The 144,179-nt window shown below is 46.6% G+C and overlaps 1 protein-coding gene across 1 annotated transcript; it reads left to right on the forward strand.

Annotated features, from left to right (window-relative positions):
• The first annotated feature begins 28,716 nt into the window (after positions 1-28,716).
• LOC309536688 (vomeronasal type-2 receptor 26-like) lies at positions 28,717-88,978 on the forward strand. The gene is made up of 6 exons (XM_082230856.1): positions 28,717-28,731; positions 47,826-47,889; positions 81,205-81,378; positions 84,888-84,981; positions 85,390-85,516; positions 87,972-88,978. Exons 5-6 carry the CDS (start codon positions 85,498-85,500, stop codon positions 88,871-88,873), a joined length of 921 nt encoding a protein of 306 aa, XP_082086982.1. The 5' UTR covers positions 28,717-28,731; positions 47,826-47,889; positions 81,205-81,378; positions 84,888-84,981; positions 85,390-85,497; the 3' UTR covers positions 88,874-88,978.
• Positions 88,979-144,179: the final 55,201 nt, after the last annotated feature.

Below are 144,179 nucleotides of genomic sequence, written 5' to 3' on the forward strand. Positions count from 1 at the left end.
TATTGTTTAAATGGTGCAGCTGGAAATATAATCCAGAATCTATTATATTCCTGACTTACAGCATCTGTGACTGTCAAAAGAAATGGTGGTTATTGTGAATGTGGGGATCAAGTTTGCTGCAAAGTTCAACCATCCCTGCATGGTGTGGAAGGATAGACAGAGGGAGGATGAGGATAAAGCATGAGATCAGGTGAGAAACAAGAGATCAGGTGAGGAGAAAGCAGAAGAGGCAGAAGACAGAAACCTCCAGATGAGGAATAAAGCAACACAGAAGAAGATGACATGATCACAATATAAAGAGAAAAAAAATGTATTTTTAACCTTCATACATGGAAAAAAAGTCAATAAGTCAAATGTTTTCTGAGCATGCCGTGGTTTGTGTGGTGTGAAAAAAAGGTAAATTGTGTAGTTGTAGCCTATAGCAGCATATAGAAGTGTACACTATGGAGAGAGTGATTTCCTTACAAAAGTTCATCTGTAAACCTCATATTTGGATGGTCCTGGAAATCTATTTCTTCAGATAAATAGCCATAATTATTAACAATTCCTCCAATGGTTAGGTCTCCTCTCTGATAATACTGGTATGGAAACTGGAAAGGATCTGTTATGGTGCATCTTCCAGAGTCTTCCTTGCACTCAGTTGGAGGCATCTGGAGACACAGGAAGAGAAGGAGCAGCAGCAGAAATGTTCCTGCCATCTTGACCAACACTTATTGCAGAACGGCAGATTTCTCTCTCATCCACCATGAATTGCATTAGGTTTAATGGCTCTGGAATAATTTGATAAAGTGGATGTGCCAATCATTTGACCCATGAGATCCTGTGTGTTCAGAATTTCTCATTGGAGCTCTGAATGACACAAGGTTTATTTTACCTATGCTTTTACACTCTGATACTGACTGTGTTCATGATCTGACATGGGATTTGGCAAGATGGATGATGAAACTCAGCAGTTTGACATAATTACTGGTTCCACACTTATCTCTGTGCTCCGTGAGACAAAAAAACAACAGCAAAATAATCATACATATTTATTGTTCAGCTGTGCACTGGGAATGGCGAGTCACAGGAAAGCAAGCAGCCCACCTGCAAACCAGTAATCTGAAGGGAACTCCCTAGTTTTCCCAAATCTCTTCCTCAATCCCACATGCCCCATTTTCCTCAAGTGTACGTGTGTCACCAATGGAGACATGATTTTTAGGATGTTGGACCTCCAGGGTGTAACAATAAGAGCAGCAGCAACAACAACAACTGGTGTATTCTTGTATACTAGTTAAGGGGGGGAGGAAACAGTTGAAATAATGCAGACTTCAGTTGCAGGTGCAATGCAGGATGTTACATTTCCTTACAAAATAGAGAAATGATTAATATCTGCACACAAAAGCTTATACCCAGAACAAACTTAATTGGTCTCTAAGGTGCCAGTGGACAATTTTTCAATATTTTGCTGTATTTCCTTTTCATCTTTCTCTGTCATATTTTTATTATCAGTTTATTTTTATTTTTATTCAGCTTGAACCCTGCCACCTGTCTAAATTCTTGTATCTTTTCTAAGACTTTGGGAAGGGAGTTTTTTGGATCTTCTATTGTAATTACCAGATCATCTGCATAGGCCTTTAATTGATATGCTTTATTTCCTACCATTATTCCTCTAATGGTTTCATCCGCCCTTATATTGTTTGCCAGGACCTCCAGGACCAAAATAAATAATAGTGGAGACAGTGGACAACCTTGCCTTGTCCCTTTTAGTATTTTACAAATCTCTGTTATGACATTGTTTACAATTAATCTTGCTTTTTGTTCTGAATAAATTGTTTCTATACCTTTCCTATTTTTCTCTCCAAAATTCATCACTTCCAGGACCTTTTCATAAATTCCCATGAAATATTATCAAACGGCATCATTCAACATCAACGCCGCTTGCTTTTCATTTCTGATTTCCAGGTATTCTATCACCCTTATGACATTTCTGATATTTATAAAAAAATAAAAATAAATATTCAGTAGCACCTTAAAGGTAAAGGGACCCCTGACCATTAGGTCCAGTCGTGGCTGACTCTGGGGTTGCGGCACTCATCTCGCTTTATTGGCCGAGGGAACCAGCATACAGCTTCCGGGTCATGTGGCCAGCAGGACTAAGCTACTTCTGGCGAACCAGAGCAGCACACGGCAATGCTGTTTACCTTCCTGCAGGAGCGGTACCTATTTATCTGCTTGCACTTTGACATGCTATCGAACTGCTAGGTTGGCAGGAGCAGGGACCGAGCAATGGGAGCTCACCCCATTGTGGGGATTCGAACTGCCAACCTTCTGATTGGCAAGTCCTAGGCTCTGTAAATATTTTCCACATAGCCAGTTTGTAAGTGTTCTCCTGCGTACCACTGGGTTTTAAAGTTCCAAAGTGAATCATGAGCTCACCCCATCATGGGGATTCAAACCACTGACTGTCTGATCAGCAAGCTCATGAAGCTCAGTGGTTTAGACCACAGAGCCACCCACTCGCAAAAGTCTGGGTTTAGACCCAGTTTAGGCATGGAAACTGCTCTTGTGGTCTTCCATGATAACTACGTTGGGAGAGAGATGGGGTGAATGTGTCCCAGTTAATTCTCCTTGATCTTTTCAATACTATCAACTATGGGGTCCTTGTTCAGCAGACTCAGTTCAGGGTGAGCAGCATTGCTTCCTAGTAGTTCCAAGTCCTCCTTGGATGGTCTTTATCAGAGGGTGATGCTTGGGGAATGTCACTTGGCCCAGGGAGCCTTCCATGTGGGGCTCTGCAGGGTTCAATTTTATCCCTAATTTTGTTTAACATCTACATGCGACTGTTGAGGAGGGTTATCTAGAGTTTTGGAGAATGTTGTCAGTAATATGCTGACCACACACAGCTGTACTTCTCCTTTTCACCTGCATGAGTGGCAGTTTATGTGCTGGATTGTTGCCTTGGTAATGGACAGGATGAGAGTCAATAAATCTAAGTGAGGCATAGTTTGTGGGTGGTTCCTTAGACCTGATGGATGGGAGATTGTCTGCTCTTGATGGGGCTGAACCCCCTCTGAAGGAGCAGGTTCACAGCTTTGGGGTACTTCTGCTTGAAGCTCAGTTGGCCTCCTTGGTGCAGAGAGTCTTCCATGAGCTTCAGCTGCTGGCCAAGTAAAGCCTAACGAATGTTGCCTTTGCTCTGGTAACCTCTAGGTTAGACCAGAAGGCAAAAACCTTCCTCTTCAACCAGGCCTTTTGCTGGTTGACCTCCAGCACCCTTTTAAATGTGTTGTGGATTACTGGTTTGTTGTTGTTCTTAATTTTATTATGTAGGTTGTGGTTTTAACATTGCAAGTGAAGAACCCTGAGATCTATGGGTATATACCTGAAGGAGCCCCCATCGTTCAGCCTGAACACTGAGGTCTAGCTCTGAGAGCCTTCTGGTGGTTCCCTCATTGCATGTCAGGCAGCTCTCGGCAACTCTGGGCTGGTTGCCCAAGAAATGTACAAAGACAAAGGAATGTTTCTTACAGTCCTCTTTGTACCGTCCTCTGAGGCCTCCCTCAAACCCCTGTTGTAACTCTAAACTCTCTTCCTCTTCCTTCTCCCTGGAAGGACCAGATCCTGATGCTACGAGAAGTGAGGTTAAAGGGAAGCAGGCAGAGGGCCTTCTCAGTAGTGGCACCTTCCCTGGGGAAGGCCATTCTGTGAGATGTCAAGGAGATGAATAACAATATAACCTTTAGAAGACATCTGAAGGCAGCTCAGTATTGGGAAGCCTTCTAGTATGCAATGCTTTATTATGTTTTTAAAAATGCTGCCACCAAGAGTGGCCGGGGCAACCCAATCAAATGGATGGGTAAGTAAGTAAGTAATAAATAAATAAATAGTGGTATACAAATTGAATAAATAATGATATTAAAGCTAATCTGGTTGGCCCCTGTGAGAACAGGATGTTGGACGAAATGCGCCATGGGCCGGATTCAGCAACTTCCCCCAATGTTCCTATGCATTGCTGTGTTTAAATTTAGATTTTTGTGTGAACCACTTTGAGCACAGATTTTATAAAATGCTGTAAATAAATAGACAATGAAAAGAGAGGGGTGAAAACACTGAGTATGAAAAAGATAAGAATTGGGACACACAAGGAATTTCCTTGGCCAGTTTTTCCCCCAACAAATGTCTGCATTTTGTAATGATGCAACAATTAAAGGCATCAATGCAAGTTGACTCTTATTTGCTCCTCAGAATCAAGTGGTCTTTGCTGTTCAAGTTGGGCCTCAGAATGATTACGTATAATTTGGGGAAGAAGATGCAAGCGAGCAAGGCTGCACTGGAGGCCAAGATGCAGAAGATCTCCACAGCCACCATCTGCTTTCCTTTGGTGCTCAGATAAGAGGGAACAAAGGACAGCCAAACGCTGCAGAACACCAACATGCTGAAAGTGATGAACTTGGCTTCATTGAAACTGTCTGGCAACTTCCTGGCCAGGAAAGCCATGGTGAAGCTGACAAGGGCCAGGAATCCCAGGTACCCCAAGACACAATAAAACATGGGAGCAGAGCCTTCGTTGCATTCCAGGATGATTTCCTCCGCCAGAGAGTTCATGTCCACATCTGGGAAGGGAGGAGCCGTACAGAGCCAAAGAGCACAAATACTGGCTTGAAGTGAGCAGCAACCCAGAAGAACAGAGTTGGCCAGCGATTTCCCCACCCATTTCCTCACCCTGGATCCTGGTTTGGTGGCCATGAAGGCCAGAACCACCGTGAAGGTTTTGGCCAAGACACAAGACACCGCAATGGAGAAGATGATGCCAAAGGCCGTTTGTCGTAAAGAGCAGCTGACTGGGTGAGGCTGGCCAATGAAGAGCAAGGAGCAGAGGAAGCAGAGCAAGAGGGCAAGGAGCAGAGTGTAGGTGAGGTCCCGGTTGTTGGCTTTGACAATGGGAGTGTCCCCGTTCTTAGAGAAGACGCCAAGGACCAAGGCTGTGACCAGAGCGAAGAGCAGAGCTAAGACAGCTAATGCGAATCCCAAAGGCTCTGCGAAGGAAAGGAAATTTTGCCTCTTGGGAATGCAATGATCTCTGTTGTGGTTTGGAAATTGACCTTCTTGGCATTTGAAACAATAATCCATATCTAAAAAAAGTCAAATGAATGATATATGAGTTCCCACAAACAAGGCAACCTTTTTCTTCTGGTATGTTTCTTTGTAATGAAATGGATTCCTCCATCTCCAATGGCCTTTCAAATCTCCTTTGAAAGAAAAATTGCTTCTGCTCCCAAAACACAATTCTGAGCCATTAATTAGTTAGAAACAAGGATCAGAGATAAGTGGAAACCAGTAAAATGCAAAGGGTATTTTTTCATTATAAAACATATTGGTGCTATCAATCAAATCAAATAGCCAGCACGTGTAGACACAAAGTCAGAAAAGCTAAAGCACAGAATGAACTCAGGCTGACTAGAGAGGTTAAAAGCAACAAAAAAGGCTTTTATGGGTATGTTCGTAGCAAAAGGAAGAACAAAGAAACAGTGGGGTCACTCAGAGGAGAAGATGGTGAAATGCAAACAGGGGACACAGAAAGGGCTGAACTCCTCAATGCCTTCTTTGCCTCAGTCTTCTCCGATAAAGAAAACAATGCCCGACCTGAAGAATTTGAAGCAAATGATTCAGCAAAGGAAACACAGCCCAGAATAACTAAGGAGATAGTACAAGAATATTTGGCTAGTTTAGATGTATTCAAGTCTCCAGGGCCAGATGAACTGCATCCAAGAGTATTAAAAGAACTGGCAGATGTGATCTCAGAACCACTGGCAGTCATCTTTGAGAATTCCTGGAGAACAGGCGAAGTCCCGGCAGACTGGAGGAGGGCAAATGTTGTCCCTATTTTCAAAAAGGGGAAAAGAGAGGACCCAAATAATTACCGCCCAGTCAGTCTGACATCAATAGCAGGGAAGATTCTGGAGCAGATCATTAAGCAAACAGTCTGTGAGCACCTAGAAAGGAATGCTGTGATCACCAATAGTCAGCATGGATTTCTGAAAAATAAGTCATGTCAGACTAACCTGATCTCGTTTTTTGACAGAATTACAAGCCTGGTAGATGAAGGGAACGCAGTGGATGTAGCCTACCTTGATTTCAGCAAGGCATTTGACAAGGTGCCCCATGATATTCTTGTAAAGAAGCTGGTAAAATGCGGTCTTGACTATGCTACCACTCAGTGGATTTGTAACTGGCTGACTGACTGAACCCAAAGGGTGCTCATCAATGGTTCCTTTTCATCCTGGAGAAGAGTGACTAGTGGGGTGCCACAGGGTTCTGTCTTGGGCCCGGTCTTATTCAACATCTTTATCAACGACTTGGATGATGGACTCAAGGGCATCCTGATCAAATTTGCAGATGACACCAAACTGGGAGGGGTGGCTAACACCCCAGAGGACAGGATCACACTTCAAAATGACCTTGACAGATTAGAGAACTGGGCAAAAACAAACAAGATGAATTATAACAAGGAGAAATGTAAAGTATTGCACTTGGGGGGAAAAAATGAGAGGCACAAATACAAGATGGGGGACACCTGGCTTGAGAGCAGTACATGTGAAAAGGATCTAGGAGTCTTGGTTGACCACAAACTTGACATGAGCCAACAGTGTGACGCGGCAGCTAAAAAAGCCAATGCAATTCTGGGCTGCATCAATAGGAGTATAGCATCTAGATCAAGGGAAGTAATAGTGCCACTGTATTCTGCTCTGGTCAGACCTCACCTGGAGTACTGTGTCCAGTTCTGGGCACCACAGTTCAAGAAGGACACTGACAAACTGGAACGTGTCCAGAGGAGGGCAACCAAAATGGTCCAAGGCCTGGAAACGATGCCTTATGAGGAACGGCTAAGGGAGCTGGGCATGTTTAGCCTGGAGAAGAGGAGGTTAAGGGGTGATATGATAGCCATGTTCAAATATATAAAAGGATGTCACATTGAGGAGGGAGAAAGGTTGTTTTCTGCTGCTCCAGAGAAGCGGACACGGAGCAATGGATCCAAACTACAAGAAAGAAGATTCCACCTAAACATTAGGAAGAACTTCCTGACAGTAAGAGCTGTTCAACAGTGGAATTTGCTGCCAAGGAGTGTGGTGGAGTCTTCTTCTTTGGAGGTCTTTAAGCAGAGGCTTGACAACCATAAGTCAGGAGTGCTCTGATGGTGTTTCCTGCTTGGCAGGGGGTTGGACTCGATGGCCCTTGTGGTCTCTTCCAACTCTAGGATTCTATGATTCTATGAAATCACCAGGAATTTAGGAAGCAAAGTATTGACGACTGTTACTATGGTGCCATTGAAAGAGCAAACAGTCATCTCTACTGAAAAGTGAGAAGCCCGCTATGATATCTTGGAGCAGCAGAATTTGATTTTGTGTTTCTGGCTCTCACCCCTAAAACTCTGGGGATGGAGGGAGAGGCAAGTCCTCCCTGACTCCACAAGCTGCGGCAGGTGTGGAGCAGGCAGAGAACACTGGACATGATCCACACCTATTTCCACAGGTCTACTTTGTCAAGGTTAAAGTTGTGGCTTTAGTTTGCCCAACTATCTGTGTCTGTCTTCTTTCTTCCAGATCTGGGTGAACTGCTGTTCGGTTTAGGAGTACTGAACTGCTAATAAGGGGAAACTGTTGAAATAGATTAGGAACCATTTTATTATAGAGGAGAAGAAGAAGAGGAGGAGGAGGAAGAAGAAGAAGAAGAAGAAGAAGAAGAAGAAGAAGAAGAGTAGTAGTAGTAGTAGTAGTAGTAGTAGTAGTAGTAGTAGTTTGGATTTCATATTCCGCCTTTCACTCCCTTTTAAGGAGTCTCAAAGTGGCTAACATTCTCCTTTCCCTTCCTCCCCCACAACAAACACTCTGTGAGGTGAGTGGGGCTGAGAGACTTCAGAGAAGTGTGACTGGCCCAAGGTCACCCAGCAGCTGCAGGTGGAGGAGCGGAGACGCGAACCCGGTTCCCCAGATTACGAGACTACCGCTCTTAACAACTCTTAACCACTACACCACACTGGCAGATGATGTCTCCTACCCGTTTGATTTGAAATCATCCCATCTGGACATGAAGCACAGTCATAGCAACAAAATGGCCGCCCCTCCTTCTTTTTCCGGCTGTAGCCTGGCTGGCACCGATCATTGCACAAACCAAGGGGCAGCACCTAGCCAGAAAGAGAGGAGAAGAGGAAGCCCCCTTTTGCATTGTAGACAGCACAGTTTGAACTAAAGAGACAAGAGCATTTTTGGAACATGCCGGGGGGAGCACAAGCAGCCCCCAGATCGAGTTGTCTTCCTGATGAAATGCAGCCCGGGACATCCATAAATCTTCAGTCCTGGCACCCACCAGTGACTCATATCATAAGATATGTGCACACTCAATCAGCAGAGTATAGCAGAAACAATGTGGAGCTTAGGTGTGGCATTCTAAGTAGTTTATTATGCAACATATACAGGACAAAGCAATCATGGCGTCCTCTCACATCTTCTCCAAGAGAAAGCGAGAAACTAAGTAGAAAAGTACAATAATACAGCAGAAGAGAAAAGACTGACTTCTGTTCTGATACTTTCCAAGGCTGGAAAGTAAACACAGAGATGTGATATAACAATCACACATCCAGCAGCGGGAGAGTAACATGCTGACATCGCTTGCTCTGTTTGCACAAATGCAACGGCAGTTGCCTAAATGCTGGGTCTAAGATATAACTCAGGGCAGCCTCTTGATCATTTTAGACCTTGGACTTAGTGGTCTCACAAGGCCCCCTTTAGATGACACCTTTCTTCAGTCGGGAAGCACACAATGAACGTTTGCTTCATAGCTGCCAACGTTTTCCCTTTTTTAAGGGAAATTCCCTTATTCCGAATGGGATTCCTCAGAAGAAAAGGGAAAAGTTGACAGCTATGATTTGGTTTCCTCCCTGACAACCAGATCCAACATTCCACGTTTCACTGATGCCTCTATTTTCCCAGTTGTTGTTTTTTAAAGTCGCCGTCGTCCCCCCCCCATTAGAATAAATATTTCTTTTTATTGCTTTTCTTCTTATAGGGTAAACAGCAAAGTTTCCATGACAAAAGAGACCCTCCCTACTTAGTGATTATGATGCAGTGCAGAATAAAGCTGTTTCATGTAGGACAAGCTTTTGGCAGATTTATGTTATTCCAGAAAACTGGTGAATAAATTGTAATGTAAATATTGGGAGTCAAGGAGAAGGAAATTTGAATATTTCATCTCAATAAGATGGCGGATGGGAAGAGGACCGGGATAAACAACCAATTCTGAAATATACTGTGTTGGCAGAGAAGGCAAAATAGGAAGCAAATACATTAAGCTCAGAGAAACACTACAAGACAAGTACTCTTCCTTCAACACAAATGGATAACTTATCCTTCCCTTTTCTGAAAAATAAGTCTTCGTTGTTTCCATAGGATTTACTCCTGCATTAGGGATGCAGGTGTTGCTGTGGTCTAAACCACTGAGCCACTTGGGCATGTTCATTGGAAGGCTGGAGGTTCGAATCCACTAGATGGAGTGAGCTCCCACTGCTCTGTCCCAGATCCTGCCAACTTAGCAGTTCGAAAGCATCCCAGTGCAAGTCGAGAAATAGCTACCACTATGGTGGGAAGGCAAATGGTGTTTACGTGCGCTCTGCCATTTCTCACATCCTTTGACTTGGATGATGGACTCAAGGGCATCCTGATCAAATTTGCAGATGACACCAAACTGGGAGGGGTGGCTAACACGCCAGAGGACAGGATCACACTTCAAAACGACCTTGACAAATTAGAGAACTGGGCCAAAACAAACAAGATGAATTTTAACAGGGAGAAATGTAAAGTATTGCACTTGGGCAAAAAAAATGAGAGGCACAAATACAAGATGGGGGACACCTGGCTTGAGAGCAGTACATGTGAAAAGGATCTAGGAGTCTTGGTTGACCACAAACTTGACATGAGCCAACAGTGTGACGCGGCAGCTAAAAAAGCCAATGCAATTCTGGGATGCATCAATAGGAGTATAGCATCTAGATCAAGGGAAGTAATAGTGCCACTGTATTCTGCTCTGGTCAGACCTCACCTGGAGTACTGTGTCCAGTTCTGGGCACCACAGTTCAAGAAGGACACTGACAAACTGGAACGTGTCCAGAGGAGGGCAACCAAAATGGTCAAAGGCCTGGAAACGATGCCTTATGAGGAACGGCTAAGGGAGCTGGGCATGTTTAGCCTGGAGAAGAGGAGGTTAAGGGGTGATATGATAGCCATGTTCAAATATATAAAAGGATGTCACATAGAGGAGGGAGAAAGGTTGTTTTCTGCTGCTCCAGAGAAGCGAACACGGAGCAATGGATCCAAACTACAAGAAAGAAGATTCCACCTAAACATTAGGAAGAACTTCCTGACAGTAAGAGCTGTTCGACAGTGGAATTTGCTGCCAAGGAGTGTGGTGGAGTCTCCTACTTTGGAGGTCTTGAAGCAGAGGCTTGACAACCATATGTCAGGAGTGCTCTGATGGTGTTTCCTGCTTGGCAGGGGGTTGGACTCGATGGCCCTTGTGGCCTCTTCCAACTCTATGATTCTATGATTCTATGATTCTATGACTGGACTTCACCGTCGAGGGGCCCTTTGCCTTGCCTTCCCTTTACCTTTACTCCTACATTAATGTAACCTAGCTAAACCTGGCAGTAGAGCTTCCTTTATTGTAGGAAATGCATTAACATAATCATGCATTAACCGGACTTAAGAATGTTATTAATATTGCACCTTATTCTTGTATTTGTATTCTTAATATTAAAGAAATGCTCCCACTTGACTGAATGCTTTGTGCCATGTGATGGTTTCTTCATCCATACTGAAGTCCACATAGTGCGATTCCTGTGGTTCTACCTTTCCTACTTTCACTCGTGAGAAGGTTTGGTTGGGGAAAGTAACCCAGTTAATAATGTCAAATCCAGCTGCCAATTCCCCATTCTCATCAAAAGACACAAAGTCCCCAGCACTGTTGTTGAAGGAGATGCTCCTCAGGAAAGAGGGAAGCTGGACAGAAGAAAACAAGGCATAGATCAAAAAGTAAAGAAAGGGAGACGCTTGATTGGTTTTATAAAGAAAAAAGTATCAATCCATATATGTCACACAGTGGAAAGGAGTGAAAAATGGTGTGGTCCACCTTTGGAGAACATAAGAATTTCTAGGAAGTACAGTTCACATTCCATGTATGTGCGGCTTCCTTTCTGGGGGTCCATGTGCAAAGGCAAAATCATGCAAAGTCAGGAACCCCTGGAACTGCACTCTAGGTTGCATGAGGACCCATGGATGCTCCCAGAGCCCTCTCACGACCTCCCCACAGCCTGGGAAGCAAGGGGGCACCTTCTTTCCTGGGCTCTGGGGCACACCAAGTGGCCTTGCGTCTCCTTCCCTGAGGCTGGCATGGAGTGCACTGCCTTGCTCACCTGGCCTTGGGAGGGAAGCGCCCTCATGCCTCCTTCCCAGAGCCCAGAAACAAGGGGGAGGGCTGCACACCCAGGGCCCTCCCTGGACCTTCTGAGAGCCTGGTAAGAAAGGAAGACCTTCTGGGAGTGTGGGGGGAAGGGGGGGAGAAATAGAGAGCAGGTAATGGTAAATTTCATAATAGGTACAGAGAGACAAACATCATTCGTTTGTGCAATGGCAAATGGTGGGGTGTTGCCCAAGAGAAGTACTGCAGTGGTTCTTCATGGTTAAAAACATACTATCTTTAACACATCATGAGTCCCAGTTTAACATGCCTCCTTCTTCACCACTCCTGACATATCAGCATCACAAACACATAGGGCAGCAGAACATTGTTGAGTTCTACAAAGAGGTGACATTTCTCTGTGAGGAAGAGCAGGAGGAGATACTTCCACCTCTGCAACTTGAAGGGGAAGTAAAGGGAATATATTGATTCTGGATCCAACTTGAAGACAAGGGAAAACAGGGAAGCACCAAAAAGAACATTTGTTTTGTGCGGGAAAGGTAAATGATGTAAGAGGTGTTTTTCTTCCATGCGTATTCAGTCTATGGACTGTGTGTCTTCACCCATCAGATTAGCCCCAAGCAAAGATTTATTCTGAATATGAATTCTTACCTGCCAAGGTTGCAGTTTGGGAGGATCGAGTCCACCTCTGCCTGCCATCCTTCTGTGTTTTGGTCTGGATGAGAGAATCTTATGCAAAGTATGTGCAATGGCATAAACCGCATTGTAGGTACTGTAACTTTGACCAGTCATGGTCATTTCAAAAATGTGCCCAGGAAGGCTCTCCAGACTCTCTTTTCCAGTGCATGTTTCTCTTCTTTCATTGGGCTCATTGGAAACAGAAAATAAACAATTGAATGCCTGTTGCCAAAAAGTCTGGAGGAACCCATCTCCATTTGGAGAGTTGGGATTTAGTGTCTGAAGGAATTCTGTAAATCCCTGGACTTTTTCTGTGTGAATTGCAAAAGACAGGGAACCATCAAAGGCTTGAATGTCATAATACCTTTGCATTGCTTCTGCTGAGAAGGCCCATTGGGCTGTCAAAATCCACACTTTACCTGCATAATTATTTGCAATATCTTCATCCAATGAATAGAAATATTGTAGCCACTTCACAACTGTAATGGTCTGAGGTTCTGCACATAGAACCAATATATTGACTTCTGAGACCATCAGGGAAGAGAACTTAGCCCGAATAAGTTCCCATGAATTGAAATGATCCATCCCTTGAGATAAGGATTGTACTTTTTCCTTGAAGGCTGTGCAGACTCCATGCTGGGAAAGCTTGGGCACCAAGATTTGCATAAACTTCTCTCCATTTTCATCATCTGAAGCAACAAGTCCGACCCACGTCCCTTGGAAATGAAGAAGTAGCTTGACAATCCCTGCATATTGATATTTCTCATTGGGCACCGTCCGGAAGAAGGTTTGGAGCTCCAACTCGGTCCTCCTCACTGGAGCCAATACACAATAAGCAATCTAAGGAAGAAGTCAATCTCACAATGATGGGTTAATATTCATCCCACATAACTGCCTGAAGTGGACCCCATGAGAATTCATTGAAGGTAAAAATATATTTTTTAGTTTTGTATATTGGAGGAATTTGAATGAATGTAAGGACAAGTTCCTTGTTTTAGAAGTGTTATAGCATGTGTGATTGAGAAAGAGATTTCTTCACAGTAAGCACAAAATAATTATTGAACTGTGCCCTGGTAATTGTGAGTGTCACAAGCAAGCATGCTGCCGCCAACTGAGTGATCTTAGGCTGGATCTAGAATCGTCAAAGAAGCAATTCAGTTAAACCTGCTATAAACTCATACAGGGAAATCCGATAGGGAAAGAGGGGACTCCACAGCGCCATCTGGTGTCACAGTTTTATATTGCATATACAATGGATACAGAACGCTTTCCCTTTACCAATCTAGCTGAGTCCTTAGTCTTACTAACAACTCACTTTCCCCTAGATCTTACAGCCCTTGCTTTAAGCTGAGGCTTCTTATCAGAGTACATTCCTTGCGTATTATTATTATTATTATTATTATTATTATTATTATTATTATTATACCTGTGGAATCTTATAGATGCCCAAGATCAGAGTCATGTGAAGGGAGATGTCAGACTCAAGTGCCCCAATAACAGCTATCATATTTCTTTTCTTGTCACATTTGAAGTTGGGGACAATCCTTTCTGTGATTGACAGAAGCTTCAGGGTGTTCTGAAAAGTCATCCTTGTATTTAAAAAGCTATCATAGAGGTGGAACCCAAAGCTCATATTCGCTATGATGTTGGGGTTCTCATTGATTTCTTTCACAGCAAACACCAGGGAGAGGGTATTCTGGTAGTACTTCAGTGTTGAACTAAAAAAAAGAGTTGGAAATGTGTCAGAAGTATTCATCTTTTCTAGCTTTTTTCCAGCAAATTCCAAAAGATTAAATAACACAAATAAGCAGAAACCTAATATGCATTGTAGGGACGCGGGTGGCGCTGTGGGTAAAACCTCAGCACCTAGGACTTGCCAATCGCATGGTCGGCGGTTCGAATCCCCGCGGCGAGGTGCGCTCCCGTCGTTCGGTCCAAGCGCCTGCCAACCTAGCAGTTCGAAAGCACCCTTAAGTGCAAGTAGATAAATAGGGACCGCTTACCAGAGGGAAGGTAAATGGCGTTCCGTGTGCTGCGCTGGCTCGCCAGAACAGCTTTGTCACGCTGGCCACGTGACCCGGAAGTGTCTGTGGACAGCGCTGGCTCCCGGCCTATAGAGTGAGATGTTCACACAACCCTAGAGTCTGGCAAGACTGGCCCGTTCGGGCAGGGGTACCAAAAAAAAAAATGCATTGTGCTTCCTAACACCTAATAATGGAAATCCATGCTCAGTATTCATCACCTTTAGGAATATCTCATCTAAAAAGCATTTAGTTTTGTGCAGAATATTCAAATCCTGCAACACACACACACACACACTTATTTTCATATGATTAATAGATCAGACAAACATAGAGGCATTAGTTTCAATTGATCTACACTGCACATACCTCAGTTAGATACTTTGTTTTAAGGAAAAAAAGTTTGCAACACTTCAGTTAATTATACCCAATATTGTTTAAATGGTGCAGCTGGAAATATAATCCAGAATCTATTATATTCCTGACTTACAGCATCTGTGACTGTCAGAATAAATGGTGGTTATTGTGAATGTGGGGATGAAGCTTTGTTGCAAAGTTCAACCATCCCTGCATGGTGTGGAAGGATAGACAGAGGGAGGATGAGGATAAAGCATGAGATCAAGTGAGAAACAAGAGATCAGGTGAGGAGAAAGCAGAAGAGGCAGAAGACAGAAACCTCCAGATGAGGAATAAAGCAACACAGAAGAAAATGCCATGATCACAATATAAAGAGAAAAAAAATGTATTTTTAACCTTCAGACATGGAAAAAAAGTCAAGAAGTCAAATGTTTCCTGACCATGCCATGGTTTGTGTGGTGTAGTTGTAGCCTATAGCAGCATATAGAAGTGTACACTATGAAGGAGAAAGTGGTTTCCTTACAAAAGTTCATCTGTAAACTTCATGTTTGGATGGTCCTGGAAATCTATTTCTTCAGATAAATAGCCATAATTATTGACAATTCCTCCAATGGTTAGGTCTCCTCTCTGATAATACTGGTATGGAAGCTGGAAAGGGTCCGTCATGGTGCATCTTCCAGAGTCTTCCTTGCACTCAGTTGGAGGCATCTGGAGCCACAGGAAGAGAAGGAGCAGCAGCAGAAATGTTCCTGCCATCTTGACCAACAGTTATGCAGAAAGGCAGATTTCTCTCTCATCCACCATGAATTGCATTAGGTTTAATGGCTCTGGATTAATTTGATAAAGTGGATGTACCAATGATTTGACCCATGAGATCCTGTGTGTTCAGAATTTCTCACTGGAGCTCTGAATGACACAAGGTTTATTTTATCTATGCTTTTACACTCTGATACTGACTGTGTTCATGGCCTGACAAAATGTACACGGGATTTGGCAAGACGGATGATGATACCCATCAGCTTGAGATAATTACACGTTTCAAAGCTATCTCTGTTGAGCATTATGCTCTGTGAGACAAAAGAATAAGAGCCAAATAATCATATATATTTCTCGTTGAGACGTGCACTGGGAATGGCGAGTCCCAGGAAAGCAAGCAGCCCACCTGCAAACCAGTAATCTGAAGGGAGCTCCCTAGTTATTCCAAAACTCTTCCTCAATCACACATGCACCAGGGTGGCTATCTAAAGAACTTTTAACTGAATTAAGATTAAAAAAGGATGTGTACAAAAAATGGAAAAGGGGGGAAACCACCAAAGAGGAATTCAAACAAATAGCCAGCACGTGTAGACACAAAGTCAGAAAAGCTAAAGCACAGAATGAACTCAGGCTTGCTAGAGAGGTTAAAAGCAACAAAAAAGGCTTTTATGGGTATGTTCGTAGCAAAAGGAAGAACAAAGAAACTGTGGGGTCACTCAGAGGAGAAGATGGTGAAATGCAAACAGGGGACACAGAAAGGGCTGAACTCCTCAATGCCTTCTTTGCCTCAGTCTTCTCCGATAAAGAAAACAATGCCCGACCTGAAGAATTTGGAGCAAATGATTCAGCAAAGGAAACACAGCCCAGAATAACTAAGGAGATAGTACAAGAATATTTGGCTAGTTTAGATGTATTCAAGTCTCCAGGGCCAGATGAACTGCATCCAAGAGTATTAAAAGAACTGGCAGATGTGATCTCAGAACCACTGGCAGTCATCTTTGAGAATTCCTGGAGAACAGGCGAAGTCCCGGCAGACTGGAGGAGGGCAAATGTTGTCCCTATTTTCAAAAAGGGGAAAAGAGAGGACCCAAATAATTACCGCCCAGTCAGTCTGACATCAATAGCAGGGAAGATTCTGGAGCAGATCATTAAGCAAACAGTCTGTGAGCACCTAGAAAGGAATGCTGTGATCACCAATAGTCAGCATGGATTTCTGAAAAATAAGTCATGTCAGACTAACCTGATCTCGTTTTTTGACAGAATTACAAGCCTGGTAGATGAAGGGAACGCAGTGGATGTAGCCTACCTTGATTTCAGCAAGGCATTTGACAAGGTGCCCCATGATATTCTTGTAAAGAAGCTGGTAAAATGCGGTCTTGACTATGCTACCACTCAGTGGATTTGTAACTGGCTGACTGACCGAACCCAAAGGGTGCTCATCAATGGTTCCTCTTCATCCTGGAGAAGAGTGACTAGTGGGGTGCCACAGGGTTCTGTCTTGGGCCCGGTCTTATTCAACATCTTTATCAACGACTTGGATGATGGACTCAAGGGCATCCTGATCAAATTTGCAGATGACACCAAACTGGGAGGGGTGGCTAACACCCCAGAGGACAGGATCACACTTCAAAACGACCTTGTCAGATTAGAGAACTGGGCAAAAACAAACAAGATGAATTTTAACAGGGAGAAATGTAAAGTATTGCACTTGGGCAAAAAAAATGAGAGGCACAAATACAAAATGGGGGACACCTGGCTTGAGAGCAGTACATGTGAAAAGGATCTAGGAGTCTTGGTTGACCACAAACTTGACATGAGCCAACAGTGTGACGCGGCAGCTAAAAAAGCCAATGCAATTCTGGGCTGCATCAATAGGAGTATAGCATCTAGATCAAGGGAAGTAATAGTGCCACTGTATTCTGCTCTGGTCAGACCACACCTGGAGTACTGTGTCCAGTTCTGGGCACCACAATTCAAGAAGGACACTGACAAACTGGAACGTGTCCAGAGGAGGGCAACCAAAATGGTCAAAGGCCTGGAAACGATGCCTTATGAGGAACGGCTAAGGGAGCTGGGCATGTTTAGCCTGGAGAAGAGGAGGTTAAGGGGTGATATGATTGTTGTTGTTGTTTAGTCGTTTAGTCGTGTCCGACTCTTCGTGACCCCATGGACCAGAGCACGCCAGGCACTTCTGTCCTCCACTGCCTCCCGCAGTTTGATCAAACTCATGCTAGTGGCTTCAAGAACACCATCCAACCATCTCATTCTCTGTCGTCCCCTTCTCCTTGTGCCCTCCATCTTTCCCAACATCAGGGTCTTTTCCAGGGAGTCCTCTCTTCTCATGAGGTGGCCAAAGTATTGGAGCCTCAGCTTCACGATCTGTCCTTCCAGTGAGCACTCAGGGCTGATTTCCTTCAGAATGGAGAGGTTTGATCTTCTTGCAGTCCATGGGACTCTCAAGAGTCTCCTCCAGCACCATAATTCAAAAGCATCAATTCTTCGGCGATCAGCCTTCTTTATGGTCCAGCTCTCACTTCCATACATCACTACTGGGAAAACCATGGCTTTTACTATACGGACCTTTGTTGGCAAGGTGATGTCTCTGCTTTTTAAGATGTTGTCTAGGCTTGCCATCGCCTTTCTCCCAAGGAGCAGGCGTCTTTTAATTTCGTGACTGCTGTCACCATCTGCACTGATCATGGAGCCCAAGAAAGTAAAATCTCTCACTGCCTCCATTTCTTCCCCATCTATTTGCCAGGAGGTGATGGGCCCAGTGGCCATGATCTTCGTTTTTTTGATGTTGAGCTTCAGACCATATTTTGCGCTCTCCTCTTTCACCCTCATTAAAAGGTTCTTTAATTCCTCCTCACTTTCTGCCATCAAGGTTGTGTCATCTGCATATCTGAGGTTGTTGATATTTCTTCCGGCAATCTTAATTCCGGCTTGGGATTCATCCAGCCCAGCCTTTCGCATGATGAATTCTGCATATAAGTTAAATAAGCAGGGAGACAATATACAGCCTTGCTGTACTCCTTTCCCAATTTGGAACCAATCAGTTGTTCCATATCCAGTTCTAACTGTAGCTTCTTGTCCCACATAGAGATTTCGCAGGAGACAGATGAGGTGATCAGGCACTCCCATTTCTTTAAGAACTTGCCATAGTTTGCTGTGGTCAACACAGTCAAAGGCTTTTGCATAGTCAATGAAGCAGAAGTAGATGTCTTTCTGGAACTCTCTAGCTTTCTCCATAATCCAGCGCATGTTTGCAATTTGGTCTCTGGTTCCTCTGCCTCTTCTAAATCCAGCTTGCACTTCTGGGAGTTCTCGGTCCACATACTGCTTGAGCCTTCCTTGTAGAATTTTAAGCATAACCTTGCTAGCGTGTGAAATGAGTGAAATTGTGCGGTAGTTGGAGCATTCTTTGGCACTGCCTTTCTTTGGGATTGGTTAAGGGGTGATATGATAGCCATGTTCAAATATATAAAAGGATGTCACATAGAGGAGGGAGAAAGGTTGTTTTCTGCTGCTCCGGAGAAGCGAACACGGAGCAATGGATCCAAACTACAAGAAAGAAGATTCCACCTAAACATTCGGAAGAACTTCCTGACAGTAAGAGCTGTTCGACAGTGGAATTTGCTGCCAAGGAGTGTGGTGGAGTCTCCTACTTTGGAGGTCTTTAAGCAGAGGCTTGACAACCATATGTCAGGAGAGCTCTGATGGTGTTTCCTGCTTGGCAGGGGGTTGGACTCGATGGCCCTTGTGGTCTCTTCCAACTCTAGGATTCTATGATTCTATGATTCCTCACGTGTACATGTGTCACCAACGGACACAGCACAATGACTGGCCGGAGCCCAGCAGAACTACTCATGGACCGGCGCCTTACAACAAGACTGGGCTGCCTTCACCCCGACAGAGCTTAGGGCGAGGCAGTGGTGGGGATAAGCAGGGACCCCCCAGACCTTCCGGGCCAGGGACCCAGTGTATGCAAAAAACTTTGGGGCGGGCCCGGTGACCCACCACAGTCACCAGGGTGACAGGCCCTGTGTCTTACAAGGTGCTGACGGAGGGAGGGCAATAGATGTGATGTAGCCTGTAGATGTGATGGCCTGTGAATGCTCTTCGCATGAAAGGCCTCTGCTCACTCAGAGATACATATATACAGTCTTTATTTTACATATGTACAAGCAGCACATTACAATCACGCATCCGAATCCTCTCGCTCAGATTCTTGGAGTGCCTTGCGCCCGCCCCTTCTCCAACAGAAAAGACGTGGAATTTTCATGTGATGTCTCTGCCCCCTCCTCTTTAACACTCTCCTTTCCTGGGCAGACGGTACAGGCTTTGCTCCACTCTCTGTGCCAGAACTTCCTGTGCGGTGTTGGGGCTCTGTTCCAACATCTGTGAGCTGTCCCTCCTCCTGGCTTTCCCTTCTTTCCTCCACCGCCACGTCCTGCCTCCCTTCTTCTGCCTGTCTCTCCTCCTCCCCTTCATTCTCCGTCAATACCATGACAGTAGAGCAGGAGGAGCAGGCAAGGGAGGCAGAACCAGTAAGCCCAGTGGTGACCCCCGAGGCTGAGCAGCCACAGGAGCCAGAACCGTGACTGAGCAGGCCAGTGGCACCTGGCTAAACGGCACCGTCCCAGCCGGCGTTCCCAGAACAAGAGTCAGAACCAGAAACCCCCACTGAGAGACACCCACTCCTAAGCGAGTAACCTGGGTTCTCATGAACCTTTCCAGCTCCATGAAGAACAGGAAGCTGGCTCCCAGAGGAATGGTGGGTTTTGTGTTGTGTTGTGATTTCAGGGACAGACCTGATGGACGTGCCTGTGGTGACTCCTTCAGAGAAGAAAGAAAAACCAAGGAGCCAGCGGTTCCCTGTTACTTCCTGTAGTTGTGATAATACAGCAGACATTGTTAAAAAAGGTGTAGTCATGGGTATATCAGTGTGCTCAAATCTGAATTGTCATATTGTGTTATTATTGTCATTATGGTTTTGGTTGTATCTGTCTTTTGCGGTTGTTGTTTGTATCGAAGTTGTGTTTTTCTAAGCGAAGCTTAGCCTATGCTTGGATAAGCTTACATTTTGAGAATGTGTTTCAATGTATTATTCCTCTATCATCCCTTCTGCAAGTAAAGCTTCTGAACATTAAAGGAACATATGAACAATTCCTAAAAGGGTGTCAGTCTTACATAAGATTTAACTTCCAAGCTACTAAATACTGGTACTCCACAACAATTCAGGCCTCCTTGTGCAAGGGGACGGCCCCTGCCTGCTTAGATGAGGCAGTGATAAGACCACTTCTTAAGAAACCCTCCCTTGAAAAGCTTAAGCGTTGACTGGCCAGTCACTCATCTGTCCTTCTTGGGCAAGGTTCCTGAGCCAGCGGTGATAGGCAGAGCCATGAAAACAATTTTCTAGGCTCTTTAAGTCTGGGTTCAGGCCCAATTTAGGCATGGAAACTGCTTTTGTGGCTTTCTATGATAAGCTACGTTAGGAGAGAGATGAGGTTAATGTGTCCCAGTTATATCCCTTTGATCTTTTCAGTACTGTCAACTATGGGGTCCTTGTTCAGCAGACTCAGTTCAGGGTGAGCAGCATTGCTTCCTACTAGTTCCAAGTCCTCCTTGGATGGTCGTTTTCAGAGGGTGATGCTTGGGGAGTGTTGTCGGAATCTGCGTTCGACTGAGCTGATAAAGCGCATCTTCTGGAATCGCCCTCCAACGTGATTAACAACCTGAGCCTTTGATGAGGCTCCAGGCACATTCCCATTCAGAAGAGAATCAAAGCAGCACACGGAAGTGATGATATTTATGGCTACATCGCTATGCTTTATTCTCTAGCTACGCAGACAGGAAAAAAATACATCCTCTCTCTGTGAGAGCAGAGAGCCACTGAAAATACAATGGAACAGGAAACTAGTAAACATCTCCCGGGAGACTTCCAACAACCTGGAATGTCTCTGGAATGTAAACAGATTCTTGTGACTCTAAGCAGCTGCACAGTGGCAAACAGAAACTAAAAAGTGTCACCTGGCCCTAGGGAGCCTTCCATGTGGGGCTCTGTAGAGTTCAAATCTATCCCCAATCTTGTTTCACATCTGTCAGGGGTTCAGGAGCAGAGGCGAGGGCAAGGGAGGAAACAGAGAGTGAAGGGGAGGAGTCCGAAGGAAAGATGAGCGATGACGACGACCCGAGATCTCCGAGTCTTTCCAGTGAATCGGAAGATTCACAGAAAGGAGCGCCAGTGACCAGAGCAAGGGGGGAGCTTAGGGGGACACCCCAGGAAGAAGGGACAAAAGGGGGTTCAGAGAGCAGCAGTTGGAAATCGGGGCCAACATCCCCAACAGAGCGCAGTGGGGAAGAAGGGCGCCAGGCATCGGGATCAGGCGGCTCGCTGCAGGGGGGAGGACATGAGTCAGGAGTGGCCACACCTCCATCGGAGAGAGAAGAAACGGTCAAACGGAAAGTGGGAGGTTGGGCGCGCGCGCCAAGTTCAAATGCACAGGAAGGCGGCACAGTAAGCAGCCCGGAAAGGGAGCCAGGTCCTAAAGCCCGCCGCAAGGAGACAGAAGGGTCCGGGGGGTCAGCGTCAGAAGAGTCCCGGAAGGAAGAGACCACGGGGGGCAGAGGGACCCAGAGAAGAACGGTCAGGAGGAAAAGGTGGAGTAAGGCTAGGGTATTAAGTTGGTGTACAGGAGGCGGAGACTCAGACGGAGCTTCGCCGGTCTAGCTTATAAGACGTAGAGTTGCGCGCTACAGCTTGAAATGGAAACTGTAAATCAATAAAGACTTTTATACAGTGAATGCTGGCTAGCGTGATCCTCTGTGAGCTCGGATCTGGAAGCAGCTCTGACAGTAAGCTCCGTCCCCAAGAATCTTGGCACCTAAAACCTAGTAGAAAGGGGTGAAGACTGGTGCCTACTCACGAGCTCACGAACGGCAGACAAGATGACTGCCGAACAGCAGATAGCGGATCTGCAAGAAGCAGTGAGGCAACTGAATGCCGAGGTACTCTCATCCAGGAAGAGAGAGGGGGAAGCAGCCGCCGCCTACAAGGATCTCCAGGTCAGGTTGGAAATGCTTACGAAGCAAGGGCAACTGACACCCAAACCGGAGGGAATTGGGTTGGGGAGAAGAGCAGGCGGTCTAGTATCTCACTTCGATGGGAATTTACAACAGTACCCCAACTTCCGAGCAGATGTACAGTGTGCGCTGCAACTGCTGGACAAGGACTTTAGAGATGAGCAAGAGAAGGTGGGGTTTATCATGTCCCATTTGCATGGAGATGCTAAAGCATGGCTGCGCAATTTGTGGAGAGATAAGGATCCGGCGCTCCAAAGTGCGGATGCCTTCCTTAAAGCGATGGATGCGTGCTTTTTATCAAGCATAGACGTGGATCTTGCCCGGAAAGAGGTGCACGGACTGAAGCAGGGGAGGGCCAGTGTAAGGCAGTATCATGCCCGCTTTTTTGCACTGGTCAGTGCCCTGGAATGGGGCAGAGATTCGGCTCCAATCAGAGACCTGTTTTGGGAAGGCTTGAGCGGAGCGGTTAAAGACGAAATTGCGAGGGGGGAGAGACCCCGGACCACGCAGGAGGTCGTTCAGAGGGCGCTGATGGTTGGGGTGCGGCTGGAGGAACGTCCATGAAGCAGGGACGAAGGGCGTGGAGGGCGCGAACCAGCGAGAGGGTTCTCCTTCGTTCCCAGAGAAGCAGCGCGTGCGCAATCCACGCCTCCGCCAGGAGGGGGAGCGGAACCTATGGAGGTTGGCGGTGCTAGGGCCCAGTCAGCAACCAGAGCCCTAGCGCCGGGAGCAGTCAAAGCGAAGCCTCCTAGAGGGAACCAGAAATGTTACATCTGCGAAAGTCCTCAGCACATGGCGAAAGAGTGTCCCCAGAGGATCCACAAGCTCAATGCAGCCTCTGCAACGGTGACTGCAGCTACTCAGCACAGAGAACCACAGCAGGGAAACGACGGAGTCTGGCTGGAGAAAGAGGCACTGGGGCCCAGCCAGACGAGTCAGTGAAGCAGTCCCCAGAGATTTTGCAGCCCACAGACCCCCTCCCGCCCAAACCAGTAGTGCAGCTCACTGCATCGCTTCAGCTACCCAATGGCCTCACTCTGGATGTGCCAATCACCGTTGACTCAGGAAGCAATGCGGACTTTATAGGGCAGGACTTTGTCGATAAACACGCTATACAGCTGCTGCCTGCCACGCTGCCCCTGCAGGTCGTCACAGTGGATGGCAGGGAGCTGCTAGGGGGGCAGGTGGTGAAGCAAACGCCACCAATGGTGATGCGGCTTGGAAATCACAGGGAAGTCATCAGTTTTAATGTCACCAGACTGTCGGACACGCCTATTGTCTTGGGCATGAGTTGGCTGGACAGGCACAGTCCGACGTTGGCTTGGTACCAGCGGCAGCTGGTCTTCGGCTCATCATATTGCGCTGAACACTGCATTCTGCCCCGGCAGGAGGGAGAGGAGGAGGAGGCACAGCTGCAGCTGGGGACGCTGCAAGCAATCCCCCACAAATACGCAGGATTTTTAGAGGTTTTCTGCGAGAAGGAGGCGGGCAGGCTACCCCCCCACAGACCATATGACTGCAAAATTGACCTGCTGCCAGGGGCGGCGCTACCAAAAGGGAAGCTGTATTCCATGTCTGAGGATGAACTACAGGAACTCAAAGAGTTCATAGATCATAATTTGGAGCGCGGTTTCATCCGAGAGTCCAAGGCAGTGGGGGGCAGTCCAGTATTCTTTGTTAAGAAGGACACGCCCCAAAAAAGGCTCGTAGTGGACTATCGGACCTTGAACAGCATGACCAAGCCATCGGACTTCCCCATGCCCAGGATCGACGACCTCCTCGCGACGGTGCGCAAGGGCCGCGTGTTCACCAAGTTGGACCTGCGAGGGGCGTACAACCTCATTCGCGTGCGGGAAGGAGATGAGTGGAAGACAGCCATGTTCACGCCCCTAGGCACCTACAAATACAGAGTTATGCCTTTTGGACTACAAAATGGCTCCCACTGTTTTCAAGCTTTCATGCACCACGTGTTAGCGGGGCTCCTCTACAAGACGTGTGTCTGCTTCTTGGATGACATCCTGATATTTTCTGAATCGCAACAGGATCACGACAGAGACGTCAAGGAAGTGCTGAGCAGGCTCCAGCAACATAGGCTGTACGCCAAGCTGGAAAAGTGCCAGTTCGACGTGACGGAGGTGGATTTCCTGGGCTACAAGTTGTCAGACAAGGGGCTCGCCATTGACAGCGCCAAGGTTCGCGCGGTGTTGGATTGGAAAAGCCCGCACAACCGGAAGGAGGTCCAGCGGTTTGTCGGCTTTGCGAACTTCTATCGCAAGTTTATCAGGGGATTTGCGATGCAAACGGCGGCCATCACAGACATGCTCAGCTCCAAGAAGAAGAAGTTCATCTGGACGGAACAGGCGGAGCAGTCCTTTCAGGCACTCAAGCGTCTCTTCGCGTCGGAAGAGCAGCTGCTGCATGTCAACCCCAGCAGGCCGATGAGGGTGGAGACGGACGCTTCAGACAGAGCCGTGGGAGCAGTCCTGCTGCAGAAAGACCCGCAGGGGGTTTGGAGGCCGGGAGCGTTTTACTCCAGGAAGCTCAGCAAATCTGAACAGAACTACACCATCTGGGACAGGGAGTTGCTCGCCATTCATGCAGCATTCAAGGCGTGGAGGCACTTCCTGATCGGCGCCAAGCACACGGTGCAGGTTTGCACGGACCACAAGAATCTGGAGCACTGGCGCACGGCACAGTTCCTGAACCAGAGGCAGATACGTTGGGCTGAGTTCTTTGCGAACTTCGACTTCCGCATAGAGTATGTCCCGGGAGACACCAACGTCATGGCGGATGCCCTATCCCGTAAACCGCAGTATCTGGAGGAGGCGACGCCAGCGGCGGCCATGCACATCTTCGCACCGACAGTGTGGGCGTGCGCTTCGGCAACAGTTGACCTGGATGCGGTAAGGCGAGCGTTGCAGGATGACTCCTTTGTGCAAGCAAAGATGGCAGAGGTGCACAGAGGCACGGCGGCGACCGACGAGTTCCAGGTGCGCGATGGATTGCTCATCCGTAAAGGGGCCATCTACGTACCGGGAGACGAACTTCGCGCCAAGGTACTGCAGCAGCTGCACGACGCGCCCACTGCCGGGCACTTTGGCAAGGAGAAAACGGTGGAGTTAGTCGCCAGAGACTTCTGGTGGCCCGGAATGAGAGGGGAAGTCGCGGACTACGTGGCGAGGTGTGACACCTGCCAGAGGGCCAAACCAGTGCACAGACCGCCGGCCGGACTGTTGGAACCGCTGCAAACTCCGTTCGAACCATGGGAGAGAGTGGCCCTGGACTTTGTCACGGATCTACCCAGCTCGAGGGGCAAGACAGCGGTGCTCGTGGTGGTGGACTTGTTCACCAAGATGGCGCATTTCATTCCGTGTGCGAAGGTGGCCACGGCGGAACAAACCGCTAAACTGTTTATAGACCACGTGTTCAAGGTTCACGGGCTGCCGCGGTCTATACTGTCCGACCGGGGGCGACAGTTCATCTCGAACTTCTGGCAGAAGCTGATGGGCTTCCTGAACGTCAAGATCAACCTGGCGTCGGCGAGACACCCGCAGACCAACGGCCAAGCGGAGTGAGTCAATGCCATCATGCAGCAGTACCTGAGATGTTATGCAAACCAACAACCTGCAACGTGGGTGGATTACCTGCCACTCGCCGAGTTCGCCTACAACAACACGAAGCACGTGTCCACAGGGGTGACGCCGTTCTTCGCCAACAATGGAAGGCACCCCAGAACCTTCCCGGGACTGGAAAGAATGGGGGAGGGGGAGCCACAGGCAGCAGACGCGTTCGCGTCGGAGTTGCAGGAGGTCCACGATCAGCTCAGGCGGCAGCTGGAGCTAGCTAAGCACGCATACAAGGTGCAAGCGGACAAACACAGGAGGGTTGGCGAAGAGATCCGCGTGGGAGACTGGGTCTGGTTGGCAGCCCACGCAGTGCCGTCCAGATCGTTGGCAAAGAAGAAGCTTGGGCATAAGCAACTGGGGCCCTACCAAGTCGAGGCACAGGTCAACCCGGTGGCCTTCCGGCTGACACTTCCGGAGGGATCCAGGATGCATCCGGTGTTTCACAGATCGGTGCTCACTCCCTACAAGGCTCCTCACAGATTTCAGGAACCGGGAACGGCACCGAGTCCGCTCCGGAGGGGGACCGAGCAGGGGGGAGTACCGCAGGAAGAGCCCCTCAACGAGGTCACAGAGATTTTGGACTCCAGATGGGGGGAAGAGGGGGTAGAATACCTTCTCGCCAGAGAGGGCACCCCAGCCAGTGCCAACAGCTGGGTGCCAGGCTACGCTTTGGAGGAACCTCTGCTCAAAGAAGAGTTTCATGCCCTCTTCCCGCACAGGCCCATGCCAGCCGAGTTTTTCGACGACTGGCTTTTCACACCCACGATTTCCGCAAGCACGTTCATGGGGTTCGACTCGGACGAGGAACCGACACTGGAAACGCGTTCCCCGGAGGGGTCACCCTCGGGATCTGCCTCAGAACCCTCGTATTGGTGGGATGATCGACCAGAGGAGCAGTGGCGCAGGAAGTGGCTGGAGGGTCCAGCTCGAGCGACGGACCCGGGAGCGACCGACGCAGAGACTGACGTGGACGTGTTCAGGGAGGATCTTGGGTTCGAGCACAGCGGCACAGAGATGGAAGAGGAGGTGACCGTCGTCGACGAACGCAGGGAGGAAGAACCAGAAGTCTTCAGCTGGATGCCCGCCACAGGAAGCGAACTGTATCCGGCATTCGTCCCCATGACGATGGAGCACCCAGCACCCACACCTGAAGGAGGGGAGGGGGAAAGGGGGGGCTTCGAGGGGGGGATGGATGTCAGGGGTTCAGGAGCAGAGGCGAGGGCAAGGGAGGAAACAGAGAGTGAAGGGGAGGAGTCCGAAGGAAAGATGAGCGATGACGACGACCCGAGATCTCCGAGTCTTTCCAGTGAATCAGAAGATTCACAGAAAGGAGCGCCAGTGCCCAGAGCAAGGGGGGAGCTTAGGGGGACAACCCAGGAAGAAGGGACAAAAGGGGGTTCAGAGAGCAGCAGTTGGAAATCGGGGCCAACGTCCCCAACAGAGCGCAGTGGGGAGGAAGGGCGCCAGGCATCGGGATCAGGCGGCTCGCCGCAGGGGGGAGGACATGAGTCAGGAGTGGCCACACCTCCATCGGAGAGAGAAGGAACGGTCAAACGGAAAGTGGGAGGTTGGGTGCGCGCGCCAAGTTCAAATGCACAGGAAGGCGGCACAGTAAGCAGCCCGGAAAGGGAGCCAGGTCCTAAAGCCCGCCGCAAGGAGACAGAAGGGTCCGGGGGGTCAGCGTCAGAAGAGTCCCGGAAGGAAGAGACCACGGGGGGCAGAGGGACCCAGAGAAGAACGGTCAGGAGGAAAAGGTGGAGTAAGGCTAGGGTATTAAGTTGGTGTACAGGAGGCAGAGACTCAGACGGAGCTTCGCCGGTCTAGCTTATAAGACGTAGAGTTGCGCGCTACAGCTTGAAAATGGAAACTGTAAATCAATAAAGACTTTTATACAGTGAATGCTGGCTAGCGTGATCCTCTGTGAGCTCGGATCTGGAAGCAGCTCTGACAACATCTATATGCGACTTCTTAGGGGGGTTAACTATAGTTTTGGCGCATGCTGTCCTTGGTGGGTTTTCTTCCAATAAATGGAGGAATTTCTCATAATACACCAATTAAAGGCATCAAAGCAAGTTGACTCTTATTTGCTCCTCAGAATCAAGTGGTCTTTGCTGTTCAAGTCGGGCCTCAGAATGATAATGTACAATTTGGGGAAGAAGATGCAAGCAAGCAGGCCTGCACTGGAGGCCAAGATGCAGAAGATCTCCACAGCCACCATCTGCTTTCCTTTGGTGCTCAGATAAGAGGGAACAAAGGACAGCCAAACGCTGCAGAACACCAACATGCTGAAAGTGATGAACTTGGCTTCGTTGAAACTGTCGGGCAACTTCCTGGCCAGGAAAGCCACCGTGAAGCTGACACTGGCCAGGAATCCCAGGTACCCCAGGACACAATAAAACATGGGGGCAGAGCCTTCATTGCATTCCAGGATGATTTCCTCCGCCAGAGAGTTCATGTCCACATCTGGGAAGGGAGGAGCCATGCAGAGCCAAACAGCACAAATACTGGCCTGAAGGGAGCAGCAACCCAGAAGAACAGAGTTGGCCAGAGATTTCCCCACCCATTTCCTCACCCTGGATCCTGGTTTGGTGGCCATGAAGGCCAGAACCACCGTGATGGTTTTGGCCAAGACACAAGACACCGCAATCGAGAAGATGATGCCAAAGGCTGTTTGTCGTAAAGAGCAGCTCACTGGGTGAGGCTGGCCAATGAAGAGCAAGGAGCAGAGGAAGCAGAGCAAGAGGGCAAGGAGCAGAGTGTAGGTGAGGTCCCGGTTGTTGGCTTTGACAATGGGAGTGTCCCCATTCTTAGAGAAGACGCCAAGGACCAAGGCTGTGACCAGAGCAAAAAGCAGAGCTAAGGCAGCTAATGTGAATCCCAAAGGCTCTGCGAAGGAAAGAAAATGTTGGGTCTTGGGAATACATTGATCTCTGTTGTGGTTTGGAAATTGACCTTCTTGGCATTTGAAACAATAATCTGTATCTAAAGAAATCAAATGAGTGATATATGAGTTCCCACAAACAAGGCAACGTTTTTCTACTGTCATATTTCATTCTTTGTATTAAAATGGATTCCTCCATCTCCAAAGGCCTTTCAAATTTTCTTTGCAATAAATATTGCTCCTACCCCCAAAACACAATTCTGAGCCATTAATTAATTGCAAACAAGTATCAGCGATGAAATCCCAAGAAACATTATCAAAAGCTTTTTCAGCATCTATAAACATCATTCTTAGTGATACACTGTGCAAAATAGTAAGATGATATTCATCTGACCTATAGGCTGACCTATAGACATTTTCTTTTCTGGCTCTCAGCCCTAAAACTTTGGGGATTGAGGGTGAGGCAAGTCTTCCCTGGCTCTGCAAGCTGTGGCAGGTGGAGAGCAGGCAGAGAACCCTGGACATGATCCACACCTATTTCCACAGGTCTACTTTGTCAAGGTTAAAGATGTGGCTTTAGTTTGCCCAACTCTCTGTGTCTGTCTTCTTTCTTCCAGATCTGAGTGCAACTGCTGTTCTGTTTAGGAGCACTGAACTATTAATAAGGGGAAACTGTTGAAATAGTCTAGGAAGCAATTTATAAAAGAGCAAATGATGTCTCCTACCTGTTTGATTTGAAATCATCCCATCTGGACATGAAGCACAGTCATAGCAACAAAATGGCCGCCCCTCCTTCTTTTTCCGGCTGTAGCCTGGCTGGCACCGATCATTGCACAAACCAAGGGGCAGCACCTAGACAGAAAGAGAGGAGAAGAAGAAGCTCCCTTTTGCATGGTAAAGAAGACAGTTTTAACCAAGAAGACGAGATCACTTGGCAGATTCATGTTATTCCAGAAAGGTGGTGTATGCATGAATAAATTATAATATAAATATTGGGAGCAAAGCAGAAGGGAAATTAAATTTTTCATCTGTGTAAGATTTACTTCTCACATCATAAATGATGGGAAAAGAATTTGCTGCATATGGGTTCTACAGAATCCTTTTGCTTAATAATGATGAAGAATTTATACATTATTCTTTTTATTTATATTAGTGATATAAATTTTAAAATGTTCCATTTTTTGAAAAAACCCAAGAGGCCACTCCCACCTGATTGAATGCTTTGTGCCATGTGATGGCTTCTTCATCCATGCTGAAGTCCACATTGTCGGATTTCTGTGGTTCTACCTTTCCTACTTTCACTCGCAGGAAGGTTTGGTTGGGGAAAGTAACCCAGTTCAGAACATCAAATCCAGCTGCCAATTCCCCATTCTCATCAAAAGACACAAAGTCCCCAGCACTGTTGTTGAAGGAGATGCTCCTCAGGAAAGAGGGAAGCTAGACAGAAGAAACCAAGGCAAAGTTCAAAAAGTAAAGAAGGGAGAAGCTTAATTGGTTTTATAAAGGAAAAAGTATCAATCAATTTATGTCACACAATGGCAAGCATTCAAAAATGGTGTGGTCCACCATTGGAGCACAAATGGATTTCTTGGAAGTACAGCTGATCTGGCGGTTGCAGGAGGACCCAGGGATGCTCCTAGAGCCCTGCCATGACCTCCACACAACCTGGGAAGCAAGGGGGCACCTTCTTTCCTGGCCTCTGGGATGCACTCAGTGGCCTTGTGTCTCCTTCCCTGAGGCTGGCATGGAGTGCACTGCCTTGCTCACCTGACCTTGGGAGGGACGTACCCTCATGCCTCCTTCCCAGAGCCCAGCAAGTGAGGGGGAGGGCTGCACGCCCAGGGCCCTCCCTGGACCTTCTGAGAGCCTGGTAAGAAAGGGAGATCTGGGAGGGCAGGGGAAAGGGGGGAAAGAAATAGAGAGCAGGTAATGGTGAGTTTTCCCTGTTCTCCATTTATTTATTTACTTTTCTCCACCAATGTAAGGTTGCAATCACATATGTAATGTGAGCATAACTTGTAAGAACACTGCAATCAATGAACATTGCCAGCTGCAAGTTAGAAAAACGACCAGATAATTATATGCCCAAAGAAGGAAAGAACAAGACATTCCATTAAAAATGGCTTTTGAATATGATGGAGTAAGAGTCAGAGCAAGATAAACAGCAAAGTTTAGAGACCAAAATGATGAAAATATCATTCATGGAGACCTTTTATTGAGTATTTAAAGAACTATTCTATTGGGATGAGAATGTGAGCATGACTTGAAATATGAACATCCGCATTAATTTTTAACATAAATAGGTTAAAATGGATACATGGACTATTATACATAAAATATGCAGCATTTAAGGGTAAAATATGGAAACCATGGAAGTAGGGGCTGGGATAAAGTAATTTACGTTCTGTAAAAATCTGTAAAGGGTTATTGTGTGTGTGAAAAATCAATAAATAAGTTTTTTTAAAATTCTGTAAGAGGTTATGTGTTTGTGTGTATTCATTCTATGGACTGTGTGTCATCACCCATTAGATCAGCCCCAAGCAAAGATTACTCTGAATATGAAATCTTACCTGCCAAGGTTGCAGTTTGGGAGGATGGAGTCCACCTCTGCCTGAAGTCATTCTGTTTTTTGGTCTAGATGAGAGAATCGTGTGCAAAGTATATGCAATGGCATAAACCGCATTATAGATACTGTAACTTTGACCAGTTATGGTCATTTCAAAAATATGCCCAGGAAGGCTCTCCAGACTCTCTTTTCCAGTGCATGTGTCTCTTCTTTCATTGGGGTCATTGGAAACAGAAAATAAACAGTTGAATGCCTGTTCCCAAAAGGTCTGGAGGAACCCATCTCCATTTGGAGCGTTAGGATTTAGGGTTTCAAGAAATTCTTTAAATCCCTGGACTTTTTCTGTGTGAATTGCAAAAGACAGGGCACCATCAAAGGCTTGAATGTCATAATACCTTTGCAATTTTTCTGATGCGAAGGCCCATTGGGCTGTCAAAATCCACACGGTTCCTGCAGAAGTCTCTGCAACATCTTCAGTTAATGAAAAGAAATATTTCAGCCACTTCACAACTGTAATGGTCTGAGATTCTGCGCATAGAATCAATATGTTGACTTCTGAGGCCATCAGGAAAGAGAACTTAGCACGCATGAGATCCAGTGAAATGAAATTTATCCATCCCTTGAGACAAGCCTGGTAGTTTTTCCTTGAAGGCTGTGCAAACTCCATGCTGGGAAAGCATTGGCCCCAAGATTTGCATAAACTTCTCTCCATTCTCATCATCTGAAGCAACAAGTCCGACCCACGTCCACTGGAAATGAAGAAGTAGCTTGACAATCCCTGCATATTGATATTTCTCATTGGGCACCGTCCGGAAGAAGGTTTGGAGCTGCAACTCGGTCCTCCTCACTGGAGCTAATGCACAATAAGCAATCTAAGAAAGAACGATTGATCAGAGTTTGTAGGGCAGCAGTTGAAGAAGGAGCAAAAAGGGTTTTCTTGTGTGTGTGTGTGTTTCTTTCTGGCTGATTAGCTGTTTTCCCTGTGTAAAGGTCAGAGGGGGCAGGGTTTCTGTTGAGGCAGGGGATTAGCTGTGGGAGGAGCTTATCAGAGTTTGTAGGGCAGCAGCTGAAGAAGGAGCAAAAAGGGTTTTCTTGTGTCTGTGTGTTTCTTTGAGGCTGATTAGCTGTTTTCCCTGTGTAAAGGTCAGAGGGGGCAGGGTTTCTGTTGAGGCAGGGGATTAGCTGTGGGAGGAGCTTATCAGAGTTTGTAGGGCATCAGTTGAAGAAGGAGCAAAAAGGGTTTTCTTGTGTCTGTGTGTTTCTTTCTGGCTGATTAGCTGTTTTCCCTGTGTAAAGGTCAGAGGGGGCAGGGTTTCTGTTGAGGCAGGGGATTAGCTGTGGGAGGAGCTTATCAGAGTTTGTAGGGCAGCAGTTGAAGAAGGAGCAAAAAGGGTTTTCTTGTGTGTGTGTGTTTCTTTCTGGCTGATTAGCTGTTTTCCCTGTGTAAAGGTCAGAGGGGGCAGGGTTTCTGTTGAGGCAGGGGATTAGCTGTGGGAGGAGCTTATCAGAGTTTGTAGGGCATCAGTTGAAGAAGGAGCAAAAAGGGTTTTCTTGTGTCTGTGTGTTTCTTTCTGGCTGATTAGCTGTTTTCCCTGTGTAAAGGTCAGAGGGGGCAGGGTTTCTGTTGAGGCAGGGGATTAGCTGTGGGAGGAGCTTATCAGAGTTTGTAGGGCATCAGTTGAAGAAGGAGCAAAAAGGGTTTTCTTGTGTGTGTGTGTTTCTTTCTGGCTGATTAGCTGTTTTCCCTGTGTAAAGGTCAGAGGGGGCAGGGTTTCTGTTGAGGCAGGGGATTAGCTGTGGGAGGAGCTTATCAGAGTTTGTAGGGCAGCAGTTGAAGAAGGAGCAAAAAGGGTTTTCTTGTGTGTGTGTGTGTTTCTTTCTGGCTGATTAGCTGTTTTCCCTGTGTAAAGGTCAGAGGGGGCAGGGTTTCTGTTGAGGCAGGGGATTAGCTGTGGGAGGAGCTTATCAGAGTTTGTAGGGCATCAGTTGAAGAAGGAGCAAAAAGGGTTTTCTTGTGTCTGTGTGTTTCTTTCTGGCTGATTAGCTGTTTTCCCTGTGTAAAGGTCAGAGGGGGCAGGGTTTCTGTTGAGGCAGGGGATTAGCTGTGGGAGGAGCTTATCAGAGTTTGTAGGGCAGCAGTTGAAGAAGGAGCAAAAAGGGTTTTCTTGTGTGTGTGTGTTTCTTTCTGGCTGATTAGCTGTTTTCCCTGTGTAAAGGTCAGAGGGGGCAGGGTTTCTGTTGAGGCAGGGGATTAGCTGTGGGAGGAGCTTATCAGAGTTTGTAGGGCAGCAGTTGAAGAAGGAGCAAAAAGGGTTTTCTTGTGTGTGTGTGTTTCTTTCTGGCTGATTAGCTGTTTTCCCTGTGTAAAGGTCAGAGGGGGCAGGGTTTCTGTTGAGGCAGGGGATTAGCTGTGGGAGGAGCTTATCAGAGTTTGTAGGGCAGCAGTTGAAGAAGGAGCAAAAAGGGTTTTCTTGTGTGTGTGTGTTTCTTTCTGGCTGATTAGCTGTTTTCCCTGTGTAAAGGTCAGAGGGGGCAGGGTTTCTGTTGAGGCAGGGGATTAGCTGTGGGAGGAGCTTATCAGAGTTTGTAGGGCAGCGGCGCGCGCCGCTAGGGTTAGGGTTAGTTATACCCATCTTTTAGATTTAAGGGAGCTAATCTCAAACGTTTGTTGGGGGAGACCTAGGTGTTTTTTTGTGGGGGAAGTTATTTGTCCTGTCTTCAAGCTTTTTATGATGGAGGACCTCTGTAGCTACCCCCAACAACACGATCTCATGATGGAAGGGGAGGGAACAGCTGCAGTCGCCTGCGATTCCTGCGCAATGTTTGCCATCTTGCCAAAGGTTGCAGGCAGCTTTACCTGCAGCAATTGCATGTTGATTGCCCTTTTAAAAGACAAAGTCCAGCAACTGGAGGAACGTGTAGCTACGCTCCAAATAATTAGAGAGCTGGAGCTCTTCTTGGAAGCAACAGAGCACACCGTCCCCACCAAGGAGGAGACAGGGGACTCCCCTGAGAAGGAGGCTTGTTCACCAACACAGGATCCAGATATATGGAGAAACGTGACTCAAAGAAGTAGGAGGCCCAGGGTTCACTCTGATTGTTTAGAAATACACAATCGCTTTGAGGTCCTCTCCCCTAGCATGGAAGACGAAGAGCAGACTCCATTTGAAGATCTCTCCCTCATTACAGTCGATCAGGTATATGAAGACGAGCAGCAAAGTCAGTCCTCAGGGAATGTGCAGGTGACCTTGGAACGGACAGCTCACGGAAGAACCCCGACCAAACCCAAGAGGAGGCGTGTAGTGGTGATAGGGGATTCCCTACTGAGGGGAACAGAAGCAGTGATCTGTGGGCCTGACAAGATGTCTCGGGAAGTGTGCTGTCTCCCCGGGGCTAAGATCCAAGATGTAACTGAACGACTGCAAGGAATCATAAAACCCACTGACGAATACCCCTTCCTCTTGGTTCATGTGGGAACCAATGACACTGCAAGCAATAGCCTCCAGAAGATCAAAAGAGACTACGAGGCTCTCGGCAGGAAATTGAAGCAACTAAATGCACAAATTGTCATCTCGTCTGTCCTCCCAGTTGAACGACGTGGCCCAGGGAGAGAGGGGAAAATAGTGGAAGTGAACAGCTGGCTTCGCAAATGGTGTAAACAGGAACGGTTTGGATTCTTAGATCACGGACTGCAGTTTCTTGAAGATGGACTTCTGGCAAGTGATGGGCTGCACCTCACAACGGTTGGGAGAAATGTTTTTGCCAAAAATCTCAGAAACCTCATCAGGAGGGCTTTAAACTGACTAATGTGGGGGAGGGAGACAGTGCTCCTGAAGGTAGGAGTCTATCAATTAATGAAGATGATCATCCAAATGTCATAGACCAAATGGAGCAAACAGCACGCGGACCTAGTGGTGGGAGGAAAAAATCCTTAAATAAGAGACACGGGGGAATGATTAATGGACTTCAATGTCTCTACACTAATGCGCAAAGCATGGGAAATAAACAAGATGAGCTTGAGCTCTTGGTACAGCAAACTAAATATGACATAATAGGCATCATTGAAACCTGGTGGGATAAGTCCCACGATTGGAATGTAATAATGGGGGGATACAATCTATTTCAGAGAAACAGACCAGACAAGAAAGGAGGAGGAGTGGCGTTATATGTCAGGGATGTGTATACCTGTGAAGAGATCCAAGATTTAGAACCTCAAAGCCAAAGTGAGAGCATTTGGGTCAAAATTAAGGGAGAGAAGAATAACAGAGAACTCATTGTGGGAGTTTACTATAGATCCCCAAGCCAAACGGAGGACATAGATGATGCCTTCCTGGAACAGATGGCCAAGCATGCAAAAGGAAGGGAGATAGTAGTAATGGGGGACTTCAATTACCCGGATATTTGTTGGACGTCAAACTCAGCCAAGAGCATAAGGTCAAACAGATTCCTCACTGGCCTTGCAGACAACTTCATTGTCCAGAAAGTGGGAGAAGCAACAAGAGGAACAGCCATTTTAGATCTGGTCCTAACCAATGTTGATGACCTGGTTAGTGGGGTAGATGTGGAAGGATCATTAGGCGCGAGTGATCATGCTCTTCTGAAGTTTACTATACAGCGGAAAGGAGCAGCCAAGCATACTAGGACTCAATTTCTTGACTTTAAGAAAGCCGACTTCATAAAACTTAGGGAAGTGCTGGGTGAGATCCCATGGACAGCAATACTAAAAGGAAAGGGAGTTCATGATGGCTGGGAGTTTGTTAAGAGGGAGATAGTAAAAGCACAACGACAGGCAATACCAATGAGACGGAAACGTGGAAGGTGCCTAAAGAAGCCAGGGTGGCTATCTAAAGAACTTTTAACTGAATTAAGATTAAAAAAGGATGTGTACAAAAAATGGAAAAGGGGGGAAACCACCAAAGAGGAATTCAAACAAATAGCCAGCACGTGTAAACACAAAGTCAGAAAAGCTAAAGCACAGAATGAACTCAGGCTTGCTAGAGAGGTTAAAAGCAACAAAAAAGGCTTTTATGGGTATGTTCGTAGCAAAAGGAAGAACAAAGAAACAGTGGGGTCACTCAGAGGAGAAGATGGTGAAATGCAAACAGGGGACACAGAAAGGGCTGAACTCCTCAATGCCTTCTTTGCCTCAGTCTTCTCCGATAAAAAAAACAATGCCCGACCTGAAGAATTTGGAGCAAATGATTCAGCAAAGGAAACACAGCCCAGAATAACTAAGGAGATAGTACAAGAATATTTGGCTAGTTTAGATGTATTCAAGTCTCCAGGGCCAGATGAACTGCATCCAAGAGTATTAAAAGAACTGGCAGATGTGATCTCAGAACCACTGGCAGTCATCTTTGAGAATTCCTGGAGAACAGGCGAAGTCCCGGCAGACTGGAGGAGGGCAAATGTTGTCCCTATTTTCAAAAAGGGGAAAAGAGAGGACCCAAATAATTACCGCCCAGTCAGTCTGACATCAATAGCAGGGAAGATTCTGGAGCAGATCATTAAGCGAACAGTCTGTGAGCACCTAGAAAGGAATGCTGTGATCACCAATAGTCAGCATGGATTTCTGAAAAATAAGTCATGTCAGACTAACCTGATCTCGTTTTTTGACAGAATTACAAGCCTGGTAGATGAAGGGAACGCAGTGGATGTAGCCTACCTTGATTTCAGCAAGGCATTTGACAAGGTGCCCCATGATATTCTTGTAAAGAAGCTGGTAAAATGCGGTCTTGACTATGCTACCACTCAGTGGATTTGTAACTGGCTGACTGCCCGAACCCAAAGGGTGCTCATCAATGGTTCCTCTTCATCCTGGAGAAGAGTGACTAGTGGGGTGCCACAGGGTTCTGTCTTGGGCCCGGTCTTATTCAACATCTTTATCAACGACTTGGATGATGGACTCAAGGGCATCCTGATCAAATTTGCAGATGACACCAAACTGGGAGGGGTGGCTAACACCCCAGAGGACAGGATCACACTTCAAAACGACCTTGACAGATTAGAGAACTGGGCCAAAACAAACAAGATGAATTTTAACAGGGAGAAATGTAAAGTATTGCACTTGGGCAAAAAAAATGAGAGGCACAAATACAAGATGGGGGACACCTGGCTTGAGAGCAGTACATGTGAAAAGGATCTAGGAGTCTTGGTTGACCACAAACTTGACATGAGCCAACAGTGTGACGCGGCAGCTAAAAAAGCCAATGCAATTCTGGGCTGCATCAATAGGAGTATAGCATCTAGATCAAGGGAAGTAATAATGCCACTGTATTCTGCTCTGGTCAGACCACACCTGGAGTACTGTGTCCAGTTCTGGGCACCACAATTCAAGAAGGACACTGACAAACTGGAACGTGTCCAGAGGAGGGCAACCAAAATGGTCAAAGGCCTGGAAACGATGCCTTATGAGGAACGGCTAAGGGAGCTGGGCATGTTTAGCCTGGAGAAGAGGAGGTTAAGGGGTGATATGATAGCCATGTTCAAATATATAAAAGGATGTCACATAGAGGAGGGAGAAAGGTTGTTTTCTGCTGCTCCAGAGAAGCGGACACGGAGCAATGGATCCAAACTACAAGAAAGAAGATTCCACCTAAACATTCGGAAGAACTTCCTGACAGTAAGAGCTGTTCGACAGTGGAATTTGCTGCCAAGGAGTGTGGTGGAGTCTCCTACTTTGGAGGTCTTTAAGCAGAGGCTTGACAACCATATGTCAGGAGTGCTCTGATGGTGTTTCCTGCTTGGCAGGGGGTTGGACTCGATGGCCCTTGTGGTCTCTTCCAACTCTATGATTCTATGATTCTATGATTCTATGATTCTATGAATCAATCTTTATTGTGGTCAAAGACCAGACAGTAAAGTTAACAAAAGCAGCATATGCCACATCCACATGAAGAAGCTGATGTAATAAAAAAATTCCCTATAAACTTATTTATATTAGGTAACATTTCTTCAGATAAAATCTGTATTTTGGAGATTAAAATTTGTATTCATTCGGCAGTCATCCCTTTAACTGCAGCCTGTCTTATCCTTATTGCCATAAAACAAAGTGTTGCAACAGGCCTGATGATATTCAGATTATTTTGCATCCCCCCTCTCCATGGGGTATTTTGCCTATCTTGACTGCAACTACTTGGGAAGGTGAAGAACCCCACTAAAGGAGCAGAAGATCTTGACATCTTCCTGCAAGTTCTGCAACTTTGGAAGGAAGGACAGCTCAAGGGAACTGCGGATGGATTGTCTGTCCAGAAACCCTTTTGCACTTGGACATCATGTTTTATTTCATGAGTGAGGAACCTATGGCCCCCCAGAACTTCCTGAACTCCAAGTCCAAGTGGTCATCCTTGGCCATTGAGCTATAGTGGCTGAGGCTGGTGGGTAACAAATGGACAAGAAACATCCCTTTCTGATGAGAAACATCCAGGGACAGGAGAGGAATTCACTTCTCATTGTAATACAAATTTATCTTTTTTATTTTGTTGGGAGCCAATCAGATGGGCAGCATTTCTGAACCAAAATGCAGCTTACTGGGAGGAGGAGAACTCCTACTGGTGCACTGGCACTGTACTAACCTCCCTCCCTCTGCCTGATTCCCCTCTACTTCCAGACAAGCTGCAGGGACACAAGTGACAGGAGGCCAGGCAGTCATCCAAGCCCTTCCCCTACAGCCACGACTTCAGGGCTCCCTGCCCAACATGGAGACCATCAATATCAGTGAGAACTCTTTAGCTTTCCAGGTAGAAGAAGAAGAAGAAGAGTTTGGATTTGATATTCCGCTTTATCACTACCCGAAGGAGTCTCAAAGCGGCTAACATTCTCCCTTCCCTTCCTCCCCCACAACAAACACTCTTGGAGGTGAGTGGGGCTGAGAGACTTCACAGATTATGAGTCCAGCGCTCTTAACCACTACACCACACGTGTAGGACGTTCTACCCCCAAAAAAGAGCAAAGCCTGACTATATACTTTCAGTTATGTATTTTTCTCTCTTTCTTCTTTTTCAGAAAAGGGAACCAAAGTAAAAGAAAGTATGGAGAACCCAGAAGAGAATTATTGTACCAGAGACAGAAAAGCTCCACCGCCCAGACACTCACTATACCTGTGGGATCTTGTAGATGCCTAAGATCGTAGCCATGTGAAGGGAGACGTCAGAGTTAACTGCCCCAATAACAGCTATCATATTTCTTTTCTTGTCACATTTGAAGTTGGGGACAATCCTTTCTGTGGTGGACAGAAGTTTCAGGGTGTTCTGATAAGTCATCCTTGCATTTAAGTAGCTCTCATAGAGGTGGAACCCAAAGCTCATATTCGGGACAATGCTTGGGTTCTCATTGATTTCTTTCACAGCAAAAACCAGGGAGAGAATATTCTGGTAGTACTTCGGTGCTCCACTATTAAAAGAGTTGTGCCATGTGTCAGAGATATTCTTCTCCTCTACTTTTTAAGTACACAGGTTATTTTCTGGCTTTTTCAGACAGATTCCAAAAGATGAAATAAAACAAATACGCAAACACACATATGCATTGTGTCTCCTAACAGTTGATAATTGAAACTCATGGACAGTATTCAGTCAGCTTTAGGAATAGAGCGTCTAACAGGTGTTTGATTTTGAGCAGAACATTCACATCCTGCAAGATACACATGTACTTATCTGTGTATCTGAAGAAGTGTGCATGCACACGAAAGCTCATACCAAGAACTAACTTAGTTGGTCTTTAAGGTGCTACTGGAAGGAATTTTTTTATTTTGACATGTACTTAAGTTATTCTCTTATGTGAAGGTTGACCACTGGGGCTTTAAATGATGGCCCCTCACAGGTTGCTAAAGGAAACAGCAGTTGCTTCCTTGTGTGCTACTGGACAGGAGGATAGTTGTATTAATTTCTAGTCTGCATACAACTCCATTAGATATAACCCTTTATTTTGCAGAGGAGAAGAAGATTGCAACACTGCTGCTTTAATTGCACAATATTATTTAGATTGTGCAGCAAGGAATATAATCCAAAATCTATGATGTCTCAGCATCTGTGACTGTCAGATTAGATGATGATGATTGTGAATGTGAGGATCAAGCTTTGGTGCAAAGTTCAACCATCAATACATGGTGTGAAAGGACAGACAGAGGGATAATGGGAATAAAACACGAGATCAGGTGAAAACCATGAGATCAGGTGAGGAGAAAGCAGAAGAGGTAGACAACAGAAACCTCAAAATGAGGAATAAAGCAACGCAGAAGAAGATGCCAAGATCACAATATAAAGAGAAGAAAAATTTAACCTTCGTACTTGGAAAAAGGCATATGCAAATGTTTTCTGAACATGCCATTGTTTGTATGGTGTAGTTGTGCATATAGAAGTGTACACTATGAAGGAGAGAGTTATTTCCTTACAAAAGTTCATCTGTAAATTTTGTGTTTGGGTGGTTCTGGAAATCTATTTCATCAAATGCATAGCCCAAATAAGTAACAATTCCTCCAATGATTAGATCTCCTCTCTGATAATACTGGTATGGAAGCTGAAAAGGATCTGTCATGGTGCATCTCTCAGAGTCTTCCTTGCACTCAGTTGGAGGCATCTGGAGCCACAGGAAGAGAAGGATCAGCAGCAGAAATGTTCCTGCCATCTTGACCAACAGTTATGCAGAAAGACAGATTTCTCTCTCATCCACCATGAATTGCATTAGGTTTAATGGCTCTGGATTAATTTGATAAAGGGGATGTGCCAAATTTCTGACCCATGAGATCCTGTGCATTCAAAATTTCTCACTGGGTCTCTGAATAACACAGGATTTATTTTATATACACTTTGTGTTTATGGCCTGATAGAATGTATGTGGGATTTGACAAGATGATGAAACCCAGCAATTTGAAATAATTACTTGTTCCAAAATGATCTCCTTAGAGCATTGTGCCCTGTGAGAGAAAACAATAATACGTATTTGTTATTTAACAGTGCCCTGGTAATTGTGAGTATCATAGGCAAGCATGCAGCCCCCAACTGAGTGATCTTAGGCTGGATCTAGAAGTGTCAAAGAAGCAATTCAGATAAATGCATTTTAAACTCATACACGGAAAGACGGGACTCCACAGCACCATCTGGTGTCACAGTTTTATATTGCATATACAATGAATATAGAACGCTTTTCCTTTACCAATCTAGCTGAGTCCTTAGTCTTATTAACAACTCACTTTCCCCTAGATCTTACACCTCTTGCTTTAAGCTGAGGCTCCTTATCAGAGTACATTCATTGCATTTCTTTCTTACACTAGCATAATTCTGCTAGTTCCACTTTACAAACAGCACTTTCACCAGGGGGACAGAGGATTAAAAATGAAATAAATTAGTCTGCCGAGAGAATCGACTCAATATGGGTTTCAAATAGAGAATAGAGAATAAAAAGAACTGAAATATATATATAAAAAACTTTATCAGATCATAATCCAGTGTTATTAGAGTTAAAAGGAGAATGAAACTCCATATTTAGGTGGAGACTAAATGACAGCCTTCTAGATAATCTAGAAACCATGCAAAAAGCGGGGGGGGGGGGATTCTGAAGGATTATTTTGAATTGAACTTGGATAAAGGGACAGATCTAAACATTGTATAGGACACAAGCAAAGTGGTAATGAGAAGGTTTTTTATTCAGCAAAGTGCATATCAAAAAAGAATCTGAGAAAGAAAAAAAAGAAATTCTGGTGGAGTTGTTAAAAAAAGAGTTGATTAAGAAACCTGGGAAAGATTTGATGAAACAAAGCATAAAACTGTTACAGACACAAATTTCAGTGTAAGAGAATTAAGAAATTGAATGGAAATTGAAAAGGTTAAGACAAAAAAAATGATTTTGCAAATAAACCAGGGAAATTGCTTGCTTGGTAACTAAAAAAGAAGAAAGGCAAAAATGTGATAAATAAACTGGAGGTAGAAAGTAGAATAATAGATAATCCTAAAGATAATAAAAGACAATTTGAGAAATATTATACAGAATTATATCGAGCCAGCAAAGAAAATTAAGACACTATTGAAGAAAATTTAATGAAAAGTAATTTACCTAAAATTCCAAAAGAAAAAATTATTGACTTAAATGTACCAGACCAGATGGCCTATCAGCCAAATACTACAAAAAATTACAGGACTTTCTGATACAACCATTGGTGGAAGTAATGAATAAGATACTGATAACAGTCAAAATTCCTGAATCATGGAAAGAGGCATATATAACATTGATTACAACTGTAAAAACCCCCTTGGAAGCAGGAGAGGGGGGGGATTTTAAATTGTTCAAGCCTGCAGGAGAGAGAGTAAAGAAAAACAAATTTCTATCGTCTTGAACCTGGGAGCAGGCTGTCAAAGACGGACGTTTTGGGAAAGTTCATTGACTGTGGATGGATTATATGTTGACAGATAGCCATATAAGAGAAACATTTTGATTCCAATGTTTCATTTTGTACTAAAAAGGAACAAATACTTGAAAAATGAAAGAAATTTTGTTGCCAGATCTGTTTGTAAAAGGATGGATACAAATAGAAATTGTTTCCTCTAGAGGGAGCTTTTGAACTGTTGTTGGAGTGGACCTGGGGAACAGTGCAGCTGTGGAAGGATCGTGAGAATTAGACATTTGACCTTGAATAACAATGTGGGCAGAGGAAGTTTTAGTGATTGCTTTTTGCAAAACAAGTGCCTTACTGGAACAGCTTCATGAGAAGATGGATTTGATGACCACAGCAATTGATAATTTTGCAATTACATAACTATATCACATTTGCGTGTACTAAAATATTCAAACTGAACTTCTTGTATTTTCTTTTGCAATTGACCACAGCAATTGATAATTTTGGACAAACAGTGAATACTTATGCTGAACCTGTTCAGGGACTGACTCAAGAATATGCTCCGACAGGGCAAGCTGTAGAGAAGACAAAGCGGAAAGGAGCAGCCAAGCATACTAGGACTCAATTTCTTGACTTTAAGAAAGCCAACTTCATAAAACTTAGGGAAGTGCTGGGTGAGATCCCATGGACAATAATACTAAAAGGAAAGGGAGTTCATGATGGCTGGGAGTTTGTTAAGAGGGAGATACTAAAAGCACAACGTCAGGCAATACCAATGAGACGGAAACATGGAAGGTGCCTAAAGAAACCAGGGTGGCTATCTAAAGAACTTTTAACTGAGTTAAGATTAAAAAAGGATGTGTACAAAAAATGGAAAAGGGGGGAAACCACCAAAGAGGAATTCAAACAAATAGCCAGCACGTGTAGACACAAAGTCAGAAAAGCTAAAGCACAGAATGAACTCAGGCTGGCTAGAGAGGTTAAAAGCAACAAAAAAGGCTTTTATGGGTATGTTCGTGGCAAAAGGAAGAACAAAGAAACAGTGGGGTCACTCAGAGGAGAAGATGGTGAAATGCAAACCGGGGACACAGAAAGGGCTGAACTCCTCAATGCCTTCTTTGCCTCAGTCTTCTCTGATAAAGAAAACAATGTCCGACCTGAAGAATTTGGAGCAAATGATTCAGCAAAGGAAACACAGCCCAGAATAACTAAGGAGATAGTACAAGAATCCTTGGCTAGTTTAGATGTATTCAAGTCTCCAGGGCCAGATGAACTGCATCCAAGAGTATTAAAAGAACTGGCAGATGTGATCTCAGAACCACTGGCAGTCATCTTTGAGAATTCCTGGAGAACAGGCGAAGTCCCGGCAGACTGGAGGAGGGCAAATGTTGTCCCTATTTTCAAAAAGGGGAAAAGAGAGGACCCAAATAATTATCGCCCAGTCAGTCTGACATCAATACCAGGGAAGATTCTGGAGCAGATCATTAAGCAAACAGTCTGTGAGCACCTAGAAAGGAATCCTGTGATCACCAATAGTCAGCATGGATTTCTGAAAAATAAGTCATGTCAGACTAACCTGATCTCGTTTTTTGACAGAATTACAAGCCTGGTAGATGAAGGGAACGCAGTGGATGTAGCCTACCTTGATTTCAGCAAGGCATTTGACAAGGTGCCCCATGATATTCTTGTAAAGAAGCTGGTAAAATGCGGTCTTGACTATGCTACCACTCAGTGGATTTGTAACTGGCTGACTGACCGAACCCAAAGGGTGCTCATCAATGATTCTTCTTCATCCTGGAGAAGAGTGACTAGTGGGGTGCCACAGGGTTCTGTCTTGGGCCCGGTCTTATTCAACATCTTTATCAACGACTTGGATGATGGACTCAAGGGCATCCTCATCAAATTTGCAGATGACACCAAACTGGGAGGGGTGGCTAACACCCCAGAGGACAGGATCACACTTCAAAACGACCTTGACAGATTAGAGAACTGGGCCAAAACAAACAAGATGAATTTTAACAGGGAGAAATGTAAAGTATTGCACTTGGGCAAAAAAAAATGAGAGGCACAAATACAAGATGGGTGACACCTGGCTTGAGAGCAGTACATGTGAAAAGGATCTAGGAGTCTTGGTTGACCACAAACTTGACCTGAGCCAACAGTGTGACGCGGCAGCTAAAAAAGCCAATGCAATTCTGGGATGCATCAATAGGAGTATAGCATCTAGATCAAGGGAAGTAATAGTGCCACTGTATTCTGCTCTGGTCAGACCTCACCTGGAGTACTGTGTCCAGTTCTGGGCACCACAGTTCAAGAAGGACACTGACAAACTGGAACGTGTCCAGAGGAGGGCAACCAAAATGGTCAAAGGCCTGGAAACGATGCCTTATGAGGAACGGCTAAGGGAGCTGGGCATGTTTAGCCTGGAGAAGAGGAGGTTAAGGGGTGATATGATAGCCATGTTCAAATATATAAAAGGATGTCACATAGAGGAGGGAGAAAGGTTGTTTTCTGCTGCTCCAGAGAAGCGGACACAGAGCAATGGATCCAAACTACAAGAAAGAAGATTCCACCTAAACCTTAGGAAGAACTTCCTGACAGTAAGAGCTGTTTGACAGTGGAATTTGCTGCCAAGGAGTGTGGTGGAGTCTCCTACTTTGGAGGTCTTTAAGCAGAGGCTTGACAACCATATGTCAGGAGTGCTCTGATGGTGTTTCCTGCTTGGCAGGGGGTTGGACGGTGGCCCTTGTGGTCTCTTCCAACTCTATGATTCTATGATTCTATGATTCTATGATTCAAAGAAGGAGGTTGTTGATGAACCTCAAGTAGTACAAGTTGAGAGAGCTGTGGCCCTGCAGGAACATAAGTTATTGCCTCTGATGACTGAATCTGGAGTGGGCCAGACTTGGAGAGATGGAGCCCTCTTGGGATTGGAGATGGCAAGTTGGTCAGACCCCCCCCCCCATGCAGGGATGTTCTGGCTTTTGGGAACTGGTTTTGGGCCAGGGGGAGTCTGGAGTTGTTGAGGCCCTTGACTTTGGAGGGATATTGAAGTATGCTTCGGAATATTTTTTGGATTTTGGTGCTGATTATGGAGAATGGGCTGACCTGACGAGAAGGGATAAAGACATTTTTAGATTGTTTCCCCGAGAACCACTCCTCAGTGATAAAGGAAGGAAACCAAGAACAAGACCAGTTGAAGATAAAGTAAAGTCCAGGTACAAATATGAAGAAGATCTGCAGAAGGGACACGGAAAAGAGTTAAGAGCCTCGGACATAAGATCACCGGGTTGATGGATTAGATGGAATAGGCAGAAAGGACTGACAGAACTCGAGACCAGGGAGAAGAGACGGTGGATGAAGATTGGAAGAATTCTAAAAATTTATTTAGAGTAATATTGCAAAATTAATGAGTATTAGAAAAATCTTGGAATGAAACTACTCGGCTTTAGTAGAAATGCTATAAGGAGTTATGTATAAATATGCTTTTTAAGTTTTAGGGTTTTTATGGTAAGATAAGGTTAAAGTAAATTAAGATGACAAAAGGATAGAAAATGTAAATTTAAAGTCAAATTGTGTTAAGATAAATTATAGAACAAAAATTGAGAAAGATGGAAAGGACTACTGCCATGCGCTCTGTGTGGGGCTACCTTTGAAGGTGACTCGGAAACTACAGCTAATCCAGAATGCGGCAGCTAGACTGGTGACTGGGAGCAGCCGCCAAGACCACATAACACCGGTCTTGAAAGACCTACATTGGCTCCCAGTACGTTTCCGGCCACAATTCAAAGTGTTGGCGCTGACCTTTAAAGCCCTAAACGGCCTCAAAGGCCCAGTAGACCTGAAGGAGCGTCTCCACCCCCATCGTTCTGCCCGGACACTGAGGTCCAGCGCCGAGGGCCTTCTGGCGGTTCCCTCATTACGAGAAGCAAAGCTACAGGGAACCAGGCAGAGGGCCTTTTCGGTGGTGGCGCCCGCCCTGTGGAATGCCCTCCCATCGGATGTCAAGGTGATGGACAACTACCTGACATTCAGAAGACATCTTAAGGCAGCCCTATTCAGGGAAGCTTTTAATGTATGATATTTTAGTGTTTTTGGGTTTCTGTGGAAGCCGCCCAGAGTGTCGGGGGAAACCCAGCCAGATGGGCGGGGTACAAATAATAAATTATTATTATTATTATTATTATTATTATTATTATTATTATTATTATTATTATTATTTGCTGAAATAGCTAATTGAATTAGGATACAAAAAAGGGAGGTGTAAGGAGGTCAATGAAACAAGTAAATGAAAAACGAAGATATGGAAATTGGATGTGTTTTTAAATGTTTTTGCTTTTAAATGTTACTTTTTGTTCCTCTTATTGTTTTGTTATAAAAAAAAATTATTGTGGTTTTTTTCCCTTTTTTACTATTTTTGAAGTATTGTAACCTTTTATTGTCTTCACTTCTCTTTTTTTTCTTTTTTCTTTGTAATTTGTTAAACCTTTAATAAATATCAATTTTTTTAAAAAAAGGAATTGCTGAAACAATTAATAGAAGTGGAATACAAAAAGGGAGGTGTGAGGGGGTCGTTGAAATAAGTGAATGAAAGATAAGTTACTGAAATTGTTTGATGTGTTTTAAACTGTTTTTGTTTTGTTTTGTTAGTTTAATGTGTTAGTGTCATGTAGTGTTTTTTATTGTATTGTATTGTATTGTATTGTATTGTATTGTATTGTATTGTATTGTTCATCTTTTTTTGGTAGTGTTTAAATTGTTGAAAAAGTAATAAATATTATTTTCAAAAAAAAAAAAAAGACAATGGGAGTGTCCCCATTCTTAGAGAAGGCGCCAAGGACCAAGGCTGTGACCAGAGTGAAGAGCAGAGCTTCATTGAAACTGCCTGACAACTCCTTATTATTATCATTAGTTTTTAATGTTTAATGTTTTACTGTGGTTTTATAATATGTTGGGGCTAAATATTCTTGGCAAGGAAAGCCGCAATAAATCTGGGAATGGTCAGGAGTCCCAAGCCCCCTAGACCCAATAAATCATTATAAGACACCATTCATTGCATTCCACTCTTATTTCTTCTGCTCAGCTGCTCATGGCAAAGCTTGGAAGTGGAGGAGCAATAAAGAGCCATATAGCAGAAAGAATGACTGGTATGAAGGAGCAGCCAAGAAGAATACAGTTGGCCAGTTTGTCACTCAGCTGCCAACCTCAGGGCAGCGCTCGATCTCTCTGGGTGGGCACAATACAGGGCTGCCTCAACACACTCAGGCCAAATCCTGGCTCAACACAAGTTGGCCCCATTTTTGTCTGGAATATGAGATTTGACTGGAATCCATGCACAGACCTACATTATATTACTCACAACTCAGGAGAGTACTAACATGCTCCTGCGACATTCAGAGTCCCCGCCACTTAATGGATCCAATTGGCTTCCAGAGAGTGGTAGGGGATGCTTTATCCCATGTTGATGGCCTTTCAGCTGATTCCCTGGTGGCCCCTTGGAATGCGGAGTTAACCAGGGCTATTGACTGTCTGGCTCCGAAGCGCCCTCTCCAATTGCATGGAGCCCGGCAGCCCCGTGGTTTTCCCCGGAGCTGAGGGTGATGAAACAATCGTTGAGACGGCTAGAGCGCCGGTGGCGGATAACTCATTCTGAATCAGACCGGACACGGGCTAGAGCTCAACGTCGAGCCTACCAAGTGGTGGGGGGGGGATGAGTGTTCAGACCCCTGGGCTCTCACTTGTGGGGTGCCTCGGGGTTCTGTCCTCTCCCCCATGCTTTTTAATATCTATATGAAGCCGCTGGGAGAGATCATCGGGGGTTTGGACTGGGTGCTCATCAGTATGCAGATGACACCCAGCTCTACTTCTCTTTCAAATCAGAACCAGTAAAGGCAGTGAAGGTCCTGTGTGAGTGCCTGGAGGCAGTTGGAGGATGGATGGCGGCTAACAGATTGAGGTTGAATCCTGACAAGACAGAAGTACTGTTTTTGGGGGACAGGAGGCAGGCAGGTGTGGAGGATTCCCTGGTCCTGAATGGGGTAACTGTGCCCCTGAAGGACCAGGGGCACAGCCTGGAAATCATTTTGGACTCACAGCTGTCCATGGAGGTGCAGGTCAATTCTGTGTCCAGGGCAGCTGTCTACCAGCTCCATCTGGTACGCAGGCTAAGACCCTCCCTGCCTGTGAACTGTCTCGCCAGAGTGGTGCATGCTCTGGTTATCTCCCGCTTGGACTACTGCAACGCGCTCTACGTGGGGCTACCTTTGAAGGTGACTCAGAAACTGCAATTAATCCAGAATGTGGCAGCTAGACTGGTGACTGGGAGTGGCCACCGGGACCACATAACACCGGTTCTGAGAGATCTGCATTGGCTCCCAGTATGTTTCCAAGTACCATTCAAAGTGTTGGTGCTGACCTTTAAAGCCCCAACTGGCCTCTGTCCTGTATACCTGAAGGAGCGTCTCCACCCCCATCATTCAGCCCGGACACTGAGGTCCAGCTCCGAGGGCCTTCTGGCGGTTCCCTCATTGCGAGAAGTGAGGCTACAGGGAACCAGACAGAGGGCCTTCTCGGTAGTGGCGCCCGCCCTGTGGAACGCCTTCCTGTCAGATGTCAAAAAGATAAATAATTACCTGACTGTCAGAAGACATCTTAAGGGAAGCTTTTAATATGTAATGCTGTACTGTTTTTAACACTGATTGGGAACCGCCCAGAGTGGCTGGGGAAACTCAGCCAGATGGGCGGGGTATAAATAATGAATTATTATTATTATTATTATTATTATTATTATTATTATTATTATTATTATTTGCTCTGTATAAATCAGCAGGTGATGTTTTTCACCTGCAATATTTGAAGATTTTTGAAAAGCAGAGAACATGGCACACAGGTAAAAAGATGGCAATCCTACTAGGTGATGCTGTGTAAATCTGTACTTTATGCTGAAGAGCTGTCTTGCAAGGAACACAGATGTTCAGTGATGATGTCATAGCTAAAAGAGTGAGATTTTATGTGTACTCAAGATCACCTAATACGGAATATTAACCTTTTAAAACCACCTTGTAATCCTGGTAGTAAAAGGGGGATGGGTGATTGTGCAACTAGGTTGATCTAGGAGGAGATGGTCTTTCCAAAATCCTGGTCCTATGCTGCTTAGAACATTAAGTATCATTATGGGTACTTTGAATTGTGCCTGCAAATGTACTGGCAGCCAATGAGACAGTTTGAGCAGTGGAGTCCCCTTCTCCAGGAAACTGGCCCTGGTCGACAGCCCGACCACAGCATCCCAGGCTAGATGCAGTTTCCAAATACTTTTCAGAGACAGCCCCACTTTAATGGACAAGTCCAAACTTAGTGTTCAAATTTTAAGCATTTCAGTGTGATTTGATACACATAGGATATTTGCCTGGCTGAGTGAGAAACTTTTTGTGTTGTTGATCAGCTCTGCCAGGGTGCTTCTGGCCCCAGTGAGATGTTGATAGGACATGTCAGAGACAGCAGATGTGTCCCAGAGAGAGAAGAGCAGGTTTCTTTCTCTGCAGGAACTTGATTATTAGCTGCTTGCCAAAGTTTATTTCATAATTAGAAAGCTGGCTGCCGGCTTGAATTGCGCTTTCTGCTGGCTCCCTGACAATCACAGCTTTGTCTTGCCTTGCGCTTTGGGGAGTTGCCCCTTTGGGATTTGGCACAAGGTGGAAAGTACCGCGTCCAGATAAACACAGGTTGCCGTTAATACCATGTAAAATCTAAACGCTGTTTACAATGCCGGACAGAAAATTGCACAGCAAAGTTTAAAATAAACTAACTAGTTGCAATACTGAATGTCAAGTACAATTATCATTCCTGGATCTGTGACAATTGCTCCTAATTGCAACTGCACACGGCATATGTGATGACAATGAGGGCTCTCCATCAATTATGTCTAATTACAGGGTCTTGACGTGGCTTTTGCTCTGGGGAGATGCCCCTAGGAGAGAGTGCTCCAGGTGGCAAGAGCAGGATTCAGTTAGACAGTTTGACACTAGGGCACTTACCAAGGCAGAAAGGAACTTTGATTTAATGTAGATCAGAAAATCCTTTTATGAAGGATTGCCAACCTAGATGATGGTCTCTTCTAATCCAGCTAGGCCATTCCTACAATGACAAAAGGGCTTTATGTATGTGCAAAAGACCAAAATCACCTTCCATAAAATGTTGGATTCTGTTGCTTTAATGCATTAGGCCAAGGCTGGGGAAGTAGCCCCAGGGACTGAACTGGACTCTGCCTGGTCCTTGAAACTCTCCCCAGGCCACAACCCTCATGGGCCCTGATTCACAGGCTATATTCCATGCTAGTTATGCTCAGAGTAGACCCAGTCCCAAAAATGAGCATTATTTTCAGTGAGTCTGAGCAGACCTACTAGCATTAGATACAACCCTGAGTGTTTCTGGCTGGACACTTTCAGAGCTGTCAGGGCTCCTCTTGGACTGGCAGGCTCAGTTGGAGCAGACAGGGGGTGAATTGCCATAAACTGGATTAGAGGTGGCGGGGGGACCTCTCCTTAACACCCCAACATTGACTGACTTGCAGGGAGCTCAATTGTACTTGGTTATGTCATGCCCGCTATTCCTGCTGGGAACTGGCTGGCATGGCCAAACCCTCCAGAAAGCAAGATGAAACTTTCAGTCCTGCTTGGTTTGGGTGTGCCAGCGAGTCCCACCTGGGAACTGGCTGGCTCTTCCAAATCCTGCAGAAAGTGGGACACACACACACACACACACACACCGTGCCACAGCTGATGTGAAGGAGTTCAATCCCTCCTTATTCTGAGTACGTGGAGGGCTGAGTTTTCCCTTTGGGTTGCAGACTCTTGCATTGGATAGAGTGGCTGGGAATGGAAAGGGGGGAGGTTTTGAAAAGCTGCAGTGAGGATGCAGAACACACCCTGTCGCCCTTTTATCCCTGCCCCAAATAATGATTAAGTTGATGGTGCTTCTCATTTGGGTGGTGCGGTGACGGGCAAGTAGCTCATGTGCCCTAAGTTCAGAGTATGGGGTCCCTTTACCTTTACCTTTTACCCTAACCCTACAGAATGGAGGATGGAAGTGCACATCAGCTGATGTGTTGGGGGGGGGAGTTTAATCCTGCTTTGGCAGTATGTTCCCCCACCATCCTGGGCCAGCATTAATTGGTGGCCTAGAGAGTCCATTTGGCAATCATGTGGCATCTTTATGATGTCAGATGATTGGCAGGTGGGTGGCACCTCCCTCTGCCAAAGCTGGCTTGCAAATGCAGAGGAGATAAAGATCTGCCCCCCCCCCCAGGATGAAAAGGTTCTCTGACCCGTTTCAACGTATCCTGCATACCAGCTGTCTCCAAGCATATCAGCACAAACATGTTCAGGAGTTCTAGGGGGGAAATATCTGATCCATGCTATGAGCCATAGTGTGTGGCCATTGTGGCCTAGTTTTAGTGAAAAAAGTTAAATATCTGGGTGTTAATTTGTCGGTGAAAAACTTGAATTTATATAAAGCTAATTATGAGAAATTATGGAATGAAATTAAGAAAGATCTTGAGAGCTGGTCAAACCTAAAATTGTCATTAATGGGCCGGATATCAGTGGTTAAGATGAATGTGTTGCCAAAGATGCTGTTTTTGTTTCAAGCCCTCCCTATCATTGATAATGTGAAATGTTTTAAAGAATGGCAGAAAGCCTTATCTAGATTTATTTGGTGGGGGGGACCCAGAATTAAATATAAATTATTAACAGATTTAAAAGAAAGAGGGGGATTTTCCCTGCCAGATTTGAAGATATATTTTAAAGCCGCAGCCCCTGGTTGGTTTAAGGAATGGATACAAATAGATAAGGCTGGTGTTCTTGAAGGGATTTGACAGTGTATTTGGCTGGCATGCTTATCTATGGTATGACAAGATAAAGGCCCATAATGGTTTCAAAAATCATGTAATTAGAAAATCTGTATATAATGTTTGGATAAAATATAAAGATCTCTTAGAAAGGAAGACATCCAAGTGGCTTTCACCAATGGAGGCAAAGGCCCAGAAAAAGTTAAATACAGAGATTAAATGGTTGAGATATTCAGACTTATTGTTGATAAAGATAAAGAAGGATTTAAAATAAGACCATTTGATCAAATCAAAGATAAAATAAATTGGTTACATTATCACCAGATCTATGAATTGTATAAGTTAGATAGGAAAAACAGGTTTGCACTGGAAAAAACCAAACTGGAAACGGAGTTGTTAGATACCAATGTTAAAAATTTATCTAAAATGTATAATTTATTGTTGGAGTGGCATACAAAGGATGAACAAGTTAAATCTGTGATGATAGATTGGACAAGAGATGTGGGACATAACATAATGTTTGAAGACTGGGAAAGGCTGTGGAGGAAAGGGGTCAGGTTCATTGCATGTACGATGTTAAAGGAAAATGTTATGAAAATGATGTATAGATGGTACTTAACCCCTGTAAAATTAGCAAAGATCTACCACAAGAGTGACAACCTATGTTGGAAATGTAAAGAAAAAGAAGGAACCTTTTACCATATGTGGTGGACCTGTCCCAAGGTGAAAGACTTCTGGGAAAAGATTTATAATGAATTGGAAAAAAATGTTGAAATACACATTGATTAAGAAACCAGAAGACTTTCTACTTGGAATAACAGACTTAGAACTGCCCAAGAAAGATGTCAAATTGTTTTTGTCTGCCACAACTACAGCTAGAATTTTGTTGGCCAAAAATTGGAAATTACAAGAAGTACCAAGAGTGGAGGAATGGCAGATGAAGATGATGGACTTTTGGGAGCTAGCCGACCTGACCGGAAGAGTCCGCGACCAGAAGGAGGAGGAGTACCAAGAGGAATGGAAGAAATTCAAAGAATATTTAGCATAATATGCTAAGATAACTTAAATAGAATTACTTGCGAGTATCAGATAGGCCTAGGATTTAAACATGTGATGTTGTAGAATACTATGTTGTTAAAATGAAAAGAAAGAAAGATGTTAATCAACCAAGTAAATTTTATGTGAAAATAGTTTTGGAAAACTACTACAATGATTTATATGGAAACTTAGCCAGGGGGATTCGAGGAAGTCACCCAACAATGTTAACAAAAGTGGAATTATTACAGTTAAGATGAATGTTTGTTTGTTTGTTTGTTTGTTTGTTTAATGTTTTCTTTTCATGTTTGTGGATTTATGTGTTATAAATTTGGAAAACTAATTAAAAAAATAGGGAAATAGTGTGTGGCCACTGTGAGGATGAATTTCAAAAAGTAAAAACCACAGCGTTCTTCTCTCTGCGCTCCTCCCAGCAGCAGCAGCTGTTCCTTCTCTGGTCACTGCTGTGGATGCACCACTTGACACTCTGTCTCCACTACCGTCTTGTTGAGCTTTTATGAGACAAACCTGAAAGTTACACAAAAAAAGGTCATTTTTTATTCCCCCCGGACATCAATTCCGGACACATGGCAGCCCTAATTTAAGGAGCATTAAATAATGTGAAGGTAGAGAAGTGAGGTTCACATGCGCTGCCCTGTTCATCTTCCTAGAAGAAAGAGTGGTGTGGGGAAACAGACCATGGGTTTCCGGCCATGTCACAAACTCCATGGTGGGCAGCGAGGAGGTTCAGGCAGGGGAAAGCCAGGATTTATGAGGCAAAAATCCTGGCAATGTTCCCCCGTGGGGCCTGGGGAACTCACTGCATCCCGCTGTGCCGCTCAAGCCCATGTCTTCCAACCTAAAAGGCAGAGCGGGTGCAACCTGGGAATGTGTCCCTCCATCTCCGACATGATTTGTGATTGGTTCCTGCATAATTCGGACAATTGGCATTAAGCAAGAGGCGCTCCTAGACCTACATATTCTAACGGACTGCAATCAGTCAGCTGCCGAAAGGACTGGGCTTGGCTCTTTGAAGGTATCTGAATGTTTTCTTTGAAGCCTGAGAATCCTCACAACAGCCAGGAAAGGAAGGGGAGAACAAGGCACTTGCTGCTTTCTTATGCTTTTCAAATGGTCTCCATTTTCCTGTCTTCCCCTGTATAAGGAAAAGGACGTTTGTAGCCGCTGCTATGTTATTCCGTTGGTTACTTCAGAAAAGAGGGGGGAGGCCTTTGATTTATGCTCAACAAGGAATTTAACAAGGTTTTGCTATGCCCCGCCCCCTCGACCAAAGCTGAACGGACTTTATTTAAAATTATTCCTGGACTGCTGTTGAATGCAGGGGGGGGAATGAACAGCTGCCAACCAGATGTGGCAGAGAGGCTGAATTTGAGGAAAGAGTCTGTTTTTAACTGTGTGCTGAGGAAGAACTCCAGAGCAGAATTTTAATGACGTTTGCATATGCATTCTGTGAGTTATTTATGGCTGCAGCTCGTACTCTGATCGGTGAACATATCCATATAAACACTGCAAATAATTGAATAGTGGAAGATAGTCATTAACTCTGGCCTGGAACCACAATGTATATGAAAGACTACACATACGTCAAAGGGATTGATTTTTTATAAGATGTAATGGAGGTGCTGTTTGCAAGGTGAGAAAAGCGGCCAGCTGGAAGAATGGTTTAACAGCAAGTGAAGGGTGTCAACTGGACCTAAGTAAGAAATGATGCAGCAATGTGAGGAAATGGCGATGATGATACGTTTGTAACAGGAGTGGGAAACCTGATCTTAAGAAATTGTATTAAATTAATTTGGTTTGATTTGATTTGTTATAATTAATAAAAATAATTTGGAGGGAAATAAATTATAACAGACCATGACAGGGTTAGCAGGCCAGAGTTTTGGTTTATAACATTTCAAACTCCATAGAGGCTGTTTTATGCTCATCGCCCACTGGATGGGGGAAAATCCAAAGATAAATACACATATCAAGGGCAAAATTCTAGACTAACTTTTCACTGGCATATTATTTTATAAATGCTGGATTTTATTTTGTATGGCCACCTGGAAATTGGGGCATGCTCTATGTATTGCAATCTAACCTCCCAAGGGATAGTAGTGAATGTAGAGTACAAGGAGATTATCCGTTTTAATGCTGGTTTCACCATACTAGATGGAAGAAGCTCACATTGACGTATCAGTCTGCTTGAAGACTGGCCACAATTTAAGTGATTCTAAACCACTTAAGATCAGAAGTTATGGGAACTGTTGCAAAGACTGAGTCACCCAACCTCAATTTCTGGTTTTATTCAAAATTATAGCCTCTGTAATATTATTATACCAGTTGACTTCCCAAACATAATTAACTGGCAGCCCACACAGCCTGTATTGCAACAGATCAGTCCTGATGTAACCAAGTCATGTTTCACCAGGACCATATTTGTCTATGAAATATACATGATTTTGCCTGTGACTGATTCCGCTCTCTCCTTGGCCAGAGGTGGGCTGCATCTACCAGGCCAGGCCACGTCCTCTTCAAAGGAGAAAACAACACTTGTAGGGTTGTGGTTTTTTGTTAATGGGCATATAAACTGTTTTGTCGTGTTATTGTGACACCTCAAAAGTTACCAATCCCCTGGGGATGCGATTATCTCACAAATCACTGACAAAATTACTGCTTTCCTTCCTGAATCTCAGTAGATTTCCAGAGTCCACTAACAAGATCAACAATAACAGCATGTGGAAATATTATAAACCCTGCATGTTGTTCATAAATGAGGCTGGGGTTACAAAGTGCTCAGTCTTTTGCCCGATCATTTCTCCCTTATATGTTGGGGTGTGCTTTGGCCAGTTGATTCTGCTATGATCTAAAACAAAAAGACTGCACAGTGAGTAATTATGTGCCCCATTCTTTCTTTTTTTGCAGCTAACGATCCAGTTTGGAGATAACACATCTCAAATCCAGCCACATACACCTTAGTGCCCCCCATGTTATTTTGGACTAGTGTTTTGTAATACTTTTCATACTGGTCATTCTTCTGCAACTTCCATATTTTGCAAGGCGGGGATTGGAACATTTTTGCCCATTTGAAAGGGGCCTAAGTGTGGAGACCAGGCTTTCAATCTGTACATGCTGAGTCCTCCGCCATTCATGAAAGCCTGCAACGAAACTCATGCTTCCAGAGAATGCATCAAGGGGAGAATGCAAACTGTGGTCGTCTCCGTCCTGAGGACACATTTGCTCTCCAGGATCACAGCAGCAATAGTGCTGCTTCTTGTAATGCTCCCTTATAGTGTGGGCAAGGTGCATTCTATTAATTGCAGCATATATGACGATCCTCTGCCTATACCTCACAAATATTATCAGCCGGGTGATTTTGTCATTGGAGAGATTGTTTCTCAGGTCTTCCTCTTCCAAGACAGTCCCTCGTTCACAGAAGTGCCCACGCAGATGTCCATTGGTGAACCTGTGTAAGGAACCCTTTATTTCCCCCATGTCTTCTGTCACCTTTGACTATGATGTGATTTGATGCTTCATTAGTAAGATTCACTTTTCAGTGTGAGGAAAGCTCTATTCCAGCAATAACTGGAGCCAAACAATTATTCTGCCTGCCTCTTATTTACATTATGAGAATATTTCGTACCCAAGGCTGATGGACATGAATGGAACTTATGGGACGTCTCTAGAACAAGACAACAGTGAATCGTGACCTTAGTGAGTCTTTGAGGCACCAGCCAACCATTAGTTGACTCTTGCCTTTAGCTTCAGCTATCTCTTCCATTCACATCCGTCCATATGGTTTTTTTAAAAAAAGAAATGATTCATTTCATAAGATTATATTGTACAATACTGTAATGTATGAGAATCATAGAATCTTACAGCTGGAAGGGACCCAATGGTCATCTAGTCCAACCTCCCTGCAAGGCAGGAATCTCAGCTACTCTCAGCCATTATTTTATAGTTTTCACCCCAGCAATGTTCCCTGACTAAGTCACACAGTCACACAGAATGGAGGCAGAAACGCTGGCCTGATATGGAAAGCAAATTCTACGTTGCAGAGCATATTCTCTACCATGGAGCTACAACCATTTTCAGACACTTATTTCCATATTTCGTTAACCCTTCCCCTATCTAACCCTTATCTTCATGTCTTCATAATGTTTTAAACTTCAGCTCAATCATGAAAGTAATTGGTGGTGTGAGGCTGAAATCAAGATATGCCTTTGTCTTTCAGACAACATCCCACAGTATGCTCAGCTAGATCCTGGCAACATGATGCAGGTTAGCCACCCCTGGTCTAGATATACTGTACTAGTTCCCCGTAATGTAGCAGGCAATGGCTCTTTACTCAGAATCTTTTCATACAGAGAAAAAAGTGTTTTAAGAAATCTTCCTTATATATTTCATCTAAAAGGACCTGCTAATAGATTATATCCTGCAATAACTGTATTCTATATCCCAGCATTTTCAGACTTTTTAAAGTTCCAGCTCAACCACGAGAGTAGCCAGAGGTGTAACGATGAAAGCAAGAAATGCCCTTTCCTTTGCCTCATGAAACAGACTGTAAATCTCATTCCAGGTCCGTTCCTAAGAACTACCAGCACATCCTGGCCTTGCTGCTTGCTGTCAAAGAGATCAATGAGAACCCCCAAATCCTACCCAACATCTCTTTGGGCTTCCACATCCTCAACAGCTACTATGTGGCAAGGAAGACATACAAAGCCAGCCTGAGCCTCCTTTCCACACAACACAGGTTTGTTCCCAACTACAAGTGTGATCCTCAGAGTAAACTGATAGCTGTCATTGGCGGACTTGCTACTGAAACCTCTGCCAACATGGCTAGCATTTTTGCCACCTACAAGATCCCACAGGTGAGACATATTCATTGATTTATGGGCATTTTACAACAATGGCTCATATCTTTACATTCTTTTAATCCATACAACACACCCTCCTTCCTTTCAGCTCACATATGGATCATTTACCCCAGTGCAGGATGACAAAACATTGTTTTCTTCCTTATATCAGATGGTCCCAAAGGAAGCCCACCAGTACATTGGGGTAGTCAGGCTCCTTCACCATTTCAGATGGACATGGATTGGGCTCTTTGCTGTGGAAGATGACAATGGGGACAGGTTTTTGCACACAGTGCTTCCATTGCTTGATCAGAATGGCATCTGCTATGCCTTCATACTAAGAACAGCAAAGAGGACATTTATGGAAGAGCTGATAAACATGGTATTAGCACAACTGGGAAAATACCCACTTCTTCAAGATAGAAAAGTCAGTGCATGTTTTGTGTATGGAGAGGATCCAGCCATGCCAGTTTTGAGAATGTTGTTGTTTTTCGCAACATTTTATGAATTGCCACCAGTGGGTAAAGTCTGGATTGTTACATCCCAATGGGATTTCTGTGCCTTCTCCCTTCAAAAGCTTTGGGAAATGGAAACCTTCCACGGTGCCCTATCCATCACGGTTCGCTCAAGGGAGCCACTTGGATTGCAAACTCTTCTTGAGATCATTGAACCTTCTTGGGCAAAAGGAGATGGCTTCATTCAGAATTTCTGGGAGCAGTCATTCAGCTGCTCATTAAAAAAATCTGGTGGGAATGTGGAGGGAAAGAAAGCCTGCACTGGCCAAGAGAAGTTGGAGAGTCTTCCTAGTACTCTTTTTGAAATAGGCATGACTGGCCACAGCTACAATATCTACAATGCTGCTTATGCTGTGGCACATGCTTTGCATGTCCTACGTGAATCCAGTCCCAAGCCTAGTCATATAGTGGAAGGAGGGAGGCTGACATTTCAAAGTCTGCAGCCATGGCAGGTAATTGCACATTGAAAGCAAAAGTCTATTTTGCAAAACTTTCAAGCATGCCATAAAATATATTTGAGTATATCCTCAAACTTCCCAGTAGTGATGTATGGAAGTGAGAGCTGGACCATAAAGAAGGCTGATCGCCGAAGAATTGATGCTTTTGAATTATGGTGCTGGAGGAGACTCTTGAGAGTCCCATGGACTGCAAACCTCTCCATTCTGAAGGAAATCAGCCCTGAGCGCTCACTGGAAGGACAGATCGTGAAGCTGAGGCTCCAATACTTTGGCCGACGACAGAGGGGACGACAGAGAATGAGATGGTTGGATGGTGTTCTTGAAGCTACTAGCATGAGTTTGATCAAACTGCGGGAGGCAGTGGAGGACAGAAGTGCCTGGCGTGCTCTGGTCCATGGGGTCACGAGGAGTCGGACACGACTAAACGACTAAACAACAACAATATCCTCAAACTTTCCTGATCTTGCCTAACCATAGGAAACCTTTAACTTGAATCTGAGTTTTCTTATTTCCTCCTTCTTCCAAATCTACTTTCCTTTTCCATCATATCTCTTTTACACTGTAAGCCTAAAGACCACAGCTGTCTTTTGGTAAGCTGCTGAAAACGCCATTTTTGGAAGAACATTGGGATATTATATTTCTAAAGAAATAATTGTTGAAACTAAACAACCAGCATCATAGTAGCACCTTCTTTCAGCAAGGTGGCACACCTTGCCACTCTGTTAACATTTGAAGTTGCACAAGGACTTTAGAAACACCCTGTATTCTGCCATCAGGATGGCAAAATATAAACCCTGGACTGTTGTGGCAAAGTTCCTTGTGGCTTGACTCTGGGCAGCTTGGCATGTCTTTGTTCCAGAGCCTGGCAGCTTCTATATCTTCTCCTCTGAAAATCCAAGAGGAGTAGATACAGGCAGTGGAGATGGATGGGGAATACCTATCTGTGAGCAAGCATGGTCTTCTGGGTCCATCACAGAGTGGCACCAAACATTTTGGGATTTCTGGATCTCCTGAAGGTGCAGAGACAAAAATCAGAAAAAGTTTATTGACCTCAAAACATGCTGTGATGCACCCAGATGCCATTGTGGGAAGCAGGACACGGGACTAAATGGACAGGACAGTTAAAATATGTCTCCTTAGAATGGCAGTACATACTAAGAACCAACATACCTGTTAATATCAAGTCACAGGGTGCCATCAAATGTAACTCTGTTGCTAAATCTGACATAATATGAAAGCATTGTTTTATGCTGGGATTTCATCTCTTAACTTTCTTCAGATAATGTCTTGCAAAAACAACAACACCTCAATGATGCTTTATCAGTTTCACAGTTCCTTGGTTGAATCACTGCTTCTTCTTAGCCCTACATTGTGGTTACTCACTATGACTTTGGTAATATGGTACAAACTCATGATCAGCCATGGAACAAGGGGAGGGGGTTTTCATACTCCGTTCCTTACTGTTCCAGTGGGTGTGGAGGGGGTCAGGGTGGGAGAAGAAGCCTCAGAAGACAGCACCAGATACAACCTTGATCAGGAACAATCCAGATTTAGGGAAGCTAGACATTTGCCCATTTCATTGCAGAGCTTTTAACCTTTTATTCCCATTGTGTTTCCTTTTCTCATTCACTCAAGCTGCATAATTATATGGGGAGCATCTTGTTCAACAACAGCGTCGGCGAGAGTGTAGCTTTTGATGAAAATGGAGAACTGATTGCAGATTTTGATGTCACAAACTGGGTCACGTTCCCCAACGGCTCTTTCGTTAGAGTAAAAGTTGGAAGATTGGCTCCTCGGGATCCTTCAGGCAAAGAGTTAACAATTAATGATGAGCAAATCGAGTGGCATAGAAGTTTTAACCAGGTGAGATGAAGTGCAGATGCTGGAATGTAGGAAATAACCGGTAATCGTTCCATTTTTAGCATCTAGGTTTCTTATTGCCTTCAGGTGCTGAATTGTTCTGAGTAGCATTGTGTTTTTACACTACTGTTTCTTTCCTTCTTGGCAAACCAGTGCTGTTTTTCTAGAAAAAGTGGCGCTGGAATTCACCCTGAACGCCCTCCCTGTTCTCTTTGAAGGGCAATGGGACCCACCTGGGCAGTGCCAGAACCGAGTTCTGGTGAGTTCTGGCTGATAAAAAGACCAAACTATAACCCAGCCTCATGCAACATATACTACATTCCCAGAATAAGTCTCTGTAAACAATGCAACAAATTCATCTGAGCAGTCCTGGTCAATTTTTCTCCAAAAATTGAATATTTTCTTTTGTGACCAATAGCAATGCTTAGGAGACCACTCCTGAACTGAGGCTGCTCAAAATACCTGCTATTTCATGAACTGATTATTGAAAACAAAGCAAAAAGCAAAAGCAAATTCTGCTTTCTTTCTGAATAAACTTTAATAAAAAAGTTAGACATTTTGGTCATGAGGATAAAAATTAAAAATGCTCCTCTGCTCCTAGTGGGGGCAAATTTGCCCCCCACCCACAAACACCCCCCATTCTTGTGAGAAGACACCAGCGGGTCTGTGTGTGTGTTGTGTGTTGTGTGTGTGTCTGGGGATCTTGGTGGGCAGCTGTGTCCTCTCGATCTTCTCCTGAGCATTTCCAGTGCCCACCCTACCTCTCTCTCCAGGGGGGGGGGTTCTTACTGGTCTCCCTTTATGGGGGCAGAGTGGGAATTGCCAAGAGATGCTGCCATCGGCCATTGGGATCCCTCCCTTTTGCCTGCTCTACACTGTAAGGTATCAATTTGCTGTTTATTTTCATTGTAAAGAAAGCAGGGGATGGAGGACGTGGGGAAGTCCAGTTGATTATGAAAATAGATTTGAAAAAGTGAATTTTCTTTTATAATTTCTTCTTTTTTTCTGTAAAATTGCTTTTGTTGTGTTATTGACGATGTATTCTGACCTTGGAAAAAAAGCAATAAAAAAAATTATTATAAAAAAAAATACACTGTAAGTTTCTTTGGTTGTACAGTAGTACCTTGGGTTAAGTACCTAATTCGTTCTGGAGGTCTGCTCTTAACCTGAAACTGTTCTTAACCTGAGGTACCACTTTAACTAATGGGGCCTCCCACTGCTGCGCGATTTCTGTTCTCATCCTGAAGCAAAGTTCTTAACCCGAGGTACTATTGTGTCCAAGCTAGAGACGATTGGACTCCCCAACTCCACCTGTCTCTGGGTTTTGGATTTTTTGTCAGAACGTTCTCAGAGGGTTAGAGTAGGGTCACATGTGTCCACAGCCCTTAGCCTTAACACCGGCTCACCACAGGGTTGCGTGTTGAGTCCCCTGCTCTATGCTCTCTATACATATGACTGTACAGCCATCTACTCCAGCAACAAAATCATCAAGTTTGCTGATGATACTACGGTGGTGGGGCTCATTTCAGGAGGGGATGAGTCCGCCTATCGGGACGAGGTGGATCGGCTCTGTGCTTGGTGTGGAGAGAACAATCTGGCTCTTAATACGGCTAAGACCAAGGAATTGGTGGTGGATTACAGGAAGAAAAAGGCGGACATTCAGCCCTTGTATATCAACAGGGAACGGGTGGAGAGGGTGGCGGAATTCAGGTTTTTGGGAGTGACTATGGATCAGGGCATGACTTGGAGCGCAAATACCACTGCTCTGGTGAAGAAGGCCCAGCAGAGAATTTATTTCCTCAGACTTTTAAAAAAGAACAATCTGAGTGAGAGACTGCTGGTGTCCTTCTACCGAGGCTCCATAGAGAGCATACTTACATACTGTATTTGTGCTTGGTTCTCCAGTTGTACAGCTAGGGAGAGGAAGGTGCTCCAGAAGGTCATAACCACAGCCCAACCCTCTCCCACCTTTGGAAGAACTGTACGGTTCCCGTTGCCTTAGGAAAGCAAACAACATCCTGCAGGATCCATCTCACCCGGGATACAGTCTGTTTGCACTACTGCCTTCTGGCAGGAGGTATAGAAACATCAAGTCAAGGACAAATAGACTAAAAAACAGTTTCTATCCAAGAGCTGTGGCCTTTTTGAATGCTGTAACTCGATAGTGAGACCTGGGAGTTTGATGGGTGTGGGTGTGGGTGTGGTTGGAAGGTGGTTTGTTTGGTTGTTGCTGTTGTTTTGCTTTTGTTGTTTTTAAGGGATGGCATCCAATTTCGTTGCACTTGTGCAATGTTGCACTAGTGTAATGACAATAAAGAATCTATCTATCTATCTATCTATCTATCTATCTATCTATCTATCTATCATCTATCTATCTATTTCTGGGTTAGCGGAGTCTGTAACCTGAAGTACCGTATATGTAACCTGAAGCGTATGTGTCAGGGTTACTTCCAGATCCGAGCTCACAGAGGATCACGCTAGCCAGCGGTCGTTAAATAAAAGTCTTTATTGAGTTACAGTCTCCATTCTCGAGCTGCTGCGTGCAACCCTACGTCTTATGCTTAGATCGGCGAAGCTCCGTCTGAGTCTCCGCCCCTTGCGCACCAACTTAATATCCTAGCCCTGCTCCACCTTTTCCGCCTGACAGTTCTCCTCTGGGTCCCTCTGCCCCCCTGGGTCTCTTCCTTCCGGGATTCTTCTGACGCTGACCCCCCGGACCCTTCTGTCTCCTTGCGCCGGGCTTTAGGACCTGGCTCCCTTTCCGGGCTGCCTACTGCGCCACCTTCCTGTGCATTTGAACTTGGCGCGCGCGCCCAACCTTCCACTTTCCGTCTAACCGTCACTTCGCTCCCCGATGAAGGTGTGGCCACTCCTGACTCGTGCCCTCCCTCCTGTTGCGAGCTGCCAGCGCTTGCTCCCTGGCGCTCTTCCTCTTTCCTACTCTCTGGCGGTGACGTTGGTCCCGATCTCCAACTGCTCCCCTCTGAGTCCCCTCTGGCTCTTTCTTCCTGGGGTGTCCCCCTAGTCTCCCCCCTTGCCCTGGCCACTGGTGCTCCTTTTTGTGAATCTTCTGATTCACTGGAAAGACTCGGAGATCTCGGGTCGTCGTCATCACTCATCTTTTCTTCTGCCTCCTCCCCCTCGCTCTCTGTTTCCTCCCTTGCCCTTGCCTCTGCTCCTGAACCCCTGACATCCATCCCCCCCTCGAAGCCCCCTCTTCCCCCCTCCCCTCCTTCCGGTGCGGGAACTGGGTGCTGCAGTGTCAAGGGGACAAATGTCGGGTACAGTTCGCTTCCCGTGGCGGGCCTCCATCCGAAGTCTTCCGGTTCTTCCTCCCTGCTCTCGTCGACGACGGTCACCTCTGCTTCCATCTCTGTGCCGCCGTGCTCGAGACCCTGGTCGTCCCCGAAAACGTCCATGTCCGTCTCTCCCTCGCTTCCTTCTGGAGGCGTTGCTCGTCCTGGACCCTCCAGCCACTGTCTGCGCCACTGCTCCTCTGGTCGATCATCCCACCAATACGAGGGTTCTGAAGCAGATCCCGAGGGCGACCCCTCCGGGGAACGGGCGTCTCGTGTCGGTTCCTCATCCGAGTCGAACCCCCGGAACGTGCTGGCTGAAAGCGTGGGCGTGAAAAGCCAGTCGTCGAAAAAGTCCGCTGGCATTGGCCTATGGGGGAAAAGGGCATGAAACTCTTCCTTGAGCAGAGGTTCATCTAAAGCGTAGCCCGGCACCCAGCTGTTGGCACTGGCCAGGGTGCCCTCCTTAGCGAGAAGGTATTCTACCCCCTCTTCCCCCCATCTGGAGTCCAAAATCTCCGTGACTTCGTTGAGGCGCACCTCCTGTGCCACTCCCCGTTGCCTGGTTCCCTCTCGGAGCGGACTCGGCGCCGTTCCGGGTTCCTGAAACCTGTGCGGTGCCTTGTAGGGAGTGAGCACCGATCTGTGGAACACCGGATGCATTCTGGAACCCTCCGGAAGCGCCAGCCTGAAGGCCACCGGGTTGACCTGCTCTTCGACTTGGTAGGGCCCCAGTTGCTTATGCCCTAGTTTCTTCTTGGCCAACAACCTGGCCGGCACTGCGTGGGCTGCTAACCAGACCCAGTCTCCCACATGGATCTCTTCACCAACTCTTCTGTGTTTGTCTGCCTGCACCTTGTATGCGTGTTTGGCCAGCTCCAGGTGCCGCCGCAGCTGATCGTGGACCTCCTGCAACTCCGACGCGAACGCATCTGCTGTCTGCGGCTCCCCCTCCACCAGTCTTTCCAGTCCCGGGAAGGTTCTGGGGTGCCTCCCGTTGTTGGCAAAGAACGGCGTGACCCCCGTGGACACGTGCTTCGTGTTGTTGTAGGCGAACTCGGCGAGCGGCAGGTAATCCACCCACGTCGCAGGCTGTTGATTCGCATAGCATCTCAGGTACTGCTGCATGATGGCATTGACCCGCTCCGCTTGCCCGTTGGTCTGCGGGTGTCTCGCCGACGCCAGGTTGATCTTGACGTTTAGGAAGCCCATCAGCTTCTGCCAGAAATTCGAGATGAACTGCCGCCCGCGGTCGGACAGAATAGACCGTGGCAGACCGTGAACCTTGAACACGTGGTCTATGAACAGTTTGGCGGTTTGTTCCGCCGTGGCCACCTTCGCACACGGGATGAAATGTGCCATCTTGGAGAACAAGTCCACCACCACCAGCACGGCCGTCTTGCCCCTCGAGCTGGGCAGATCCGTGACGAAGTCCAGGGCGACTCTCTCCCATGGCTCGACCGGAGTTTGCAGCGGTTCCAACAGTCCGGCCGGCAGTCTGTGCACTGGTTTGGCCCTCTGACAGGTGTCGCACCTCGCCACATAGTCCGCGACCTCCCCTCTCATTCCGGGCCACCAGAAATCCCTGGCGACTAATTCCACCGTCTTCTCCTTGCCAAAGTGCCCGGCAGTGGGCGCGTCGTGCAGCTGATGCAGTACCTTGGCGCGAAGTTTGTCTCCCGGCACGTAGATGGCCCCTTTGCGGATGAGCAATCCATCTCTCAGCTGGAACCCGTCGGTCGCTGCCGTGCCCCTTTGCATCTCTGCCATCTTTGCTTGCGCGAAGGAGTCATTCTGCAACGCTCGTCGCACCGCCTCCAGGTCCACTGTCGCCGCAGCGCACGCCCACACTGTTGGTGCGAAGATGTGCATGGCGGCCGCTGGCGTGGCGTCCTCCAGATACTGTGGCTTACGGGAGAGCGCGTCCGCCATGATGTTGGTGTCCCCCGGGACATACTCTATTCGGAAGTCGAAGTTCGCAAAGAACTCAGCCCAACGTATCTGCCTCTGGTTCAGGAACTGTGCCGTGCGCCAGTGCTCCAGATTCTTGTGGTCCGTGCAGACCTGCACCGTGTGCTTGGCGCCGATCAGGAAGTGCCTCCACGCTTTGAATGCTGCATGAATGGCCAGCAACTCCCTGTCCCAGATGGTGTAGTTCTGTTCGGACTTGCTGAGCTTCCTGGAGTAAAACGCTCCGGGCCTCCAAACCCCCTGCGGGTCCTTCTGCAGCAGGACTGCTCCGACGGCCCTGTCCGAGGCGTCTGTTTCAACTCTCATCGGCCTGCTGGGGTCGACATGAAGCAGCTGTTCCTCCGACGCGAAAAGACGCTTGAGTGCCTGAAAGGACTGCTCCGCCTGCACTGTCCAGATGAACTTCTTTTTCTTGGAACTGAGCGTGTCCGTGATGGCCGCTGTCTGCATAGCGAAGCCTTTGATGAACTTGCGATAGAAGTTCGCGAAGCCGACAAACCGTTGGACCTCCTTCCGGTTGCGTGGGCTTTTCCAATCCAACACCGCTCGAACCTTGGCGCTGTCCATGGCGAGCCCCTTGTCAGACAACTTGTAGCCCAGGAAATCCACCTCCGTCACGTCGAATTGGCACTTCTCCAGCTTGGCGTAAAGCCTATGTTGCTGGAGCCTGCTCAGCACTTCCCTGACGTGTCTGTCATGCTCCTGCTGCGATTCCGAAAAGATCAGGATGTCATCCAAGAAGCAGACGCACGTCTTGTAGAGGAGCCCCGCCAACACGTGATGCATGAAAGCTTGAAAAACGTGGGAGCCATTTTGCAATCCAAAAGGCATAACTCTATATTCGTAGGTGCCCAGGGGCGTGAACATGGCTGTCTTCCACTCATCTCCTTCCCGCATGCGAATGAGGTTGTACGCCCCTCGCAGATCCAACTTGGTGAACGCGCTGCCCTTGCGTACTTTTGCGAGGAGGTCGTCGATTCGGGGCATGGGGAAGTCCGATGGCTTGGTCACACTGTTCAAAATGCGGTAGTCCACTACGAGTCTTCTTTGGGGCGTGTCTCGCTTCTTCACAAAGAATACAGGACTGCCCCCCGCTGCCTGGGACTCTCGGATGAAACCGCGCTTCAAATTATGATCTATGAACTCTTTGAGTTCCTGCAGTTCGTCTTCAGACATGGAATACAACTTCCCTTTGGGCAGCGCCGCCCCCGGCAGCAGGTCAATTTTGCAGTCATATGGTCTGTGGGGGGGTAGCTTGTCTGCCTCCTTCTCGCAGAAAACCTCCAAAAATTCTGCGTACTTGTGGGGAATCGCTTGCAGCGTGCCTAGCAGCATCTGTGACTCCTCTTGCTCCCCTTCCTGCTGGGGCATGATGCAGTGTTCAGCACAAAAGGAAGAGCCGAAGGTCAGCTGCCTCTGGTACCAAGCCAGCGCCGGGCTGTGCTTGTCCAGCCAACTCATGCCCAATACAATTGGCGTGTCCGAGAGTTGAGTGACGTTGAAGCTGATGATTTCCCTGTGATTTGCAAGCCGCAGCACCATAGGTGGCGTCTGCTTCACCACTTGCCCCCCTAACAGCTCCCTGCCATCCACCGTGACGACCTGCAGGGGCAGCGTGGCAGGCAGCAACTGTATAGCGTGCCGGTCAACAAAGTCCTGCCCTATGAAGTCTGCATTGCTTCCCGAGTGGACGGTGATTGGCACGTCCATGGTGATTCCATTGGGTAGCTGGAGCGATGCGGTGAGCCTCACTACTGGCTTGGGCGGGAGGGGGTCCATGGGCGGTAAAATCTCTGGGGACTGCTTCACTGACATGTCTGGCTGGGCCCCAGTGCCTCTTCCTCCAGCCAGACATCGTCGTTTCCCTGCTGTGGTTCTCCGTGCTGCGTTGCTGCAGTCACCATTGCTGAAGCTGCAGTGTGCTTGTGGAGCCTCCGGGGACACTCTTTCGCCATATGCCCTGGATCCTCGCAGATATAACACTTCCTGGTCCCTCTAGGAGGCTTCGCTTTCACTGCTGCCGGTGCTAGGGCTCTGGCTGCTGACTGAGCCCTTGCACTCCCGACCTCCATCGGTTCCACCCCTCCCCCTGTTGGAGGCGTGGATTGCGCACGCGCTGCTTCTCTGGGAAGGAAGGAGGAGCCCCTGGCTGGTTCGCGCCCGCTGCGCCCTTCTTCCCTGCTCCACGGACGTTCTTCCAGCCGCACTCCCACCGCCAGCGCCCTCTGAACGACCTCCTGCGTGGTCCGGGGTCTCTCCCCCCTCGCAATCTCATCTTTAATCGAGCTGTGCAAGCCCTCCCAAAAAAGGTCTCTGACAGGAGCCGAATCTCTGTCCCATTCCAGGGCACTGACCAAAGCGAAAAAGCGGGCATGGTACTGCCTCACGCTGGCTCTCCCTTGTCTTAGTCCATGCACCTCCTTCCGGGCAAGATCCACGTCAATGCTGGATAAAAAACATCCATCCATCGCTTTAATAAAGGCGTCCGCATTTTGGAGCGCAGGATCCTTATCTCTCCACAAATTGCGCAGCCATGCTTTTGCGTCTCCATGCAAATGGGACATGATGAACCCCACTTTCTCTTGTTCATCTCTAAAGTCTTTGTGCAGTAGTTGCAGTGCACACATTACGTCTGCTCTAAAGTTGGGGTACTGTTGCAAATTCCCATCAAAGTGAGAGACCAGACCGCCTGTGCGTCTCCCCAACCCAATCCCCTCTGATTTGGGTGTCTGTTGCCCTTGCTTCGTAAGCACGTCCAACCTGACCTGGAGATCCCTGTAGGCGGCAGCTGCTTCCTCCTCTCTCTTCCTGGACGCCAGCGCCTCGGCAATCAGTCGTGAAACTGCTTCTCTGAGTTCCGTTATTTGCTGTTCGGCCGTCATGTTGTCTGCCGTTCGTGAGCTCTCTTGTAGGCACCCGCTTTCTCTCCTCTCCGCGAGGCCGTGGATGCCCACAATTTAAAGAGACGGAGCTTACTGTCAGGGTTACTTCCAGATCCGAGCTCACAGAGGATCACGCTAGCCAGCGGTCGTTAAATAAAAGTCTTTATTGAGTTACAGTCTCCATTCTCGAGCTGCTGCGTGCAACCCTACGTCTTATGCTTAGATCGGCGAAGCTCCGTCTGAGTCTCCGCCCCTTGCGCACCAACTTAATATCCTAGCCCTGCTCCACCTTTTCCGCCTGACAGTTCTCCTCTGGGTCCCTCTGCCCCCCTGGGTCTCTTCCTTCCGGGATTCTTCTGACGCTGACCCCCCGGACCCTTCTGTCTCCTTGCGCCGGGCTTTAGGACCTGGCTCCCTTTCCGGGCTGCCTACTGCGCCACCTTCCTGTGCATTTGAACTTGGCGCGCGCGCCCAACCTTCCACTTTCCGTCTAACCGTCACTTCGCTCCCCGATGAAGGTGTGGCCACTCCTGACTCGTGCCCTCCCTCCTGTTGCGAGCTGCCAGCGCTTGCTCCCTGGCGCTCTTCCTCTTTCCTACTCTCTGGCGGTGACGCTGGTCCCGATCTCCAACTGCTCCCCTCTGAGTCCCCTCTGGCTCTTTCTTCCTGGGGTGTCCCCCTAGTCTCCCCCCTTGCCCTGGCCACTGGTGCTCCTTTTTGTGAATCTTCTGATTCACTGGAAAGGCTCGGAGATCTCGGGTCGTCGTCATCACTCATCCTTTCGTCTGCCTCCTCCCCCTCGCTCTCTGTTTCCTCCCTTGCCCTCGCCTCTGCTCCTGAACCCCTGACAGTATGTAACCCAAGGTACCACTGTATTTACTTTTTTGTTTTGACATTCAGGTAGGGAATTTAAGTGCTTAATTGATAGGCACCCTGAGGCAATATTTGTCTAGGGCTACTCTAGAGTCACCTTTTGCAGCCTTTGGGGGTCCCTTGGGGCTACTCCCAAGTCCTGGATTGTGAATGCTGAATAGTGGGGGCTGTGTGTGTATGTTGGGTTCACAGATGTAAGACTCACTTAGCAAGAAGGGAGATAATTCTTGTGTGGCAGAATGTGTCTGTTACATGCCTAGGGCTGGAAAGTGCTTCCCTCCTAGATGGTACTTCAAAACAGCTGCCTATACTTAAATAACTTGCTCATCGGATTGCCAGCCCTTATATCTAATATAGACATTTCCACCATGATGGAGTCTCTTGAGTCTTCTTCCAGGTGTGTTGGCCAATGATGTTGATCTCAGTTTTATGTTTTTGGACAGGTGGTGCCCCTTTCTGTGTGCAATGACTACTGCTATCCTGGCTACAGCAGGAAAAAGAAGGAAGGGGAGAAATTTTGTTGCTATGATTGTGCTCCATGTCCTGAAGGGATGATCTCTCACCAGATGGGTAAGAGAATAATGTAAAGTAACTGGGGAAACGGGCAGAAAAAAATAATCTAGCCTTGTTGGGCATCTGCTTTTAAAATACTTTGGTGTGCAGAATGAGAAAACAAAGCTTTTTATGCAGCATGGGGAGTTAGATGTCTTTAGCTGCCAGTTTCTGCAAACTGTTGTTGGTGACACAGCTAAACTGCCTCTGAGATGTTCCTTTTCTACAATGGGGAATTCTTGATTCTCCCAAGCACTTCAATGGATAGGACTATGAAATCAGAATTGTAACTGCTAATCTGTATGGGTAGGCATTACAAAAATTCCTTAGAGTAATGGACTGCGAAGGAGGGCTGACCATGCCATCTTTATGGATCAGGCCAAAGTCGTATGAGACAAATGCATATTTTAGTTTCATCCACAACCTTTGGAATCAGAACATCAGGAACCATGGCAGCTATTATAAAATACAGAAGGGAAACTCTTCAAATTCTTCATTAGGTAGTTCTATTTATATATTTCAACTTTAGCCATTTGGAGGAGTAAACAGGCTCTTTGCTGTTTTCCTTTGATTTATTATTATTTTAATTATTTATTATTTATATCCGCCTCTTTCCCAGATCAGTACTCAAGGCATTTTACACAAATGAAAATAAGACAGATAAAATGCAAAGAGCTAAAAACATATTTTTTTAAAATCATTGCAAATAAGTGAACTGCAATTCTATTAAAATACAGATAATAAAAACAAAACAGCACAGCACTATTAAAAGCAATTTGTTAAAAAGAAAAAAAACCCCTGTCATTTCCCAAAGGCTTGTAAGAATAGAAAAGTATTCACCCCCCAGCAGAGCGACTAGGAGGGAGCCATTCTAACTTCTCTAGGAAGGAACCTTCAAAGTCTGGGAGCAACTATTAATATAAATTTTGCAGGACCATCCCCTGCTGGGGAAGAAGTAGCTTTCGAATAGAAACAACAACAAAACTTCCTCCTTTTTGTGATTGTGTTACTGCTTCTATTTCTGCTTATGGGAATTTTATTCTTCCCACATCAGATGGGGGGAATCTTAGGCAATGTCTTGTCAAATCTGGTCTGGAACATTCATGGATGTATTCAGATCTGAATAATTTAGTCTCAGTCCTACATGTGACCATTTTACGGTGTTCAAATTCAGTTAAGTCTTGAAATGTTTTAATAGCGCTTTCTTCTTTTCAGACATGGCTGCCTGTGCCAAATGTCCGGAAGAGGAGTACCCAAATAAAGACCAAAATCAGTGCATTCCCAAGGTGTCCAGCTACCTCTCCTACAAAGAACCTCTAGGAATCACTCTGGCCATCTTGGTTGTTTCTTTCTCTTTGATTACAACCTCAGTACTTGGGATTTTCATGAAGCACAGAGACACGCCGATAGTCAAAGCCAACAACCGGACCCTCACCTACGTTCTCCTCATTTCCCTCCTGCTTTGCTTCCTCTGCTCCTTCCTCTTCATTGGGCAGCCTGGAAAGGCAACCTGCCTTCTCCGACAAACGGCTTTTGGCATGATCTTCTCTCTTTCCCTTTCCTCTGTTTTGGCAAAAACCATCACAGTGGTTCTGGCATTCGTGGCCACAAAACCAGGATCCAGAATGAGACAGTGGCTGGGGAAAGGACTGGCCAATTCCATTGTCCTTTCTGGTTTATTTATTCAAGCAAACATTTGCATAATTTGGCTGATTACTTCTCCTCCGTTCCCAGATAAGGACATGAACTCCCTGAAAGAGGAAATCATCGTGCAATGTAATGAGGGATCAGCCTCCATGTTTTACTGTGTCTTGGCATACATGGGCTTCCTGGGCATTGCCAGTTTCACAGTGGCTTACTTTGCCAGGAAGTTGCCTGACAGTTTCAATGAAGCCAAGTTCATCACTTTCAGCATGTTGGTGTTTTGCAGTGTGTGGCTGTCCTTTATTCCAACGTACCTGAGCACCAAAGGGAAATACATGGTGGCTGTGGAGATCTTCTCCATCTTATGCTCCAGTGCTGGATTGCTGGGTTGCATTCCCCCCCCCCCAAATGCTACATCATTATCTTAAGACCTGAGCTGAACAACAAGGAACATTTGACAAGGAGAGAAAAGTAAAGAAGCCAAGCTTATAAATTTTTGCTGCTTCATGTGGAGCTTGTGGTCCACCAAGACCCCTAGATCCTTTTCACATGTACTGCTAGTAAGCCAGGTGTTCCCCATCCTATATTTGTTCATCTGGTTCTTCCTGCCTAAGTGCAGAACCTGACATTTGTCAATATTGAAATTCATCTTGTTAGCTTGTGCTGAGTTCTCCAATCTGTTCAGGTTATTTTGAATTCTGATTCTGTCCTCTGTGGCATTAGCTACCCCTCCCAGTTTGGTGTCATCTGCAAATTTGATGAGCCTCCCTTCAATTCCTTCATCCAAGTCATTCATAAAGGCGTTGAACAACAACGGGCCCAGGACAGAACCCTGTGGCACCCCACTTATCACGTTTTTTCTAGGATGATGAGGAACCATTAATGAGTTGGGTTTGGGTTCGGTCAGTCAACCAACTACAAATCCACCTAATAGTTACCTCATTCAACCCACATTTTACCAGCTTCCTCGCGAGAATATCATGGGGACTTCATCAAGAACCTTACTGAAATCAAGATGTGCTATGTCCACAGCATTTCCCTGATTCACCAAGTTTCTAATTCCTTCAAATAAAGAAATGAGATTGGTCTGGCATGACTTATTTTTGAGAAATCCATGCTGGGTCTTAGTAATCACAGCATCCTTTTCTAAATGCTCACAGACTGACTGTTGAATTCTTTGTACTAGGACCTTCCCTGTTATCGATGTCAAGCTGACTGGTCAGTAGTTACCTGGGTCTTCTCCCCCCTTTTTTCATATGTTTTCATGTATGAAATAAAGCTTTATCTCTTTAACATACGGTGTATAATCTTCCTCAAAGGGATACTAACTGTGCAAGTGAAAACTCTTTCCAGTTGTGGTGCTCCCTTGCTGAACTGAGATAGCAATGGGCTTTGCTGATTTCCATATTTAGTTTGGCTCAAGTGAAAAGAAAAAGGAGAGTCTCTTCCCATCAAAAACTGGCTCTCTGTGCCTGAGCCTCTCATCCCTGACACTTGCCTCTCTTCATTCCATTTAATCTACATTAAAATAGTTGGGGTTTCCTCAACAAGGTTCTCAATGGATGCCCCTATGCCCACACATGCAACCACACCCACAGCCTTCGTTATAATAATAATAATAATAATAAATTTTATTTATATCCCGCCCTCCCCAGCCAAAGCCGGGCTCAGGGCGGCTAACAACAATCAAATAATCAGTCAAATAATCACACAATCTAAAATATTTCATTATAAAATTAATTAAATCAAATTGATGGCAACCAATTATGCAGAATTATGTGCAGGTTGCCAGAGGAGGGAGTCAGGCTGCGCCCTGACCAAAGGCCTGGCGGAACAACTCTGTCTTGCAGGCCCTGCGGAAAGATGTCAGGTCCCGCAGGGCCCTAGTCTCTTTTGACAGAGCATTCCACCAGTTTGGAGCTGCAGCCGAGGAGGCCCTGGCTCTAGTTGAGGCCAGCCTAACCTCTCTGAGGCCTGGGACCTTGAGGATGTTATTCACGTTAACAGTCTGAGCATTAACCACTGAAACATGTAACATGTAAGTACAATACAATAAAATAGTGTGTCATGGGAGGGGGTGAGGAGAAGGGCCTTATGGGTTTGTTTTTGTTCTTGGTTTTATTGTGTATTCTGTGTTTTTTATATTGCATTTTTATGTTGTGAACTGCCCTGAGAGCTTCGAATGAAAGGTGGCATGCAAATTTTAATGATGATGGTGATCATGATAATTACTTACCTACCAAAGGCTTGGCCAAATAAATAAATCACAGCAAGCTTAAGAGAAACCAAAGTGGTGTGCTTGAGTGGTACATCTCTCACGCCCCCTGCCACCAATATAAACTATATTTATAAAAATTGCCAACATACCCAAGAAGACTCGAGACAAGAAGGATGGGTTCCAGGTTACATTGATTAAAATAAAACAACTATAGAATGTGCAATCAGAATCATTCAACCAAATTAACCGAAGAGGACCCCAACTCTCCCATCTCCTGCGCCAGCTGTGATCCTGCAGCAAGGCCTGAGGAAACTCCTCCCCCCCCCCACTGTGTGCTCCTGGGGTGGATGAGCCTGACATGTGCACCGTGGCCCCATTGGGGAACATTCACCCCGATGTCCCTGACAGGCCCAAACACCAGTCTGGGCAGCCTGATGTTAGATATTTCCCAAAATATCCCAAACTCACCCACAGGAGGCAATCAGCTTCTGCTTGTTCTCCTCCACCCACCAAGGTACAAAAGCTCAAAAAGAGCTCTTTGCAGAGCCTCCAGGAAAACAATGTTATCCTCTACAGACAGGTGAACAACATAATAGAACCCCAAACTTAATGCAGCTTTGGGGAATGTATGCACTCCCATCTCCTGGAACACAAGTTTGAATCCTATGTATGATCTGCCTTCCCTCAGCCTTATTAGGGCGATGGGGCCCCTGGCAGACCCACTTTTCCAAAAGCTCTGAGAGCGGCTGGAGAAACCCAGTCAGATGGGTGACATACAGATAATAATAATCACTGCTACCACTTCTGGGACAGGGAACTACAACTGCGTCCCAAACTCAGCCATGGAAGCTTGCTTGTGGGCCCAAAACAAAACTGAATGGCCAAAGAATAGGATAATGGCAAGGTGCAGCAGCCCCAGCAGATCAGCTGAAGTGAAGAAAACCGTTAAGAGCCATAGATCATGTAAGCAAGCATAACTCTTGAAGGCTGCTGACTGCCAAAGGCAATGGCTTGAATATCTTGGCCAGAAAACCTGGCCTGAGCCGCAACTGTTGCTGCCCCAGTTCAGAATGAGTGCCTGCTGTAAGATCTCAGGTTGCTGTCCACAGCCAGCCAGGCCCTCCTAAGTACAGACAAGACAGTGCTGTGCAAGTGGGGACCAATCCACGTGAACTAAGAAGGGGCCATTGCCCGCGGGCTGAGTCAACATATCCCTTAATGGTCACTACAAATACAGGGGTGTAGGCAACTGGCCAACTCAACAGTAGCTCCCAAGCCCCTTTGGTCGGCCTTAGTCTGCCTCCAATGCAATTGCACCCCTGTGGAGTGATCACCACATCTCCAAAAAGCTCTGCCAGAGACCTCTTGCGGTTTGGCATCAATTCACTGGAGTGAAAGGCCCCATAAAATGCCAATTAGGCTGCCATAGAAAACAACAAACTCTCATAACTAGATGAAGAGAAGTTAAAAATGATAATGAATGAAATAATAATAAATGTGTCTTCGGTTATGTCTGAAACAAGAGGAAGAACAAGCAAGTGGGAGGTCTCTGGGTGGGGAAGATGAATAAATGCTATTGGGTGACAGAGAGAAGGCAGAAGTGCTTGACATTTACTTTGTCTCTCTCTTCACCCAAAAGGAAAGCAGTGCCCAACCTCATGATAACACCATTTAATGTAATTTTAATCTTTGTTGGAAGTCGCCCAGAGTGGCTGGGGAAACCCAGCCAGATGGGCGGGGTGCAAATAAATTGTTGTTGTTGTTGTTGCCATTATTATTATTGCTATTATTATTATTGCTATTATTATTAATGATGTAAGGAGGGTGCTGTAGGCCAAGACAGGAAAAGAGGTGGTCAGCTGATCTGAGAGCACTTAGAAAAGGATGCTGTGGTTACTAAGACCCAGCAGGGCTTTCTCAAAAACTAGTCATGCCAGATGAATCTCATTTCTTTTTTTAAATAGAGTTACAAGCTTGGTAGATCAAGGAATGCTGTGGACGTAATGTATCTTGACAAAGTCCCCCATAATATTCTTTCAGATAAGCTGGTAAAATGTGGACTAGATGATGACTGACCAAACCCAAAGAGTGCTCACTAGTACATGTGAAAATGATCCAGGAGTCTTGGTCTGAAAAACTTAACATGAGTCCACAGTGTGAGGTGGCAGCAAAAAAAGAGATAATGCTTTTCTAGGTTGCATCAACAGAAGCACGCCATCCTGACCAAGGGAAGTCATAGTCCCACTCTCTTCTGCCTTGGTCAGACCACCTGGAATATGGTGTCCAGTTCTGGGCACCACAGTTGAAGAAGGATGTTGACAAGCTGGAAGGTGTGCAGAGGAGGGCAACCAAGATGACCAAGGGCCTGGAAACCAAGCCTGATGAGGAATGGAAGTTTAGCTTAGAAGAGAGGCGACTGAGAGAAGACATGACAGCCAATTTCAACTATCTAAAGGGCTCTCACATGGAAGATGAAGCAACCTTGTTTTCTCCGGGGGCTAGAACCCAAACCAACGGACTCAAGCTGCAAGAAAGGAGATTCTGACCAAATATCAGGAAGAAATTTTGACAGTAAGCTCTGTTTGACAGTGGAACAGACTTCCTCTCCTTCTTTGGAGCTTTTAAAGCAGATGTTGGATGGCCATCTGTCATGGATGCTTTAGTTGATATTCCTGCACTGCTGGGATTTGGGCTCAATGGTCCTCAGTCTTGTTTCCAAATCTAAAATTCTTTGATTCTATGTAATCAAAACCAAAACCAATTGGATTTGCCTATTGTTCGATCTACCACTGACCACCTGGTCCTTGGGCTTAAAAGTATCCATGGGCACAAATCATCACTTTGTGGAGACCTTGAGAACATGGGAAACTCCAATTCCCAGCATCCATAGTATAGCATAACATCCTTCTGGACTGTCTAGATGGGCTGGGAGCGGGGGGCACTGTTATACGGTGGTTCCGCTCCTTTCTCCTGGGCCGTGTCCAGAAAGTGGTGATGGGGGGTGAGTGTTCAGACCCCTGGCCTCTCACTTGTGGGGTGCCTCAGGGTTCCGTCCTCTCCCCCATGCTTTTTAATATCTATATGAAGCCGCTGGGAGAGATCATCAGGGGGTTTGGGTTGGGTGTTCATCAGTATGCGAATGATACCCAACTCTAGCTCTCTTTTAAATCAGAACCAGTGAAGGTCCTGTGTGAGTGCCTGGAGGCATTGAAGTTGAATCCTGACAAGACTGAAGTACTGTTTTTGGGGGACAGGGGGCGGGCGGGTGTGGAGGACTCCCTGGTCCTGAATGGGGTAACTGTGCCCCTGAAGGACCAGGTGCGCAGCCTGGGAGTCATTCTGGACTCACAGCTATCCATGGAGGCGCAGGTCAATTCTGTGTCCAGGGCGGCTGTCTACTAGCTCCATCTGGTACGCAGGCTAAGACCCTACCTGCCCATGGACTGTCTCGCCAGAGTGGTGCATGCTCTGGTTATCTCCCGCTTGGACTACTACAATGCGCTCTACGTGGGGCTACCTTTGAAGGTGACCCGGAAACTGCAATTAATCCAGAATGCGGCAGCTAGACTGGTGACTGGGACTGGCCACCAGGACCACATAACACTGGTCCTGAGAGATCTGCATTGGCTCCCAGTACGTTTCCGAGCACGATTCAAAGTGTTGGTGCTGACCTTTAAAGCCCTAAACGGCCTTGGTCCTGTATACCTGAAGGAGCGTCTCCACCCCCATCATTCAGGCCGGACACTGAGGTCCAGCGCCGAGGGCCTTCTGGCGGTTCCCTCATTGCAAGAAGTGAGGTTACAGGGAACCAGGCAGAGGGCCTTCTCGGTAGTGGCGCCCGCCCTGTGGAACACCCTCCCACCAGATGTGAAGGAAATAAGCAGCTATCCTATCTTCAAAAGACATCTGAAAGCAGCCCTGTTCAGGGAAGTTTTTAATATTTAATGCTGTATTGTTTTTAATACTTGATTGGGAGCTGCCCAGAGTGGCTGGGGAAACTCAGCCAGATGGGCGGAGTATAAATATATTATTATTATTATTATTATTATTATTATTATTATTATTATTATTATTGCCATATTTCAAAAAGGAAAAACCAGGACACCCAAAAAAATTGAGCTTTTTTTTTAGGAAACCCCCAAAATTGTTGAGCTTTTCAATTGACTTCTCTAGGATCCAGGACAAAGCACTGTTTTTTGGAAATTTCCCCCAGACATCAATTCCACTTTTGAAATCCCAGTAATGTCCGGGGACATGACAGTCCTATTGTAACATCATTTCCTCTGGACTATTGCATGGCAAATGAGGAACAGGACTGAGTTCGTCTCTGCAATTCTGCCATCTCTCTTTAAAAGTATTCCTCAAACTACTGTTAACATGTTTTTCCAACACAACACCTAAAATTGCTGAATATATTTTCATAGGGGACATAATGTTTCCCAAAATAGTAAGAATGTTAATCTAATCTGAACCCCAGCAATTTACGGCTTTGAAGGCGGTTAGAAGCCAGTGAAACCGAAGCAAATATCAGGCCACAGAATCTAATATCTGGCCCCACAATATTCTAGCAGTTGCATTTTCTTCCAAATACTCTTCAGTGGCAGCCCCACATGGAGTGTGCTGCAGTGGCCCATTCTTCATGTAACTAGGGCAGATCTTGCCATATTTGTTATGTGAAACAAAATTGATTTTGTCAGACCTGGCCGGTGGCCAGAAGTAGCCTAGAGCAGGAGCAGGCGTTGGGGAAATATCCTGGCTGTTTCATCATGTTGTGGCAAAGCCAGATAGACCAACAATGCATTGGGGAGACGATTATCTCTCCAACCACTGTAAACATTGCTGGAATAACAGCTTCTAAAAGGTGTTATAAAACCACACATGTTGTTCAAAACCAGGTTAGAAAACCATTTCAGCTTTGATCATTTCAACTTTGTATTGTATTTTATTTTCTGTTAGCCTTTTAATATTTTGGGGTGTTTCACCATTTCATTCTTCCATGATTTAAAACAAAAGAATTATATAGTGAGAAACTCAGTTATTTCCTCATTTCTTCCATCTCCAGTTCCTTGTTTCTGGGTATAAAAAACTTCATCTCAAAAAGGAGGCATTGACTGATACTTGCCTGACCCTATAAATGCATCCTTATCCTGTGCTCTTTTCCAATTATTTCCATCATCCTGCCGCTTCCATATGGGTGTGTGTGTGTGTGAGGAGGAAACATTTCTGCCAGTTTGAAATGGACACACACATTTGGGAATCTCACAGGCCAAGCTTCGAAATGATGTACCATCAGGTTCATCTGCCATTCACAAAAGACTGAAACAAAACTGAGACTGTATCCAATGGAAACATGGCAAGATCCAACTTGAGGGGCTGTTTGGTCATCAGGATCCTAGTCGCAATAGTGCTGCTGTTTGTAATGTTTCCCCACACTGTCTGCAAGAATCAGCCCATCGGTTGCATCCTAGATGATGATCCTCTGCCTATACCTCACAAATTTTATCAGCCGGGTGACTTTGTCATTGGAGAGATGGTTTCTCAGGTCTTCCTCTTTCATGACAGTCCCTCATTCACAGACGTGCCCACACAGATGTCCATTGGCGAACCTGCGTAAGGGACACTTCATTCCCCCCCCCCTTTCTGCTGTTCCTTCAGATTATAAGAATATCCTATCATTATGTGACAGGATACTTCAGTAATAAGATTTGCGTTTCAGTATGATGAAAATATTATTCCAGCAGTCACTGGAAGTTGCCAGCTATTTTGTGTTCTTTATGTTGGTGGCTGTTGGGCACAAAACTTTGTGGGGCTTTTACAGAACAATGTCACAGGGTTTGCTCCCTTAGTGAGTCTTGGACATGTCATTCCCAGGCATCCAGTACTTCATTGTCTCTCACCTTCTGCTTATTCTCTCTCTTCTGATCACATCTGTTTGCATATTTTAAAAATATTGTTTCACTTCATATTATTATATTGTATGATATGAAAGGTTTTATAATTGTGCTTTATTCTTACTGTTTTCATCCCAGTAAAATTTCCTGATTGAGTGCATGTCTCTTCACACAAAACACAGGTGGAGACACTGATCTGATGTGGACAGCACACTTTGCAAGGAAGATTAATCTGTGGGGCCAATCAGACAACATCCCATAGTATGCTGGGCTAGATCCTGGCACCATGATACAGGCTAGCCACCCCTGATCTAGCTCTATTAGGTTCTTTATTCAGAGTCTTTTCATACAGCGGAATAAATGTTTTAAGAAATCTATTCTAAATATTTCATCTAAAAGGACCTGCTAATGGACTATATCTTCCAATAACTGTATTTTTTATCCCAGCATTTTCAGACTTTTTAAAGTTCCAGCTCAACCACGAGAGTAGCCAGAGGTGTAACAATGAAAGCAAGAAATGCCCTTTCCTTTGCCTCATGAAACAGACTGTAACTCTCATTCCAGGTCCGTTCCTAAGAACTACCAGCACATCCTGGCTTTGCTGCTTGCTGTCAAAGAGATCAATGAGAACCCCCAAATTCTACCCAACATCTCTTTGGGCTTCCACATTCTCAACAGCTACTATGTGGCAAGGACGACATACAAAGCCAGCCTGAGCCTCCTTTCCACACAACACAGGTTTGTTCCCAACTACAAGTGTGATACTCAGAGTAAACTGATAGCTGTCATTGGCGGACTTGCTACTGAGACCTCTGCCAACATGGCTAGCATTTTTGCCACCTACAAGATCCCACAGGTGAGACATATTCATTGATGCATGGGCATTTTACAACAATGGCTCATATCTTTACATTCTTTTAATCCATAAAACACACCCTCCTTCCTTTCAGCTCACATATGGATCATTTACCCCAGTGCAGGATGACAAAACATTGTTTTCTTCCTTATATCAGATGGTCCCAAAGGAAGCCCACCAGTACATTGGGGTAGTCAGGCTCCTTCACCATTTCAGATGGACATGGATTGGGCTCTTTGCTGTGGATGATGACAATGGGGACAGGTTTTTGCACACAGTGGTTCCATTGCTTGATCAGAATGGCATCTGCTATGCCTTCATACTAAGAACAGCAAAGAGGACATTTATGGAAGAGCTGATAAACATGGTATTAGCACAACTGGGAAAATACCCACTTCTTCAAGATAGAAAAGTCAGTGCATGTTTTGTATATGGAGAGGATCCAGCCATGCCAGTTTTGAGAATGTTGTTGTTTTTCGCAACATTTTATGAATTGCAACCTGTGGGAAAAGTCTGGATTGTTACATCCCAATGGGATTTCTGTGCCTTCTCCATTCAAAAGCTTTGGGATATTGAAAGCTTCCACGGTGCCCTATCCATCACAGTTCGCTCAAGGGAGCCACTTGGATTCCAAAGTCTTCTTGAGATCATTGAACCTTCTTGGGCAAAAGGAGATGGCTTCATTCAGAATTTCTGGGAGCAGTCATTCAGCTGCTCATTAAAAAAATCTGGTGGGAATGTGGAGGGAAAGCAAGCCTGCACTGGCCAAGAGAAGTTGGAGAGTCTTCCTAGTACTCTTTTTGAAATGGGCATGACTGGCCACAGCTACAATGTCTACAATGCTGCTTATGCTGTGGCACATGCTTTGCATGTCCTACGTGAATCCAGATGGAAACATAGCAGACTGCTAGAGGGAGTGAGACCAACAGACTGTAATGTGCAGTCTTGGCAGGTAGTTACACCTTTAATACAACACACACAGAGAGAAATATATTCAAAGCAGGAAGGTATGCCCTAAAAGATGCTTAAGTATGTCTTTTCCCCCACAGTTCCTCTTGTGACTTGTAACCTGAAACTAACTTTGCTTATTCCCTTCTCCTATCCTATCCACTTTCATGATGTTCCATGTCTTTTTTAATTGGAAGTCTGAAGGCCATGATTTTCTCCTCTGGGTCCATTTTGTTTTGGCTGAGTATCACATTTAAAAAATAACAGATAAACAATATAACAAACTCATCAACAGCTGTATCAAATCCATGGCTTCCTTAACCAACTGCCTTCTTTCTGTGGTTCCCCTGTGGGGCTCTGAAGCCCACTTGGCTCACCCCTTGCCTGCAGAGCTGGCAGCCTCTCACCCTTTTCCCAACACCCTCCCTTGTAGAGTGTTTCCTCAGCCACCTCTCCCCTCTCCGTGGGAGTCCTCCGGGCAGCTGGTGCTGCCATCCCTGGTCTCTGAGCTGCCCCCCACCCCAGAGAGAGGTGCTTCCCAACCTTTGGGAGGCAGAGACATGAGAGGAGAGAGGGAGGGAGGGAGGGAGGGAGGGAGGGAGGGAGGGAGGGAGGGAGGGAGGGAGGAAGGAAGGAAGGAAGGAAGGAAGGAAGGAAGGAAGGAAGTCCAGTGTTGCCCATGGCACCCCGACCATCATTCAACGCACCCCAGGGTGCCACGGCACACGGGTGGAAAACCACTGAGATAAACTATTTAGCTTTAGCTATAATACAGGGGGATATCCACATTCCTTCTGCTGCTGGCATCCATGTGTCTTGAGAGAGAATGAAGTGTGTCTCCCGAGGTGAATTCAAACTCCTTCATTATTACTATGATGCCACAATGTGCTGATCTATGCAACTCTATTACTAAACCCGAACCACTACAAAATAATGAATTTTATGTTTGGATTTCATTAACTTTTATATAATGCCTTCCAAAGCCTCAAAGATGCTTTATTGAAAAGTGGAGCAAAACTTTACATAGTGTTGCATGCCATTTGGTGTTGGTGTATATCAGATATTAAAAGTACAATCCTCTGCATATCTGATCAGAAGTCTACCCCATGGAGTTCAATCAGATTTAATTCCAAGCAAATATGCTGAATCAGTGAAATTAGTCATGGATTCAAATACATTCTTGAGCAAGAACAATCCAGTCCTGGAAACAAAGACCTTTTAAAAGGATGACTGTAGAGGTTTCCATATGGCTACAAAAGCTGGGTGCCTGCCCCTCTCTCTGCCAAACAGTGGCAAGAGCCATGGGGTCTGTGTCCCTTTGGAGAACAGAAGACACGGCAGAGACTGTCATGCTTTGAGAAATATGCTTTATTCACCTCTTTACACCTTAAGTCTGCCTGGAGGGAGTCCAGATCTTAAGGCCTAGTCATTCCAAGAGGGAGCAGCAAACCTGCCTGCAGTCAGACCCTCCAAAGATGGATCTCAGCCCTTTTTCTCCCTCCTTCTTCCTCCCAGAAACCCCTGTCTCTCTTCACACCCCAGGGCAGGGGAGAAGTCCTCTTGCACTGGCAATGACCCTCAATGGGCCCTCAATGGCTCTCTATGGTTCCCTTGGCCAGGCAGCCCAGGAATTCCCTGTCTAGCACAGCTCTGCAGTTGGTGTCTTAATCCATATCCCAATTAATCAAAATCCTAGCATTTATTCATTCCTAGGGTTTAGGGGGAACCCCCTCCCCTGATCTATAACACCATTTTATCCTTACTAGGCTTCATCTTCATCTGTGTCCAGTTCTGGGCACCACAATTCAATAAGGACACTGACAAACTGGAACGTGTCCAGAGGAGGGCAACCAAAATGGTCAAAGGCCTGGAAACGATGCCTTATGAGGAACGGCTAAGGGAGCTGGGCATGTTTAGCCTGGAGAAGAGGAGGTTAAGGGGTGATATGATAGCCATGTTCAAATATATAAAAGGATGTCACATAGAGGAGGGAGAAAGGTTGTTTTCTGCTGCTCCAGAGAAGCGGACACGGAGCAATGGATCCAAACTACAAGAAAGAAGATTCCACCTAAACATTCGGAAGAACTTCCTGACAGTAAGAGCTGTTCGACAGTGGAATTTGCTGCCAAGGAGTGTGGTGGAGTCTCCTACTTTGGAGGTCTTTAAGCAGAGGCTTGACAACCATATGTCAGGAGTGCTCTGATGGTGTTTCCTGCTTGGCAGGGGGTTGGACTCGATGGCCCTTGTGGTCTCTTCCAACTCTATGATTCTATGATTCTATGATTCTATGATCTTCTCTTTCACTTAAGCTCCATCGTTTTATAAGGAAGATTGTGTTCAACAACAGTGTTGGAGAGAGCGTACATTTTGATAAGCATAGAGAACTACTTGCAGATTTTGATGTCACAAACTGGGTCACCTTCTCCAACGGTTCTTTTGTTAGGCTCAAAGTTGGAAGACTGGACCCGCTGGCTCCAGAGGGGAAAGAGTTAACCATTAATGAGGACCAAATAGTGTGGCATAGAAGCTTTAACCAGGTGAGATGCTAGAACATGTGCGAGAATGGAAAACAGTTGCATATTTGTGAGTTCAGTTTTCTACCTGCCCTCAAGTGGTTAATTCTCCTGAGAAGGATTGCGTTTTCAAGCTACATTTCCCCCCATTCTTGGCAAAACAAACTGGGGAAAATGTTGCTCTGCATTTTCACTTGAAGTACACCACATTTCCTGGGTAGATCTGAGTAAACAACCTCCACAACACATTAAAAAAGTCCTGACCTCGCCAACAATTCAGTGTCTTCTTCATGAATTAATTTCTGGAAACAATTAAGTCAGGGTTTCCTCTCTGAAGCAAATTTTCACCTAAGAAAAATATTCCCACGTTTAGGGCAGGAGGATAAATGTAAGCTTCTTGATGCTAATCACGTTTGTTGCATTTCTGGACAGGTTGTGCCTCTTTCTGTGTGCAATGACAACTGCTATCCTGGTTACAGCAGGAAAAAGAAGGAGGGAGAGAAATTCTGCTGCTATGATTGTGCTCCATGTCCAGAAGGGATGGTCTCCATGCAGATGGGTAGGAAATGCAATAGATGTCAACTTGTTGGGGGTGAGGATTAGGCCTTGTTGTGTCTCTGTCTTATGAAGTTGTGTGATATGCAGAATGAACAGCTGAAGCTTTTTACAGAATGGGGAGAAGAAGTCATTACCTACCCATTTCTGCAAAAAAAAAATAGTTAGTGCCATAGCTAGACAGAGCACTGGACATGCCGTGGTACCTTCCTTTTCTACACTGGTTTGAGGGAATTCTCAGTTCTGCCACTTACTTCAATAGACCAGGTCCTGCAGTTCAGAATTGGCATCCAACACAAAATAATATTACCCAAGGAGAATGGGCATTGAATCTGAAGTCCTAGTAAGACAAATCAGACTCATTCTTCAGTTCTGAGCATGTCCAGATATGTTTCTTTGGAAAGCCACCTACTCAGCTGCCAAGAAGGCCACGTTCTGCTGAGAGCTAGACAGGGGGGTTGCCAGCTAGCTTCCTTTTTAACTGCCCTCCCCCTTAGAATCATAGAATCATAGAATCATAGAGTTGGAAGAGACCACAAGGGCCATCGAGTCCAACCCCCTGCCAAGCAGGAAACACCATCAGAGCACTCCTGACATATGGTTGTCAAGCCTCTGCTTAAAGACCTCCAAAGTAGGAGACTCCACCACACTCCTTGGCAGCAAATTCCACTGTCGAACAGCTCTTACTGTCAGGAAGTTCTTCCTAATGTTTAGGTGGAATCTTCTTTCTTGTAGTTTGGATCCATTGCTCCGTGTCCGCTTCTCTGGAGCAGTAGAAAACAACCTTTCTCCCTCCTCTATGTGACATCCTTTTATATATTTGAACATGGCTATCATATCACCCCTTAACCTCCTCTTCTCCAGGCTAAACATGCCCAGCTCCCTTAGCCGTTCCTCATAAGGCATCGTTTCCAGGCCTTTGACCATTTTGGTTGCCCTCTTCTGGACACGTTCCAGTTTGTCAGTGTCCTTCTTGAATTGTGGTGCCCAGAACTGGACACAGTACTCCAGGTGTGGTCTGACCAGAGCAGAATACAGTGGCACTATTACTTCCCTTGATCTAGATGCTATACTCCTATTGATGCAGCCCAGAATTGCATTGGCTTTTTTAGCTGCCGCGTCACACTGTTGGCTCATGTCAAGTTTGTGGTCAACCAAGACTCTTAGATCCTTTTCACATGTACTGCTCTCAAGCTAGATGTCACCCATCTTGTATTTGTGCCTCTCATTTTTTTTGCCCAAGTGCAATACTTTACATTTCTCCCTGTTAAAATTCATCTTGTTTGTTTTTGCCCAGTTCTCTAATCTGTCAAGGTCGTTTTGAAGTGTGATCCTGTCCTCTGGGGTGTTAGCCACCCCTCCCAGTTTGGTGTCATCTGCAAATTTGATCAGGATGCCCTTGAGTCCATCATCCAAGTCGTTGATAAAGATGTTGAATAAGACCGGGCCCAAGACAGAACCCTGTGGCACCCCACTAGTAACTCTTCTCCAGGATGAAGAGGAACCATTGATGAGCACCCTTTGGGTTCGGTCAGTCAGCCAGTTACAAATCCACTGAGTGGTAGCATAGTCAAGACCGCATTTTACCAGCTTCTTTACAAGAATATCATGGGGCACCTTGTCAAATGCTTTGCTGAAATCAAGGTAGGCTACATCCACTGCGTTCCCTTCATCTACCAGGCTTGTAATTCTGTCAAAAAACGAGATCAGGTTAGTCTGACATGACTTATTTTTCAGAAATCCATGCTGACTATTGGTGATCACAGCATTCCTTTCTAGGTGCTCACAGACTGTTTGCTTAATGATCTGCTCATTAAGATCATTAAGCAAACAGTTGTTACTCATTTGGCCACAAAACCAGGATCCAGAATGAGACAGTGGCTGGGGAAAGGACTGGCCAATTCCATTGTCCTTTCTGGCTCATTTATTCAAGATCATTAAGCAAACAGTTGTTACTCATTGTTGTTACTCATTTGACCAGTGAGGGATCTTTGGAGCAAGGATACAGTGGATTGGCTGACAAAGAAAGTGTGAGTCATTTTTTATTTAGTTCTGTTACAATTGCTTTGTATTTGGTGAATGGAGCTTTCCTGGAAGGAAAATAAATGGCAGATGAAGTACCTATGTCTTCTAGTTGGAGAAGTTTCCTGTGCTTTCTTGTGTCCTCCCACCCAGTGGTCAAATCCTGTCCATGAGGGGTTGGGTTGATCACTATAGAATACAGTAGTACCTCTGCTTACGTAACCCTCTGGTTACATAACCTTCTGGATGTGAAAGCGGCAAACCCAGAGGTATTTGACCTGGTTTCGCCACAAGCGCATGCACAGAAGCAGTCCTCAGGTTGCAGAAACCTCTAGATCTGACCGGACCTCCGGAATGGATCCCATCCGCAACCAGAGATACGACTGTACATGAATCAAAGTCTTGAAATATGTAAGCACCTTTCCTTTATTTTTCAGACATGGATGCCTGTATCAAATGTAAAGAAGATCAGTATCCAAACTACAACCAAAATCATTGCATTCCCAAGTTTTACACATTCCTCTCCTACAAAGAACCTTTAGGAATCACCCTGACTCTGCTGGCATTTTCTTTCTCTTCGATCACAACTTTAGTACTTGGAACTTTCATGAAGTACAAGGACACTCCCATAGTCAAAGCCAACAACCGGACCCTCACCTACGTTCTCCTCATTTCCCTCCTGCTTTGCTTCCTCTGCTCCTTCCTCTTCATTGGGCAGCCTGGAAAGGCAACCTGCCTTCTCCGACAAATGGCTTTTGGCATGATCTTCTCTCTTTCCCTTTCCTCTGTTTTGGCAAAAACCATCACGGTGGTTCTGGCATTCATGGCCACAAAACCAGGATCCAGAATGAGACAGTGGCTGGGGAAAGGACTGGCCAATTCCATTGTCCTTTCTGGCTCATTTATTCAAGCAGTCATTTGCGTGGTTTGGCTGATTACTTCTCCTCCGTTCCCAGATGAGGACATGAACTCCCTGAAAGAGGAAATCATCGTGCAATGTAATGAGGGATCAGCTTCCATGTTTTACTGTGTCTTGGGATACATGGGCTTCCTGGCTATTGCCAGCTTAACTGTAGCTTACTTTGCCAGGAAGTTGCTTGGCACTTTCAATGAAGCCAAGTTCATCACTTTCAGCATGTTGGTGTTTTGCAGTGTGTGGCTGTCCTTTATTCCATCCTACCTGAGCACAAAAGGGAAATACATGGTGGCTGTGGAGATCTTCTCCATCTTATGCTCCAGTGCTGGATTGCTGGGTTGCATTTTTTCCCCTAATTGCTACATCATTATCCTGAGGCCCGAGCTGAACAACAAGGAACATTTAATAAAGAAAGAAAAGTAAACAGTAGAAGCTGGTCCCTGTATTCTGCTGTAATAAAATTCAATTGATAAGGAACATAATTACATCCCTAGACAAGTCAAATTTCTAAAGTTCTTCTTTGAAGGCATTTTGGTTTAAGTGATTCAGAATTAGTTCTGATGTTGTTATGAGTGTTTTGTTCATATGTGTCAGGGTTACTTCCAGATCCTAGCTCACAGAGGATCACGCTAGCCAGCGGTTGTTGATTAAAAGTCTTTATTGAGTTACAGTCTCCATTCTTGAGCTGCTGCGTGCAACCCTACGCCTTATGCTTAGGTCGGCGAAGCTCCTTCTGAGTCTCCGCCCCTTGCGCACCAACTTAATATCCTAGCCCTGCTCCACCTTTTCCGCCTGACAGTTCTCCTCTGGGTCCCTCTGCCCCCCTGGGTCTCTCCCTTCCGGGATTCTTCTGACGCTGACCCCCCTGACTCCCCTGTCTCCTTGCGCCGGGCTTTAGGACCTGGCTCTCTTTCCGGGCTGCCTACTGCGCCACCTTCCTGTGCATTTGAACTTGGCGCGCGCGCCCAACCTTCCACTTTCCGTCTAACCGTCACTTCGCTCCCCGATGAAGGTGTGGCCACTCCTGACTCGTGCCCTCCCTCCTGTTGTGAGCTGCCAGCGCTAGTTCCCAGGCGCTCTTCCTCTTCCCTACTCTCTGGCGGTGATGTAGGTCCCGATCTCCAACTGCTCCCCTCTGAGTCCCCTCTGGCTCGTTCTTCCTGGGGTGTCCCCCTAGTCTCCCCCCTTGCCCTGGCCACTGGTGCTCCTTTCTGTGAATCTTCTGATTCACTGGAAAGACTCGGAGATCTCGGGTCGTCGTCGTCACTCATCCTTTCTTCTGCCTCCTCCCCCTCGCTCTCTGTTTCCTCCCTTGCCCTCGCCTCTGCTCCTGAACCCCTGACAATATGCAATATAAATTTTAACACAAATTTAGATATTTGCCACACAATATTCATCAGAAGGATATAAATGTGCTTTAGCAGTCAATCAGAGCAAATAGCAATTTGGGTTTTTTTCTGGATTGACGTTTGCTCTGATTTACCACTAAAGAGTGGGTTTTCTCTGAGGAAGGATTCGGGAAAGTGGAAAGACACTTGAACCTGTGCCTAGAAAGTGTGGGTCAAGCAGAAAACATGGGGCAATGGTAATACACTGCTACCATCTAAAACCTATAGCAGTGAAATTGACTTTACTTAATGTATTACATTGCATGTATTAAATGTGTCTCTCTCTCTCAGTCTCTTGGTCCCTCTTTTCTCTCTCCACATTTCCTTTCCTTTTCTTTTATCATTTTATTCCTTTATAAAAGAAAATATTTAAATTAAATATCAATTAGATGATTAGAGCAAGGTGCTGATAAAGGAAAGGTTGTAGGTTTGATGCCCATATGAGGTTTTATTATTTTATCACTGGTTCTTTGCCACCTTGGGCTCCCTTGGGAGGAAGGGGGGTATATTTATAATGGAATGAAATGGAACATAACAATTCCGGTGGATTAGAAATAGACAACATTTAAAATTATGTAAGCAATGTTGTTGATGCATTGTGAGTTATGCTGTTTTATGTGTGATGTGAAAAATGAAAATTAATCAAAACATTTAAAAAAAAAACATTTCAAATTATGTGTCATGAAGTTTTTGTATACTCTTGATATTGACCGACCTGTGGAATCTTGGAGATGGCAATAATAGTGGCCATAAAGGCACAGGCTTCAGTCACATATCCTCCCAAGACAGCAATTAATTGTTTCTGAGAAACACAGATGAAATTGGTGACAACCCTTTGCAATCTACAAAGCCGGGTCAGGATGGCTTTATCTTTGCAATGTAACAGCCATTGATAATGTGGAATCCTATAGTGATGTTTGGGATTCTTCTCGATCTCCTTTACAGCAATTGCCAAGGCCAGAATGTGCTGGTGCATCTTTGAAATGGAACAGCAATGAGAAATGTCTTTATTGTCCTTTGTTAGCTCAATACAGACTGTGTCCTTGTGCTGAACTTGATATCCACATTACATAATTAGGTGTACAATTAAGGGTTTCTAAGTAACCACTTGAACTTATCAATATGATATGGGGATGCATTGGGACACCTGATGTCAGTGATCATGGGCAGGAGGAGGACCTGCTTGATGACCAGACCATGTTATTTCTGAGGAGGGAGGCTCAGTTGATGTCTGAAGACTACTCCTGCCTCTGAGTCTGATCCTGGTGAGAAGGATACACATCTCAACAAGGGTGCTCCTTAAAGTGTCACCCATGACTTGATCATAGATGAGGAAATTGACCTTTCATCTGTAACATGAATGTGGTTGGACATGGCAGCTGGGCCTGTCGATGCTACTGCTTGTCCAAGAGGTTTCTCCTATGCATAAGGCTGGGTGGTGAATCATAGAATCATAGAGTTGGAAGAGACCACAAGGGCTAAACCACTGAGCCGCTTGGTGGTTCGAATCCCCGTGACGGGGTGAGCTCCCGTTGCTCGGTCCCAGCTCCTGCCAACCTAGCAGTTCAAAAGCATGCAAAAAAAATGCAAGTAGATAAATAGGCAGGAAGGTAAACGCCATTTCCGTGTGCTGCTCTGGTTTCATTTTCCGTTGCGCCAGAAGCGGCTTAGTCATGCTGGCCACATGACACAGAAAAACTCTCCGGACAAACGCCAGCTCCCTCGGCATGTAAAGCAAGATGAATGCTGCAACCCCAGAGTCATCTGCGACTGGATTTAACTGTCAGGGGTCCACTACTTTTTTACCATAGGTCCAGATTTTCCTAGATATTACCGGGATTTCAAAGGCAGAAGTGACATCCAGGGGGATCTTTTTTGGCGTTTTCGTAGAAAAAAGCTCAACAATTTTGGGGTGTTCTGGTTTTTACTTGGAAGTTGGATAACCCTGCCTATGCACAGCAACCTAGGTCATGTAGATGGGAAGCAGGGGTTGTAGTTACATTTAATACGTCTTTAGTTTTCACCAGGCATCCTATTAGGGAGACCCAGTTTTCTTAGTGCATGTTATGGAAGCTGGATAATAGGGGCAGTACTGGATTGCTGCTTGTGTACCACCCTCACCACTGCACCAAGGACACACTGTGCAAGTGCTTCAGGTTGTGTCAGATGTTCTCCCAGAGACACCTACCCTGGTGGTCCATGGGGATTTTAATGTTCATTTTGACACAACCTTACAAGGGGCAACTCAGGTCTTCATTGAAAGCATGGCCTCCATGGGTCTGTCCCTGAACACACCTGGCCCTGCTCATGGCCATGGACATGCCTTAGATCTGGCGTTTGCCTTTGTGGACATGGGTGATCTGATACTAAGTTCTAGTAGAACAAAAGAAGTGTCATGGAGACACAGGTGGATTCTCTGCCCAGGGTGGCTGTCTACCTAACTCCATCTGGTACACCAGCTGAGAACCTATCATCTTTTTCTGCTGCTCCAGAGAAGCGGACACGGAGCAATGGATCCAAACTACAAGAAAGAAGATTCCACCTAAACATTAGGAAGAACTTCCTGACAGTAAGAGCTGTTTGACAGTGGAATTTGCTGCCAAGGAGTGTGGTGGAGTCTCCTACTTTGGAGGTCTTTAAGCAGAGGCTTGACAGCCATATGTCAGGAGTGCTCTCATGGTGTTTCCTGCTTGGCAGGGGGTTGGACTCGATGGCCCTTGTGGTCTCTTCCAACTCTAGGATTCTATGATTCTATGATTCTATGATCTGTGCACTGTCTCGCCAGAGCGGTACATGCTTTGTTTATCTGCCTCTTGGACTAATGCAATGCTCTCTACCCGTGGCTACCTGTAGCATTCATGCGCACTCCCCCACTTCCCCCTGCCCAAGTCCGGCAAGACCCAGCTGAGAGAGAGGGGTACGCAGAAGCTCTTTTTCAGAACAGGAAACAAACAAAAACAGTAGTTGCTGCCACCACTTCCTTCTCTTAGAACAGCCCAGAAAAGTAACCTAAGGAAGGAGATTACTCTTCAGCGCTACCAGGCTGCCTCACCCTGCGTCACTTTACCATGACACAGACAGAATTCCAACAAGTCTGGTAGGGGACTAAGTGGTCAGGTGCTGGTTTAGCTTCCCTAGCAGAAGGCACAAAAGCCAGAAGCATGTATGTCGAAGCCCCCCGTTCCCCCCTCCCCTCCTTCCGGTGCGGGAGCTGGGTGCTGCTGCGGCAGAGGGACGAACGTCGGATACCGTTCGCTTCCCGTGGTGGGCCTCCATTTGAAGTCTCCCGGTTCTTCCTCCCTGCTCTCGTCGATGACGGTCACCTCCGCGTCCATCTCTGTGCCGCCGTGCTCGAAACCAAGGTCGTCCCCGAAAACGTCCATGTCCGTCTCTCCCTCACTGCCTCCTGGCGGCGTTGCTCGTCCGGGACCTTCCAGCCACCTCTTGCGCCACTGCTCCTCTGGTCTATCGTCCCACCAATACGAGGGTTCTGAGGCAGATCCCGAGGGTGACCCCTCCGGGGAACGGGCATCTCGTATCGGGTCCTCTTCCGAGTCGAACCCCCGGAACGTGCTTGCAGAAAGTGTGGGAGTGAAAAGCCAGTCGTCGAAAAGGTCTGCTGGCATTGGTCTATGCGGGAAGAGGGCATGAAACTCGTCCTTGAGCAGAGGTTCATCCAAGGCGTAGCCCGGCACCCAGCTGTTCGCACTGGCCGGGGTGCCCTCCTTTGCGAGAAGGTATTCTACTCCCTCTTCCCCCCACCTGGAGTCCAAAATTTCCGTGACTTCGTTGATGCGCTCCTCCTGTGCCACCCCCGCGTGCCCGGTTCTTTCCCTGAGCGGACTCGGCGCCGTTCCGGGTTCCTGAAACCTGTGCGGTGCCTTGTAGGGAGTGAGCACCGATCTGTGGAACACCGGATGCATTCTGGAACCCGCCGGAAGCGCCAGCCTGAAAGCCACCGGGTTGACCTGCTCTTCGACTTGGTAGGGCCCCAGTTGCTTATGCCCTAGTTTCTTCTTGGCCAACGACCTGGCCGGCACTGCGTGGGCTGCTAACCAGACCCAGTCTCCCACATGGATCTCTTCGCCAACCCTTCTGTGTTTGTCTGCCTGCACCTTGTATGCGTGTTTGGCCAGCTCCAGGTGCCGCCGCAGCTGATCGTGGACCTCCTGCAACTCCGACGCGAACGCATCTGCTGTCTGCGGCTCCCCCTCCACCATTCTTTCCAGTCCCGGGAAGGTTCTGGGGTGCCTCCCGTTGTTGGCGAAGAACGGCGTGACCCCCGTGGACACGTGCTTCGTGTTGTTGTAGGCGAACTCGGCGAGCGGCAGGTAATCCACCCACGTCGCAGGCTGTTGATTCGCATAGCATCTCAGGTACTGCTGCATGATGGCATTGACCCGCTCCGCTTGCCCGTTGGTCTGCGGGTGTCTCGCCGACGCCAGGTTGATCTTGACGTTTAGGAAGCCCATCAGCTTCTGCCAAAAATTCGAGATGAATTGCCGCCCGCGGTCGGACAGAATAGACCGTGGCAGACCGTGAACCTTGAACACGTGGTCTATGAACAGTTTGGCGGTTTGTTCCGCCGTGGCCACCTTCGCACACGGGATGAAATGTGCCATCTTGGAGAACAAGTCCACCACCACCAGCACGGCCGTCTTGCCCCTCGAGCTGGGCAGATCCGTGACGAAGTCCAGGGCGACTCTCTCCCATGGTTCGACCGGAGTTTGCAGCGGTTCCAACAGTCCGGCCGGCGGTCTGTGCACTGGTTTGGCCCTCTGGCAGGTGTCGCATCTCGCCACGTAGTCCGCGACCTCCCCTCTCATTCCGGGCCACCAGAAATCCCTGGCGACTAATTCCACCGTCTTCTCCTTGCCAAAGTGCCCGGCAGTGGGCGCGTCGTGCAGCTGATGCAGTACCTTGGCACGAAGTTCGTCTCCCGGCACGTAGATGGCCCCTTTACGGATGAGCAATCCATCTCTCAGCTGGAACCCGTCGGTCGCTGCCATGCCCCTTTGCATCTCTGCCATCTTTGCTTGCGCGAAGGAGTCATTCTGCAACGCTCGTCGCACCGCCTCCAGGTCCACTGTCGCCGCAGCGCACGCCCACACTGTTGGTGCGAAGATGTGCATGGCGGCCGCTGGCGTGGCGTCCTCCAGATACTGTGGCTTACGGGAGAGCGCGTCCGCCATGATGTTGGTGTCCCCCGGGACATACTCTATTCGGAAGTCGAAGTTCGCAAAGAACTCAGCCCAACGTATCTGCCTCTGGTTCAGGAACTGTGCCGTGCGCCAGTGCTCCAGATTCTTGTGGTCCGTGCAGACCTGCACCGTGTGCTTGGCGCCGATCAGGAAGTGCCTCCACGCTTTGAATGCTGCATGAATGGCCAGCAACTCCCTGTCCCAGATGGTGTAGTTCTGTTCGGACTTGCTGAGCTTCCTGGAGTAAAACGCCCCCGGCCGCCAAACCCCCTGCGGGTCTCTCTGCAGCAGGACTGCTCCCACGGCTCTGTCCGAGGCGTCTGTCTCGACCCTCATCGGCCTGCTGGGGTCGACATGCAGCAGCTGCTCTTCCGACGCGAAGAGACGTTTGAGTGCCTGAAAGGACCGCTCCGCCTGCTCCGTCCAGATGAACTTCTTTTTCTTGGAGCTAAGCGTGTCCGTGATGGCCGCTGTCTGCATAGCGAAGCCTTTGATGAACTTGCGATAGAAATTCGCGAAGCCGACAAATCGTTGGACCTCCTTCCGGTTGCGCGGGCTATTCCAATCCAACACCGCTCGAACCTTGGTGCTGTCCATGGCGAGCCCCTTGTCAGACAACTTGTAGCCCAGAAAATCCACCTCCGTCACGTCGAACTGGCACTTCTCCAGCTTGGCGTAGAGCCTATGCTGCTGCAGCCTGGTCAGCACTTCCTTGACGTGTCTGTCATGCTCCTGCTGCGATTCCGAAAAGATCAGGATGTCATCTAAGAAACAGACGCACGTCTTGTAGAGTAGCCCCGCCAACACGTGATGCATGAACGCTTGAAAAACGTGGGAGCCATTTTGCAATCCAAAAGGCATAACTCTATACTCGTAGGTGCCCAGTGGCGTGAACATGGCTGTCTTCCACTCATCTCCCTCCCGCATGCGAATGAGGTTGTACGCCCCCCGCAGGTCTAACTTGGTGAACACTCTGCCCTTCCGTACCTTTGCGAGGAGGTCGTCGATTCGGGGCATGGGGAAGTCCGATGGCTTGGTCACACTGTTTAAGATGCGATAGTCCACGACCAGCCTTTTTTGGGGCGTGTCCCGCTTCTTAACAAAGAATACAGGACTGCCCCCCGCTGCCTTGGACTCTCGGATGAAACCGCGCTACAAATTATGATCTATGAACTCTTTGAGTTCCTGCAGTTCGTCCTCAGACATGGAATACAGCTTCCCTTTAGGCAGCGCCGCCCCCGGCAGCAGGTCAATTTTGCAGTCATATGGTCTGTGGGGGGGTAGCCTGTCTGCCTCCTTCTCGCAGAAAACCTCCAAAAATTCTGCGTACTTGTGGGGAATCGCTTGCAGCGTGCCTAGCAGCATCTGTGACTCCTCTTGCTCCCCTTCCTGCTGGGGCATGATGCAGTGTTCAGCACAAAAGGAAGAGCCGAAGGTCAGCTGCCTCTGGTACCAAGCCAGCGCCGGGCTGTGCTTGTCCAGCCAACTCATGCCCAATACAATTGGCGTGTCCGAGAGTTGAGTGACGTTGAAGCTGATGATTTCCCTGTGATTTCCAAGCCGCAGCACCATAGGTGGCGTCTGCTTCACCACTTGCCCCCCTAACAGCTCCCTGCCATCCACCGTGACGACCTGCAGGGGCAGCGTGGCAGGCAGCAACTGTATAGCGTGCTGGTCGACAAAGTCCTGCCCTATGAAGTCTGCATTGCTTCCCGAGTCGACGGTGATTGGCACGTCCATGGTGATTCCATTGGGTAGCTGGAGCGATGCGGTGAGCCTCACTACTGGCTTGGGCGGGAGGGGGTCCATGGGCGGTAAATTCCCTGGGGACTGCTTCAGTGACACGTCTGGCTGGGCCCCAGTGCCTCTTCCTCCAGCCAGACATCGTCGTTTCCCTGCTGTGGTTCTCCGTGTTGCGTTGCTGCAGTCACCATTGCTGAAGCTGCAGTGTGCTTGTGGAGCCTCCGGGGACACTCTTTCGCCATATGCCCTGGATCCTCGCAGATATAACACTTCCTGTTCCCTCTAGGAGGCTTCGCTTTCACTGCTGCCGGTGCTAGGGCTCTGGCTGCTGACTGAGCCCTTGCACTCCCAACCTCCATCGGTTCCACCCCTCCCCCTGTTGGAGGCGTGGATTGCGCACGCGCTGCTTCTCTGGGAAGGAAGGAGGAGCCCCTGGCTGGTTCGCGCCCGCTGCGCCCTTCGTCCCTGCTCCACGGACGTTCTTCCAGCCGCACCCCCACCGCCAGCGCCCTCTGAACGATCTCCTGCGTGGTCCGGGGTCTCTCCCCCCTCGCAATCTCATCTTTAACCGAGCTGTGCAAGCCCTCCCAAAAAAGGTCTCTGACAGGAGCCGAATCTCTGTCCCCTTCCAGGGCACTGACCAAGGCGAAAAAGCGTGCATGATACTGCCTTACGCTGGCCCTCCCTTGTTTCAATCCATGTATCTGCTGCCGAGCAAGATCCACGTCAATACTTGATAAGAAACATCCATCCATCGCTTTAATAAAGGCATCCACATTTTGGAGCGCCGGATCCCCATCCCTCCACAAATTGCGCAGCCATGCTTTGGCATCTCCATGCAAATGAGACATGATGAATCCCACTTTTTCTTGCTCATCTCTAAAGTCTCTTTTCAGCAGTTGCAGTGCACACATTACATCTGCTCTAAAGTTGGGGTACTGTTGCAGATTCCCATCGAAGTGAGAGACCAGACCGCCTGTTCGTCTCGCCAACCCAATTCCCTCCTGTTTGGGTGTCAGTTGCCCTTGCTTCGTAAGCACGTCCAACCTGATCTGGAGATCCCTGCAGGCGGCAGCTGCCTCCTCCTCTCTCTTCCTGGACGCCAGCGCCTCGGCATTCAGTTGTGACACTGCTTCTCTGAGTTCCGCTATCTGCTGCTCAGCCGTCATGTCGTCTGCCGTTCGTGAGCTCGCTAGTAGGCACCTGCTTCTCTCCTCTCCTCGAGGCTGTAGATGCCCACAAATAATGAGACGGGACTTACTGTCAGAGCTGCTTCCAGATCCTAGCTCACAGAGGATCACGCTAGCCAACGATCATTTAGTAAAAGTCTTTATTGAGTTACATTTTCCATTCTCAAGCTGCTGCGTGCAACTCTACGTCTAATGGCTAGATCGGCGAAGTCCCGTCTGAGTCTCCGCCCCTTGCGCACCAACTTAATACCCTAGCCCTGCTCCACCTTTTCCGCCTGACTGTTCTCCTCTGGGTCCCTCTGCCCCCCGGGGTCTCTTCCTTCCGGGATTCTTCTGACGCCGACCCCCCGGACTCTCCTGTCTCCTTGCGCCGGGCTTTAGGACCTGGCTCTCTTTCAGGGCTGCCTACTGCGTCACTTCCCTGTGCATTTGAACTTGGCACGCGCGCCCAACTTTCCACTTTCCGTCTGACCGTTTCTTCGCTCCCCGATGGAGGTGTGGCCACTCCTGACTCATGCCCTCCCCCCTGTTGTGAGCTGCCAGCGCTTGATCCCTGGCTCTCTTCCTTTTCCCTGCTCTCTGGCGGTGACGCTGGTCCCGATTTCCAACTGCTCTCCTCTGAGTCCCCTCTGGCTCTATCTCCCTGGGGTGTCCCCCTAGGCTCCCCCCTTGCCCTGGCCACTGGTGCTCCTTTCTGTGAATCTTCTGATTCACTGGAAAGACTCGGAGATCTCGGGTCGTCGTCATCACTCATCTTTTCCTCTGCCTCCTCCCCCTCGCTCTCTGTTTCCTCCCTTGCCCTTGCCTCTGCTCCTGAACCCCTGACAACATTATTTACACAATGGGCTGCACATGATTGGCTAATTCCAGAATTCTACTGTAAGCCAATCAGGTTGTGGATTCACTTCTATCTGGAGCAGGATTGGGTGGTTCCTGCCAACCAGTCATACTGCTGCATTGTTCTAGGACCAATCAGACTGCTGCATTTTGGATCCTATTGTTCTAGGACCAATCAGACTGCTGCATTTTGGATCCTATTGTTCTAGGACCAATCAGACTGCTGCAGTTTGGATCCTATTCAACTCAGTACATAACACCAGAATTTATTAAAAAACAAGATTATTTAAACATAAAAGTTGGCACATCTCTTACAAGTTTCAAACAGAAAATAAAAACATTGTATAATATCACTTGCTACAAAACATACTCACAACGAGAACAAAAGAAGACTTAGAGCAGTTCGCAATGCTCTCGACTGATTCTGCATCCCTGGGCATCAGGACAGGCCCTCTCTACATAACAAAGGTCTCGCATAGTAACGTAGAATGGGTGAGGCGGGCTGCTGCGAAGTGCAAATCGGTTCCCTAAGGTTTTATCCCCTGAGAACCCACGTGTATCCCAGCTCAAAGACCAATCAATTCTTTAGTTTAATTAAGAAATCTCCAATGGTTACACAGAAAGGCGATAACTCAGCTTGTTAGAGAAATTGGCAGCTGAATCTTGTTTATCCCAAGAGCTTGAAGATGAAAGGGCATCCTCCCTTATTCTCTCTTTTTTTTTTTTTGCTTTTATTGAATTCCATCTCATTATACATTTTATCCATTATACAACAAATCATATCCCTTTTAGACTTCCTTCAACGACACTGACATTCTTTCATAGTTATCCCTTTAGTACACATTCCATTCTTCCATATTGCCATTTACACCCCCCTTCCCCTCTTATTTCTATTAAACAATATTCATAAATTCTTTACAGAGCCTCTTTAAACCCCGCCAGCGTTATATTTACATCATAGTTATTTTCCAGATAACACACAAATTTCTCCCAGTCCTTTATAAATTTTTGGTCTTTAGTGTATCTAATTTTACCTGTTAATTTGTCCAATTCTGCATATTCTGTTAATTTTGCTCTCCACTCTTCTACTCTTGGAATTTCCTCCTGCTTCCACCTCTGAGCCAATACAATTCTGGCAGCTGTTACAGCATACTGGAAAAGTTTACCATCTTTTCTTCTAATATCCTTCCCTACAATACCTAATAAAAAAGCCTCTGGCCTTTTCACAAAAGTATACCTTAGTATCTTTTTCATCTCATTATAGATCTCATCCCAGAAGCTTTTAACTTTCTTACATTCCCACCACTGGTGGAAGAATGTCCCTTCTTTATGTTTACATTTCCAGCATTTGTTGTCTACCTTGTACATCTTTGCCAATTTTACGGGTGACAGGTACCATCTGTAGAGCATTTTCATCATATTTTCCTTCAATAGCGTACAGGCCGTAAATTTTATATTCGCTTTCCACAACCTTTCCCAATCCTCCAATTGGATACTGTATCCTAAGTCCCTTGCCCATTGTACCATCACTGACTTTACCTCCTCGTCCTTCGTATACCACTCTAACATTATTTTATACATCTTTGATAGGTTTTTAAGTTCACTGTTTATTATCTCCTTTTGAAAGATTGATTCTTTTTTTACGTATCCCCTTTCCTTCAACTCTTTTTTAAACATTTCGTTTATTTGAAAATAGTGTAACCAATCATATGTTAATGCTTTAACTTGATCGTATGATTTCATTTTCCACTTCCCTCCTTCATTGGTAACCATTTCTCCGTATGTTCCCCACTTTCCTCTCATGTTAATTGGCTTAACACACATTATCTCTAATGGGGATAACCAATGTGGAACTTTGGGTTCTAATATATTTTTGTATCTATCCCAAACCTCTATTAATGCTCCTCTAAAAATATGATTTCCGAATCCCTTGTGGACCCTCTTTTTATCACACCATAAGTACGCGTGCCACCCAAATTTGTTGTTGAACCCTTCCAAATCTAATAATTCTTTGTTTTCCAATTTTACCCATTCTTTTAACCAGCACAGGCATGCTGCCTCGTAGTACAGTCTCATGTCTGGTAGGGCGAAGCCTCCTCTCTCCTTTGCATCTGTTAATAACTTAAATTTAATTCTGGGCTTCTTTCCTTCCCAGACATATCTTGATATCGCCTTTTGCCATTCCCCGAAGATTTTTGTACCTTTTAATATGGGTAAAGTCTGAAATAAAAATAACAACCTAGGAAGCACCATCATTTTTACCATTGATATCCTTCCCCATAGTGATAATTTCAATCTATCCCAAACCTCCAAGTCCTTCTTTATTCCTTTCCACATTGGGATGTAATTATATTGGTATAAATCTATATTTTTATCCGAAAGCCAAATTCCCAAATACTTAATCTTTTTAACTACCTCCATCTCCGTTTGTTGTTTTAATAGTTCAATTTTGTCTTGGTCCATATTTTTAACTATCATTTTAGTTTTCTTCTTATTCAATCTGAATCCTGATAGTTTCCCAAATTGTTCCATCTCATCTAAAATTTCTTTTGTACTTTCTATAGGTTCTTCCAGAGTCACCACCACATCATCCGCGAAGGCCTTAACTTTATATTCATTTACACCTAATGTCACCCCTTTAATTTGCTTATTTTGTCTTATTGCATTTAGTAGAACCTCTAGGACCACTATAAATAGTAGTGGCGAAAGCGGACAACCTTGCCTTGTTCCTTTAGATATTTTTATATCTTCCGTAATGATGTTATTTATAATCAACCTTGCCTTCTGTTCTGTGTAGATTGCTTCAATACCATTGAAGAAATCATGACTCACTTCCATAACTTCTAGATTTTTCAACATAAATTCCCAAGTCACATTATCGAAGGCTTTCTCCGCGTCTACGAATATTAAACTTGCTGGTTTGTCACACCTATCGGACAAGTATTCGATAACATTAACTATATTTCTTATATTGTTTCTTAGTTGTCTGCCCGGTAGGAAACCTTCTTGGTCTTTATGTATTATTTTTACTAATATCTTTTTTAATCTCTTAGCTAAAACTCCTGTAAAAATTTTATAATCTGTGTTCAGCAACGATATGGGTCTGTAATTCTTAATTTGGGTCAAGTCCGAATCTTGTTTTGGTATTATTGTAATGAATGCCTCTTTCCATGTTCCTGGAATGTCCTTTTCTTTTAGGATGTTATTCATTACTTTAATCATCAACGTATCTCTCATTTCTTTGTAATAACTTGAAGTAAACCCGTCCGGGCCCGGTGCCTTCCCTCTTTTTAGTTCTTTTATAACTTCTTCTACTTCTTCTTTACATATTGGGGCATTCAGCTGTTCTTTTTGGTCTATCGGGATCTTCCTCACCATCTTCTCTTTCAAGTACCTTTCTATTTTCTTCTTATTATTCCTTTCTTTATTCCTATATAATTCCTTATAAAAATTCACAAATCCTTTCCTAATTTCTTTCGGGTCTGTTGTTTCTTCTCCATTTACCTCAATTTTGCTAATTGTATTTTGTTCTTTTCTTTTCTTAACCTGCCAAGCAAGCCATTTTCCTGATTTATTAGCAAACTCAAAACTTCTTTGTCTTAACCTTTTAATATTCCATTCAACCTCTTTATTTATTAACATCGCAAATTGGGTTTGGAGAATCTTTATTTCCTGCATTATCTTCTCGTTATTAGGTTTTTTTGGTCAATTTTTGTTCCCTACTCATAATCTGTTCTAAAATCTCTTTTGTCTTTTTTTCTTTGTTATTTCTTTTCCATGCATTCTGTTGGATAAAGAGGCCCCTCATCACTGCCTTACTTGCATCCCACACCACACTCGTTTTTGTTCCTTTGTCCATATTGTCTCTGAAGTAATTAGATAAGTTTTTTTGTGCTTTTTCCACGAATTTTTGGTCATTCCATATGTTATCGTTCAGCCTCCACCTAAACGTTCGCTCTTCGAAGCCTTTTAGCTCCATTTCTATTGGGTTATGGTCTGAAATCACCTTAGCCTGTATTTCAATTTTTTTGATTCTTGGAGTTAACTCATTTGATACCCATATTTGGTCTATTCTTGACATTGATTGGTTCGCTTCTGAGTGGTATGTGAATTGCTTCTCCAAAGGGTGTCTAAGCCTCCAAATATCCACTAAGTTACAGTTCTTCATCATCGAAAAGAATGTTTTAGGTAATTTCCCTTCCTTATTCTTCGTTTTTCTCAATCTGTCCATTTCTAATGAAACCACACCATTCATGTCTCCCATTATTATAATTTTTTTGGTCCATATATTCAAATAGTTTCTCCTCCAATAATCTAAAGAATTCCGTCTTATTCCCATTTGGTGAATAAATCCCGACAATTATCAATTTTTCACCTTGCCACTTAATTTGAACCATTATGATTCTACCTTCTTCGTCCTTAAATAATTGGTGAGCTTCAATTTTATTTTTAATATATAATACAACACCTCTTTTCTTCTCTTTATCTGAGGATACAAATTCATTCCCCAGCCTTTTATTTATCAAGATTTTCCTATGCTTTTTGATCACGTGTGTTTCTTGTAAACATATGATATCTAAATTTTTCTTTTTTAACATATGTTCGATCCTGTTCCGTTTTTTCTTATCGTTCATCCCATTCACGTTCCAGTTCCATAGTTTTAACGTCATTCTTCCTGTCACTATTTAAATTTAAGTTTTACCTTATGATCTTTCTGTCTCTTCTCCTACTTCGTCTTCTTCCTCTTCTTCTGATTCTCTCCCAACCTGTTCTTCTTCCTCTCTTAATTCCAGTTCCTCCCTTAAGTTTAATCCTCCTTCTGCCCCTTTAGCCTCTTCCTCTCCCACTTGGAGCTCTTTATATCTCCTTGTAAATTTTCCTATTTCCTCCGGACTAGTCAATCTTCTTTTTACCCCTTTATAGAAAAACGAGACTCCTTCCGGAAATTCCCATCTAAAATCAATCTTGTTTTTCTTAAGTCTTAACTCTAGAATGTGCTTTTGAGAAATATTATTTTGCAAAGGTTAATGTGTTAAAGCTTTATTTTACAGATGAAAGAAACTCTCATACAAATTTGAATCTTTTCTACATTAATATAATAACAATATTATTATTTTTTAAGTGCTTGAAGAACTGGTGTCAATCAAAGATGTAATGATCTCAATGGCCAATTTGCCATGTCTGGTGAACTATGTATTAATGAAGAATACAGTGGTACCTCGGGTTACAGACGCTTCAGGTTACAGACGCTTCGGGTTACAGACTCCGCTAACCCAGAAATAGTATCTCAGGTTAAGAACTTTGCTTTAGGATGAGAACAGAAATTGTGTTCTGGCAGCACGACGGCAGCGGGAGGCCCCATTAGCTAAAATGGTACCTCAGGTTAAGAACAGTTTCAGGTTAAGAACGGACCTCTGGACCAAGGTACCTATGTACAGAGACATGCCACTTAAACAACAATAACTATGATCTCCTTATTAAATGTTCTTTGCTGTTCAGCTCAGGCCTCAGAATAATGATATAGCATTGGGGAAGAAAATAGAACCCAGTAACCCAGCACTGGAGGACAAGATGGAGAAGATCTCCACAGCTACCATGTATTTTCCTTTCGAGCTCAGGTATGCTGGAACAAAGGACAGCCACACACTGCAAAACACCAACATGCTGAAGGTGATGAATTTGGCTTCATTGATGCCTCTAGCTACCATCCCAAACATACCAAACAGTCCATTGTATATAGCCAGGCACTACGTTACAGCCGCATCTGTTCCAATTCTACAGACAGAGACTCTCACCTAAGAGATCTACAGCAAACCTTTTCAGAACTAAAATACCCAGCAGATGAAGTTAGACAACAGATCAACAGAGCCAGACTTATACCCAGAGAGACCTTGCTGCAAGACAGACCCAAAAAAGAAAATAACAGAACACCTCTAGTCATCACATACAGCTCCCAAGTTAAAACAGTACAATGCATCATCAGAGATCTACAACCTCTCCTGGACAATGACAGTTCTCTTTCTCAAGCTCTGGGAGGAAGACCTTTCATTGCCTACAGACAGCCGCCCAATCTTAAACAACTCCTAACCCACAATAATACTACAACCAGACTTAACGCGGACACTGGCACCAGAGCCTGCAATAAACCCAGATGCCAACTTTGCTGCCACATACACCCGGACAACACCATTACTGGCCCCAACAACATCACACATACCATCTTGGGACTATTCAATTGCTCATCGTCTAACATTGTGTATGCCATCAAATGCCAACAGTGTCCTTCAGCTCTCTATATTGGACAAACAGGCCAAACCTTACGCCAAAGAATAAATGGACATAAATCTGACATCAAGAATCACAAAACAGAGAAACCAGTAGGAGAACACTTCAATCTCCCAGGACATTCTATACAAGATCTCAAAGTAGCTGTTTTACTACAAAGGAATTTCAGAAATAGACTGGAAAGAGAAGCTGCTGAATTGCAACTCATTACCAAACTTAAAACCATGGAGAGACCTGGTCTGAACAGAGACATTGGATTCTTATCTCATTATACATGACTAAGCCATCTTTCACCTTCTCACCCCTTGCCTTTTCCTGTAAGACCTATTGCAGTCGTTAAGAGTCATCAACAGGCTCATCTCAGCTGTCTGCCAATCTCCTATTCGCACCACCCTTCTGAGTAATACCCCTCCCCACCTTCTCACTATATAGAAGGATCTGGCAACTTCTGTTTCAGTGTATCTGAAGAAGTGTGCATGCACACGAAAGCTCATACCAAGAACTAACTTAGTTGGTCTTTAAGGTGCTACTGGAAGGAATTTTTTCATTATGTGGTGAAATACAGTAATAATATTAAAAGGAGAAAGAGACCATGTGTTTGTCCATTACAATTGCCTGGTATGCAAAATTTGAAAATTCAGCCTTTAGAGTTTTATATTCATGCTAACCAGTCTCTTCAGTGGAAAGTTTTTGTCCATCAGCCCCCTATTTCTGCCCCTCCACCAGCTTTGACTTTTCCTCCTCTCCACTTATTCCTGTCTTCTCTCCTTTCAGACTCCACCCACCCGCCTGAACTTAGGCTACTGGTCACTTGTATTAAAGGTCTAGAATAATGTGTGTGCTGCAATGAAAAACCAAAAGCTTTTCTATAAATGATAGGTATTATTATTTTGTTTTATTATTATTTTGTTTTATTATTTTCACATCTTAAAAAGTAAAGACATCACCTTGCCAACAAAGGTCCATATAGTAAAAGCTATGGTTTTTCCAGTTATGATGTATGGAAGTGAGAGCTGGACCATCAAGAAGGCTGATCGCCAAAGAATTGATGCTTTTGAATTCTGGTGCTGGAGGAGACTGTTGAGAGTCCCATGGACTGGAAGAAGATCAAATGTATCCATTCTGAAGGAAATCAGTCCTGAGTGCTCACTGGAAGGACAGATCATGAAGTTGAGGCTCCAATACTTTGGCCACCTCATGAGAAGAGAAGAGTCCCTGGAAAAGACCCTGATGTTGGGGAAGATGGAGGGCACAAGGAGAAAGGGACGACAGAGGACGAGATGGTGGGACAGTGTTCTCGAAGCTACAAACATGAGCCTGACCAAACTGCGGGAGGCGGTGGAAGACAGGAGTGCCTGGCGTGCTCTTGTCCGTGGGGTCACGAAGAGTCGGACACGACTAAATGACTAAACAACAACAACAACATTTTTATTTTGTATGTTATGAAAATACTAGATGGGGACTAGGAACATAGGAACCTGTGCTATACCGTGTCAGATCCTTAGCATTGCTTACTGTATCTAAAGTCGAAGATTACATTTGTTCCTACTGAAATTCATTTTGTTACTTTTTGCCCAGTTTTGCAGTCTCTCTCTCTTTCAACCCTTTAGCAACTGCTTACTCTTCAGAAAATGTCTACACAATGATGTCAGCCTCCAGATGGTGCAAAAGCTCTCACCTGCTCATTCTCCCAATCAAAACTCCCAGAGACAGGTGCTTAGACCAGAGCTAGTTGTTGACTGACTGTGGCTCCTACCTTTCTGGTTAGAGATCATCCCTTCTGGACATGGAGCACAATTATAGCAGCAGAATTTCTCTCCCTCCTTCTTTTTCCTGCTGTAACCAGGATAGCAGTTGTCATTGCACACAGAAAGAGGCACAACCTGTCCAGAAATGTGACCAGTAAGGTAAGCATAATTTCCCTCACTCATGCCCTGAGCCTGGAAACATTTTCTTAGGGGACAAAGTGGGTTCAGGAAGGAGTCCCTGACTTGGTTTCCCAAATCAGTTCATGGAATAATTGGCACATTGTGGCATTTAATCCACCTTATTTCAGAAGTGATCTCTTAAGTGTTAAGAAGGATGGCATGTTTCAAGAATGAATATTTGAAATCAAATGTCTGCAAATGTAATGCTACCCAGGAGAATTGAACAGGCAGAACTCTGCACTGGCAAAATAGGAACTATTTCCATTCATTTTATTCATTCCTGCAGTTGAAGTTTTGTCTCACCTGGTTGAAGCTTCTATGCCACACAAGTTGGTCATCATTAATAGTTAACTCTTTGCCTGCTGGAGCCTGAGGATCCAGTCTTCCAACTTTGACTCTGTCAAATGATCCATTAGGGAGAGTAACCCAATTGGTAACATCAAAATCTACAATTAGTTCTTGATTTGTATCAAAATATACACTCTCTCCAACACTGTTGTTGAACATGGTGTTCTTTAGAAAGCCATGGAGCTTTGGTGAAAGAGACAATGAAATACGGTGAGAATGTGAGTTACTGAGTTCTATGCTTCTCTAAAGATGGAGCAGACTTGTGTCAGATGGTATCAGATGAAGCTATTCTCCCCAGTACTAGGTATTCCCCCACAGTCTGTAATATTGTCTCTTTCCCCCTCAATATTTAATTTAAAGCTCTCCTCATCAAGTTCATGAGACTCTTAGCAAACACATTCTGGCCAACTGCTGTGAGGTGCAATCAATCTCTTGCCAGATGTCCTTCCTCAAGGAAGTGGAGCCCAGGTCCAAGAAGCCAAATCTTTCCTGATAACACCACCTGTCCAGCCAGTGGTTTATTTCCAGTATTTCCCCCTCTTTTCCTGGGCCACAACCTTCAACAGGAAGGAATGATGGAAAAACCTCCTGTGCCTCTAAGCCCTTCAACTTCTTACCCTGAGTCTCCTAGTTCCTTGCTATATATTGAAGGCTGTCTCTGGCAGTACTGCTTGTACCATAGGGGCCAACTCCTAGGGGCGAGGTCCCTTCAGTCCCCGCAATAAAATATTTGAGGGGGTCAGACCTCTCAAAGTTGATGGGCATTGCTAGTCAAATGGTGTGCATGTGCCACATCTTGTGATCAGTTATGTGGGGCTGGGCTTACCTGCCCCCCAATAGTGTATTCAAGTTGCACCCCTGGGTTTTTACCCCCATGAATCAGAAGGAAGGGGAGTGCGGTCTGTCTCTGTAAGGTGTGGCAACTTCTCTGTCACGTCATGCATCTTTGCACCTAAGAGACAGCGCACTTTGTGGGACTTCCTGTTAACTCTCTATACTGCTGCTTTTGTCCCCGTCAGTAGGGGGTCCCCTGCTACCCCCCCCCATGTCTCTTTCTCCTCTGTACACCATAAGAGCCAACTCTAATGCAAGAGGCAGGACACCCTACAAGTGGGGAACCTTCTGCTTCCCCGACATTGGAGACCACTGCTTTTCCTGAGTAGAGCTATTGGCAACCTCCCATGGCTGCTGGGATGCTACCTTTGTCACACTGACATGACCTCACATTCTTCCAGGGATTCGCCTCCTGCACTGGGTGACCTTTCTCCTCCCGAGGGGCACCCCCCAGGACAGTCCACTCTGTTTTATCAATGAATTCCTCATTTTACCTGATGACTTGAAGTGTGGATATGTGAGCCTCAAGCTATCGTACCTTCCCTTACAGGGAGGAAAGCAGCCTGCACTTGCTTCAGGTGTAGTTTTGCACATTTTCTGGCAGGAAGGCAAACATGGCACAGGGACTGCAGGTCATTGCAACCTCCATGTCTCTTGCTTCTAAGCACATGGTGAGACAAGCCTCCCCTCAAACTCTCTTGCTAAATGCCCTCACAAAAGCCCCTGGTTACACATTCACGAACTCCCAGAGTCTGCAAGCAGCTAAGGAGAACTGCTGCCAGCAGAGAACTCCTTGCCCAGCCCACTTCTTCATGCAGCCCGTCTTCCTCTCAGATCATGTGCTTTAGGAGAGCATGAAGCCAAGCACACCAAGAGCCACAAACCAGTTCACAATAGAGCCTCCAAACAGCTCAGGCAAGAAACCAGCCTGAATCCTAAAGAAAGAGTCTCACCCTCCTCTTTACAAGCTCCTGGTCAAGTTTATATGGCAGTAAGTCTCCTTCCATGAACTTCTGATGAGACGCACATAGGACTCCCCTCAAAAAGCAAAATAAAACACTGGGATGGGTGCCCTTAAATCTTTGCATCTACTTTAAAACTAAGCACATTTGGGTTTGGGTTGTTGTTGTTTGATAAGGTATTATTATTTTTACCTTAGATGTTTAGCTCACTGTTCCCTTATAGGAGGATTATTTGACTGTATTGCATCCTTCCTAACCTGCTGAAGGAACGATCTGCTGACTCTGTACATGTGGAATATTTTCTCAACTGCTGCCTAATATAATGGTGGCGCCCAGTCAGGGCCTAAGGAGGAATCCATCTTTTTAATGGGCACATAGATTCAGAAAACCACAGGTACCTGGGAACTGGGGGGAATCAGTTGTTGTTCATTCCAATTATTTTCTGCAGATATAGTCATTTCTCCACCCACACTCCAACCACCAGATTCCATTTGGGTAAAACACATGAGAAATTGCATTCATCAGTTCAGTACAGCCTGGGTGAAATATGTTTTGTTTTATGACACAGTCACTACATCTCAGCAAAGAGGTGGAATTACCTGCCATGGCTGTATATTGTGAAATGCCGCCCTCTCTCCTTTTACTAATATATCATATTTGGATGTGAACATATATGTGGCATGAAGAGCATGCGCCACAGCATAAGCAGCATTGTAGATATTGTAGCTGTGGCCGGTCATACGCATTTCAAAGAAAGTATGAAGAAGGCTCTCCAACTTCTCTTGGCCTGTGCAGGTCTCCATGCTTTCCACATGCCCAGTGGAATCTCTTAATGAGCAGCTGAATGCCTGCTCCCAGAAATTCTGAATGAAACCATCTCCTTTTGCCCAAAAGGGTTTTATGCTCCCAACAAATGTTTGGAAGCCAGGGGGCTCCTTTGAATGAACTGTGAAGGATAGGGCACCATGAAAGCTTTCTATATCCCAAAGCCTTTGAATTGATACTGAATCGAAATCCCATTGGGATGTAACAATCCAGGCTTTACCCACAGGTGGCAATGTATACATTGTTGCAAAAAACAGTAACATTCTTAAAACTTGGAGGGAGGGAATTTCTCCATATACAACACATGCATTGGTTTTTCCATCCGTTAAAACTTGATATTTGTCCAGCTGTTTTAAAACCATGTCTATCAACTCTTCCATATAAGTCCTCTTTGCTGTTCTAAATGTGAAGGCACAACAGATGCCGTTTTGGGATAACATTGACTCTATTGTTTGCAAAAACTGATCCCCATTGTCATCATCCACAGCAACAAGCCCAATCCATGTCCATCTGAAATGGCGAAGTAATCGGACAACCCCCTTGTACTGATGCTCTTCATGTGGAACCATCTTGTACAAGGAAGAGAACAGGACTTTGTCATCCTGCACTGGGGAAATTGACCCATAAGTAAGCTGAAAAGAAATATATAACAATTCATCACATGGCCTATAGAGCATTACAATATCAGCCATCCTTCTAAAATGTCCATATCTCCATGCTTGGGTCTCACCTGTGGCATCTTGTAGATGGCGGAAATGGTGGCCACATTGGCAGAAGTTTCAGAAGCCAGCGCCCCAATGAGAGCAATGAGGTTGCTCCGGGCATCACACTGGAAGTTGGGAACAAGCCTATACTGTCTGGTAAGCAGGTTCAAGGTGGCCTTATAAGTCATTCTTGCTACATAGTAGCTGTTGAGAATGTGGAATCCCAAGGATATATTTGGAAGGATTTGGGGGTTCTCATTAATCTCTTTGATGGCAAAAACCAAGGCCAGAATATGCTGGTAGTTCTTTGGCACGGAACTGCAATGGGAATGGTTGACTATTAACCAAAGAAAATAGTGCCGGCATTTATTTCTCAGGTAATTGTAAAGAGAGTTACTGGCTATTTAATCAAACAAGCAAAAAAGGATTTCTCCTTTCATGGCCTACATGGATGATTATGGCAGAACTTAATGCAAAAACAGAATAAGAAACGGGTGCATGTGCTCCTTTTGGAGCTTACGAGGGCACTAGCAGGAGCAAATGTGTTGGCTCCACTTCCCTCCATGCCCTCAACTGCACCTTGAGTTAGAACCGTCTGTATTCATGAATGCTTTCCCTGTTAGCAACCCCCTTCATTGGAGAACCCTGCTTTTCCTGAGCAGAGCTATGAGCAAGCTCCCATGACTGCTGGAATTCCACCTTCCTCTGCTGTTGCTCTGCTGAATGATCTGAACTTGTCATAATACTGAAAGGGAAAGAGTCTTCCTTACACTGGTTTGCCAATCAGTGTCTGGGTGGGCCGTTCCATGAAAGAGGGACTGCGGTGAAAGACAAAGACCTGGGAAGCAATCTCTCCGATTACAAAGTCTCCTGGCTGATAAAATTGATGAGGTATAGGAAGAAGATCGTCAGATATACTGCAATTAATGGAATGGGTTTGGCATACAGAGTAAGGCAGCAGCAGAAGGGAGAGCAGGACTGGCAGCATGATCCTGTGGGCCACAGTCTGTTCTTTCCACAGCATCTTCTGTCTGAATCCTCACTTTCTCTTCTCGCTGAGAAAGGGAAGAAGCTAAACTCAAGGTGGTTTTCTTTTAAAAAGACTCAGAGGCAGCTGTACAGCTTGAGGGTGAAAATAAATGGAACCTTAAAGTTTGTAAATAGACAATTTCACATATGGTGGGGGGATCCTATGGTACTAAATCAGACAGAATCATTGACAACAGGACATGCGCTGTAAAATCTTTACCCTGAAAGCTCACAGATATTGCAGTGAAGCAGATTTATTTCCTTCTGCTCATGTTATGGAATCCAGTTTTTCACACTTTGAAATATGGAAGTGGAGGACTATATTATCATAGGTGTTCTTTGAAGGTAACCTGAAATATGCCCTGCCTGCCCTGAGATCCCCAGCAATGACCTACATGTTTGTGTTTTTAAACATCTGTTTTTTCTTATGGTTGATCTTGCAAGGCTATCCATTGAATGACAAGAAGATAACATATTACTTAAAAATGGTTGGGAAGATAATCACCTCCCTGGTGTCTTGGCCTGTGAGATGGCGTCACACATGAGAATATGATGAGTGGAATTGTTTTCTTTTATCAAATGTTTATTAATTATAATCCTCTCTTTTGAAGGGGATCAGGATGAAAGTAATGCTATCCATCATAGGAAAAGCCAAAATTTACCACTAGCAGTCATATCACTAGATGTGTGTAAAGCCTTTGATAGACTCAACTGGCAGTTCCTAGAAGGGTTCTTGTCAAAAATGAATATGGGACAACATTTTTTGAATTCTATTGTGAGACTATACAAAAACTCATATGCTCAGGTTAGGGTAAATGGTATAGATTCTAAAACTTTCTCTGTTGCAAGAGGGGTGTGAAAGAGATGCCCTCTGTCACCCCTCTTGTTAGCCCTCTCAGTTGAACCACTAGCCATCTCCGTTGGAAACAATTCGGAGATAAAAGGAGCAGAAATTAAAAAAAAAGAAATGCTTAAAACAAGTTTTTCAGATCATGTACATAGAGCATATCCCTTTCTACCCTCCTCACTCACTAAAACCCATACAAAAAGGTGAACAATTTTTCCACACCACTCTAAATGTGTGGAAATCAAAGTTTAAAAAACCAGTTTCCCCAATATCTCCCCTTATCCCTCTTTGCTTTCACCCATCAATTAAAGAAGCAGGGCAATGTGACTGGGAACAAGTGCGTCTTCATAGATTAAAAGATTTCTATGCAAACAGTGTTGTTGTTTAGTCGTTCAGTCGTGTCCGACTCTTCTTAACCCCATGGACCAGAGCACACCAGGCACTCCTGTCTTCATGCAAACCGTATCCCCCCTACAAAAAGAAGAATTCATAGCTGCCATACAAAACCTTAAATGGTCATGGTACCATTTCAGCCAGCTGTAAAGATTTCTGTTAAACCCAGACATTTCCACTCAAGCAAACAGGAAACTAACTGCAATAGAGCACATCTTTGTTAACTTCTCTCCAAGGGCATAGCTTCCTCAGTTTATAAAGCTCTAGGAACACTAGAATGTGGCAATCTATTGTACACAAAAATGCCATGGAAATGGACCTAGACATACCATGAAAATAAATAAAAACAGGTCGGTGTTGTTGTTGTTTTTAAGTGGCACATAACCTGCCAGGGACTGCCACTACCCAGTTCAAGACAGGTACTACGTACAGTGCTATCAACTTTAGTTACATAGATAATGATCAGATAAGAAAACGATAAAGTCATAACAAGAGCCTCCATCCCACCCGGGGGGGGGCGCTAGGGGCGCATTGGAAGATGGCCGACAATACCATCTCTCCGACCCACACAAGGTAATTAAGAGGCTGATATGGGAGTATGCAGCCTCCCTTGTTACCCCAAGGGAATGGGGAACACTGCCTCACCTGCGGTTGCCATAAATCACCCCCAAGTTCGAAAGAAGGGGGTGAGGGCACTAGGCGCACAGCACTCGTGTGGGACGGCTCTCCCGGACGCTGTCTCTGATCGCGCGGCCTGGTTGCAGCAGCTCAAAATAAACAATTGGAGAGAGAAGCAAATGCACATATTTCGAGCGAAGAACAGGAGTTAAGACTGCTAATTGAAGTGACCTCAGTGAAGTGGAGCGACGGATGGATTTAACAGGAAAAGATATCAAGAAGAAACATCAAAGAGTCGGTATGTCGGAACGGGCGGAATGGGGAGGGACTTTTCTTTTTTTACCTTATGTGATTACCTAACAATCCTCTCCCCCCCCCCCAGGAAGAATCGTTGCAATTACTGAATATAAGCGGAATGATTAAGAACTGTGTGGAAATGAATTACTAATCAAAGACATGGCTTGGGAAATATTTGGAAAGGAATGAAAAGCCTTTGGAATGACACAGTTATAAAAAGAGACTTGTTAGAAAGCAGGCCTGGTGGATTTACGATCGAGGGGGAGGAGACCACGGAATTGTTATTATATCTGAATGTGAGTTTGACCTGAGAAGTTTTGAGGAGAGTGTGACAGGCCTGCAAGGATTAATGGGCAGACTTTAAGAATGCTTTGTATGGAAGTGTTGACATGGCATCTGTCTGTTTGAATATGGCTCTTGGAGGAACGGAAAATCCACACAGGATATAACAACATTTGTTTTTAACCCGCTTATGGAGATTATCAGAGGTCACAAAGAAAGGAATATACGATAACAACAAGAAGATGAAGAAAATAATAGAGAGAAGATTGGACAGAACTGTGAATAATATTTGGACGGAACTGGAATATTAAAGCAGCAGCAAGAGAGATGTTTGGATCCCTTTCTGAGCTCGAAGTATGGGTACCCCCAACAAAAAATTAAAAATCTGGCTTTGTAATTTGGAATTAATGTGATTTGATTGGTTTGTTAATAAAAATTATATGAAAAAAAGAGTCTCCATCCCACCCTTTTTTATAACCTATGTTTTCCGAGCTTCGACTTTTTGAGAAAAGCAGTAATAATTCCTTCCTTCCTTCCTTCCTTCCTTCCTTCCTTCCTTCCTTCCTTCCTTTGTGTGCCCAGACTCCGTGCTACTCATCAGCTTTGTCTTAAATGAAATAACCAGACAGGACAACAACTTTTATTGATTACAGATGTAAGAAGTTTGGTATAGGCATTGGATATAATGGTTGGCTTCCAGCCTGCCTGCTGGAGGCATTCCTTTAGGTTCAAGCTGTCAGTGAGGGAATCCTAGGGCATACATCAAATAGGAACACCCCCATGGGATCCTCATCTTGATCCCGCCTGGGGGTCTGGACAGTAGCAACTCCTCCTGGATCCCTTTAACTGGATACCCTGTCCTTAAGAGGGGCAGGCATGGCACCCGTTCCAAGTGGTGCAGGGGTGCAACTCAAGGCATCCATCACACACATGCAAGAATTTACAGCTAGCTGACTGGCAGGAGACCTGGTTCTATTCCCAACCAACCCTTTTGGAAGAGCTCTTGTCTTTGGGAGAATTTAAACATTTTGGTGCCCTCTTGCTTTTTTATCTATGTTGGGGCCAACTAAGCCAAATTTTAGAACTGATTATGTCCCACCTAGTGCAGGGGTTATTGGAAGAAGAAGAGGAGGAGGAGGAGGAGGAGTTTGGATTTGATATCCCGCTTTATCACTCCCCTTCAGGAGTCTCAAAGCGGCTAACATTCTCCTTTCCCTTCCTCGCCCACAACAAACACTCTGTGAGGCGAGTGAGGCTGAGAGACTTCAGAGAAGTGTGACAGGCCCAAGGTCACCCAGCAGCTGCAGGTGGAGGAGTGGGGAAGCGAACCCGGTTCACCAGATTACGAGTCCACCGCTCTTAACCACTACACCACACTGGCTCCTGGAAGCTGTCTTATGGAACTTCACTAGAGTTGTGCATCAGTTGTGTTCCCCGGATTATGAGGTATATTGGGTATAATTCAGGAAAGATTCTCACATATCTGAGTTGAGTCTTGCTATTAACAATGGGTCTCAAGAAAGCCGTCCATGAACTGGCCGATCCTATGAATCAATCCCTGGCCTTGGCTCTCCAAATATGCATGACCACTCCATCTCCCTCATCAAGAAATGAATCCAAGCTGACTGGAACATGGCCGAGTTTGAGAGAGAAAGGGTTGAAGCAGAAAACTATTTGTTTGAGTGTCCTTTGTTTCTGAGCGCCTGAGCACCCAAGGAAAATACATAGTTGCTGTGGAGATATTTTCCATTGTATCCTTCAGTGGGTTACATCTTTTTAATGGGTTACATCTTTTCCCCAAACGCTGCCTTATTTAAACAAAAAATGAATAACAGGGAATAATTAGTTGGGAGAAAAAACAATATGAGTTCATATAATGGTATGCAACTGTTGTTTTGCAGTAGTGAAGTGCTCCTGTAAGTTGTGTCACAATATTTTTTCAAGGCCCTGTCACCAACAGCCGCCATCTGTGCTATATTCCACACACAGCACCGGCACCAGGGCAAGGCGTTTGGGAGGCTTGGGTGCTATGTTGGTTGTAAATAAATTATTTGCATATTTCTTAGAAAAAACAATGTGCACAACTGAATATTGCCATGAAATTCGTTCTTCCAAATTATAATAAAAACGACCCATAAATGGCACACCCCTTTGGCATCTGCCATCATCAGGTAAAATAGAAGGTATGACTCAAACCTTTAAAAAAACAGTTATCTAAATTAGTGTTGGAAACTAAAATGCCCTGGATTAGATGTTTGCCTTTAGCGCTATCAAGGATTGCACCTGCCTTCTCCACAGTGAATGGTAATCACACTGCTTGCCTCTCAAGGCAGGGGGAGAAATCTGGGAGAATTGAGTCAGTGTGTAGACCAGGGATCAGCAAACTTTTTCAGCAGGGGGCCGGTTCACTACCCCTCAGACCTTGTGGGGGGGCCGGACTATGTTTTTTGGGGGGGAATGAATGAATTCCTATGGCCCACAAATAACCCAGAGATGTATTTTAAATAAAAGCACACATTCTACTCATGTAAAAACACGCTTGCCAACAAAGGTCCGTATAGTTAAAGCCATGGTTTTCCCAGTAGTGATGTATGGAAGTGAGAGCTGGACCATCAAGAAGGCTGATCGCCAAAGAATTGATGCTTTTGAATTATGGTGCTGGAGGAGACTCTTGAGAGTCCCATGGACTGCAAGAAGATCAAACACATCCATTCTGAAGGAAATCAGCCCTGAGTGCTCACTGGAAGGACAGATTGTGAAGCTGAGGCTCCAAGACTTTGGCCACCTCATGAGAAGAGAAAATTCCCTGGAAAAGACTCTGATGTTGGGAAAGATGAAGGGCACAAGGAGAAGGGGTGGCCAGAGGACTAGATGGTTGGACAGTGTTCTTGAAGCTACAAACATGAGTCTGACCAAAGTGTGGGAGGCGGTGGAAGACAGGAGGGCCTGGCGTGCTCTGGTCCAGGGGGTCACGAAGAGGCGGACACGACTAAACGACTAAACAACAACAACAAAAACACGCTGATTCCTGAACCTTCCGCAGGCCGGATTGAGAAGGCGATTGGGCTGGATCCAGCCCCCGGGCCTTGGTTTGTCTACCTATGGTGTAGAGTTCCTAAATGTGAATGAAGACGAAACAGGAAACTATTCTGCCTTAAGTGTTCCCAGAATGGATCGATGGTGCCATTGGCTATCCCATTCACCCTGGCATTTGAACATGAGGAAACAAAAAGAAGGGGGAAATGAAATGTTCTGGCTATTTTTTTTGATTATGGAATCTATATAGATTCCATAGGGGTTCCTAGGGGGGACCCTGATGAATTTAAAGCCCCAAATTAGACAGCAGCAGGGTGGGGATCTTTCTTGTTTTGGTGGGTCACAATAAACAATAATGTAGACTGGATCAATTATATATTATAACCAATAGAGGTTTATGAATTATACCAGAGATGCAATGAAAGGGTATGGCTGACCAATTGGATGCTACAAGGAGGATGGCCTGGGGAAATAGGGTGGCCTTAGATATGGTATTGGCAGAAAAAGGAGGGGTATGTGTAATGTTAGGTGAAAGATGTTGTACCTTTATTCCTAACAACACAGCACCCAATGGAACCATCATGAAAGCCTTACAGGGCCTTACTATTTTAGCAGTGGAATTAGAAGAAAATTTAGGAATAGACACATCTCTAACTGAATGGTTAGAATCTTGTTTTTGGAAATGGTAAAAATTTGTACTAGCAATAGTAGTATTTATTTATTTATACATACATACATACCCCACCCATCTGGCTGGGTATCCCCAGCAACTCTAGGCAGCTCCCAACAGAATTACAACAACAACAACAAACAGCAGACATTAAAACTTCCCTAAAGAGGTCTGCCTTCAGATGTCTTCTAAAAGTCTGGTAGTTGTTTTTCTCTTTGACATCTGATGGGAGGGCGTTCCACAGGGTGGGCGCCACCACCGAGAAGGCCCTCTGCCTGGTTCCCTGTAACCTCACATCTCACAGTGAGGGAACTGCCAGAAGGCCCTCGGAGCTGGGGGTGGAGACGCTCCTTCAGGTCTACTGGGCCTTTGAGGCCATTTAGGGCTTTAAAGGTCAGCACCAACACTTTGAATTGTGCTCAGAAAGGTACTGGGAGCCAATGTAGGTCTTTCAGGATCAGTGTTCTGTGGTCTCGGCGGCCACTCCCAGTCACCAGTCTAGCTGCTGCATTCTTGAAAAAATACATTTCTCCATATGCATTTCTCTACATCTTTACATATAACTAGTCAGATTAAGCTGTTGATTCATCCAAGAAGGGTTTTCTGAAGTGTTTAGAAACAGAAATATATGTAACACCCTGTATTGCACCTGCAACTGAAGTCTGCATTATTTTAACTTTTTCTCCCTCCCCTTAACTGGTGTACAAGGATACACCACTTGTTGTTGTTGTTGTTGCTGCTGCTCTTGTTGGTACACATCTGAGGTCCAAAATCCTAAAAATCACATCTCTGTTGGTGACATACATACACTTGAGAAAAATAGTGCATGTGTGATTGAGGAAGAGATTTGGAAAAACTAGGGAGCTCCCTTCAGATTACCGGTTTGCAGGTGGGCTGCTTGCTTTCCTGTGACTCGCCATTCCCAGTGCATAGCTGAACAAGAAATATGTATGATTATTTTTGCTCTTATTATTTTGTCTCACAGAGCAGAATGCTCTAGGGAGATAACTTTGGAACCAGTAATTATCTCAAACTGATGGGTTTCATCATCCATCTTGTCAAATCCCATGTCAGACCATGAACACAGTCAGTATCAGAGTGTAAAAGAGTATATTAAATAAACCCTGTGATATTCAGAGCCCCAGTGAGAAATTGTGAATACACAGGATCTCATGGGTCAGATCTTTGGCACATCCCCTTTACAATATCATCATCATAAAGCCTTTTATTGGCATCACAAACATCCATAGCATAGAATATAATCAAGAGCCATTAAACCTTATGGTGGACAAGAGAGAAATCTGCCTTTCTGCATAACTGTTGGTCAAGATGGCATTTCTGCTGCTGATTCTTCTCTTCCTGTGGCTCCAGATGCCTCCAACTGAGTGCATGGAAGACTCTGGAAGATGCACCATGACGGATCCTTTCCAGCTTCCATACCAGTATTATCAGAGGGGGGACCTATTAATTGGAGGAGTTCTTTATGCTTTTGGCTACGTATCTGAAGAAATAGATTTCCATGACCATCCAAACACAAAGTTTACAGATGAACTTTTGTAAGGAAATGACTCTATCTGTTGTAGAATACACTTCTGTATGCTGCTATAGGCTACAACTACACCATACAAACCATGCCATGCTCAGAAAACATTTGACTTTTTTTTCCATGTATGAAGGTAAAAAATATGCTTCCACCTCTTTATATTGTGATAATGACATCTTCTTCTGTGTTGCTTTATTCCTCATTTGGAGGATTCTGTCTTCTGCCTCTTCTGCTTTCTCCTCACCTGATCTCTTGTTTCTCACCTGATCTCATGCTTGATCCTCATCCTCACTCTGTGATTCCTTTCACACCAAGGATGGATGGTTTTACTTTGCAGCAAAGCTTGATCCCCACATTCACAATCACCATCATTCAATCTGACAGTCACAGATGCTGTGAGACAGGAATATCATAGATTCTGGATCTGTACCATTTAAACAATATTAGGTAAAAATAACTGACGTTTTGCAAACCTTTTTTTCAAAACAAAACATCTTACTGAAGCATGTGCGGAATAGACCAACTAAAATCAATACCTCTAAGTTTGTCTAATCTATTAATCATAAGGGATAACTCTTATATGTATGTGTGTTGTAGGATGTGAATGTTCTGCACATAATTAAATGCTTTTTCGATGTGATATTCCTAAAGCAGACTGAATACTGACCATAGATTTCCATTATGAAGTGTTAGGAAGCACAATGCATATGAGGTTTTGGGCTTATTTTGTGTTATTTAATCTTTTGGAATTTGCTGGGAAAAGCCAGAAAATCAGCTATGTGCTTAAAAGGTAGAAGAGTTCAATAACCTCTGACAAATTGTACAACACTTTTATTAGTTCAACACTGAAGGACTACCAGAATACCCTCTCCCTGGTGTTTGCTGTGAAAGAAATCAATGAGAATCCCAACATCGTCCCGAATATGAGCTTTGGGTTCCACCTCTATGATAGCTTTGGAAATACAAGGATGACTTATCAGAACACCCTGAAACTTCTGTCAATCACAGAAAGGATTGTCCCCAACTTCAAATGTGACAAGAAAAGAAATATGATAGCTGTTATTGGAGCACTTGACTCTAACATCTCCCTTCATATGACTATGATCTTAAACATCTACAAGATTCCACAGGTAATAATAATAATAAATAAATAAATAAATAAATAATATTTCTATGCCATCCATATGACTGTGTTGATCCAGCCACTCTGCGTTGTTGTTGTTGTTTAGTCATTTAGTCACGTCCAACTCTTTGTGACCCCCTGGACCAGAGCACACCAGGCACTCCTGTCTTCCACTGCCTCCCGCAGTTTGGTCAAACTCATACTGGTAGCTTCTATGACACTGTACCACCATCTCGTCCTCTGTTGTCCCCTTTTCCTTGTGCCCGTCATCTTTCCCAAGATCAGGGGCTTTTCCTGGGAGTCTTCTCATGAGGTGGCCAAAGTATTGGAGCCTCAAAGTATTGGAGCCTGGGTAGAATTGACCAAGTAATAAAACCACAGTAAAGCCCGATAAAGGGCTGCCTTTAGATGTCTTCTAAAAGTCAGATAGTTGTTTATTTCATTGACATCTGAAGGGAAGGCGTTCCACAGGGTGAGCGCCACTACCAAGAAGGCCCTCTGCCTGGATCCCTGTAACCTCACTTCTCACAGTGAAGGAACCAACAGAAGATCCTTGGAGGAGGACCTCAGTGTCCGGGCAGGACAACAGGGATGGAGACACTCCTTCAGGTCTACTGGGCCTTTGAGGCCATTTAGGGCTTTCAAGGTCAGCACCAACACTTTGAATGTTATATGGTCTCAGTGGCCACTCCCAGTCAGCAGTCTGGCTGCCGCATTCTGGATTAGTTGCAGTTTCCAGGTCACCTTTCAAGGCAGCCCCAGGTAGAGCACATGGCAGTAGTTCAAGTGGGAGATAGTGAGTAAATGAGCTGTGAATCTTTTCTGCCTCTGGAACAATAGTTCTTGTAATGTGTATGGGTTGCTCGTGCGTAAGTTGCCGCCTCTCCAGGCTTTGTTGCCTTGCTAAACCTTTCAGTCTGAGCAGCCCTTCACTTCGTGGCTGCCTCAGTCGCTAGCAGAATCCGTCAGTGGGCGTTTCTTAAACCTTTTCCAACATAAAAGTTGTTTGACACCCAGTCTCCTCCTACTCTCTCTGCGCGTAAGTCTTCTGCACAGGGTGGGCATGGGTAGCGGAGGACCCGTGCTCTCCCCGCTGGTGTCCGGTGAAGAGTCCTGGAACCCTCTCGCCGATTCCCCCATCAGCCCCTCTGTATCCCTGGTGTTGCGTTGATTTGCTTCCCCATCTGCGGAGCTGCCTCTCCCCCTGCTGGGCCCTTCTCCAGCATCATTTGAGAGCCTTCCCTCCACCTCTTGCTCTGATGTCAGTTCCCTGACAGTTATCTTCTGGTTCTCCATACTTCCTTTGATGTGGGTTCATTTTTCTGAAAAAGGAACTGAAAAAGAAAAAAATCTAACTGATACAAAAGTGTCTGGCTTTACTCATTTTTTGGTAAAAAAATCATACCTGGAAAATAAAGAGTTCACTCACTGATATTCAGTCGTGGTTGGAAGAGCTTTGGTGCTCACCCGCCTTCCTGTCCCAGGTGTCACTGCAGCTCGTCTGGAAGGAGGGAAGGAAAGGGGAGAGAGAGGGAGGTTGGTACAGCGCAAAGGCACCAGTAGGAATCCTCCTCCCAGGAAGCTGCACACCAGGGATCTCCCTTGTCCATGTGTTGCCCACTAGCCCCATCCTCTATAAGTCAATGGTCAAGGATGATCACTTGGAGTCCAGGAAGTTCTGAAGGGCCATAAATTCCTCACTCAGGAAATGAAGCATGATTTCCAAGTAAAAAGCAGTTTCTGGACAGACAATCCATTCACACTTTCATTGAGCTTTACTTCCTTCCTTCCAAAGTAGCAGAACTTGTAGGAAACGTCCAGAGTTTCCACCAGTTTAGTGGGGTATTTCACCAAAAAGTATAGGAAGTGTGAAGGCTTTATTTTGTTCCCTTCCAAAGTGGTTGCAATCCAGGTAAACAAAATACTCTATGGGGAGGGGGGATGCAAAAAAATCAACCAATGAAGAAGAAGAAGAAAAGAATATGAATATTCTTCAAATGTCTGATGTCTTCCATGAAATGAGTTGACTTTATCTAGTACCTTACTGCAAAACTGAAGTAGTTAATCAAAAGGGTGATTCTGGGAAGAAAATGACAATATTGTTGGCATTAGCGAACAAAAGATTTGAGGATTTCATCCTCATAGATCTAATATCACTTAAGAACTATTTCACTTTCTACATACTTCATTGTAAATGATAAACCTGACCTAGATGTTGTCACTGATGAGTAAAGTTCCTTCTAAAACAAGGAATTTGTACTTCCATTCATTCATATTCCTCCGATATACAAAACTAAAGAATATATTTTTACCTTCAATAAATTCTCATGGGTTCCACTTCAGACAGTTATGTGGGATGAATCCTAACTGTTTGCTATAACTCTCCTATTTTTGTGAGATTGATTTCTTCCTTAGATTGCTTATTGTGCATTAGCTCCAATGAGGAGGACCGAGTTGCAGCTCCAAACCTTCTTCCGGACGGTGCCCAATGAGAAATATCAATATGCAGGGATTGTCAAGCTACTTCTTCATTTCCAATGGACGTGGGTGGGACTTGTTGCATCAGATGATGAAAATGGAGAGAGGTTTATGCAAATCTTTGTGCCAATGCTTTCCCAGCATGGAGTTTGCACAGCCTTCAATGAAAAAATACCAGCTTTATCTCAAGGGGTAGATCATTTCACTTCATGGGAACTCATTCAGGCTAAGTTCTCTTCACTCATGTTCTCAGAAGTCAACATATTGGTTCTATGTGCAGAATCTCAGACCACTGCAGCTGTGAAGTGGTTGAAATATTTCTTTTCAGTCGCTGAAGATATTGCAGAGAATTCTGCAGGTAAAGTGTGGATTTTGACAGCTCAGTGGGCCTTCTCATCAGAAGCAATGCAAAGGTATTATGACATTCAAGCCTTTGATGGTTCCCTGTCTTTTGCAATTCACACAGAAAAAGTCCAGGGATTTACAGAATTCCTTCAGAACCTAAACCCTAACTCTCCAAATGGAGATGGGTTCCTCCAGGCTTTTTGGGAAAAGGCATTCAACTGCTTCTTTTCTGTTTCCAATGACCCCAATGAAAGCAGAGACACATGCACTGGAAAAGAGAGTCTGGAGAGCCTTCCTGGGCACATTTTTGAAATGACCATGACTGGTCAAAGTTACAGTACCTATAATGCGGTTTATGCCATTGCATATACTTTCCACAAGATTCTCTCATCCAGACCAAAACCCAGAAGGATGGCAGGCAGAGGTGGACTCGATCCTCCCAAACTGCAACCTTGGCAGGTAAGATTTCATATTTGGAATAAATCTTTGCTTGGGGCTAATCTGATGGGTGAAGACACAGAGTCCATAGAAGGAATACACCTGGAAGAAAAACACCTCTCACAGCATTTACCTTTCCCCCACAAAACAAATGTTCTTTTCAGTGCTTCCCTGTTTTCCCTTGCCTTCAAATTGGAGTCAGAATCAATATATTCCCTGCATTTCCCCTTCAAGTTGCAGAGGTGGAAGTATCTCCTCCTGCTCTTCCTCTCACAGAAATGCCACCTCTTTGTAGAACTCAACAATGTGGTGGAAGGAGCTGCATGTTCTGCTGTCCTATGTGTTTGTGATGTTGATATGTCAGGAGTGGTGAAGAAGGAGGCATGTTAAACTGAGACTCATGATGTGTTAATATCAAAAAGATGGTATGATTTTATCCAGGATAAACCTCTCTAGTACACTGCTACCTCCAGTTACATATGATTCAGGTTACAGACGCTTCAGGTTGCAAACTCCGCTAACCCAGAAATAATACCTCGCATTAAGAACTTTGCTTCAGGATGAGAACAGAAATCTTGCCACGGCGGCAGCAGGAGGCCCCATTAGCTAAAGTGGTACCTCAGGTTAAGAACAGTTTCAGGTTAAGAATGGACCTCTGGAACGAATTAATTACTTAACCTGAGGTACCACTGTAGTTTCTTCGGAGAATATCTCATCATTTGACATTGCACAAACCACTGGTGTTTGTCTCTCAGCACACTATAATACAACTCACCATTACAGCTCTCTATCCCCCCCTTCCCCCTGCCCCCCCCCCAGGTCTCCCTTTCTTACCAGGCTCTCAGAAGGTCCAGGGAGGGCCCTGGGTGTGCAGCCCTCCCCCTTGTTTCTGGGCTCTGGGAAGGAGGCATGAGGGCGCTTCCCTCCCAAGGCCAGGTGAGCAAGGCAGTGCACTCCATGCCAGCCTCGGGGAAGGAGACACAAGGCCACAGGGTGCATCTCAGAGACCAGGAAAGAAGGTGCCCCCTTGCTTCCCAGGCAGTGGGGAGGTCGTGACAGGGCTCTGGGACCATCCCTGGGTCCTCATGCAACCTTCCCAGATCCTAGGATGCCTCCTCTCCGCCTTGTGAAGGGCAGTTCCAGGGGTTCCTGAATTTCCACAATTTTGCCTTTGCACATGGACCCCCAGAGCTGAAACCCAAATACTTAAGTGCCAGATCAGCTGTACTTCCTAGAAATCCATACGTGCTCCAAAGGTGGACCACAACATTTTTGACTCCTTCCCATTGTGTGACATAAATTGATTGATACTTTTTCCTTTCCAAAACCAATAAGGCATCTCCCTTCTTTACTTTTTGAACTTTGCCTTGTTTTCTTCTGTCCAGCTTCCCTCTTTCCTGAGGAGTATCTCCTTCAACAACAGTGCTGGGGACTTTGTGTCTTTTGATGAGAATGGGGAATTGGCAGCTGGATTTGACATTATTAACTGGGTTACTTTCCCCAACCAAACCTTCCTGCGAGTGAAAGTAGGAAAGATAGAACTACAGGAATCACACTATGTGGACTTCAGCATGGATGAAGAAGCCATCACATGGCACAAAGCATTCAATCAGGTGGGAGTAGACTCTTGGTTCTTTTTTTAAGGGAGCAGTTTTATTAATATTAAGAATACAAATAGAAGAATAAGGTCTGATATAAATAAAATTCTTATAGCAACTTAATGCATGAAGGGGTTGCTGCAATAGAGCAAGCTCTCTTTCCAGGCTTACGTCACCTTAATGTAGGAGTAAAGGTCAAGGGAGGTCAAGGGCTCCTGGGCAGTTAAGTCCAGTCAAAGGCGACTCTGGGTTGTGGTGCTCATCTCGTTTTCAGGCTGAGGGAGCCACGTTTATCCGCAGACAGCTTTACGGGTCATGTGGCCAGCAGGACTAAACCACTTCAGGTGCAACGGGACACCATGATGGAAACTAGAACACACAAAAACGCCCTTTACCTGCCTGCTGCAGTGATAACTATTTACTGAATACAATTTATTCACACATAAACCACCTTTCCGGAAGAACATGAATCTGCCAAATGATCTCGTCTCTTTGGTTCAAACTGTGTTCTTTACCATGCAAAAGGGAGCTTCCTCTTCTCCTCTCTTTCTGGCTAGGTGCTGCCCCTTGGTTTGTGCAATGATCGGTGCCAGCCAGGCTACAGCCAGAAAAAGAAGGAGGGGCGGCCATTTTGTTGCTATGACTGTGCTTCATGTCCAGATGGGATGATTTCAAATCAAATGGGTAGGAGACATCGTCTGCTCTTTTATAAAATGCTTCCTAGTCTATTTCAACAGTTTCCCCTTAATAACAGTTCAGTGCTCCTGAACAGGACAGCAGTTGCACTCAGATCTGGAAGAAAGAAGACCGACACAGAGAGCTGGGCAAACTAGAGCCACAACTTTAACCTTGACAAAGTAGACCTGTGGAAATGGGTGTGGATCATGTCCAGTGTACTCAGCCTGCTCCCCACCTGCCACAATTTGTGGAGTCATGGAAGACTTTCCTAACCGTCCATCCCCATAGTTTTAGGGCTGAGAGCAAGAAACACAAAATCATATTGGGCTTCTCACTTTTCAGCAGAGATGACCGTTTGCTCTTTCAATGGCCCCATACTAACAGTCGTCAATACTTTGCTTCCTAAATTCCTGGTGATTTGATTGATACCACCTATATGGTTTATGAAGAAAAAATACCCGTTGCATTTTACTGGTTTTCACGTATATCTAATTCTTGTTTCCAAAATAAAAAAATTCCTTCCAGTAGCACCTTAAAGACCAACTAAGTTAGTTCTTGGTATGAGCTTTCGTGTGCATGCACACTTCTTCAGATACCAGCCTGAAGAATCTGAAGAAGTGTGCATGCACACGAAAGCTCATACCAAGAACTAACTTAGTTGGTCTTTAAGGTGCTACTGGAAGGAATTTTCTTGTTTCCAAATAATTAATGGCTCAGAATTGTGTTTTGGGGGCAGGAGCAATATTTCTTTCAAAGGAAAATTGAAAGGCCATTGAAGATGGAGGAATCCATTTCATTACAAAGAATGAAACATGCCAGAAGAAAAAGGTTGCTTTGTTTGATGGAACTCATATATCATTCATTTGACTTTTTTTAGATACGGATTATTGTTTCAAATGCCAAGAAGGTCAATTTCCAAACCACAACAGAGATCACTGCATTCCCAAGAGCCAACATTTCCTTTCCTACGCAGAGCCTTTGGGATTCACATTAGCTGCCTTAGCTCTGCTCTTCGCTCTGGTCACAGCCTTGGTCCTTGGCGTCTTCACTAAGAACGGGGACACTCCCATTGTCAAAGCCAACAACCGGGACCTCACCTACACTCTGCTCCTTGCCCTCTTGCTCTGCTTCCTCTGCTCCTTGCTCTTCATTGGCCAGCCTCACCCAGTCAGCTGCTCTTTACGACAAACGGCCTTTGGCATCATCTTCTCCATTGCGGTGTCTTGTGTCTTGGCCAAAACCATCACGGTGGTTCTGGCCTTCATGGCCACCAAACCAGGATCGAGGGTGAGGAAGTGGGTGGGGAAATCTCTGGCCAACTCTGTTCTTCTGGGTTGCTGCTCCCTTCAAGCCAGTATTTGTGCTCTTTGGCTCTGTACGGCTCCTCCCTTCCCAGATGTGGACATGAACTCTCTGGCGGAGGAAATCATCCTGGAATGCAACGAAGGCTCTGCCCCCATGTTTTATTGTGTTCTGGGGTACCTGGGATTCCTGGCCCTTGTCAGCTTCATGGTGGCTTTCCTGGCCAGGAAGTTGCCAGACAGTTTCAACGAAGCCAAGTTCATCACTTTCAGCATGTTGGTGTTCTGCAGCGTTTGGCTGTCCTTTGTTCCCTCTTATCTGAGCACCAAAGGAAAGCAGATGGTGGCTGTGGAGATCTTCTGCATCTTGGCCTCCAGTGCAGGCCTGCTCGCTTGCATCTTCTTCCCCAAATTGTACATAATCATTCTGAGGCCCGACTTGAACAGCAAAGACCACTTGATTCTGAGGAGCAAATAAGAGTCAACTTGCGTTGATGCCTTTAATTGTTGCATTATTAGAACATGCAGACATTTGTTGGAATAAAACTGGCCAAGGAAATCCCTTGTGTGTCCTAATTCTTATCTTTTTCATACTCAGTCTTTTCACTCCTCTCTTGTCACTGTATAAGTATTTAAAGTATTTTTCACAATTTGTGCTCAAAGTGGTTCACACAAAAATCTAAGTTTTTGTGGTAATGCATAAGAACATTGGGACAACTTGCTGGATCCGGCCCATGATGCATTTAGTCCAGCATCCTGTTCAAACAGGGGCCAACCAGGTTATCTTTAATATTATTATTTATTCAATTTCTATACCACCCTTCATTATTTTTTTAATTACCCATCCATTTGATTGGATTTGCCCCAGCCACTCTCAGTGGCTTTCAGCATATATAAAAACACAATAAAACATCACCTACAAGAAGGCTTCCTGATACTGGGCTTCCTTCAGATGTCTTCTAAAGCTTATATAGTCTCCCTGACGTCTGATGGGGTGGCATTCCACAGGGGCTGACGTCACTACCAAGAGGGCTCTCTGCCTGGTTCCCAGTAACCTCACTTCATGCAGGATGGGAACTGCCAGAAGACCCTCAGAACTGGACCTCAGTGTCCAGGCTGAACAGTGGAGGCTCCTTCAGGTATACACCCATAGATCTCAGGAGAGATGTCATAGACCAAATGGAGCACACAGCACGTGGACCTAGTGGTGGGAGGAAAAAATCCTTAAATAAGAGACACGGGGGAATGATTAATGGACTTCAATGTCTGTACACAAATGCGCAAAGCATGGGAAATAAACAAGATGAGCTTGAGCTCTTGGTACAGCAAACTAAATATGACATAATAGGCATCACTGAAACCTGGTGGGATAAGTCCCATGATTGGAATGTAATAATGGGGGGATACAATCTATTTCAGAGAAACAGACCAGACAAGAAAGGAGGAGGAGTGGCGTTATATGTCAGGGATGTGTATACCTGTGAAGAGATCCAAGATTTAGATCCTCAAAGCCAAAGTGAGAGCATTTGGGTCAAAATTAAGGGAGAGAAGAATAACAGAGACCTCATTGTGGGAGTTTACTATAGATCCCCAAGCCAAACGGAGGACATAGATGATGCCTTCCTGGAACAGATGGCCAAACATGCAAAAGGAAGGGAGATAGTAGTAATGGGGGACTTCAATTACCCAGATATTTGTTGGACGTCAAACTCAGCCAAGAGCATAAGGTCAAACAGATTCCTCACTGGCCTTGCAGACAACTTCATTGTCCAGAAAGTGGGAGAAGCAACAAGAGGAACAGCCATTTTAGATCTGGTCCTAACCAATGTTGATGACCTGGTTAGTGGGGTAGAAGTGGAAGGATCATTAGGCGCGAGTGATCATGCTCTTCTGAAGTTTACTATACAGCGGAAAGGAGCAGCCAAGCATACTCGGACTCAATTTCTTGACTTTAAGAAAGCCGACTTCATAAAACTTAGGGAAGTGCTGGGTGAGATCCCATGGACAACAATACTAAAAGGAAAGGGAGTTCATGATGGCTGGGAGTTTGTTAAGAGGGAGATAGTAAAAGCACAACGTCAGGCAATACCAATGAGATGGAAACATGGAAGGTGCCTAAAGAAGCCAGGGTGGCTATCTAAAGAACCTTTAACTGAATTAAGATTAAAAAAGGATGTGTACAAAAAATGGAAAAGGGGGGAAACCACCAAAGAGGAATTCAAACAAATAGCCAGCACGTGTAGACACAAAGTCAGAAAAGCTAAAGCACAGAATGAACTCAGGCTTGCTAGAGAGGTTAAAAGCAACAAAAAAGGCTTTTATGGGTATGTTCGTAGCAAAAGGAAGAACAAAGAAACAGTGGGGTCACTCAGAGGAGAAGATGGTGAAATGCAAACAGGGGACACAGAAAGGGCTGAACTCCTCAATGCCTTCTTTGCCTCAGTCTTCTCCGATAAAGAAAACAATGCCCGACCTGAAGAATTTGGAGCAAATGATTCAGCAAAGGAAACACAGCCCAGAATAACTAAGGAGATAGTACAAGAATATTTGGCTAGTTTAGATGTATTCAAGTCTCCAGGGCCAGATGAACTGCATCCAAGAGTATTAAAAGAACTGGCAGATGTGATCTCAGAACCACTGGCAGTCATCTTTGAGAATTCCTGGAGAACAGGCGAAGTCCCGGCAGACTGGAGGAGGGCAAATGTTGTCCCTATTTTCAAAAAGGGGAAAAGAGAGGACCCAAATAATTACCGCCCAGTCAGTCTGACATCAATAGCAGGGAAGATTCTGGAGCAGATCATTAAGCGAACAGTCTGTGAGCACCTAGAAAGGAATGGTGTGATCACCAATAGTCAGCATGGATTTCTGAAAAATAAGTCATGTCAGACTAACCTGATCTCGTTTTTTGACAGAATTACAAGCCTGGTAGATGAAGGGAACGCAGTGGATGTAGCCTACCTTGATTTCAGCAAGGCATTTGACAAGGTGCCCCATGATATTCTTGTAAAGAAGCTGGTAAAATGCGGTCTTGACTATGCTACCACTCAGTGGATTTGTAACTGGCTGACTGACCGAACCCAAAGGGTGCTCATCAATGGTTCCTCTTCATCCTGGAGAAGAGTGACTAGTGGGGTGCCACAGGGTTCTGTCTTGGTCCCAGTCTTATTCAACATCTTTATCAATGACTTGGATGATGGACTCAAGGGCATCCTGATCAAATTTGCAGATGACACCTGTCAGGGGTTCAGGAGCAGAGGCGAGGGAAAGGGAGGAAACAGAGAGCGAGGGGGAGGAGGCAGAAGAAAAGATGAGTGATGACGACGACCCGAGATCTCCGAGTCTTTCCAGTGAATCAGAAGATTCACAAAAAGGAGCACCAGTGGCCAGGGCAAGGGGGGAGACTAGGGGGACACCCCAGGAAGATAGAGCCAGAGGGGACTCAGAGGGGAGCAGTTGGAAATCGGGACCAGCATCACCGCCAGAGAGCAGGGATGAGGAAGGGTGCCAGGGATCAAGCGCTGGCAGCTCACAACAGGAGGGAGGGCACGAGTCAGGAGTGGCCACACCTCCATCGGGGAGCGAAGAGACGGTTAGACGGAAAGTGGAAGGTTGGGCGTGCGCGCCAAGTTCAAATGCACAGGAAGGTGGCGCAGTAGGCAGCCCGGAAAGGGAGCCAGGTCCTAAAGCCCGGCGCAAGGAGACAGAAGGGTCCGGGGGGTCAGCGTCAGAAGAATCCCGGAAGGAAGAGACCCCGGGGGGCAGAGGGACCCAGAGGAGAACTGTCAGGCGGAAAAGGTGGAGCAGGGCTAGGATATTAAGTTGGTGCACAAGGGGCGGAGACTCAGACGGAGCTTCGCCGATCTAAGCATAAGACGTAGAGTTGCGCGCAGCAGCTTGAGAATGGAGACTGTAACTCAATAAAGACTTTTATTTAATGATCGCTGGCTGGCGTGATCCTCTGTGAGCTAGGATCTGGAAGCAACCCAGACAGTAAGCTCCGTCTCATCAAATTGTGGGCATCCACGGCCTCGCGGAGAGGAGAGAAAGCGGGTGCCTACTAGAGAGCTCACGAACGGCAGACAATATGACGGCCGAACAGCAAATAGCGGAACTGAGAGAAGCAGTGTCACGACTGAATGCCGAGGCGCTGGCATCCAGGAAGAGAGAGGAGGAAGCAGCTGCCGCCTACAGGGATCTCCAGGTCAGGTTGGACGTGCTTACGAAGCAAGGGCAACAGACACCCAAATCAGAGGGGATTGGGTTGGGGAGACGCACAGGCAGTCTGGTCTCTCACTTCGATGGGAATTTGCAACAGTACCCCAACTTTAGAGCAGACGTAATGTGTGCACTGCAACTACTGCACAAAGACTTTAGAGATGAACAAGAGAAAGTGGGGTTCATCATGTCCCATTTGCATGGAGACGCTAAAGCATGGCTGCGCAATTTGTGGAGAGATAAGGATCCTGCGCTATAAAATGCGGACGCCTTTATTAAAGCGATGGATGGGTGTTTTTTATCAAGCATTGACGTGGATCTTGCCCGGAAGGAGGTGCATGGACTAAGGCAAGGGAGAGCCAGCGTAAGGCAGTACCATGCCCGCTTTTTCGCTTTGGTCAGTGCCCTGGAATGGGACAGAGATTCGGCTCCTGTCAGAGACCTTTTTTGGGAGGGCTTGCACAGCTCGGTTAAAGATGAGATTGCGAGGGGGGAGAGACCCCGGACCACGCAGGAGATCGTTCAGAGGGCGCTGGCGGTGGGGGTGCGGCTGGAAGAACGTCCGTGGAGCAGGGAAGAAGGGCGCAGCGGGCGCGAACCAGCCAGGGGCTCCTCCTTCCTTCCCAGAGAAGCAGCGCGTGCGCAATCCACGCCTCCACGCAATCCACGCCTTCAGCAGCCAGAGCCATAGCACCGGCAGCAGTGAAAGCGAAGCCTCCTAGAGGGAACAGGAAGTGTTATATCTGCGAGGATCCAGGGCATATGGCGAAAGAGTGTCCCCGGAGGCTCCACAAGCACACTGCAGCTTCGGCAATGGTGACTGCAGCAACGCAGCAAGGAGAACCGCAGCAGGGAAACGACGATGTCTGGCTGGAGGAATAGGCACTGGGGCCCAGCCAGACGTGTCAGTGCAGCAGTCCCCAGGGAATTTACCGCCCATGGACCCCCTCCCGCCCAAGCCAGTAGTGAGGCTCACTGCATCGCTCCAGCTACCCAATGGAATCACCATGGACGTGCCAATCACCGTCGACTCGGGAAGCAATGCAGACTTCATAGGGCAGGACTTTGTCGACCGGCACGCTATACAGTTGCTGCCTGCCGCGCTGCCCCTGCAGGTTGTCACGGTGGATGGCAGGGAGCTGCTAGGGGGGCAAGTGGTGAAGCAGACGCCACCTATGGTGCTGCGGCTTGGAAATCACAAGGAAATCATCAGCTTCAACGTCACTCAACTGTCGGACACGCCTATTGTATTGGGCATGAGTTGGCTGGACAAGCACAGCCCGGCGCTGGCTTGGTACCAGAGGCAGCTGACCTTCGGCTCTTCCTTTTTGCTGAACACTGCATCATGCCCCGGCAGGAAGGGGAGCAAGAGGAGTCACAGCTGCTGCTAGGCACGCTGCAAGCGATTCCCCACAAGTACGCAGAATTTTTGGAGGTTTTCTGCGAGAAGGAGGCAGACAGGCTACCCCCCCACAGACCATATGACTGCACGATTGACCTGCTGCCGGGGGCGGCGCTGCCCAAAGGGAAGCTGTATTCCATGTCTGAGGACGAACTGCAGGAACTCAAAGAGTTCATAGATCATAATTTGGAGCGCGGTTTCATCCGAGAGTCCCAGGCAGCGGGGGGCAGTCCTGTATTCTTTGTGAAGCAGCGAGACACGCCCCAAAAAAGACTCGTAGTGGACTACCGCATTTTGAACAGTGTCACCAAGCCATCGGACTTCCCCATGCCCCGAATCGACGACCTCCTCGCAAAAGTACGCAAGGGCAGCGTGTTCACCAAGCTGGACCTGCGAGGGGCGTACAACCTCATTCGCATGCGGGAAGGAGATGAGTGGAAGACAGCCATGTTCACGCCCCTGGGCACCTACGAATATAGAGTTATGCCTTTTGGATTACAAAATGGCTCCCACGTTTTTCAAGCTTTCATGCATCACGTGTTGGCGGGGCTCCTCTACAAGACGTGCGTCTGTTTCTTGGATGACATCCTGATCTTTTCGGAATCGCAGCAGGAGCATGACAGACACGTCAGGGAAGTGCTGAGCAGGCTGCAGCAACATAGGCTGTACGCCAAGCTTGAGAAGTGCCAATTCGACGTAACGGAGGTGGATTTCCTGGGCTACAAGTTGTCTGACAAGGGGCTCGCCATGGACAGCGCCAAGGTTCGAGCGGTGTTGGATTGGAAAAGCCCACGCAACCGGAAGGAGGTCCAACGGTTTGTCGGCTTCGCGAACTTCTATCGCAAGTTTATCAAAGGCTTTGCTATGCAGACAGCGGCCATCACGGACACGCTCAGCTCCAAGAAAAAGAAGTTCATCTGGACAGCGCAGGCGGAGCAGTCCTTTCAGGCACTCAAGCGTCTCTTCGCGTCGGAAGAACAGCTGCTTCATGTCAACCCCAGCAGGCCGATGAGGGTTGAAACAGACGCCTCAGACAGGGCCGTCGGAGCCGTCCTGCTGCAGAAGGACCCGCAGGGGGTTTGGAGGCCGGGAGCGTTTTACTCCAGGAAGCTCAGCAAGTCCGAACAGAACTACACCATCTGGGACAGGGAGTTGCTGGCCATTCATGCAGCATTCAAAGCGTGGAGGCACTTCCTGATCGGCGCCAAGCACACGGTGCAGGTCTGCACGGACCACAAGAATCTGGAGCACTGGCGCACGGCACAGTTCCTGAACCAGAGGCAGATACGTTGGGCTGAGTTCTTTGCGAACTTCGACTTCCGAATAGAGTATGTCCCGGGGGACACCAACATCATGGCGGACGCGCTCTCCCCTAAGCCACAGTATCTGGAGGACGCCACGCCAGCGGCCGCCATGCACATCTTCGCACCAACAGTGTGGGCGTGCGCTGCGGCGACAGTGGACCTGGAGGCGGTGCGACGAGCGTTGCAGAATGACTCCTTCGCGCAAGCTAAGATGGCAGAGATGCAAAGGGGCACGGCGGCGACCGATGGGTTCCAGCTGAGAGATGGATTGCTCATCTGTAAAGGGGCCATCTACGTGCCGGGAGACGAACTTCGCGCCAAGGTACTGCATCAGCTGCACGACGCGCCCACTGCCGGGCACTTTGGCAAGGAGAAGACGGTGGAATTAGTCGCCAGGGATTTCTGGTGGCCCGGAATGAGAGGGGAGGTCGCGGACTACGTGGCGAGGTGCGACACCTGCCAGAGGGCCAAACCAGTGCACAGACCGCCGGCCGGACTGTTGGAACCGCTGCAAACTCCGGTCGAACCATGGGAGAGAGTCGCCCTGGATTTCGTCACGGATCTGCCCAGCTCGAGGGGCAAGACGGCTGTGCTGGTGGTGGTGGACTTGTTCTCCAAGATGGCACATTTCATCCCGTGTGCAAAGGTGGCCACGGCGGAACAAACCGCCAAACTGTTCATAGACCACGTGTTCAAGGTTCACGGTCTGCCACGGTCTATTCTGTCCGACCGCGGGCGGCAGTTCATCTCGAATTTCTGGCAGAAGCTGATGGGCTTCCTAAACGTCAAGATCAACCTGGCGTCGGCGAGACACCCGCAGACCAACGGGCAAGCGGAGCGGGTCAATGCCATCATGCAGCAGTACCTGAGATGCTATGCGAATCAACAGCCTGCGACGTGGGTGGATTACCTGCCGCTCGCCGAGTTCGCCTACAACAACACGAAGCACGTGTCCACGGGGGTCACGCCGTTCTTCTCCAACAACGGGAGGCACCCCAGAACCTTCCCGGGACTGGAAAGAATGGTGGAGGGGGAGCCGCAGACAGCAGATGCGTTCGCGTCAGAGTTGCAGGAGGTCCACGATCAGCTGCGGCGGCACCTGGAGCTGGCCAAACACGCATACAAGGTGCAGGCAGACAAACACAGAAGGGTTGGCGAAGAGATCCATGTGGGAGACTGGGTCTGGTTAGCAGCCCACGCAGTGCCGGCCAGGTCGTTGGCCAAGAAGAAACTAGGGCATAAGCAACTGGGGCCCTACCAAGTCGAAGAGCAGGTCAACCCGGTGGCTTTCAGGCTGGCGCTTCCGGAGGGTTCCAGGATGCATCCGGTGTTCCACAGATCGGTGCTCACTCCCTACAAGGCACCTCACAGATTTCAGGAACCAGGAACGGCGCCGAGTCCGCTCCGAGAGGGAACCGGGCAACGGGGAGTGGCACAGGAGGTGCGCATCAACGAAGTCACGGAGATTTTGGACTCCAGATGGGGGGAAGAGGGGGTAGAATACCTTCTCGCTAAGGAGGGCACCCCGGCCAGTGCCAACAGCTGGGTGCCGGGCTACGCTTTAGACGAACCTCTGCTCAAGGAAGAGTTCCATGCCCTCTTCCCGCATAGGCCAATGCCAGCGGACTTTTTCGACGACTGGCTTTTCACGCCCACGCTTTCAGCCAGCACGTTCCGGGGGTTCGACTCGGATGAGGAACCGACACGAGACGCCAGTTCCCCGGAGGGGTCGCCCTCGGTATCTGCTTCAGAACCCTCGTATTGGTGGGATGATCGACCAGAGGAGCAGTGGCGCAGGAAGTGGCTGGAGGGTCCAGGACGAGCAACGCCTCCAGAAGGAAGCGAGGGAGAGACGGACATGGACGTTTTCGGGGACGACCAGGGTTTCGAGCACGGCGGCACAGAGATGGAAGCAGAGGTGACCGTCGTCGACGAGAGCAGGGAGGAAGAACCGGAAGACTTCAGATGGAGGCCCGCCACGGGAAGCGAACTGTACCCGACATTCGTCCCCTTGACACGGCAGCACCCAGCTCCAGCACCGGAAGGCGGGGAGGGGGGAAGAGGGGGCTTCGAGGGGGGGATGGATGTCAGGGGTTCAGGAGCAGAGGCGAGGGAAAGGGAGGAAACAGAGAGCGAGGGGGAGGAGGCAGAAGAAAAGATGAGTGATGACGACGACCCGAGATCTCCGAGTCTTTCCAGTGAATCAGAAGATTCACAAAAAGGAGCACCAGTGGCCAGGGCAAGGGGGGAGACTAGGGGGACACCCCAGGAAGAAAGAGCCAGAGGGGACTCAGAGGGGAGCAGTTGGAAATCGGGACCAGCGTCACCGCCAGAGAGCAGGGATGAGGAAGGGCGCCAGGGATCAAGCGCTGGCAGCTCACAACAGGAGGGAGGGCACGAGTCAGGAGTGGCCACACCTCCATCGGGGAGCGAAGAGACGGTTAGACGGAAAGTGGAAGGTTGGGCGCGCGCGCCAAGTTCAAATGCACAGGAAGGTGGCGCAGTAGGCAGCCCGGAAAGGGAGCCAGGTCCTAAAGCCCGGCGCAAGGAGACAGAAGGGTCCGGGGGGTCAGCGTCAGAAGAATCCCGGAAGGAAGAGACCCCGGGGGGCAGAGGGACCCAGAGGAGAACTGTCAGGCGGAAAAGGTGGAGCAGGGCTAGGATATTAAGTTGGTGCACAAGGGGCGGAGACTCAGACGGAGCTTCGCCGATCTAAGCATAAGACGTAGAGTTGCGCGCAGCAGCTTGAGAATGGAGACTGTAACTCAATAAAGACTTTTATTTAATGATCGCTGGCTGGCGTGATCCTCTGTGAGCTAGGATCTCGAAGCAACCCTGACAACACCAAACTGGGAGGGGTGGCTAACACCCCAGAGGACAGGATCACACTTCAAAACGACCTTGACAGATTAGAGAACTGGGCAAAAACAAACAAGATGAATTTTAACAGGGAGAAATGTAAAGTATTGCACTTGGGCAAAAAAAATGAGAGGCCCAAATACAAGATGGGGGACACCTGGCTTGAGAGCAGTACATGTGAAAAGGATCTAGGAGTCTTGGTTGACCACAAACTTGACATGAGCCAACAGTGTGATGCGGCAGCTAAAAAAGCCAATGCAATTCTGGGCTGCATCAATAGGAGTATAGCATCTAGATCAAGGGAAGTAATAGTGCCACTGTATTCTGCTCTGGTCAGACCACACCTGGAGTACTGTGTCCAGTTCTGGGCACCACAATTCAAGAAGGACACTGACAAACTGGAACGTGTCCAGAGGAGGGCAACCAAAATGGTCAAAGGCCTGGAAACGATGCCTTATGAGGAACGGCTAAGGGAGCTGGGCATGTTTAGCCTGGAGAAGAGGAGGTTAAGGGGTGATATGATAGCCATGTTCAAATATATAAAAGGATGTCACATAGAGGAGGGAGAAAGGTTGTTTTCTGCTGCTCCGGAGAAGCGGACACGGAGCAATGGATCCAAACTACAAGAAAGAAGATTCCACCTAAACATTAGGAAGAACTTCCTGACAGTGAGAGCTGTTCGACAGTGGAATTTGCTGCCAAGGAGTGTGGTGGAGTCTCCTCCTTTGGAGGTCTTTAAGCAGAGGCTTGACAACCATATGTCAGGAGTGCTCTGATGGTGTTTCCTGCTTGGCAGGGGGTTGGACTCGATGGCCCTTGTGGTCTCTTCCAACTCTATGATTCTATGATTCTATGATTCTAGGGTTGTTCACCACATGGAGTTGGAATATTACAACCACAACCCATATAATAACATTAAGAACAGCAACAAACCAATTATCTCCCCTTCCACAACCCATTTAAAAGGGCGTTGGAGGGCAACCAGCCAAAGGCCTGGTTGAAGAGGGACGTTTTTACCTTCCAACCTAACCTACAGGTTACCAGAGGAAAGGCAACGTTACCTGGCCATCAGCCAAAGCTGATGAAAGACGCTCCGCACCATGGAGGTCACCTGAGCCTCAAGCACCAGCCGTTGAGCCTGAAGTACCCCTGAGATGTGAACCTGCTCCTTCAGAGGGGATTCAGCCCCCTCAAGAGCAGACAACCTCCCATCCATCAGGTCTAAGGAACCACCCACAAACTGTGCCTCACTCTTATCTGAATTGAGCTTCAGATTTATCGATTCTCATCCTGCCCATTACCAAGACAACAATCCAGCACATAAACTGTCACTCTTGCAGGCGAAAAGGAGAAGAAGAGCTTTGTGTGATTATTATATTTCTGACAACATAATCCAAAAACCTAGATAACCCTCCTCAGAAGTCACATGTAGATGTTAAACAACATTGGGGATAAAAATGAACCCTGCAGAGCCCCACATGTGAGACAGAACCTCACATGGAACTTTAGATAGTTACAGTGGTACCTCAGGTTACAGACGCTTCAGGTTACAGACTCCACTAACCCAGAAATAGCACCTCGGCTTAAGAACTTTGCTTCAGGATGAGAACAGAAATTGTGTGGCAGCAGCGGGAGGCCCCATTAGCTAAAGTAGTACCTCAGGTTAAGAACAGTTTCAGGTTAAGAACGGACTTCCGGAACAAATTAAGTTCTTAACCCAAGTGTCAGGGTTACTTCCAGATCCTAGCTCACAGAGGATCACGCTAGCCAGCGGTTGTTGATTAAAAGTCTTTATTGAGTTACAGTCTCCATTCTTGAGCTGCTGCGTGCAACCCTACGCCTTATGCTTAGGTCGGCGAAGCTCCTTCTGAGTCTCCGCCCCTTGCGCACCAACTTAATATCCTAGCCCTGCTCCACCTTTTCCGCCTGACAGTTCTCCTCTGGGTCCCTCTGCCCCCCTGGGTCTCTCCCTTCCGGGATTCTTCTGACGCTGACCCCCCTGACTCCCCTGTCTCCTTGCGCCGGGCTTTAGGACCTGGCTCTCTTTCCGGGCTGCCTACTGCGCCACCTTCCTGTGCATTTGAACTTGGCGCGTGCGCCCAACCTTCCACTTTCCGTCTAACCGTCACTTCGCTCCCCGATGAAGGTGTGGCCACTCCTGACTCGTGCCCTCCCTCCTGTTGTGAGCTGCCAGCGCTAGTTCCCAGGCGCTCTTCCTCTTCCCTACTCTCTGGCGGTGACGTAGGTCCCGATCTCCAACTGCTCCCCTCTGAGTCCCCTCTGGCTCTTTCTTCCTGGGGTGTCCCCCTAGTCTCCCCCCTTGCCCTTGCCACTGGTGCTCCTCTTTGTGAATCTTCTGATTCACTGGACAGACTCGGAGATCTCGGGTCGTCGTCGTCACTCATCCTTTCTTCTGCCTCCTCCCCCTCGCTCTCTGTTTCCTCCCTTGCCCTCGCCTCTGCTCCTGAACCCCTGACATCCATCCCCCCCTCAAAGCCCCCCCTTCCCCCCTCCCCTCCCTCCGGTGCGGGAACTGGGTGCTGCAGTGTCAAAGGGACGAATGTCGGGTACAGTTCGCTTCCCGTGGCCGGCCTCCATCCGCAGACTCCCGGTTCTTCCTCCCTGCTCTCGTCAACGACGGTCACCTCTGCTTCCATCTCCGTGCCGCCGTGCTCGAGACCCTGGTTGTCCCCGAAAAAGTCCATGTCGGTCTCTCCCTCGCTTCCTTCTGTAGGCGTAGCTCGTCCTGGACCCTCCAGCCACTTCCTGCGCCACTGCTCCTCTGCTCGATCATCCCACCAATACGAGGGTTCTGAGGCAGATCCCGAGGGTGACCCCTCCGGGGAACGGGCGTCTCGTGTCGGTTCCTCATCCGAGTCGAACCCCCGGAACGTGCTGGCTGAAAGCGTGGGCGTGAAAAGCCAGTCGTCGAAAAAGTCCGCCGGCATTGGCCTATGGGGAAAGAGGGCATGAAACTCTTCCTTGAGCAGAGGTTCATCTAAAGCGTAGCCCGGCACCCAGCTGTTGGCACTGGCCGGGGTGCCCTCCTTAGCGAGAAGGTATTCTACCCCCTCTTCCCCCCATCTGGAGTCCAAAATCTCCGTGACTTCGTTGAGGCGCACCTCCTGTGCCACTCCCCGTTGCCTGGTTCCCTCTCGGAGCGGACTCGGCGCCGTGCCGGGTTCCTGAAACCTGTGCGGTGCCTTGTAGGGAGTGAGCACCGATCTGTGGAACACCGGATGCATTCTGGAACCCTCCGGAAGCGCCAGCCTGAAAGCCACCGGGTTGACCTGCTCTTCGACTTGGTAGGGCCCCAGTTGCTTATGCCCTAGTTTCTTCTTGGCCAACGACCTGGCCGGCACTGCGTGGGCTGCTAACCAGACCCAGTCTCCCACCTGGATCTCTTCGCCAACCCTTCTGTGTTTGTCTGCCTGCACCTTGTATGCGTGTTTGGCCAGCTCCAGGTGCCGCCGCAGCTGATCGTGAACCTCTTGCAACTCCGACGCGAACGCATCTGCTGTCTGCGGCTCCCCCTCCACCAGTCTTTCCAGTCCCGGGAAGGTTCTGGGGTGCCTCCCGTTGTTGGCGAAGAACGGCGTGACCCCCGTGGACACGTGCTTCGTGTTGTTGTAGGCGAACTCGGCGAGCGGCAGGTAATCCACCCACGTCGCAGGCTGTTGATTCGCATAGCATCTCAGGTACTGCTGCATGATGGCATTGACCCGCTCCGCTTGCCCGTTGGTCTGCGGGTGTCTCGCCGACGCCAGGTTGATCTTGACGTTTAGGAAGCCCATCAGCTTCTGCCAGAAGTTCGAGATGAACTGCCGCCCGCGGTCGGACAGAATAGACCGTGGCAGACCGTGAACCTTGAACACGTGGTCTATGAACAGTTTGGCGGTTTGTTCCGCCGTGGCCACCTTCGCACACGGGATGAAATGCGCCATCTTGGAGAACAAGTCCACCACCACCAGCACGGCCGTCTTGCCCCTCGAGCTGGGCAGATCCGTGACGAAGTCCAGGGCGACTCTCTCCCATGGCTCGACCGGAGTTTGCAGCGGTTCCAACAGTCCGGCCGGCGGTCTGTGCACTGGTTTGGCCCTCTGGCAGGTGTCGCACCTCGCCACGTAGTCCGCGACCTCCCCTCTCATTCCGGGCCACCAGAAATCCCTGGCGACTAATTCCACCGTCTTCTCCTTGCCAAAGTGCCCGGCAGTGGGCGCGTCGTGCAGCTGATGCAGTACCTTGGCGCGAAGTTCGTCTCCCGGCACGTAGATGGCCCCTTTGCGGATGAGCAATCCATCTCTCAGGTGGAACCCGTTGGTCGCTGCCGTGCCCCTTCGCATCTCAGCCATCTTTGCTTGCGCGAAAGAGTCATTCTGCAACGCTTGTCGCACCGCCTCCAGGTCCACTGTCGCCGCAGCGCACGCCCACACTGTTGGCGCGAAGATGTGCATGGCGGCCGCTGGCGTGGCGTCCTCCAGATACTGTGGCTTACGGGATAGCGCGTCCGCCATGATGTTGGTGTCCCCCGGGACATACTCTATTCGGAAGTCGAAATTCGCAAAGAACTCAGCCCAACGTATCTGCCTCTGGTTCAGGAACTGTGCCGTGCGCCAGTGCTCCAGATTCTTGTGGTCCGTGCAGACCTGCACCGTGTGCTTGGCTCCAATCAGGAAGTGCCTCCATGCTTTGAACGCTGCATGAATAGCCAGCAACTCCCTGTCCCAGATGGTGTAATTCTGTTCGGACTTGCTGAGCTTCCTGGAGTAAAACGCTCCGGGCCTCCAAACCCCCTGCGGGTCCTTCTGCAGCAGGACTGCTCCGACGGCCCTGTCCGAGGCGTCTGTTTCAACTCTCATCGGCCTGCTAGGATCGACATGAAGCAGCTGTTCCTCCGAGGCGAAAAGACGCTTGAGTGCCTGAAAGGACTGCTCCGCCTGCGCTGTCCAGATGAACTTCTTTTTCTTGGAACTGAGCGTGTCTGTAATGGCTGCAGTCTGCATAGCGAAGCCTTTGATGAACTTGCGATAGAAGTTCGCGAAGCCGACAAATCGTTGGACCTCCTTCCGGTTGCGTGGGCTTTTCCAATCCAACACCGCTCGAACCTTGGCGCTGTCCATGGCGAGCCCCTTGTCAGACAACCTGTATCCCAGGAAATCCACCTCCGTCACGTCGAATTGGCACTTCTCCAGTTTGGCGTAAAGCCTATGTTGCTGGAGCCTGCTCAGCACTTCCCTGACGTGTCTGTCATGCTCCTGCTGCGATTCCGAAAAGATCAGGATGTCATCCAAGAAACAGACGCACGTCTTGTAGAGGAGCCCCGCCAACACGTGATGCATGAAAGCTTGAAAAACGTGGGAGCCATTTTGCAATCCAAAAGGCATAACTCTATATTCGTAGGTGCCCAGGGGTGTGAACATGGCTGTCTTCCACTCATCTCCTTCCCGCATGCGAATGAGGTTGTACGCCCCTCGCAGGTCCAACTTGGTGAACACGCTGCCCTTGCGTACTTTCGCGAGGAGGTCGTCGATTCGGGGCATGGGGAAGTCCGACGGCTTGGTGACACTGTTCAAAATGCGGTAGTCCACCACGAGCCTTTTCTGGGGCGTGTCTCGCTTCTTCACAAAGAATACAGGACTGCCCCCCGCTGCCTGGGACTCTCGGATGAAACCGCGTTTCAAATTATGATCAATGAACTCCTTGAGTTCCTGCAGTTCGTCTTCAGACATGGAATACAGCTTCCCTTTGGGCAGCGCCGCCCCCGGCAGCAGGTCAATCTTGCAGTCATATGGTCTGTGGGGGGGTAGCTTGTCTGCCTCCTTCTCGCAGAAAACCTCCAAAAATTCTGCGTACTTGTGGGGAATCGCTTGCAGCGTGCCGATCAGCAGCTGTGACTCCTCTTGCTCCCCTTCTTGCTGGGGCATGATGCAGTGTTCAGCACAAAAGGAAGAACCGAAGGTCAGCTGCCTCTGGTACCAAGCCAGCGTCGGGCTGTGCCTGTCCAGCCAACTCATGCCCAATACAATAGGCGTGTCCGAGAGTTGAGTGACGTTGAAGCTGATAATCTCCTTGTGATTTCCAAGCCGCAGCACCATAGGTGGCGTCTGCTTCACCACTTGCCCCCCTAACAGCTCCCTGCCATCCACCGTGACAACCTGCAGTGGCAGCGCGGCAGGCAGCAACTGTATAGCGTGCCGGTCGACAAAGTCCTGCCCTATGAAGTCTGCATTGCTTCCCGAGTCGACGGTGATTGGCACGTCCATGGTGATTCCATTGGGTAGCTGGAGCAATGCGGTGAGCCTCACTACTGGCTTGGGCGGGAGGGGGTCCATGGGCGGTAAAATCTCTGGGGACTGCTTCACTGACACGTCTGGCTGGGCCCCAGTGCCTCCTCTTCCAGCCAGACATCGTCGTTTCCCTGCTGTGGTTCTCCTTGCTGCGTTGCTGCAGTCACCATTGCTGAGGCTGCAGTGTGCTTGTGGAGCCTCCGGGGACACTCTTTCGCCAAATGGCCTGGATCCTCGCAGATGTAACACTTCCTGTTCCCTCTAGGAGGCTTCGCTTTCACTGCTGCCGGTGCTAGGGCTCTGGCTGCTGACTGAGCCCTTGCACTCCCAACCTCCATCGGTTCCACCCCTCCCCCTGTTGGGGGCGTGGATTGCGCACGCGCTGCTTCTCTGGGAAGGAAGGAGGAGCCCCTGGCTGGTTCGCGCCCGCTGCGCCCTTCGTCCCTGCTCCACAGACGTTCTTCCAGCCGCACTCCCACCGCCAGCGCCCTCTGAACGATCTCCTGCGTGGTCCGGGGTCTCTCCCCCCTCGCAATCTCATCTTTCACCGAGCTGTTCAAGCCCTCCCAAAAAAGGTCTCTGACGGGAGCCGAATCTCTGTCCCATTCCAGGGCACTGACCAAAGCGAAAAAGCGGGCATGATATTGCCGTACGCTGGCCCTCCCTTGTCTTAGTCCGTGCACCTCCCTTCGGGCAAGATCCACGTCAATGCTTGATAAAAAACAGCCATCCATCGCTTTA

Source organism: Podarcis vaucheri, assembly GCF_965113315.1.
Source record: "Podarcis vaucheri genome assembly, chromosome: 7".
Classification (NCBI taxonomy): domain Eukaryota; kingdom Metazoa; phylum Chordata; class Lepidosauria; order Squamata; family Lacertidae; genus Podarcis; species Podarcis vaucheri.